This window comes from Pinus tabuliformis, chromosome J, assembly GCF_031772625.1.
Source record: "Pinus tabuliformis cultivar Carrire ecotype Pingquan chromosome J, CPIR1, whole genome shotgun sequence".
In the NCBI taxonomy this organism is placed as follows: domain Eukaryota; kingdom Viridiplantae; phylum Streptophyta; class Pinopsida; order Pinales; family Pinaceae; genus Pinus; species Pinus tabuliformis.
The window spans coordinates 1,157,202,604-1,157,346,782 of NC_142295.1; the positions used below are offsets into that span (position 1 = coordinate 1,157,202,604).

A 144,179-nucleotide genomic window follows, 5' to 3' on the forward strand; every position below is an offset into this window, starting at 1 on the left:
TTTCCTATATCTTATGTTTTTTTTGTCATTAGCATGGTAGGACTTTTGGGAAAGCTTGGAGCTTCATTGTATACTCATTTTAGCAGTTTGGCTAAGGAATAGATGAGTGGTTTGCAGCACTTTATGGGATTCATGTGGAATTTTGCTTTGGTATTGTGTTTTCCTCTGTAATTTTAAGTTTACATGTGTTTTATGTATGCCATATCTCTCTTTATTTCTTCTTAACTAAACAAACAAGGATAAAGGTAGAATACATTGAAAATGCAGTGCTCTACCTAGGGTTCGCTTAGTTATCTATGTTTTCAACTGATTGAAAAGCATCCCTGAGCTCTTCATGCCCTTCTCAACTCCTCATCTATCTAAAACCTCTTTGTTTCACTCAATTTGAAGTACCAAATCACTTGCCTACCTTGCCCCATAGAGATCTCTGCAAAACTGAGCCTCATTCCCCAGGCCCAAATCTGCCTTTCACATTTGAGCCAACAAAACATCATTAAATTCAATCAAACACCTCTGTATGCATACCTAGCCTAAAATCAGTCATCACATCAGTCATCTCAAGCTATAGTAGCCATCTTTTCCTAATATTGACAAGGAGAGAGCCCTCTCCCGACCTGGTAGGGTTAGCTACCAGGTTAAGCGTGGTTTGATGTTACCCTAGATCCTACCTTTCTCAGCCTGAGGTAGATTTAGGCACTAACATACTAGACATTTGACAATTGATGATGTGATGCAAAATCTTTCACATTTCAAGTAGTCATTTGAGAAGAGGTATCTTGCCTTCTAACCAGTAACTTAAGTTAATAATGTTCTCAATTATAAAAGCACTTGATGAATAATTTGTCTCTAGACATTGGAGGTTTCCTAGTGTAAGCTATTTCTATTTGATCTCTTTCTAATAGTGGCTGCCACATCCTTGGTAATTCAATAAATATGAAGGTTATACTTGAGCTATATTTTTAATCTATTGTTGATACCTAGAGAAGCAAGGTCTCAGAAAAATATCACTAGAGTTCAATAGTATTGGCTTAGTTTATTATCATTTCCAATTTTAATTGCTTCAAAACAAGTCCATTCCTGTTTTGATTATTTCTCTAGTCATTAATATTGTTTCTCTATTCATTTCCTACTTCCAAGTCTTGTCTCCTAGAATTGTCTTATATCTGGTTTATTTATAGCCTATTTGAGCATGTGTATGTACTTGAAGATTAATATTGTGGATGGCTTGGTTAATTTTAGAGGGAAAAAAAATTATTTACTTGCATTGTACGAAAAGGCTATTTGATGAATATATTTTTTTCCCAACATAACCAGAGAGAGAATTTGAGATTACTGTGATTCTCTTTGGTAAGTTTTCTTTGTTAAGAATTTTCATACCTTAATTTCTAGCTTTTGAACTTATGTTTTATATAAATATTGTACATAAATATTAGTTATTTTATTTCTTTACCTTTTTAATAAAATTCTTTAGCTTATATTAATATGTACAATAAACATTACATACATTTTATACCAAAAAGGGTCATATGGACATCCACTCCATGCATAGAGCTGATAATGAGTCTGATCATGATATCAAGAATGAAGCGCGTCAGTGCCAAGAAGTAAATATGTCTATGAATGCACAAGATAACATGTCAAAGAAACTAAAATGGAATCGTCATATTATTTGAATATTAATAATTTATTCAAATATATCTATATACTTCCCATGTGATATTGCAAGTATATTTTATTATGTGGGTCTATAACAATTGGTCTTTGAACATTTTGTGAGTCTTCTTTCTATGTTATTTTCAAATGAAGGCATAAAGAAAATACCTCAACTCTATTGTTTGTACATATCCAACAACATATTCTAAAAGGATAGTATGCCCTACACCACACATACTTGGGGTTCCTTGATCGGGACCACCAAATAATTCTCGGGTCTTCTCATAGTCAATGCTTGGAGCTCTGTGCCTTTTCTAGCGAAAGCCTTCAACTTCCTTCAAATAATGTATTGTTCATTCACGGGTAAAATTATTTTTGAAGCCAAGTTATTGAACACCTTTTATATTTCTGTGCAACCCAATTCTTTTGAAATTATGTTTGAATGAGGCTATTTTTGAATTTGCAGCATTTTAAGAAGAATCATGACTACCACAACGTTGAATAAAACAACAATTTTTTTTCGATAATTGTATTTTTATGTGGGTATTAATTCATGAAAATAGTTTTAATAGAAACGATAATGAAAGTATTCAAAAAAAAATTCACTGGGAATTCATTCAGTGCATTTGACCCAAGCCCACATGGATTTCACAATAGTTTTTTGTTCAGGGATTCAAGAGAGCCTATGTCTAAAAATGTTTATTCTATTTAGTACAAATCAATTTCAAGATCTGGCACTTTCACTCACCAAAGCCTGATGAAGATAATCTAGGGCATCTACTTCCACATTGTAGCTCAACACCTCCATTACTCTACCCAAATATGGTGGCTATATGCAAGGTGATGTCCTAGATCCTTGGATTCATAGCTTACACGCCTATTTCAATAATTGTATAGATATGTCTGAAGAAGATATGGGAGTATAAATTAGTCAAATGCTGTAAAATTGGCCTAGTGGAAATTATACATTGAATCTATAAATACTTCATTATTTTCCATGCATGAGAAGCAAGAGATCAATTGTTTTCTGTATTTCCACCTAGGATGCATTTTGTTGGGCCTTGCATAGGTGTTTTTACCCCTTGGAATACCTACAAAATATTTTGGGACATTAACTACACCTCCAACATGATCTCGCTTAGATCATTCAACAATTTATTGAAGTCTTCACTTGGTTATGGATTTAGACTCAAATTCACGATCTTTAAGAGGTAAATATCATTAAATTTTATTCTGAATTATTACTTTTTATAGAAATGTGATGGCTTTGTTTGAGAATACCACCTTTGAACAAATATTTCTTTGTAAAATAGATTTTGAAAGAAAAATTCATATCTTCTATCATTCCCTACATTCTCATAGATCTCAACTGCATCCCACATCAACCCCACCCTCTCTATCCTAAGCTCTACCAGTTAGTGCATTGTACTCTCCCTCTCATCCAGGTTATTTGTCTTCCTATTATAGGACACAAACCAATTCTATTACTGGGTGTAGAGCTCTTCAATTCCAATACATTTATAAAATCATATTTACTGATAAGTATCCTAGTCCTATTGTAGACTTCCTTGACACTTATCCAAAACATACTGCGCCAGAGGGCATTTTGCCAGTCAACCTAACTTTTGTAGATCCCTCACTACTTATCATGGCTAGGTATCCATCCTAAATGTTGGGAGCAGGATCCCCAAGGGTAGTTTTGGGGCTAAAAGCCCATGTTTAAGTCAAATTTTGTAATAAAAGTGTAAAGACTCCGCATTTTGTGGTCGCGAAGCACAAAGGTGTCATGTGTCATAAAGGGTATTCTGCCCTTATTTTTGAAAAGTAAAGTTGGCTGGAAGAGATCCACCCATGGTCCGTGGACCATGGGGCTGTATAAAAAGAGCTAAGCTCTAAGTAGTTTTAGAGACACACGATGTAATGCAGTCATAGCTTGGAAGCAAGAAGTCTAAGTCTTGGGTTGTAGTGTAGGTAGAGGCTCTGAAGCTGAGTGCGTAGAATCCTAGGGTAGAAGTCCGCAGCTGAGTGTGCGAACCCCTGTAGCTGTGTGCGTGGGGTAGACATAGTTTGTAAGTACTTGGAAGATATTAATAAAGAGAGATATTGTGTAATTTCTATGTCTTTGGTCTATTGATGCATCTGGATATTTTATGTATGAATTTACTTTATTATGCTTATATGATGTGTGAATGATTGCAATTACATGGAATAATTGAACACATTTACGAATATCTGTTTGCGCGATGTTAAATTTAAATATTTGATAAGATAAGCAAGTCCCTTAGATTAATTGGGGAATCTGCATGGCACACTGCCATAACAATGCGAAAGTACCTTAGTAGTAGGTTAGGGCTGCCCGAAGGTTGATCGTATACATTCGTGGAGGTATTGAAGGACAGAATAGAGGGCTTCTCTTGCAAGCCTTAGAGCAAAGGTGCCTGTATGAAGGCAAGGATAGAGGGAATCAAACAACATCACAACCATCTCAGGGTGCAAAAACTTGGTTCCAGCATCCCCCCATACTGCTTTGGGTGAGACTTCAGTCCGCGCTCCACGGGCTGATGCCGAAAGGGCCAGTAGTGTAGGGATCTGTTTGGCTAATTAACGCTTAACCTGGGTCAGGCCCCCTGAAGCCAACAAATGGTTCCGTTGCCGAGACCGGAATTTTCATAAGAGATGTCTGATGTCGTATCACTAGCATCCAACTAAGAAAGAGATCGAAGACTGGCTGGATAGAAAGATCCACGAATTCATGGCACAAGAGAACAGAAACCTGTGACTAACAAAGGAACAATTGTTGGACAGATACTTGTATACATAGATCCACGAGATCCTTTTCTATTCCTTCCCAATAAATCTATACGAGTGGATCGTAAAGCTAGCAAATATCCAAGGAAGGTGGAAACTTTATGGTCGTATTGTGTGGAACTCGGAGCTAGTACAAAAATTGGAAGCATCTGAGGACAAGATTGCCTGCGATGTTGGTCATTGGCTTGATTGCATCATAGGATGATTTGTGACAGAATGGTCGACACCTCAGTTAGCTATAGTGAGGCAGAGGGATGCTTTTTCAAAGGACTGCGAAGTCAGTACATGAAATCTTTGAATACTTGGATTAAAATGTTATTGTGTGAAAAATGGGTTATTCAGCTACCTTGATGTTCGAAACTACATGAAGCATAAAAAGTTACAGGAACGAAGGACAAAAGGGTCCATAGTATAGTCCATTGATTTCACCTCCGTGAGGTGACGAGGAAGGGATAACGAAGGTTTCTCCATGAGGTGCTATTCAGTTAATAAGACAAGGATTCCCATGAATACCACCTCTGCCCACACCACCTCCAATTTTACCACCTCCACCGCAGTTAAGTATGTCAAACGTAGTGAAGTTGCCTTTGTTCAAAGGCTTGGGAAATGAAGACTCGAACCAATTCTGGTTCGTTGTGAAATCGGTATGGGGAGCTCAAGGTGTTACAGATGATCATATAAAGAAGGTGACATTAGTTAGTTCCCCACAAGATCGTGCGCTAACCTAGTATATCAAGTACTGAAATGATAACCTGAATGCTGGAGTGGCAGACATCTAGATAGCACTAAATAGAGAGTTTAATAGGCCTAAATATGAGGCATAGTCGATTGTGTCATTCAAGGATATTGTGATGCAACCAAGTGAGATGCCTTGGGAACTAGATCAGAGGTTGAAGTGTACAATCCGTGAAGCCAACAACAATTTGATATATTGACAACATCGCGAGTGCTTTGTGGCTTCACTACTGCCACACTTAATGGTCGCACTGTCGTAGTAGAAGATAGCAACTCAAGTGGAGGCCTTGGAGATGCGATGAGATTGCATGAAACATCAATGCAAGATCTAAAATTGGGGGTTCAACAGATCCATGCACAGTTGAAGAATATATGCCTTGAGATGAAAATTTTGAAGCAGGACAGGACCGTTCGACCAGAGGTACGCAGGGAGGTATGGTGCTAGAAATACAAAAGTAAGGGGCATGACAATGACCATTGCCTGGTCCTTGCGAACTACATTATAGGGGGAGAAAAGATGCCTTTAAGGCCGAAAGCACAAGTAGGACCAAGCGCGGGGCCTACACTTTGGTGCGCTATATGTCAGGTAGTAGCAAAACATGCCACGGATAACTGTCATTTACTGTCGAAGTATATACAGAGATCACAACAACTGTTCTATAGCTTTTGTAGATCGGTAGGGAATAATGAGCATAATTGTAGGAGTTATGAATTGACAATGGATAGAATGCCTAGCTATAGTGTTCAGGCCGAAACACGGCCCCTTAACCAGAGTGCAAGGGTGGCATAGACAAGATTTCATGGATGCGGAGGAGGTGGAGGCGGGGGAGGACCTGGTAGAGGTCGGGGACAATTGATCTGCTACAATTGCGGAGGACCAGGACATTCTGCCCATGATTTCACTAACCCAACATGTTCGTTGTGCAAGTATTGTATGCTATTTGACCATGAAACGAAAGACTGTCCTATGATGATAACAAGGATATGTGACAAAGGGGCGCTACCACCTCCACCAACTCAGAACCTGCAAATGATGAGGTCTGAGCCGCGTGAAGGAGATCCAAACATAAATATAGTGCTCAGGAGTGGAATCGTGATAGGAGATGACAAGGGGGAACAACCAGAAGATAGCACATGGGTCCGCAAAGCTCTAGAAAAGGAGGTTGAGTTCGATTTCGAGCGTGCACGCGAAACCTTCATGAAAGCCAAGAAGAGCTTCGCTGAGGCATCAACCTCAGGAAGCAAGGATAAGCCTGAGCAGGAGATGGACCCCTCTATGCTCACAAATTTCCTGGAGACCTATATGAAGTTACTGTGTGATAGTAAGGCTGTGAAAGGGTTACAAGAGCTCATCAATAGATGCACTGGGACCGCTTTGGGTGAGTTGTGCGTAGTACGAAATACTGTAAGAATAAGACAAGGATGTGATAGGAGATGAGATTGACCACGCAGATAGGAGAGTATGAGATGGATCAGGTTATTTTGGACCTAGGGTGAGACGTGAATGTCCTGCCAAAGCAGACTTGGGAACGAATGGGGAGACCTACGCTGCAATGGTCTCCAATCCAGCTAACATTGGCCAAGTAGTAGAAGATAATCCCCATGGGACAGCTGCAGGGGGTGACTCTGGATATCGAAGGTGCGATTGCACTGGCTAATTTTGAATTAATAGAGATAGTGGATGAAAACAATCCCTATCTTACACTCTTGGGAATTCATTGGGCTACCGATATGAATGGGGTAATCAACCTAAAGAAGTGAAAGATGATATTTGAGAAGAAATCACTACGTGTAATAATACCGCTAGATCCGGCTGAAGGATTGCGCTATACTAAACCAGTCCACGATTATGAGAGATGATGATCTGGACTGTATCTATAAGATAATAGTGCATGACCAAGATTGGGTGAACCCCACTACAGATGGATGAATTACTTAGGATCATGAGTGTTCCTGCACTTTGGATTCCGATGATGAGATAGAACGCTTGCACAATTAGTTACATGAAGAAACTACGTTGAATTGCAACATGGTGACTTGATCACTGTGCTGTGTGTCTTCAAAGGTGTTATCACTTAGGTTTTCCCAAAAGTTGTAAGAAAGGGAAAGGAGGCCGAGGTAACCACAGAACAATCTTTTAGATATAGAATCTAGCCAATCTGTATCTAGAGAGGGCTCTCTCTTTATGATTTATCTTTGTTTTTTAAAGGTATTAGGCTAGTTATGAAGTTCAAGAGTTTTGTCTGAGTTTGGGTGGTGAGATTCAATAGACCAGAGAGGTAAAACAGAGTAGTTCAGTCCATTGGGATAATGGAGTCAAAGAAGATGGATTTCTAGATTGGGTTTCTTAATAGAGGATGGTTTCACAGAGAAAGTTAGTCAAACAGGGAATAAATAAAGACTTGAAATAGATGGAATGGGCTCAAATGAGGTGAAGGGTAGTTGAGAATCCTTCAACCTATTTAAAGAGGGCAATTGGATGATTACTGATAAGGAGAAGTTAAGTATTCCTTAGCAAACAATCAACATGAAAGAATTAGGAAACAGGAGCAATTAAGATTTCACTGCTTACCCTAATTCTGAGGAAAAACAAAGAGAACAATAATGACTGAAAATAGAGTGCAATCAAGCATATTCTGAAACTAATCCTTTCTTTATCATTCAGATTGTGAAACACAGATGATATAATAACCTAAGAAAACTTTACAACACAAGATATATAGGACTTATTGACCCAGTGGTTGATTCAAGAAGTCTGTGACAAGTCCTCTGCTTCAATTTTTCATCCAGTAGGCCATGCAACAATTGATTCCAAAAGCTCTTTATTCCAAATAATCAATATTACAGCAAAGTCTAGGAGTCCACACCTCAATACTCCAATGCAGAGGGTATTTATGCAAAAAATTATAACAAATATCTCATAACAGAGTGAGATAATATCTAGGATGACTAAAAATTAGCTTTACAAGTAAATAGAAACAACTATCCTTGAAAATACGGAAAAGGTGGAATGATGTTGTGCTGGTCATATTTTTGTTGAATGTGCTGGAGGCAAGCCCTAGGATTTGGCTTGCAACTGTCTTCTTCATTTACTCTGTGCTAGCTGCCCTGTTCTTACGAATACTCTTTAACTGCTCTGATACTCTTCAACCTGTTTTGACCCCTATTCATCGCTGTCTGGCGAATTGCTCAATCTGGTGAACAGCTCCATCTGGTAGAATTTCCAGCTGAGAACTGAAAATTGTAGGGTTTCATGGTAAACTAGGTAAATACCTGCGTAAAAGAAGAAAACCGTACAAATGCAGGTCGAATGGTAGGCTGCGGAGCTCGTCGCTGTAGTCTTTCTGGTCAGGTGGCGGTTTGAGACTGAACTGCTGGCCTTGGTCGTTGTTCTGTATGAGAGCTCGAGGTGCAGGGTATAACAATGAAAAACTTGTTTTGCCCATTTATTTCAACAAAACAAAGGTTGGCGGGGTTTTTTGCATTTAATTGGGCGGATGATGTCAGCGGGTGGATGACATCAGCAGAGGGCGGATGACATCAACAGAGGGCAGATGATGTGGCGGGTGACATGGCGGATGACATCAACGGATGGCGGTAAGCATTTTGATCGCACCTCTTTTGGGGTTGGGTGGTTTTGGGCGGAGGGCAAGCGATCACATTGACTATGTGACGCGTGGCGGGAGTACAGGGGCAAAACCGCCTTGTGATTGCGAGTTAAAAATTGGTCACAAGGGGGGTCGCGAAATCAATGTAGACCGTCAGATGAGCGAGGGATGATCAGACGGTGGACGGGCAGAGGACATGGCGGGGTTTTAACAGTTGTGGGACCAACGTGTTTAGGAAATGATTTTAATAGTTTCGGGCGTATTTCTATTGGTCGGGGCTAGTTTATTAATTAGCTGGGGGGTAATTAATCCCATATGGTGCGGTGGGAAGGCTGATTAACAGATTTCAAATAAACCTATTAATCCTCATTTAAATGTATGATTATGGTCGTAATCGACCGGGGGCGGAAATACATAATATTCGGGGTTTTGTAATATATTTATATAATACGGGAAAGGTAATATGGTGTAGGGGTTATATATTTAGAAGTTAAGAGTTAATATGAAATTGAAATGGAATGAAAAGCGCCAAGTTTTAAAAACATTTCACATATATTTAAACTTAGGCTCTGAAGGGGAAAAAAGGGGTTTTTCATATGATATTGCACATTTTTCCTAAGTAAAATAGGGTTTTTACTTAGGAAAACTTTATGAAATGGACTGAATGTTTTACAAGTGATATTAAGCATAGATCTTATTACTTTTGGCGGAGTTAGTGAATGATTAGGAAAAAGTGTGAAGGGGAGTTAGTTATGTAACCTTGCCTCGCTTGAGCTGCACCAAGTATAATGTCTGCCTTGCACTTGTGATAGAGATAAAGATTAACACATTTAGAGACATAATCTATCACAAGTATCATTCTGCAACACCATCTACCTACCTTGCCTACTTTGGTCTAGCATATTTTCTTCTTTATTTAGGTGCACTTAGATTGGCAAACCCTTATCAATCTTCTTTTCTTTTCATGATAAACCTACCTAAGTCTGCACTTATTACATCCAAGGGCTCAAATTTAACTGTTGAGCTCTTTTTTATTTACTCTACCTATCTACTTATCTGCCAAGATTGAACAGATTGGTTAGATTTTATTCTCTATCTCTAAAACAGGAAATTCTAATATGAACTAGCCAAGATTAAGTTGTTTGGCCATTCATCAATTGTGGCACAAATTAACAAGTTGCACACAATGCTTATTATAGAAAATGAAAAAGTAGTGGCATTTTGGACTTGCACACTTCCCTGGTCTGTTTTTCTTTGGGGTTCAGTTCTTTCACTTTGTTGACCATCTTATTTATTTTTTTACCCTTTGATTTTTCTTTTAGGGCATACCCTCTTTACATTTTTTACATTTTTTGATCTTTTGATAACATGGAAAACTTTTGCAACAAGGAAATGAATGAACATATTACAGAGCTCATCAAGTCAATCATGAAATATGAAACCTATTGGTATAGGAGCATAACACGAGGTAAGAAATCTTCCTACTTATGATGGCCTGAATGAGGTAGATATATTTTTGGATGCATTTGAAAGTGAGGTACTAGAAAGGCAATGCTTCCAAGCGTTGGAATGGGCATTGTGCACTACAACCACAAGATGGTGTTGTATGCATAAAGGAAGCTTTGATGATTAAAGTGAATGTAGGAGGATGATGAGAACATGATTCGGGAAGCCTAAGATGTGAATGATAGACAAGTATGATGGGCATGATGATCCACATGTGCATTTGGCCAAATGGACCCAGGCTTATGGAGAAAATCCCCAACTTGAATGGGTGCACTTGTTCTATCATACCCTCAATGTTGTCCTGATGAATTGGTATGTAGAAACTAAGCTCTGCCATGGTACTAGTGAATGAGATGTTCTGCGTAAGGGCTTTGTAATGACATTCAGTTTTGAAGATGGGTTTGACTGCATTAATCAGGCGCTACAAGAAGTGAAAGCAGCTAGCTTTTGGATACCACAGGATCCTTTGGACCTGATTCAACTTGAATTGGCTACTCATCTAAGTCACGCGCTGCAGTGTTATAATGTGACCGTTGAAGAAGCATATGAGGATCCGCAGAAGATTAACATTCCAGAAACAAAAGGCCATCGCAAGGTTAAAGGTCCATAGATTGAGAACCCTGATATAACCGCACTATTGAAAACGAAACAAGTGAACATTGGTACGGAGGTAGAACCTTAATTTGTGAAGATTGGAGACTATTGGGATGACGTGACGGTAGATAAGGTCGCTGAATTGCTCCGCGAATATCAGGATTTATTCCCTACCTAGTTTACGGATCTGAACGGGATAATCGGGGACCTAGGAATGATGAAGATTGCATTGAAGCCCGACGCAAAGCTAGTTAAACAAAGACCTTACTGTCTCAATCCAAAATATAAGGGGAAGGTTTGCTTAGAGCTAGACAAGATGTTTACAGCAAGCATCATTGAGCCTGTGGAAGAATTTCACTGGGTAAGCCCAATGGTGGTATAGGAGAAAAAGAAGAAGCATGAAATAAGGATATGCGTGGATATCAGAAAGCTAAATCATGCTTGCGTACATAAACCTTTCCCTACTCTATTCACTGAGGAAGTGTTGGAAAATGTAGGCCAAGAACAATATTCCTTCATTGATGGGTTCTTTGGGTACTAGTAGATCAAAATCACGCCGAAGGATAGGAGCAAGACAACCTTCACAACTGAGTGGGGTTGTTTTCAGTACACTATAATTCCGTTTGGGTTAAAGAATGTTCCTGTGATCTTCTCGTGCGTAGTTGTTGTTGCATTCAAGGAATTTATTCATAAGTTCCTGCAAGTATATTTTGATGACTGGACTGTATTTGGTCTGGTTAAACGCCATGTAACAAGCTTGTGACTGATGCTGGATCCCTGTCAAAGATACCAAATTGTGCTGAATCTCAAGAAGTGTCTGTTCTGTGTTCCTTTTGGGAACTTGTTGGGGTATGTGGTTTGTAGACAGGGACCGATGGTAGATTCCACAAAGATAGTAGTGATATTGAACTTGGAAGCACCGAGGAGTGTGAAGCAGCTGCGCGCTACCTTGGGACATATGGGATATTACAGAAAGTTCATCAAAGGCTATGCCCAAATCACCGTGTCTATGGAGAAATTGTTGAAGAAGGATGCCACTTTCTGCTGGAATGATGATTGTAAGAAGAGATTGGATATATTAAAAGAAAAGATGGTGATCGTGCCAATTTTAGTTTTCCCATATTGGAAGAAGGAGTTTCATGTACATGTCGATGCGTCATGTATAGCACTGGGAGCAGTACTAACACAAGCTGGTGGAGAAGTCTTGGACCATCCCATCGTGCTTGCAAGATGAAGATTATCCAAAGCGGAGAAGAACTATTCCACCATTGAGTGCGAAGGGCTAACTATGGTGTATGCTCTCCAAAGGTATAAGCACTACTTGTTGGGAGGCCATTTTAAGATGTATACGAATTACTCTGCACTGAAGTATGTAGTCAATAATCCTATGTGGGGGTGGAGAATCTGCATGTGGATGTTATTGTTCTAGGAATATGATTTTGAAGTGATTGTAAAGCCTCGACGACTGAACACAGGACCAAACCATCTGTTGTGCATTGAAATGGGGGAAGAACCCACTAATTTGGAGGAGGCATTTCCTGAAGCGTAGTTATTTGCAATGTGCGTTGCAGATGGTAATTTTGAGGATATAATACACTTCCTAACAATAGGAACTGCTCCGGAAAGCTACACTATCTAGCAAAAGAATTAACTAGTGGTGCACTTGGAATATTTCTTTGTCATTGCTGGGCATCTGTACAAGATGGGGACTGATGAGATATTGCGATAATATGTACCTGAGTTCGAAAGAAGTAGCATCCTCACGGATGCTCATGGGGTTCCTATGGGAGGACATTATGTAGGAAGAGAAACTGCGCAGAAGATTCTATGCGCAAGGTTGTGGTGGCCAACCCTCCATCAGGACTCAAAATCGTATTGCAAGGCATGTGATGTGTGTCAAAGGTTTGGTAGGCCATCGTGGAGGGATGAGATCCCTTTGAATCCACAGATGACGTTGCAACCCTTTGAGAAATGGGTGATAGATTTTATGGGACCCATTCAGCGTCAAGGAAGGACAGGAGCAAGGTACATTATCACTGCGATGGAGTATTTGGCTCGTTGCGCAGAGGTACAACCTGTGAAAGGGTTGCATAGGTGTGACCACTGCAAAGTTCCTCTTTGAACACGTACTGACACGATTTGGCTATCCCAAGGTCTTGAAGAGTGACCGCAATACACACTTCCTCAATGAGAAGATCAACTTGTTGACAGAAGAATTTCAGGTATACCACCAGAAGAGCACTCCTTATCACCCATAGGCCAATAGGACGGTGGAGGCGTTCAACAAAGTGCTCAAAAATGTGCTGAATAATGTTTGAAATGCTTAGTGAAGTGATTGGGACCTACACATACCTGCAGTATTATGGGTTTATCAAATGACATGCAAGAAGTTGATTGGAAAAACACCCTTTAGGCTTGTCTATGGGGTTCAAGCAGTAATTCCTATGGAGTATATTGTGCCTAGTCTGCACATAGCAATGCTCACAGGTATGATGGATCTAGGAGCCCTAGAGGAGAGGTTTACACACCTGGATGAATTGGAGGAAGCAAGATTTATAGCTAGATTTCACCAATAGGTCCAAAACCATCGCGAAAAGGCATGGCATGATCGACACATTAAGCTGCACACATTTAAGGTAAATGACTTGGTTTTTCTATATGGTATTAAGTTTGATAAATTTCTAGGGAAATTCAGGATGCACTGGTTAGGGACCTATGTCATTAAGGAAGTTACCGATGGAGGAGCTGTACAGCTAGTCAAATTGAATGGACAACCCTTCCTAGGAAAGGTGAATGGTAGCCACTTGAAGCCATACACGAGTGGTCCAGCCATGTGACTAAATGAAGGTAGCACAGTCTTAATGCTCCAGGTAGCTGAAATGAGGCACGAGACTATAAACTACACTACCTGGGTTAGGGAGCTGCACAATTGGAGGATGGTGCGAAGCAAGGAAGTGTCACTGAGTCTGTGACAATGCCGAGGGAGCTGTGCTACCCAGGGAGAAATCATGTAGGTTAGTCAAAAAGTGACCGTTACAGTCACTATTCATGAAAAGACGGTAGAAGTGAGGCTAAATGGAGCGGGCAGCCGGTAATTAAGACAAAATTTATGGCTCATATACTTGAAAATTTGCCACTAATCCAGCATTAATGAATCGAAATTGGGGGAACGGTTGGATTTGAATTCAAAATGCCCTATAAGTTATAAGAAGTTGTCCAACAAGAAACACTTGGCATTTTGAGAATTGATTTGTTGAGTTCTCAGGCACATATGAATTGTGAGCAATAAAAGATTCTGATAGCTACTGGGGTATTTGAGACTTTATTGACAGACACACAGGAATTCTTATAGAAGATTATGTCAACACCCCATAAAATTCTAAATACCGAACAAGTAGTAGAAGAGTTGGCACAAGAAATGGACATAGAGGAAGAATTTGCTGCTCTAGAAGTGGCCAAAGTATTGGCGGAGGTCCCTAAATCACTGAGAACACAGAGACCGAAGCCAACCCAAACCAGGGAAATCGTGAAGGACAAGAAGGGAAAACAACCTACCATACCGGTGCTCTCATCACCAAGGAGAAACCCACCAAAGACCACTGCACAGGTGAAAGGAAAGGCTATAAACCTAGAAGCAAAGGAGGAAGATATCGAAGACATCCCGATGGATGATGAGGATTTGGGAAGGGAAGTGGAGGAGGTTGAAGCCCAGGGTGCAGACCCTATTATGTGGTTGTCAGACTATGTCTCTCCACGCAAGCCTAAGTCCAAGGTCCCAAAGGAAATTGATGAGAGTAAGACTCCACTGCAAACCCCTATGCTACCATATGAAATTGTTTTCGACAGTACACCTTTGGAACGGGTGCCGATACTGAAGCTTGAAGACTGGGACTTGGCATACCACAAAAAGTTTTCACACTTGGTGACTGAGCAGCTGATGCAACACATCATAGATACTAATATGAGAATGACAATATTGGAGCTGTGGAGGTGGCTTAAGGGGGCAGAGAAGGCAAGATTGCTCAACCTGCTTTGGGTGCTGCACTTTAACCGCACCTCGGTGACATTTTTGGTCATCAAGCAGTTGTTGTGCTTGATGCATGATGGGTGTCTATGGCTAGATGAGATGATACCCATCACATATATGTTGTTTCACTGAATAATGCACCTGCCATATATAGGTGAGAATCTGGCAATGATCTTTGCTGGTAAGGGTGGCGAGCAGGCTCTCGCAGAGTCAATGAAGGAGAAATTAAAGTTGGTGAAGAAGTCGTGAGGGTACGCTATCTACAACATCTGTGACCCCATTGTGAAGGTAGCAATGCACATGATGGCAGGGAAGGTTATTCAGAAGTGTTGCGTCGACGCCTGTCATCGTGCTCTCACAGCAGTGTGTGGAAGGAGTCCAATTTAACTAGTCGGACTACCTTCACGGAGAGTTCTTGGCGTATTGTTGTGAAGCACAAAAGCTCATCAAGACGTTCCACTATGCATGGCTCTTGCTGTCGATTGTGCTGGTAGCATGGGCGCTATTAAACAACATATAGTTCCCTTCGGTCACGCTAGACCTCCCTGAAACAGTGAAGTACACTTTGCTATGGGTGACCAAGGACGTGCAACAAGTTCAGGACAAAAAGATTTTCTAGATCTTGATGGAGATGAATATCAATATGGCCATCAATCACAAGCTATGATTTTCGCCCAGGGTGTACGCTAATTTGCAGAGCTCTGCTGAGTTAAAAGTTGATTTCCATCGAATCTCCATTAGGGCATGGAAGGACTCTGTGCAGAAGTGGTACGACTTACCGTATCTAGCTACAAATAATGCCATTGATGTGGTGCTTGACAGGGAAAATTTTAAGAACGCCCCCTAAATTTATAAATATAATAAATGGGCGAATCTCCATGGTTTATAGGAAAAATCGAAGGCGATTTTATCAATAATATAATATGTATATATAATTGTTTGGCGAATCTCTCACCAGGGATGGCGAATATTTTACTCAATTATAAAATCTTGTAAGATCTTGGCGAGTCTTTCACTAAATAATAAAACTTTGTAAATTCCTAGTGAATCTTAGCATAGGCTACATGTTGGTTTAATTCCCCCATTTAGATAGGCTACATTCCAGGTGAATACCATGGGTCAATACCATGTGCCCTTTTGGTGAATACCATGGGTCAATACCATGTGCCATTTTTATTTTTATTAATTCTAATATTAGCGTTAATAATGGTTTTTTGCATGGTATTAATAACAATCTAGTCCATGGTATTTGTCCCATAGTATTTTGGTCATAGGTTTCACCTAAATATAACCCATTTTTTGAGTGTTTGTAAATATAAGGTGACTTATGGAGTAAATATAAAAAAATGTTTTATTTGTTTACCATACCTCTCGTTTATTTATATTTTTATTAATTTACCATACCTCTTTTACAAATATGGTATTTGGCCCATAAGATTCACTTAAATAAAACCTCTTTCTTGAGCCTTCATAAATAGAACGAGGGTTATGGACTAAATATAAAAAGATGTTTTATTTATTTACGATACGTCTAGTTTATTTATATTTTTATTTATTTACCATACCTTTTGAGTAAGTATAAAAAGACGTTTTATTTATTTACCATACCTCCACTTTACTTATATTTTTATTTGTTTACACCCTTACATGTATATAAGGTGACTTATGGAGTAAATATAAAAAATGTTTTATTTATTTACCATACCTCTCATTTATTTGTATTTTTATTAATTTACCATATCTCTCATTTATTTATATTTTTATTAATTTACCATACCTCTTTTATAAATATGGTATTTGGCCCATAGGATTCACTTAAATAAAACCTATTCTTGAAAATGGGCGAATGGATTCACTTAAATAAAACCTATTCTTGAAAATGGGCGAATGGAAGGTTGTAAGTCCTAATTTCAAGGGCTAAATTTACCTTTTTTACCCTCTCCCTTAAAATAAGATGGGCTATTTGAGGTGATTTGTAAAAATGTACTATGATACAAAATATTCGCCCACTAAAAATTTAAAACCCCTTAATTTCGCCAAAGGGCGAACATTCGCCCCTAAAATTATCCTTGGTGCTTGAGCAATGGCTAGTGGAGTGGCGCACTACCACAGACTTGGTAGTGGGTGGAAGAAAGTTTGCCGCACATAAGAAGAAGGAGGAGGCCAAGCTAAAGATGGTGTAGCTGATCGAGAAGAGGAAAAAGGAGGCCACTGAGAAGGACCGGGCAGAACAGATAGGAAAGGAGGCAGGAAAACATACAGGTGGAATAGCACATGGCTCTGCCAAAGGCGCACGGTCTCCTTCGCTTGAGACAGAAGAGGAAGAAACAGAACAACACGGCATGGACCCTCAAGAGATGTCTGCCAACATTAAGCACCCAAGAGAGCTGGAAAAGGGAGTGTCCAGAAAGAAATCCAAGGTCACAAAGATCTCGCTGGACCCTATCACATTGACAGAGGGTGACTTACATGATATCGATGACACAGTTAGAGATGTCACCACGGAGGCCCTGCATCGATTTGAACAATAGCAGCAGATCATCCTAGTGGCCATCCAGACTGGGTTGTAGGAGTTGCAGAATTGCGCATCATAGGCTAGTACGGTGTCTACCAGCTTGGCTATCGGCACTTCAGAGGCTACTGATATGCTGCACATGAAGGCTTCTAGTGCGATAGTGCTACTGGATGGAGCACTGACCATGAAAAATGAGGTTGACAAACACACTCTTAGGGCCTTCAAAGGAATTGGGTTAAGCGTGGCAGCACTTCCGCACTAAGCACTCCACCTCTTGAAGGATGGAGTAATTGATGAGCTGAGGGCCCATGAGCACCACGCCCTCTAGGTGATCGACGATCAAATGATTAACAACTAACAGATGGCCCTACAGAGAAATGCTGCCATCCCCACTGAGACCGAGGCAACCAACTAGAGTAATAAGATTATGTAGGTCATTTAGGAGGCATGCGTAATAGTCCCAGAGTTGGCTATCTAGAGGAAGAGCCAGTTGAAGTACGGATCCATAAGTTGGCCATAGGGGTGTGTGAAACTTAGGCTGAGATGGCACGAGTTTAGTTGGAGTTGAGCCTACAGATTATAGAGCTGTAGTTGAGGGCCTAGCATTGAACACCACTAGAAGTAAAGGAATAATGGGCAACTGCTATCACAGAGATAGTAGCGATGGTGGAGAGTGCAATAGTAGACTACATGTAGTTGTTCGAGTAGGCATTTGAGGTCCTGACAAGCTTGCAAGAGGACCCAAATATAGAGAGGCTAGAGAGGGAAGCATGTGAGCTACAACAACGCTACAATGAAATTAAGGGCACATCGTGAACCTTCACGCTGACAAAGAGGCTAGCCAAGCTGCCAGAGGCCAAGCAGCTGAAGGAACAGGTGGACACAGCAGTGCACAAAGAAGCAATGTTGAAGGCACGACTAAAGCCTTGGCTGGAGGAAGCTTACGCAGTCACAGGAAATATTGAAGGCAAGCTTGTGACTCTACAAGTGACGCAACAAAAGTTTAAGGCTAAGAGCACAGGAGCAGTGACCAAGAAGACAATGGAAGATGTGAAGTAGGTGGTAGCTCACTGCACGGCTGAGGTAGCCATCATATGGGTCAAGCTAGATGGGTTTCATGCAAAGATCTTCACACCTACTGAGTGACTCGAGGGTGAGTCATGATGTTTGTGTCGGGGGCCTATTGGGAGCGGGATCCCACAATGGCAGTTTTGGGGTTAAAAGCTCATGTTTAAGTCAAATTTTGTAATAAAAGTGTAAAGATTCCCCATTTTGTGGTGGCAGAGCGCGAAGGTGTCATGTGTTATAAAGGGCAGTCCGCCCTTAGTTTTGTAAAGTAAAGTCGGCTGGAAGAGATCTACCCATGGTCGCTGACCATGGGATTGTATGAAAAGAGCTAAACTCCAAGTAATTTTAGAGAGAGACGATGTAATGGAGTCATAGCTTTGGAGCAAGAAGTCTAAGTCTTGGGTTGTAGCATAGGTAGAGGCTCTGCAGCTGAGTGCGCAGAGGCCTATGGTAGAAGTCCGAAGCTAAGTGTGTGGACCCCTCTAGCTCTGTGCTGAGGGTAGATAGAGTTTGTAAACACTTAGAAGATATTAATAAAGAGGGATATTCTACAATTTCTATGTCTTTGGTTTGTTGATTCATCTGGATATTTTATGTATGAATTTCCTTTATTATGCTTATATTATGCACGAATCATTTCAATTCCATTGAATAATTCAATGCATTTATGAATATCTGTTTACGCAGTATTAACTTTAAATATTTGAAAAGATAAGAAAGTCCCTTAGATTAATTGTGGAATTTGCACGGCATGCTGACATAACAGCGCAAAAGTACCTTGGCAGCAGGTTAGGTCTATGCGAAGGTCGATTGTATCCTTTCATGGAGGTATTAAAGGATGGAATAGAGGGCTCATCTTGCAAGACCTAGAGTGAAGCTACTTGCACGAAGGCAGGGATAGAGGGAATCAAACGACATCACGACCATCTCAAGGTGCAGAAACTTGGTTCCAACATCCCCCCATACTACTTCAGGTGAGACTTCAGTCTGCGCTTTGCGTGCAATTGCTGAAAGGGCCAGTAGTGTAGGGATTTGTTTGGATAATTAACGTTGAACCTGGGTTAGGCCCCCTCAAGCCAACACTAACGCATTTATTACATCCTTGTTTTTCGTAATGGTTAGGTCAAAGATCAACTGGCTACCGTCTTCGTCGATAGTAGAAGCCTAAAGAACTGCATATTCCCATGAATTAGTTAAATTACTGCAACTACCCACTACACCACAACCGTTTTATTATCATCTCGATTAGATCCACAAAGACTTCCCTCATGCTAGTTCATGAGTGATAGGTTGTTACTTTCCATTGGTGCTTTCCGTGACATCAACCATTGTGCTTTCTCTCCATATTGGACATTTCGTGACAAAATGAACTCCAATGCTTGTATGGTTTTGGGTGCAATACTGAAGTCACCTTCCCTTTTGTTGATTCCTCTTATATTTGGGAATGATGTTTCCTTTGAGCCAGCTTAGACAAAGTTATTTCCTTATGCATTATCCTCCGTATTAACTCTGAAAATAGTACATGTTCATCTCCAACGCACCCCACATTATGGTCTTGTTGTCTCCCACTTCCCCTTTTCCCCATATCTCCATTTCCACCTCCATATATTCACCCCCTCATCAGCTTATGCAAATAGCCTCTTCCCTTGATGGACTCTCCAATTGCCATTTTGCATCGCTTCCTTAGTCTCCTCTGTCTTCATTTCATCTGACCCTTATTATTCCACCTACTCCAGGAGTGGCGTCCATGTGTTCAACACATCCCCAAAAATTAACAAAATACCTCCCAACAAATGTCAACATCATTTATCTATCTAGGCTTATTTCATTTATATTGGTTTTATTACATCTCTAAGTCTGTTGGAGAGGCTAGAAAAATATAATGTCAGTCGTACAATAGGTTCAAACATTGCTAGACCTTTTAAAGGGATTGAATTTGTTCAATTTGATTCAGCCAATATCCAAAATGTTGCACAAGTGGTTCCACTATACAATAGTGTACACCATATCTCTATAATTGCCTTCAAGAAATTTCCATCCATTGCATTGTTCCATTGTCTCCTCACCACATGTATAGAAATTCTACAGTGAAGATGCCAAGCTAGCCAAAGTTTGTCGCCCTTGCACTACTATGTTTTCCCAAAGTTTCTTGTGCAATGGTCTTTTTTCTCAACCCCACTCAATTGTTATGGATTCACAAACCTGTGCACATGTATTTAGGGTAGACCATAGTATTATTGTTTTCTGGTTTGTCCTTTTTGTTAATACCATTGTTTCAAAACTGGGAGGAAAAATCAAGGATTCTTTCGAGTTGAATTGGGAGGATCTGATGTGCTGAAGATGCTCATCTCAATATGCACACTTCTCCATAACAAATTTTGTTCATGACACTATGATTATTGGTTCCTAGGCTTATTAGATATATAGCATAAATAAATAAAGGCACCTTAATTGAGTTTCGTGCATATTTTTTTTGTTAGTTTTGACTTAGTTTAGATGGCTATTTTTATAAATGTTATATAAGGAACTTTCCTAAGGAATGAAAATAGGCTATCTATTCCATTTCCTATTATTTCTCGGTTTGTAACTTGTTTTATTACATTTTCTACACAAGCTTTCATTATTCCACAAAAACAAGATATTAGTGAAACATCATTATTAAAAATTGGAGTGTCTCTAATGAATATCAAAAAAATTTCATTAGATTTTTAAGGCACATTTTGGGTTTTGAAAGTGATTTCTTGTAAAGTTCTCTGAAGTTCTTGTTGTCGATCATGGACTTTTTGTTTTTTGTTGTTTTATTTTTGGATTGTCAGTGCCAAGAAAAACTATAAACATGTTCCCTTTGGATAGATATTAACAAATACTTGTTGTGGTGTTAATTCAGTGACTACTTGAATTGGTGTATCTTTATTAAGGCTAGCACAACACAACTGGACACTTTTCTATATATATTGCTGGGAAACAAAATTGATGTGGATGGGGAACAATAGAGTGGTAATTATTGGAAATTAACATAACCTATCATCTTGATATAGAACTATTGAAAATAGTTACTGCATGTAATGCATTTTAGGAGTTCTTGTTATAAATCTGAAGTTTACTTTTGTAATATTACTATAATTCTGGTATAGGTTTCTGAGCTGAAAGCAATAACATGGTGTAAATAAGAAGGTATCCCCTATTTTGAAACATCAACTAAAGAGGATTACCGCATTGATGCAACATTATTATCCATAGTCAGATCTGTACTTAAGAATCAACTTGAATAGGAACTGTAAGCTATCATGACAGTTTCCTTCTTTAACTTCAATTAATGTCTTCTTTCAGTTCTATATCTGTCAGATGTTCTACTTGATAAGTTTAGCTACATGCTTGAATGCAATTTGCATTGGTTTTGGTGCTTGGTTGGAAGTATTTTTGTTTTGCATATATTTTTTAGGCCTTCCTCAAACACTTCCCAAATCATAGCCATCACACAATTTTTGTGGATGATAATGCTAGTACAAGAGTATTGTCTTTTATATTGATGAACAATTTTGTAGGCATTTTATTCTCTTTTTGAATAGGGAATTTTTGGGCATTAACGAGTTGGTAGATTGTGTCTCAATTAATAACACCACCAAAATCATGACAAGTGATCCAAGGTATCTCTGAATTTCCTTAAGAGCTTGGTTTCTCATTCTATCTTAGTTTTTGTTATTGGTCATTTAGTTTTAGATGGAAAATGACAACTACTAACATTAAAAAAAGGAACTCAAATTTGTCTCTGGCTCTTCAGTGTTAAAAAGTAAAATTTAAAGTTGTTGTGAGTCATGCCCAAGTTTTAAGGCCTTCCTGCACCATTAGAAAAAAAAATTGTTTCTAACTCTAGGCACCTGTAGGTCTTATAGAACACGGTTCAATTTCCTAGATGACTTTCACACTATAATCTTGTCTAGAGCTTTCCAACTGATGTATTGGGAACCTTCAGTTAGAGTTTCAAATCAGTTTCATCCTTGCCATAGTATGCACTTCCATTAGAGTTCCAAATGATTTTCAGGCCAACCTTCCTGGTACAATGTCCTGCTTTTGTCAGGTTCATGGTTGGAGACTTATACAATACTATATGTTTCACTGTTGTAAATTTATTTTTACTCGTCTCTTTTTAGTAGTATGACTTAGTTTAAATGTTGAAATATACAATAGTTAGAATATTTTTATAAGATTTAAATCTAAAACTAGATCATGATTAAATTTCACACCAATCAACTTATTTACACTTTTGTAAATTTCAAATATTCTTTATAATATTTTTTAACTTTATATATTCTCTATATACATCCTTGGCTTATATACATATGCACATTTAAAACCAGTTTTAGATGTGTTGTCCATAGTCAAATTGCCCCTGCATCTTTTAACTGATAGATCGAACGTTTTCTTTAAATCAATGCCTATATATACAACTTCAAGGACTGTTGTAACTCAAATAATGCTTTAAAGGATTCTAGCTCAATGAAAGAGCACTTGCCTTATTAGCAGGAGGTTGGTGGTTCGATCCCACTACACCCTAACATGAATTAACCAATGATATTGTGGTTTATTTTTAATTTAAATACTTTTTATATTGATTTATTTCAGTGGTAAGATAATTTTTTGGATTCATTATTTTATAGTCTCTAAAGAGACAAAAGTGATATTGTATTGTCTTTAAATATATTTGTTTTATTGTCTCTAGAGAGACAATACCTAGGATTAAAGACACATTGTCTATATAAAGCCAATATGTCTTTAATCTTAATTAGTGCTTTTCAAGAGACAATAATGAAATTGTCTCTTAAAGACAATAATGCTTGTATTATATATAAAGACAATTTTTAAGACAATAATTTGAGAGAATGGCTTAAAAACAATATTTAACAATATTTAAGACAATACACAATATTTTTTTGTCTCAATTTAAAACAACTTATCCAAAAATTGTTTCAAATATTGTCTCAAAACCCCTCTATGTTGTAGTGTTACCAAAAAAATAAAAAACATTCTCAAAAGATAAATTGTTCAATAAAAATTGAGCGGGCGGAAGAGGCTGAATTTTCACCTCTTCCAAGGCAAACGATGTGGTCGATGTAGCGCTTGAAAGATGAGTTCGTGTTTGAATCCTAGGATAGCGTAACTCTTGGCAACTCTTGGCATATCTTTTATGCCCTCCATGAATCATCTGATTTATCTTCGACATGTAATGCTATTGGGAAGGTCGATAAGCAGATAGAGGTGACAGTGATGACCTCAGAAGTGATCGGAGCACCATATGCTATAGAAGAACTTTGAAAGGGCCTTGACTTCCCCACATTCAGATGTAGTTTCATGTGAAGGCACAATTCTGTCTCTTTAAAGCATACGAGGAGTTGAACAGGAGAGCCAAAATTTACAGAATCCTTTTGATTTTCTTAGTGTTTTGTGCTTTCGTAATTTCTCGTATGGAACAACCTTTTGGATGTCGACAAGAATCTGCATGGAGGGCAGATTTCCAACAGAAATATTTGAGGCGCCTAGTAGCTATGTTGCGCCGTTGGAATGTTGCGCCATGGGAGAATCGATCGATGCACGACCAGGCTTTTGGCACAAAGTGTAGCCGTAAAATTGACTGCAGATCTCTCACTGGCCATGACGGCAAGGGGACAAACCGCGTGGCACCGGGCCATCTTCAAGAAATACCTTTTCAGGCTACACAAATCGGCTAGTCTGGAATTTGGATTCAATTAGCTTGTGAATGGGTAGGTTCCCTGTAAATCTTATATTACCAGGTAATCTAAGGTGGTTTATTTACTGTAAATTTTACACTTTAGATATATAAATTTGTGCATCGTTGTTATGCAATTTCACAATCTGCTTTCGCTTCTATATACAACTAGCTGCTAGGTACAGGATGAATATGAAATATGCCCTTCGAATTTATGTGGTTACATTTTTGGTTCGAATGTCTATTTTCTTCATGTGTATCTTGCAACGGGTATTTTCAAGAAGGCTGTTTCTTGAATTCTACGATTTCCATTGACGATGCCATGTCCATGACCTTTCTCTTCACTTCGGAACAGAATACTTCATTTTAACGCTTTTAGCTGACGTCATATTCGCCTAACCTTGGACCTTAGTCTTCGCAATTGCCTCTCTATTTCCAATTTATTGAAAGTGATAGACTCCACGTTCGACCATGATATGGTAAGTGGTTTGAGATTTGTATTCAGATTAAATACGTTCAACCATGTTATGGCAAGCCCTTTGAGATTTTTATTCACAATAAATATATTACCAATTGCTTCACAAGTGTAAAGAGTCACTGATAAGTTTGTTTAATTGGAAAAGTTGTATGAGGTCTATGAGAAGGATTGAACATACATGCCATCTTCCTAATTACTTCACCTTGCTTGTAGTTCCCTTGGATGTTTGATTACTATCTAAATTTTGAGTTACTTGCTAGACAATGAGCATTCAAGAGAATGGAGGCACTGCTATTTTTCAATTTTACTTCTATATTATCTAGGTCCTCTTTAATGCTAGTAGAATTCCAAGAAACCTTTGAACTTTTTTTATTGACCTGAATTGATCCCCACATGGTGAAAGGTAAACCTTGAAAAGCATTTGTTTCTTTTTACAGGTAGTACTTTCCTGCTATTCCTTGCAATTACACCATATTATAAATTGATTTATCCTTCCACAAATAGATGGATTTAGAATTAAATAACCACTTCCACATAACTTTTCACAAAGACATTTGTCAAAAGAGGGTGAGTAGGAAACTCAAGCAAAACTATACTAGTAAAAGTTGAAAAATGTGTTATTTTTGAAAACAAGACTTTGTATAATTGTATCAAATATGATACCACCAACACCTACATTTTATGTATAACTATGTGTTTTTCCCTATTTTTAAACTCTCCTCCCTATTGTAATTACTTATAGTAATTCTAACTAAACAACTCGAACCATCTTCATATGAGGAGCCCCGTTACCATGCCCAACATGTTTTCAGAGTTCTTCACCAACAATAACCAACTTACATGCAAGATAATCCAATATGCCACCCTCAACAACTCTTTAGAGGTTATTTCTCCTAGCAAGTGCCAAATTTGTCTCACCTCTATGATTTACTAGCCAACAGTTGGATCCCCCAAGAAGTAGGATCTTGAAAGCATCTACGTAGCATTATAGAAAACATCAAAGGAGTTCATCTGTCGTCATCAAGAGAATTGAGTTTAGAATCTCTTTTTAGAAGTTGACCTAGTCCTACATTGTCTCTCCCAATTTCATAATGGAGTGATTTAAGCTCCTCTTCCTTCAATGTGTTTTCTAGAATGGAATACAAGAGAACTCTCTTCATAATGTTTTTACTTCCTAGGGCTTGTAAGAGAATCATGATTGTTACACTCATTTTATTAGTCAAGCTCGAATCAAGTCTAGCAAAAACGAGGACTTTGATAACCTCAATATGGCCCTCTATTGCAACAATCATGGAAATGAATTATCCTTGCTAATCCTTATCACTCAAATAAATGGTAGACTACTTGTAGAAGCTTCTAAAGAACTACCTTATTGCCAATTATGGCCACCAAAACAAGAGGAGAGAAGAATTGGAGATCACTTGAATTTATTTTATGTCTTACCTTTAGTGTATCTCAAAGAATTTGATAAAAAAAGAAACAATATCACTTTGTTTTGTTGTTCTTATCACATTTTTGCTCAGGATCAAGCCTTGCAACCAGTAGCTCCCAGAAAAATTCTTGATGATTAACCCTTACATATAGCATGACTTCAATTTCATGATTTTTTTTCTTACTTTTAGATCACTTTTATTATCTATTAACTATTTTAAAATTATAATATATCCCATCCTAGCATCCATGTGAAGAGGGTGGACTTCGTGCCTATTCTGTATCGTTACAAAAATCTCACCATTTGCACCAATATCTAAAAGTGTACCAAATACCCATGAGATGTCCTACAAAACTCCATGACCAATAAAGAGTTACCTCTTTATGTTCACTCTTTATGTTCACTATCTGGGCATGCATATTCAAGAAACATATTTAGGATTTCTCACCTTTGTTTCACTGTATTCAACAATAGACCATGCTTCATTATATAGCCCTACTATAATTTCTCCAATGTTCAACTCTTAGCTAGAGTTTGTATCTCATCACCAAGCTTCAATTATAACTTTACAACCTATCCTAGGACCTCCAACAAATACATGATAGTAGGAGCTTACTGGCTCATGATAGTAGCAATACGGGGATCTTAAGTTTATGTTCGTATGTAAAGTTGGTTTGGAAGAACACAACATGGCTCTATCCCATGAATCTTAATTAATATGGAATCAATCTCCACAAAACCTCAAATAGATGGCATAAATAATGCATGTACAATTGCTTCATTCTTGATCATTAATGAACTGATTAAAAATTCAACAGATTTGATGTGCAATATTCTCCAAAAAGTATCAAGTGAGATATTGTGTAGGCCTTTATAGTGAAGCAAAAATTTCTTTGTCTTTTAGGAACTTAAAGTACTACAAATAATGGATTGTGTATTCAGTTCTAACAAAATTTCAAATCCCATGAATAGCCCATAACAACCAAAGAACATATTATTTCTTTTATTTCCTAGAATATTATCTTCTTCAAAGTTGGTTATGTATTTCAAAAAATTTCTTCCAACTATGTTAAGCCTTTAGATAAATTGCAAAAATTTTAATATGAAAATACTCGTTGAAACTTAAATTCCAAAAATGTGTGTAGAGATCCTTCCAAACACAATAGGAAAAGGAAATTTGAATCTATGAGTAAACAAATTTATTAAAATTTTACACTTAGACTTCTAAATGTTTTTTCTGAAACAAATAATTGGACTTTGTATAAGTCATCTCATATAGGTCCCTTAGTTTAGCGATTATAAAATTTGCACAAAAACTAAAATTGTTTTATGATCTATACCAAAATTATTACCATTGAAGATGCTAGCCATTAGAGAAATTTTGAGGTTTAAAATGGGCCTCATAAGGAATAATACAAAAAAATAATGGAAATAATAATACAATATTATATTACCTCATCAGTTTTTGAGAGAAAAAAGAAAAAAACTATATTTTCAACTCATCTTTTCAGCTTATCTCCCTACAATTTTACTCAAATTTCGAGTGGGGGCACTCATTGGATGAAGGATTTAATTTTCCATCCAAGGAGTACCCATGTTGTATACTTTCGATGGACCTTACTTCACGAAAAATGTGAAATACATGAAAAGACATGATTGCAATTACGTTTTTTTTTGTCTATTTCACATTTTTCGTGTAGTAGGGTCCATCGAAAGTATGTAACATGTGTACTACATGGATGGAAAATTAAATTCTACATCCAATGAGTGATCCAACTACAAATTTAAGTAAAATCGTAGGGATATAAGTTGAAAACGTAGTTTTTTATTTTTTCTTCTTTTTACCTTTTTACTCCAAAAATGGTGAATCATCCCCCACGATTGACATCATCATATTGAATCCTATTGGTTCTTATAAAGTTTACTTTTGTTGTACAATTTTTCTTTGAGGCCCATTTTTTACCTCAAAATTTCTCTAATGAAGTTGCAGTTCCATATGGGAGAATATTTTCTGAGGATGCCGCAAATGACTCGTAAATACCCTGGTGGAGTGTACACAAGTAGAGAAAAGGCATGTCATGCATAAGAACCCTCCTACAAGAATAACATGTTAACAAATACAATTTAATGCAAAATATAGCACTAATAGTCTTCAACTTGTTGAAAATAGCAACAAGAAATGCTAAAATAGAAGTGCTAAAAATAACATTGCTATAAATAGCATTTCAGGATACATTCCAATTTTAATTAGTCCCTGAACTAAAATTGAGAACTAAAATTTGAATTTGATCTTACGAGTTGTTTGGAAAATAATTAATTAATTCATCTTGAGTTAATTAGTTGGAGAAAATCAAACATGAAGTCTATGTGAAGACATGCAACAGTTTTCCCTTTGATTGAGGAAGTTATCCCTTAATTAAGGAGATCAAGATGAATTGTACTTTGAGTTGTAATTAGTTAGCTCAGTTAACTGAGTTAAGTCCAGTTAGATTAGTCCCAACAGTTTGTGGAATTGATTGTGAGTTTAGTTAGTTAATGCATGCATGCATGTAACTACTGTACTTCAGATAACTGAATATTCTCTCATAAATAACTCATGCATGTCAGTTCAGTTGGAGACCCAATTGAGATCATAGGATGGGACAGTGTACTATCAGTTGTATGAATATTCCATTGAGGATATCTCTTGCATGCAGAAGGAATTCATTCCTTGGAGATTGCACAGTTACTTCTGAGTTTGGTGAGTTATGTGAGAGGTGAATTCACACAGGTGCTAGCCAGAGGACCCAGGAGAAACTACGCAAGGAAATAGGAGACTTGGAGGACTGAAGGAAGGCATATGTTGTGTCTATTCAGTCTATGAACAGCATTGAGGGATTGTACTGAGAGCTGGATAGCTTGTGAGCTAAAGCTTTGTGTAATCCAGAGATATTTCCACTTGTATGATAATACATATAGCGGGGTTTTTAGTTGAGGCTTTCCTAGAGTATTCTTCTATGTTCATGTGTGATTGATTTCTCATTCTTTGTTATATGTGTTCTATTTGATCTTGCTCAAAATGAATTAAGCTTCGACAAGTTTGTTTGTAGAAGTAGATTAAGTATTTTGCTTTAGTATATTGCATTATCAAGTGATCTACAGTGAGAAATTCTACATTGTATCAAAGCAAAGGTGATAAAAGCAGAGAATAGTATACAAAGAATGGAGAAGTTCGAAGTTTGAAGTTCTTGATTATAGAAATCGAATTCTTATCACATCTCAAATTTCACCAATTGCGTTCAACGGTTTGAGACTTGAGTATGCCCTGGATGGAAGCTTGAATTATATAGCCTAGAAGGGTCACATGGAAGCGGTATTAGAGGACAATGGTTTGAAGGACTTCATTGATCAAGAAGTCCCCAAGCAAGTAGTTGCTAATGCCCAAGAATTGGTGGAATGGAAAAAATTTGTGGCTAGAGCAAGGAGGATTCTTCTGGAGGGAGTTTGAGACCACATTGTCTACAGGCTCCATGGGAAGGATACATTGTTTTTAATGTGGAAAATGTTGAAGGATCTATATCAGAACAACAACGATCAGAGGAAGCTGGTGCTGAAAGACAAGCTTCAAAAAATCAAGTGCGAAAAGGGCAACACGATCTCTACATATTTAAACAAGCTCACCACCTGCAGGGATGACCTTGGAAGTGTAGGGATCATGACAGCCAATGATGACATGGTGAGTCTTGCTCTCCTCGGTCTTCCTAAGAGCTGGCATAGCTACCAAGACTCGGTAAATAGAAGAGAGAAACTGCTAGATTGGGAACGACTATGGTCGGATTTGATGTGGGAGGAGATAAGGAGAAGCACCAGAGATGGATCTTCATCAAAGAAAGATGATGAAGAAAATCTAGCCTTAGCAAGTAAGGCGAGGAAAGGGAAGGGGAAGGCTTCCGATTCCAAATAAAGTTCTTCCCACGGTGGGAAGAAGATTGACAAATCGAAAGTGTGATGCTTTCATTGTCATGAGGTGGGCCATTATGCTACGAATTGTCCATAGAAGAAATCCAAGAAGGGATCCTTGAAAGGACCATATGGTGAGGCACTAGCCTCACAGTTCAAATTGGATTTCACCCTCATTGCATGCATGGTTTCATCGATGGTGGATTGTGTTTGGTACTTGGACAGTGGAGCTTCATTCCACATGACCAGTGACAAGTCTATTCAGTACCTTGGAGGAGAAGGACCTCCAGATGTGCATAGAGATGGGCGATGATGGAAAGTACCATGTTTTAGGTGAAAGTACAATTTTGTTTCAGAAGGAGCATGGAGCTCCTCTCACCATGACTAGTGTAGAGTATGTGCCTGGTTTGAAGAAGAACCTGATGTCCGTCACAATGTTGGAAGACAAATGATGTAGTCTTTAGCAAAGGAAAGGCATTCCTGAGGCACATTGGCACTGGATAGACCAAGAGGATTGGGATTCGAGTAAAGAATCTCTACAAGCTGGAGGTAGATGACTGTGTTGCATTGAGTTCCAAAGCAGAGTTGGTGCAAAGCCAACATATTGGCGAGCTATGGCATAGAAGATTGGGCCACTTGTACCATGGGGCCTTGAAGATCATGCAGCGGATTTCTACCGTACTTCTCAAGGGAAAACTAGATAAAGTGGATACATGCAATGGTTGTACCTTGGGTAAGTATGCAAAATATTCCTTTCAGGATTGAGATAGTCGAGCTGGAGAAATCCTGGAGCGAGTTCATACAGATGTGTGTGGACCATTATTGACAACCTCCACCGCTAAACAAGGGTACTATGTTACTTTTATTGATGATTTTTCTCATAGATGTTGGATCTACTTCATGCAGAAGAAGGATCAAACCTTCTCAAGGTTTCATGAGTTCAAAGCCTTGGTTGAGAAATAATCTTGAAAGAAAATCAGGGACTTGTGAAGCGATAATGGTGGAGAGTATGTCTCCCAATAGTTTAAGGACTTCTGTGTAGCAGAAGGAATTAAATGGGAGTTGACGGCACTCCATAACCCACAGCAGAATGGGGTGGCTGAAAGGAAGAACAGATCGATTATGGGAGTAGCTCAAGCAATGTTGCATGACCAAATCCTACCACTTAATTTGTGGGCTGAGGCATGAAATACAATAGTATACTTGCAGAATAGAAGCCCACATTGTATACTGGGGATAAAGACACCAGTGGGGGCCTTCTATAGGAAGAGACCAGATGTGAGTCGCTTCAGGATCTTTGGATCATTGGTTTATTGCCATGTGACTAAAGATGCCCGGAAGAAGCTAGAGCCAACAGCTGAGTTGGGGATACTTGTGGGGTACACTGATACACCCCACAACTATCGGGTGTTCTTGCCTACCAGTCAGAGGACAGTGGTACGCAGAGATCTGAAGTTCGATGAGCAGAAGGCCATGTGGGTTTTCCTTGAGAGGGAGCTCAAGTTGCATGCAGAGGAGGAACTTTTTGTTCCTAAGGAGGATGAGCCTCAGACTAATGCAGAGCATCTGCATGTAGAGGATCCAGTAGTGGAGACATCCACTCATGTAGAGTCTTCCAGAGATGGGTGGAAATGCTCAAGGGAAGCTGACAGATTGCTGACGGATGCAAGAGAGAATGTGGGACAGCCATCCTCTCAGCACAGACAGAGTAGATCACTTGAGCGGTACATTGGTTACATGGCCCTTGTTTGGGAGTGTGTATAGAGCGATCCATCTTCCTTCGAGGAAGCAGTGCAACAACCAGTGTGGGCTGATGCTATGGTGGAGGAGTACGACTCCATAGTTCAGAATAGTGTTTGGGATGTTGTCCCAAGACCAGAGGACAAGTCAGTGGTGAGTTCCCGATGGCTTGACAGGGTAAAGAAAGCAGTTGATGGCAGTATGGAGAAACATAAGGGAAGGTTTCTTGCCCGTGGTTTATCACAGGTCAAGGGGATCGACTATGATGAGACTTTTCCTCCTGTAGTAAGGCACTCATCTATCAAATCGATGTTGGCTTTATCAGCATAGATGAGTTAGAAGATCCATCAAATGGATGTGAATATTGTGTTCCTCAATGGCAAGATTGATGAAGAGGTGTACATAGAGCAGCTAGAAGGTTTTGAGACCTTTGGTCGTGAGTCGCATGTGCATTGAATCAAGAGAGATTTATACGAGCTGAAGCAAGCACCTCGTGCTCGGTACACCAGGATCGCCAGCTATTTCACCAGATTGGGCTTCACAAAGAGTGAAGCAAATGCGAACCTTTACCACATCATGGTAGAAGGTAAGCCATTAATCATTATTCTTTATGTTGATGATTTGATATTGACAGGTGATGATCATTTGATCAAGTCTTGAAAGGAGGACCTTGCAAGAGAGTTCAAAATGAAAGACATGGGTCTCATGCACTACTTTCTAGGCATGGAAGTGTGGCAGAAGGATGGGGAAGTGTTTATGTCTCAAGGCAAGTATGCCAATGAGATACTCAAGAGATTCCACATGGAGAAGTGCAAGCCCATGTAGACTCCTCTAGCAGGTAACTGGAGGAATGAGGATGCTACTTCAGGTGAGATAATAGCTGCTACTGTTTATTGGTAGCTTGTGGGTTTATTGATGTATTTAGTGAACACACAACTAGATTTGTTCTTTGCAGTGAACCAACTGAGTCAAGCTATTGTTCAACTTACCAAGCTATTTTGGAAGGAAGCGAAGCATGTGCTGAGATACCTCAGAGGCACATCTCAGTATGGATTATGGTACAAACAGACAGAGAGAGTGAAGCTTTAGGACTTCACAAATGCAGATTGGGCAGGGAGTCCATTAGATCGAAAGAGCACTTCAGGAGGAATTTCAACCTTGTTTTAGCTGCAGTTTCTTGGTACAACAGGAAACAAAGGTTAGTTGCACTTAGCTCAGCAGAGGCTGAATACATGGATGCTAGTCAGGTAGCAAGTGAGGCCATTTGGATGCGGAAAATTCTAGTTTGATTGTTTGGTCAGAGGATGGATCCAATTGTGATGTATTGTGACAATCAGAGTTGTATCAAACTCTCTGAGAATCCAGTATTTCATGATAGGTCCAAGTACATCGATATTCGATATCATCGTCTTCGAGACTGTGTTGTGAGGAGGATCATGCTGTTGCTATATGTTTCGATCGAGGAGCAGGATGTAGATATTTTGACTAAGGCATTGTCAAAATTCAAGTTCAAGTTCCACAAAGACACGATTGGGGTGACAGATAATCCCTTTCTTGTTGAGAGGGAGTGTTGAAAATAGCAACAAGAAATGATAAATATAGAAGTGCTAAAAATAACATTGCTATAAGTAGCATTTCGGGATACATTCCAATTTTAGTTAGTCCCTGAACTAAAATTGAGAATTAAAATTCGAATTTCACCTTAGCAGCTATTTGGAAAATAATTAATTAATTCATCTTGAGTTAATTAGTTGGAGAAAGTCAAACATGAAGTCTATGTGAAGACATGCAACAATTTTCCCTTTGATTGAGGAAGTTATCCCTTAATTAAGGAGATCAAGATGAGTTGTACTTTGAGTTGTAATTAGTTAGCTCAGTTAACTGAGTTAAGTCCAGTTAGATTAGTTCCAACAGTTTGTGGAACTGATTGTGAGTTCAGTTAGTTAATGTATGCATGCATGTAACTAGTGTACTTTAGATAATTGAATATTCTCTCATAAATAACTCATGCATGTCAGTTCAGTCAGAGACCTAGTTGAGATCGGAGGATGGGACAGTGTACTACCAGTTGCAGGAATTTTCCATTAAGGATATATCTTGCATGCAAAAGGAATTCATTCCTTGGATATTGCGCAGTTACTTCTGAGTTTGGTGAGTTGTGTGAGAGGTGAATTCACACAGGTGGTAGCCAGAGGACCCAGGAGAAATCGTGCAAGGAAATAGGAGGTTTGGAGGACTGAAGGAAGGCATATGTTGTGTTTATTCAGTCTATGAGTGACATTGAGGGATTGTATTGAGAGATGGATAGCTTGTGAGCTAAAGATTTGTGTAATCTGAAGATATTTCCACTTGTATGATAATACATATAGTGGTGTTTTTAGCTGAGGCTTTCCCCAGAGTATTCTTCTGTGTTCATGTGTGATTGATTTCTCATTCTCTATTATATGTGTTCTATTTGATCTTGCTCAAAATCAATTAAGCTTCTCTAAGTTTGTTTGTAGAAGTAGATCAAGTATTTTGCTTTAGTATATTGCATTATCAGGTGATCTACAATGAGAAATTCTACACAACCACTATAAAAATTGGAAATTGAATTAAGACTAAGGAAATAGTGCATTAGTCCCACAATCATAAAGAAACAATGTCATTAATGTCTACTGACAATGATCGTGGGAGTGCACACAACAAGTATTTGGAAAAATAACTGCATAAGCCTCAATAACATGAATAAATTTTACATTAAAGTACAATAAGATATTGACATGAAATTAGCCAATTCTCCCAGTAACTAGCATAAAATGCCATGAGGCACTATGGCACTATAATCGTTAGTGGAGTGATGAATTTGTCCCCCATCACTTTAATAATCACACTTTTCTAAAATAAATTATATTCTCTGTTAGACTCATTTCAATTGAGTTGTTATTGCATTGTGAATCTTTCTACAATTTATCTACTATTTTAGAGGTATTTGGAAGTGCAACAATATATGGACCTTCACAATATGCACTAATGCTATCTTTTTTCTAAGTGTCATATTGATAATTAGAGAATTCAACATTTTATTCTATAATAATCATGCCTAGAATAGTTCCTTTCAACACCAACATGGACCTCATTTTCTCACTAAGAGCAAGCTGCAATGTATTAATACAAGCATAAGTAATAGAAATACTGTTCCAGTAATGATCCCAGAGATAATTTCCATTTTTATAGCTTCCTTCCCATAATAAGAATCAAAACAAGCATTTGATTTTTAATCCCTTCAATGCTCATATTTTTTATTTTCAAAACCCTCTTTAATATTTATTCCCAATGCATTTATTTCCTTTATACCATTTGACAAATTTTATTATTTTGCAATATATGTTATGTTTTTGTCCTTTAATCCCACATGCAATAATCCAATTGACGGTTCTAATCTTACTTTATCTAGAAGGATATATCGTTTTAGTTAATGTTGTATAGTGAGAAGGATTGAAAGTCCATGCCATCTCTATGATTCTTTCATCATGCTTGTAGTTCCCTTGGAAGTTTGATCACTGTATGATTTTGATTTACTTGGTAAGATTGGGGGGGAATGGGCAGTGAAGAGAATAGAGTCACTGACATTTTCCAATTCTACTTTTATATTATATAGGCCTTTTTAATACTAGTATAATTCCAAGAAACCTTTGACTTATTTCATTGACCTGAATTGATCACCATCTTGCGAAATGTAAGTCTTATAAATGAATTTGTAGTTGTTTCTTTTTGTAGGTGGTAATATCCAATGATACCATGTAGTTCCACCATATAATAAATTAATTTGTCCTTGCCCTAGTAGACATATTCAAAAGTAAATAAATACTACTTTCACATAACTTTTCATACTGACATTTGTCCAAAAATCATGCATAGGAAAATCAAGAAAAATTGTATTAGTAAAAGTTGAAAAATGTGTTATCGTTGAAAATAAGACTATGTAGAATTGTGTCAAATATGGTGCTAGAAAAACCTACATTTTATGTATAGCTATGGGGTTTTCCCTTTTTTTAAACTCTCATCAATAGTGTAACTACTTATAGTATTCCTAGCTTAAGAAAGTGAACCATCTTCATATGAGGAGCCACCTTACCATTCTTACTGCGATTGTAGAGATTTTCACCAACAAAAAAAAAAACAACTTACATGCAAGATAATCCAACATGACACCATCAACAACTCTTCAAAGGTTATTTCTCCTAGCAAGTGCCAAAGTTGTCTCACCTCTATGATTTACTAGACAACATTACGATCCCCCAAGAAGCAGGATTTTTAAAGAATTTACATGGACTTATTTTACAACATCCATGTGTAGAGGGTGGAATTCATTTATTTTATTTATCCTTATGTAAAACTCACCATTTGCACCAACATATAAAAGTGTAACAATTGTCTATCAGATTCCCTAAAGAACTACATGGCCAATAGAGAGCTCTCTCTATGTTCACTGTCTAGGCATGTGTATTCAAGAAACATATTTAGTATTTCTTTCAGTTGTTTCATAGTAATAAAAAAAATACAATGCTTAATTACATGGATATACTAGAATTTCCACAACATGAAACTCTTCACTAGAGTTTGAATCCCATGATCAAGCTCCAATTCTAACTTAACAAGTTGTCCTAGGACCTCGATAAAATACTTGACTATAGGAGCTTACTGGCTCACAATAGTGGCAATTAGGGGTATTCAGTCTATGTTTTCATGTGAAGTTTCCATTTAAGAACACAATAGGGATCTAGCCCATGAAAATTTTATACTCTCGATTCTTAATTAACATGGAAACAATCTCCAAAATACCTCAAACAGAAGCATGGGAAATTTTCTCAATGAACCTCTGCCATAGCATGTGCATTCATGGCATACTAAACAATACCTTTAATTTGACTACATATTGGAAAGAAACTCTGAAAATTACATTGTTTAACCCCCTACCAATATGACCCCAATAGATATTTCCAATTTAAAACCCCATACTTTCATGGGATATTGTAGGTATCCATTTTTTCATTAACATTTTTTATACCTCTTATATTTTCTCATTAACTTTCAGCTCCATTTTTTATACCTGTCAATATAAAATCCCTTTACCTCCTATTATATGTTCAATATATTATGTCACTTTTTCCTCAATATATATACCCTGATTTGAATGCATGTGGTATGGTATTTCTCCTCCAATGAATCCACGATTAATAGAAGGCATACAAAATGGATGATTAGCTGCTTCATTCCTGATCATTAATGAACTGATTAATGATTCAACAACCTTCATGTGCAATATTCTCCAAAAATAATAAGGTGAGAGAATTGTATGCCTTTGTAGTGAAGTAACAGTTTTTGTCTTTTAGGAACTCAAAGCACTAAAGACAATGGAAATTTTATTGAGTTCTCACAAATATTCAATTCCCACGGATAGTCCATAACAACTAGAGAACATATTATTTATTTTATTTCATAGTGTAGTGTCTTCTTCCAAGTTGGTTATCTACCTCAAAAATTTTCTTCCAACTATGGTAATCCTTAACCTAAATTGCAAAAATTATAATATGAAAATACTCGTTACAACTTAAATTCCAAAAACATGTGCAGATATCCTTCGAAACACAACATAAAAAAGAAAATAACACATATTTCATTAAATTTGGAAGAAGTCAGTGGATCTAGAATTTATAACTTTAACTAGATTAATTTGTTTCAAAATAGGAATTAGAAAGTCACTTAGTTAAATAATTTTAATGTAGATATTCACCATTTTTTGTGAAAAAATTATCATGATAAACTTTATAAAACAAATTTATATAAACTTGCAAAAGGAAATCTTTCACATCTTAATCTTGGACTCCTTACATTATCTATTTTAATATTTTTTATGGTTTGTATTAAAATCTAAGTTTGTTAAGGTTATTTTATGAAAATAATGATGTGTATGTTTTTTTATATTATCTATTAGACTAACCTAAGTACCCACGGGGGATTTGAACCGGTGACCTATCGCAAGGAGTGCCTTAACAATGCACCCATTCACCGTCAATCCAAAGCCCCGTGGGCATAATGATGTGTATGTTACTACTATTAACCCATTTAATTATAATCAGATATAGTAAATATCATGTATGTGTTAAGTTACGATTATTACTAAGACAATGTTGGCACATTTTAAAAGTCTATCACCTTTGCAATACTAGTAATATGGTTGAAGATTAAAAAAGTCTCATAGATCATCTAGTTTATACTCATATTGGATTTAAATTTCAAAATATTTGTGACCCTACCAACCTTCTTGATCTTTTAACTAAAGAAAATTATGATGATCTTGAAACACTTCTTTTAATGCTTTTTGAGCATAACAATAAAATTCAAAATAATTTTGAGTAATATCTTTTTGCCTTCTTTTATACCATATTTGGTGTTAGTGGATGATAATCATCATTATCACCATCATCATTACATACTATTGTAGGATGTTTTCACCATTTTAGAGTTGAGGAGAAAATAATTTTTTAGGATCAAATTAAATGTTGAATGTGAGTAGTAGCATAATTCATTTATTATTTATTATTTGTAGTTTTGTGTTAAAATCTACGTTGATTGAGGCTTACTTAATGAATAATAGATTAATATGCAATATATATTTTAATTATAAAGTTATTTAATGAGAAATGATCATAGTAATGTGTCCAATATATACCAGCATAGATCCATCTTAAGTACAGATGTAAGGATCAAATTTCTTCACGTGCAAACATTTTTAGAGTGAAAAATACAATGTGATATTTTTCATTGTTGAAACTATAGTTTTGAATGCTAAATAGAGTATATATAAGACCAAATAAAAATTTTAATCATAAAAACTTATTTTTTATATAAATAGATATATATGAAGTTGATATTGTCATAAATTAGTTAACGTAGATGTTGAAATAGTTTATTTGAATCTCTAGATGAAATATTTTTGAAAAGTATAAGATTTAAACATCTAATTCACACATTTTTTTTTACTTCTAATTAATTTACAACATATTCAATTTTTTATTTTTCTATTTAGAACATAATTTTTATTTTAAAGGGGCACATACGGATATATAAACTTACACATCCCCTCATACTGGGTTGTAATATGATCTTCTCAGTTCAATGAGCCTCTCGACTCAATTACTAATCATTTTTAGGTTCAAAATCAATCATGAATTAGAATAGTAGCAAAGTAGTACAATTTGATTATTTTCAAATAGAAGAGGAAAGAGAGAAAAGTGATTAAACTAGTTATTACAAATGTTTAGTTTTTATTCCTGTAGTGTTTAAGGATATTATATTGAAAAGAACATATTAAAATTCATCTAAAACTTAGATTCCTTACATTATTTATATTATCATTAATATTTGTATTTATGTATTAAATTTGACTCATGAACAATAGATTTTGTAAAACAATTCTTACCTATAAAGTTATTTAACAACATATTGATATTGTTTTTCTTACTATTATTGACCATTTTAAATTGACACTAACTACTTTTCCTACATTGAGTACAAATTTATTATACTAGTACAATGTTGGTACCACTTCCAAATCTATAAGAGGAAATATTTTATAAGTCTAGTTGTGTTGTTCAATCATCAAACTATTTTTTTTTTTTTATAAATTGGAGTGCAAAAAAATACCAAATTTGATTTATATCAATTATAATAAGGAATATTAAGGAAAACACACTTCAAACATTATTTCAAGTATCTAGCATTTATTCATTAAGTGTTTAAATGGTTTATATTAAATATAATACTAATTAGCGACTCCACTATTGTTTTAATAGACCAAGTTTAGAAGACGTTATCAAGTGCATTAATGAATTTGATTATGAATATTTGATATAGTGAGAAGTCATGTTGGTCATATAAATATTTGAAAAATTGAATAATTTATGGCACTATCATGTAATTTGTATCAACACATGATTACATTGAAATACTAAATAATATAAAAACCCTCAAAAAATAATATGAAGAGAATATTTGATATACAACAAATATTGAATAGTGTGTCTCTATGTATAGTAATAGATCCTTCAAAAAAGAAAATTACATTCATGAATCATATCAACCTAATCTTAAGATATTCGCTCAAGTAGATCAAGAACAACTTCTACACCATATTTATTTAGCTTGGTCTTCTTGAAATGTTATTTCTTTGGCATCCATGGCCACATTATGGTATTAATTAGAATAGAGCCAAGTTACGTGTCATCAGGATTTGGTACCCAATATTGCTCTAAAATTGTTCCATTGTATTTCCTTTACATAGGCTTCCACCAGTCAACCTTTACATGAAGATTATCACTTTCATTATCCCTAAAGATATCTGAGATGTATTTTTCCATCCAAATCATCTCTCATGCATCCTCATTTCCTAATATAACTAGCAACAACTTTCCATTCTCAACATCAATCATTGTATTGAATGTTGGATTTGGCTTGTTGGATTTGGGTCCAACATATACTAGTTCATCTATCGCATTATCAAAATGTCCATCTATAATACTTGAGATTACATGTAGTGCTTTACGATCAACACCAAGAATGTGAGTTATCTTGGGCTAGAAATCCTAAGAAGATGAGTCAGATCCATCTATTATTCTATGATCATTATAGATTCCATCCAATGTATCAAGAAATCATTCCCAATACACTACTTTCTTTTTCCATTCCTATGTAACAATTAGTGAATTCTCATTCCCAATAGTGTCTTTCCACATTTTTATATGATGTTATCCATTCCTTTAGTTATTTTAAATAAACAACATTATGTTTGGAAGCTAAGAAACATGGATTCCCTATGGGAATTATTGGTTGACCTTTATCATCTATATTCCATAACTCAACTCGTTCTGACCACTCAATATATCTAATTTATTCTTTGCACCTTAGTAGTGGAACATAACTGAGTACAAGAAAATGGAAGTATTGGACATTAAGATGTCTAACTAGTGCATGTTCTCCCTCTTGAATGTATCCATGAAGGAAACTTTTGAAGTCATAGACCTTGTCAATAAGTGTAAGTGGAAACACTTGATTTTCTTCAATTATGCGATATGTATTAATCATTTTAGGTAAAGAATATATATCTTTATTTTTTAAGTTGCAAGACATTCTTCCATAGGTTTCATCTATGTCTTCATGGGTGTGCCCCACAAGAAAGAACCCAACCTCAATAGTGATAAAGACACCAAGTGTAGTTAAAAGTGATAGAAACATGAAAAGGTAACAACTCTTATTATCACTTGCTATATTGTTCAACTGTAACAACAAATGTCGCAAAAGAGGTTTAAAATAAACATTTTGAATTTTTGATCTTCCATGAGATATAAAATCATCCTTGCACACTTAACATTTTGAGTAAATAGAGTTGTCAAGTAACTCATTTGTAAGTGGGTTTCTTGAACTTCCACATTCATAAAGTAGATCACCATAGATATCCATTTGTGGGTCTTCAAGGTCCCTTAAGGACTTTTCAAGGGATGTAATATTAAATTGTGATCCCATATGTACAAATGGTAGGAAGAAATGACCAAAACCTCCTCTCTTATGCCCGTGTGTTAGCACACCTGTCAATGAAAAACCTAAATTTTTTCCTACAATAGATTTTGATTTGACACATAGCCTTGGGATTGAAGTCTTTTTTATGTCCATTTTATCATGGATAATGCTCAAATAATCCTTTGGAAACATCTCTAACATAATTCTTTGGGCATAGTTGCGATATCTTCCACACATAACAATATTGTTATGTTTGTTCAGCCTACCCCATGGCTTTGCTTCCAACGCTTTTCTATATGCTGAATTCATTTGTTCTTTCAACACAATACATTCATTCATTTACTGAAGTTGGTGTTCTTTGAAAATTCCATCTCTTGAAACTTATTATTCCAAGTCTTGTTCATTGTTGGCTGTGATATTGATGGGTAATTGAGCTTTTGAAGAGCCTTATTGATCTCTTTTAACAAATAATTTTGTGTGTAAGTCGAAGGAAGTAATATTAAAGGAGCACATGTTCCATATTCTTCAACTTGACGTGTTTGGTTTGGCGAAAAATCTGAATTATCGATTACAATTTTGTGCAATATTTCTATGGTTGCCACTGTGTGAGATCATGCTTTGCATGTCTTGGTGTTACCATGAATAGCTTTGATCTGTCCATCTTTGAAATAATGCTAGCAGTTATAGAATGTGATTTGAGGAATCTTATGTACCTTATACCATGCTTTCTTACAAATAATATTGCCATTAAATCTCATGTCCTTTACATTTCTAGCAATAGGTGGTAGGTCATTGCCATGGCTCTTTGACATGACGGTGTTTGACATGAGTGAATTCAAGACAAATTGCCTAATAACATTTTTTATTTATTTGTCTTATACCCCTTCTAGCACCTGGAATGGCCTTCCTATTGACATGTTAAAGACAATCTTTTCTACAGCATACATCTGCTACCAAAAGTCGATTTTCTTTCTCTTCATCTACTTTTGTTTGACATTTTGCAATTTTTTTTGCAGCCATAACTCATTTGATCCTTTTATATGGAATTTTTACATGTATACCAATTGAGTTTATATATTTTTCATTACAAAGATACCCATCCCATTTGTTTAAGGGATTTGTGTCCTCTATAACGTCCCATATCAACATTTCCTTGGGTGGATCCTTGAACTTTTCCTTGAACCTTAATATCACACCTTTGTTTTCCACCAAATTTTTTATTATCCATCAAACTAAAAAATGTATAGAATTATCCCCAATTATACATACCTCACAATTTCCATATATCTCTTCCAAAAAAACACCAAATTCCATTTCACCTAGTGTTTCACCCTCAACAATGTCATCCTTGTGGACATTAACTAACATTCCTGTGGAAATGCACATGCTTATTCCCATGAATTCATGTGTAAGAGAAAAATTTGTACAGTGAGGCTCCAAATCTGATTTTGGTGAAATCTCATAAGATTCCAATTCGCCCCCTAGTGTATGCCGAAATCTTGTTGGATGTGGTATAAGAGCATCTTGTTTTAACACCTTCTCAATTTTAACCACTATACATCCTTTATTTACCATATTTCTATGCACTTCATACCTAATCTATGTATTGAATATGGGGCCCTCACACACCTTCACTCCATGTTGCAGAAGATCTACCTTCTCTCCAATAGAAAATGTAGAAGAAAAATTTGCACCTATAAACAAATGTAAATAAGGTTATGTTTTACCCAAAAAAACATTTATTATATTATCAATAACATTTAACACATGCTTCAATATTTTGATTTACCTATGTTGTGTCTCAAATCCATGACCTTCCATGGATGTGGGTCCCCTTCATCAACATTCTCATCAATAAAATGTGGTTTAGTGACATCAATGATCAAAATTGTAACATAACATGCATTAACCCCTTCTCTAACATAATATGTTTCAAAACTCTGCAAATTTGGCCCTTCCAAGCCCAATGACTTGATCATTAATAAGGAGATCAATAGAGTCCCCGTTTTCCAAAATCATATTTTCCATTGTACCTGGTATCAATTCTGTAACAAAAATTAAATGGAAACTTGTAATTAAAAGGTTGAACCATGTAAAGTGTGATTTTATATTTTCGCAAAAATATACAATTTACAAAAAATTAATAGATATGCAATAATTTAAATAGTATGGTAATAATATTGTATGTAATGAAACATTGTTCCCCGCCATCTAGTGCCTACTACCAAAAATTACTTTACATACAAATTACACAAAAAATATATATGAATACCATGAAATTGGAGATGTAGATGGTATTGTAGAATGCAAAACACCAACACATATCAAACCACCAAGTTCCTATTTAAATTTAGAAATGACACTTGTAGTCTTGATGCATGTGTATGAATCATGATCATAAGAAATTTGTAGAAGTTGAAGAACCAAAACATGGTCCTTTGGAAAGTATAAGAATTTCAAGATCGATGCTACATAAGATATCTAAAATCCCCATGAGAAGGAGAAATTATTTTTATATTTCACTTAGTGAGGATTTTTGATGTTTGAACTTGATAATCTAAATCCAAAGTAAAGGGTTTCTTCCAAATAAAAGTTTTGGTACTGTAAATACTAGATAATTCTCATTTTTATTCTAAAAGCAAGGAAATTGCATTGGCAGAAAAATATAATATTCCTCAATAATAAATTTATTCATAAACTTCAAAATTATACAAAGATCACATTGTTCTCCATGGATCAAATAATTATGATTGGATTATTGTGTTTGTGTCAAAAGGAAAGCTATACACTTCTTTTTAACTATCATTGATCTTCATAAATTGTTCCAAATTCAATAAAAGGGCACATCAAAATCTATAACTCTAACCACTGTGATTATTGAGACAATGCCACTCCTAGAGCATTGGTTGCATAAGTGTAATTGTGTCTATAAGAAAACTAGTAATCAATAGGTATCCTTCTTGCATAATCACAAATGCACTGCCAAGAACAATATTAGAGAACTAACCTTGGTGAGGGTGAAATCTTGATAGTTTTCCTTTTGCCACAATAACAAAGAAACCTAGTGCATTCTATGATTCCTTCTAACACAAATACAAGCACATTTCCAACAATAATGTTGCATTGCGAAAAAAATTAACGCATGCAAGATTTACTTCTATCACAAACACAAACACATTTTCAACAATAACATTGCAAGGTTAAGGAAATTTAAGACATTCTATCCTTCCTTCTAGCATAATCACAAACATATTTCTAATAACAACATTGCATTATTGAGGAAAGATAATGTATGCTAGCTTTCCTTCTAGCATGAGTAGAAACCCATTTTGAACAACAACATTGCACCTCAAATGAAAGCTAACAATCAATATCATTCCTTATACTACAAACATAAGAATATTGCTAGAAGCAACATTACATGGTCAAAGAAATCTAGCACATGCTAAATTTCCTTCTAGCACAAACAAAAGCACATTGCCAATAACAATATTCTAAGGTGAACGAAATCCACCACATGCTAAATTTTCTTCTAACGTTAACAGAAGCATATTACTCACAGAAACATTGCAAAGTAAAATAAATCTCACATTCTAGAGTTTCTTCTAGAACAAACACAATCACATTGCCAAAAACAACATTGCAGGGTGGAAGATATCTAGCATATGCTTGATTTACTTCTAGCACAAACACAAGCACATTGCCAACAATAACATTGTAAGGCGTGATATAATTCCTTCTAGCAAAATCACAAGTACATTTACACCAATATTGCATTGAAAAAAGAAATCCAATGTAGGATATATTTCATTCTAACACAAATACAAGCACGTTGCCAATAAAAATATTTCGTTGTGAAAGAAAGCTATTGCATACTATATTTCATTCTAGTACATACACAAGCACGTTTCTAACAACAATATTGCATTGCAATATAATTTTAGTGCATGTTAGAATTCCTTCCACCATACACAAACATATTGCCAACATCAATATTGTAGGGTAAAAGAAATCTATCTCATGCTAGATTTTCTTTTATCACAATCATAAGCATATTTCCAATAACAATATTGCAAGGTGAATTAGATCTAACATACTATTTGTACTTATATCTCAAAAACAAACATGTCACCAATAACAACATTACAAGGTGAATGAAATCTAACAAATGTTAGATTTCCTTCTCTCTCAAAAACAATCTCATAACAATATTGTAGGGTGAAAGAAACATAGCGCATATTAGATTTACTTCTATAAAAAGGAAGAATATTGTCAAAAACACCATTGAAAGACAAAAAAATTCCGGCGTGTGGTAGATTTCCTTCTAGCACAAATACAAACACGTAATGTTGTAGGGCTAAAGAGTCTAGCACATGCTAGATTTTGTTATAGCATGAATACAAACATATTGCCAACAACATTTTAGGGCAAAAGAAATCTAAAACATACTAGATTTCTGTTTAGCACAATCACAAGCACATTGCCAATAACATCATTATAAGGTGAAGGAAACATGACGCATAATAGATTTTCTTCGAGCACAAACAATTGAATTGCCAACAACAACATTGCAGTGCGAAAGAAATCTAGTGCACATTGAATTTCATTATAATGCATATAAAACTACATTGTCAATAAGCTCATGGAAGGGTGAAAGAAATCTAATGTATGGTATATTTCCTTCTAGCACAAACAGAAACACTATAACATTTCTAGATAAAATAAATCTAGTACATGGTAATATTTACTTCTAGCACAAACAAAAGCATATTTCCAAGAACCACATTTTAGTGAAAAAGAAATCTAGTGCATGCTAGATTTATTCGAGCCAAAATAGAAGCATTTTGCCAATAACAACATTTCAAGGTGAAGAAAATCTAACACATGTTAGATTTAGTCATAGCACAAACAGAAGCACACAACAACATTATAGGGTGAAAGAAATATAGGGTGTTAGAATTACTTCCAGCATAAACAAAAGCATATTGCCAACAACAACATTCCATGGAAAAAGAAATCTAGAACAACTTCTATCACAAACACAATCACATTTCAAGTAACAACATCACAACGTAAAAGAAATTTAATGGATGTTAGCTTTACATGTAGCATAAATAAAAGCATACCACCAACAACAACATTTCATGCCAAAAGAAATCTAGCGCATGTATATTTCATTCTAAAACAAACACAAGCACATTGCCAAGGTGAAGGAAACCTAACACGTGTTAGATTTCCTTCTATAATAAACAACCAAATTGAAACAACGATATTGCATAGAAAATGAAATGTAGCACAACTTCTAGCCCAAACATAAGCACATTTCCAATAACATTGTGAAGGTGAAGGAAATATAACACTTGCTATATTTCCCTCTATCATAAAAAACTAAATTGATAACAACAATATTGCAAAGAAAAATGAATCTAGCATAGTTTCTAGCCCAGACACAAGCACATTTCCAATAAAAAACTGCAAGGTGAAAGAAATTCAACGCATGTTAGTTTTACATGTTGCACAAATACAAGCATACTTCAAACAACAACATTGCATGCCTAAAGAAATCTAGTGCGTGCTATGTTTCTTTTTAACACAAACACGAGCACATTGCTAATAAGAACATTACAAGGTGAAGGAACTCTAACACATGTTAGATTTACTTCTATCATAAACAACCATATTACTAACAATATCATTGCATTGTGAAAGTTCCTTCTAGCATGTCAATAAAAATATTGCAAGGTGAAAAAAATGTAAGGTGTGCTAGCCTTGGAAATATTGAGAGGGGGGTTGAATCAATATTTCCTTACAATTGTTAAATTATGCCAGTTAAAATCAACAATTAACACAAAACACAAGATGTTCAACAGGAAAATAATTTTATTAATGAAAATGATGAGGGCTCTAAAAACCCAATCTCCAACTTGTACAACAAATTCTTTAACTCCTTCAAGGCTCCAACTGTAAATGAGGACTCTAATATTCAACTACAAATCCAAGATCCAACTTGGTATCTCACAAGGTTCCAGCCTTGTATGAGGACTCCAATCCTCACATATTAATATAGGCTCCAACCTAGTTTCTCATAAGGCTCCAACCTGGTATGATGACTTTGATCCTCTAGGGATCCAACTCTCTCTGTTTTCTTCAATCCCTTAAGGTGACTTCAATACTACATCACGCCTCCATCAAAAACTTCAAAAACTTCTAAATTTTTTATCCAAGATAGGTCTACATGGTGCTCTTAAATCTATCTCTACAAAAACTTCATGTCTACTTCAGCAAAACTTTTATGGTTGCGCCAACAAAAAATGTCTTCAAGTGTCATCTTCAACTATGCTCCAAGGATGACTACTATAACAAAACAAGGCTTTAAGTGTTGGTATTCAACTATACTCCAAGGATGATTGGTTCAAAAAAACAAGTCTTCAAGTGTTGGTATTCAACTATGCTTCAAGAGTGACTATTGTTTCAAAAAAGGATTGAAGAATGCTCAATTAATGTAATCATGAATGCACTCTACTGTCAACTCAAAATATGCTCAAATTATGCTATCTTCTTATCATTCGATGAAGGTGTCTCCTAGGCTCTCCATTTTTTCTTTAAAGAATGTCCTTTGGTCTGCAAGGATTAGTTTGCTTCTGTTTTAGATCTGAATTTAATTCTATTCAGGAATGCTTCAAAGGATTTCTTCAAAGGCGCTCAGAATAATCTATTACAAAAAAAATATTCAAAAACTAGTTTGAGTAGTATGATCAAATTGGATTTGATGTCTTTACTTCATAGCAACTCCAATTGGATTATAGTCAACTCGGACATGACAAGCTTGAACAAAACATTTCTCCCTAAGAAAACACGAACCTTTATCACAACCTTGAATACCATAATAATAGCCTCTCATCACATGTTTACCCCAGTTGGCCGGTTACTTGGGTAGATGTGGGAGAAGGGTGTTACAATGTGCATGAAGATCAACATATCTAGTAAACAAATAATTAGCACAACAGAATCCCTGGCATGAGCTCCAACATTTCTTCTTTGGCTCCAAGTGACAATCTATATCCTTCCTCACCATGTAAAGCCTTGTTGATACCTAGTGAGCCAAATCTGATAGGAATGTGGAAATTTCTCTCAAACTGAAGGAGGATAATGCCTAATGAAATTTTGCATGATACCAAGTTTGATTTCAGAAAATTTAGTGTATTTATGGGACCACATTGTACATGTTCCTAGCAGCATGTTGGACCATCCATTTATTAATTATTTGTGAGAAAAACTCCCTTCCAATGAAGTAGAGCAACAAAAAGAATTCTGGTAACTATATCCAATAGCAATTAAATCCCAAAATGTGTGGACAACTGAAAAATTTCACATCACATTCTTAACCATTTCAGTATTGTGACAGATTAAATGGCATCCAATTAAAACTAGAGTGTTGTAACCAATCCTTGACTGTGAAACTATCACGGAGAATCAACCATCAAAATATGTGTATCTTAAAAGGAAGAATGAGAATTCTAAATGCCTTGACTCGTTTAGATCCACCCAACCTCAGAATTATTGACATCACACTTTGTTGGAACTCTCAGGAGATAGTTACTCGCTTTGAGCAATGAGTGCCCAATATATCTTGAGATTGATTAAAAATAATTAAAATCAATGGATGGAAGAATAGGCCATGAGGGCATGCAAGCAAGGCTTCTAGTTTTGAAAGCCTAGCCTTCCAAAGCCATATTTTGGCGAGATAAACTATGAGAGTTGCAGAGTGTTGGACTAAAGGAATGAATTGAAGAACAATAGAAAGAAGAGTTAAAATTAGGAACTTAAGAATCAGAATTTAAAATATTGCAGAAAGAATAATGCAAGACTAAGAAAATGTGAATGGGATTCTTGGTTGTGGAGCACTTCATTAAGGGATTTGAGATTAATTTTCATGAGTAGAATTAAGTAAATTCATTAAAAACTAAAATAAGGCACTAACTTCATCTTACACTGTCCGAGAGAGGAAACGACATATATGAATGTTGGAACAAAAGGGAAAAATAATCACTCTAACTTCCCAATTCTAGAACCAAACTGCAATATATATTCGGATTTCAAACAGAGTGTTTGTTTACAATTCCACTCATGGGTGACTTTGCCCTTTCGAGCCCCTATGATGAGTGGATTTTTGGTCTTTTTATTCTTGTTACTAGCCATAGCTATCTAACTATTATAGCCAATTTGAAAACTGATTCTCAAACAACTTCCAAACTACGTCTTCTTGAGAATATTCTAGAAATAATAAAAATTTACAATGGTAGCATTAAATATTATATATATTATATAAATAATATATATAACATTATTAGATCCACTTCCTTTATAATACATGTCACATTAAATCGAATTAATTGCAAAACAAAAGCGTAGCACCAAAGATGGACATGGGTGGCATGTGGGTTTGATTGTTGTACATGGGATGTTTTTGAAGAAATTATTTCCTGCCTCAGGACCACCTGTAGTAGTTTCTGGAGATGAGGAGGGTGTTTTCGTAATAATTAATAGCCATTGATTTTTAGATGGGTAGTTTGAGAAAACTTCCTCGCGACACCACATAAACCATTGAGATCCTTTGATCCATGTGTCCTTGGGTAGCAATGGATCTTGATCAATTTGTTGAAGCTTCACTATATTTGTATTGGGATTCAACATTTTCATTTCTAACCCACAAATTGAGGTGCTCCTTTTCCCCCAACTCATCATCCTTTATTCCTTTTTCTTGCTTTGAACAACCTGCATAATAAAGGTTCCTTATTATTTCACGCTGGTGTGTCAATCTGTTGAGAGCTAGATTTTGGTCGAAGGGGATTGGCATGGTCATTGGTAGATATATCTGGGAGGAATCCACCCCATGTGTATGAATCTGGATCTCTTTCTATGGGTATGATCTAAATCATGGATTTGCATCACTGGTTTCTAGTAGATGAGGAAGATTTTTCCATATAGGTCTGGTTGAGATTCTTCATTTGCCTGTCATCTAGATATTTTATAGCTTCAGGCTTTCTTGTAATAGATCATCTAGTGCACATAGTTCTCATCTCTATTTCTAAAGAAGGCTTCGTTAAGGATACTTCTGATAAATTAGCATTGTTTTTACCATCTGAGATCTTATGAGCGTTCACATTGGCAGTCTTGTTCATGGTGTCAAAATCTCTTTTCTCTCCTTTTCCACCATTTACTTTTGTAGATTTCAATGTCATGCCTTTAACATTGGTGGAAATATAAATATTTCCAAAAGTTTTCTTTATGATTTCTTGTAGCAAATAGACCCCATGCTTGGATTCCTTCATCATGTTCAAATTTTTATGCTACAAAAACCATCTTCATAAAATATTTTGTTACAAAAATAGTCTCTATGTTTCCATAGTTACATTCTCTTTTTCCCCTCACATGCTTTAGGCACATTGGATGGGTATTGAATTGGAAAATAATACATGCCACATAACATAAGCACCTACAGAGCTAACAACGAGAGGTGTCTGTGTGTTCTAATGAAATCCTTGTTTGTGCTCCTAGATTTTAGTGACCAAATCACCTAATGTTGGAATCTTATAAGCTTAATAAATGTAACCTTTAAGCATAGCTTCCCTACTAGTTCCACTGATAGAGAAGAATTCCTACTCTCTTTAGAAAACCTAGTCGTGGAAATATTCATTGTTTCTTTACACAGTAATTCCTCATGAGGTAAAAATTCCATCCTGTTAAGAAATTTGTAATGTTTACATGTTGCCTCCCTAAATGGAAACCAATTGCTTATAGCAAAGTTCACAACTTCTCCATAATTCATTCCATGAATGAAACCTACATGATAAGATCGGGGAAATGTGATGACAATTTCACCAGGCACTGCAAACATTGGATAGTGTTCCTTCATGAAGCTACAAACAATTATGGGAGATGAGTGATTAGCGACATCCGTACTTGGAGTAGAAAGAAACCTACCTTCAGAAGCTTTGACTACAGTACCACCATATTTGTCAAACAAGTAGTTCAACAAGATGTGAGTAAAAAGGCCTTATATCTCTCTCTACTAGACATTGCCACTCAGCATATGGAATTGCTGAAGTACTCATAAATCCTCTAGTAGATGGAATTGGATGAGGAGATATTGTTTTAGGCTTCATCTGTGGCAAAACTGAATAAAATTTATCACTACAGATCTGCCAGATACCACTCAAAACTTGAGCAACAGATAAGTCCACACACGAAGTTAATGAATCCTTTCTAAGTCTTTGAAATTCCACCATTATTCCACATAACAATCGTGAACAGAAGCCATCAATTCCTTATTCCAAGAGGCAACAAGTTGATTGTGTGTGTCACGTTTATTTCCTAAAGTAGTTACGAATGCTTGATTTCTAAATAGATATCACCTCGCATTGTGGCATATAAGAAAACATCCAATGATCATCACTAGCACGTTGACTAAGAAATTCAACGGAAGGGGGGATAAGATGAAATCTGAACAAACGGTTGTAGTTTTTCCATTTCAGGACACATTTGTAGTAACACCAACAGTTTGAGCCAAGTTGTAAGACATATACCTCCTTTTCAATTCCATACTTGTTGTCTGTTCAAAGTAAAGGGTAATGGAAACAAGCCATTTGTCAGTAATTTTGTTCTGATATTTCACTATGCATACATCTATAGTATGCAATTTTGTCGCAACACTTGTGCTACATAATCGATTTGATGTTTGAAATTTTCTCCACTTTTTTATTCAGGAAATAAATTCCTTACAATAGAAAATGTGGTACCCATAGAGATAACATATTTCTGGCATGGAAATGATAATCTTGTTTCCCTAGTTGACAAGAACACCTGTTCAACTGACTTAAAAAAAAACAATACAACAGAACCATGATCTTTAAATTTGTTAAATAATCATTTGATTCTCTAATCAACACTTTCAACATTGTCTTCTAGAGAGTTAGACTTTGAAGGCATACAAATAATTGTAGGATCAGATAAGCCCCAGGAAAGACATTTGCTAACAGAAAGTGGAAGAAACCAATCTTGGAACCTCCTAGGAAAATATGTACATCGTAAATAATACATTTTTTCATTTGCTAATATTGAAGGTATATAATCAGCAGGGTTCAAAGATGTATCAAGGACCAAACCCAAAGGATTAAATAAATAAAGAAATTCATTAGAAATTATCAATGGAAGGTCACATAGCTAGTAACAACTCAGTGATCTTGAGCCATAACTAAGGATTTGACCACAAATTTTCCATGTAGGATTAAGATAGAGAATTCATATTTCCTCCATACTTAGTAGAATCTCTTGAAAAGGAATTATGAGAGTAGGCGCTTGAAATTAACTTATATTAGGTTGAAGTAACAACTGTCGCGGGTGCTCCCAGTTATCATATATAATGTGTAATTTCTATTCTTGGCATTGGTCTGTCATCTTTGACATGTCAAATAATATAAGGTCGTCATTCCCATATCTCTGAAACAGTTCAGTTATTCTAGTACAATTCATACAAGGCAAATATTTTGTCATTTCTTGATCTATAAATGACATATATCATAGTGACTTTGCAGCAAGTCGCTTAGCCAAACAGTTGCTTGTAAATCAAGAAAGTGTAATGGTGATTGTTTGTTGTGAAGACCCATATGAAAATTTGTGTAATGCTGATAAGACCAGTGTAGCTACTACAAGGATACCCACTCACCTTTCCCTTTATCCTACAAAACAGTCCCATGTGTGAAATCCTTTTGTAGCCAAGTATTTTCTTGTAAAAGGGGAAAGTAAAGAATAATTTTCCCTGGCAGAATATCTTTCTTTGGGGAAAACAGGGTGGAAAACATGAAGCCTGGCCTCCTTACCAAGAAAGTAAGTCTAACTAGGCTTTATTGATATCCATGCCTGAGGAACTATATTAGTGGTAAAAATTTTTGTTTGCACTATGATTGGTAATGAACCTTGAAAGACACACATGCTACCATCTTCAGAATGTTAACAATTACACATCCATGGCATCTCTGGTTCTTCCAACTTCTATGACATAATTAGTGTAGTTGAAGCCTTCAAGATTTCTGGATCCAGTGTTCTTAGAAGAATGTGGCAGGCTTAGAAGTTGGTGTCCAAGTAGTTACTCACCTTTATCACAGTATGACCAACTGGTTTTGCTATTATAGTTTACTCTCAAGATCTACTTACATGCCACAAACAAAAGAAGGTATTGTAAAGAAAATATCTCTCTATTTCTAAAGGAAAAAATGTCTGTGAAATGACCAAAGATAATTTTTTGTTATTTTTGTAACAGTTTCCCTGAGAACATTTCCAGAGAACTCGTAATCCATTGCACCATTTTAAAATAGCACAGGGTAATGATTCTCAAGAATTTCTTGTTTGTTGGAATGACCTAGGTCCTATAAAAGGTAAGTTTTCCAACCCAAAATTTCCTTATAGAATTGGAGGGTTAATCAAGCTAGAATCCATCATGTTGGTTTTCCAAAATTGGAAACTAGACCTAAATTCCACTTTTGACAACTAATATGGGAAATATTATTACAACATTGAATTCATCTCTTTGAGAGAAACAAAATTGATCTAAATGTTGCCAAAGTTGGATAAGGAAAAATGGGTTTTTGGATTTATGTTATCTCACATAAACTCCTAAGGTTGGCCTCATCATTATGTCGGCTCATCAAGCCCAATGGCCACATCCCATGATCCCCCATCAAATTGTAGATATATATATATATATATATATATATATATATATATATATATATATATAGGTGTCCTATCACCTCATTTGGACACATCCAAGTGCATCATCGATGCCTCTGAAATAGGTCGACATCTAAGGCAAGGATGCATGTGTCATGTGTCAAGTTTATGAAGACATTTATCTCTATTTAGGTTGTGATCTCCTTCAGAGCGAGTCGCAAGTCTGAGGCACTATGCGTGGAGGCTAGATGATTTTCTGGGCAATTCAAGTCTTGGTTATGAGTGCAATTTTATTGTTGGATATAGCCGCAATCATAGGTATGTCCGTTGTGTAATTTTCTATGCCATTTTGTGTGTTGCGTCTCTATTAAAAACAATAGAAAGAGGCTACTTCAATAACTTACTGGTAAGAAATTTGGAGGGTGTAAAATCCTTCTCTATAGATTGCATATGCCTAGGTTAGAGCACAACTAGGTCAATCACTCCTCCATGTGTTTGGGATTGCTTTGTGATCTCTCACATGTCCGAAGTTTAGCAAGGAGGAAGATGCATCCGAGAGGCAATTATGTATGTCTTTTGGGCTTATCATATTTAGATTTTTCTCTCCTACTGTAGGCCACAACACTAGCTATGTGTTACAGGTAGACCATAGGCCTTGACAACATTGAACATGAGGCTGAAATGCTGGTAGGAGATCGCAAGCCTTGTATCTCTTAGATGGGAGACTATGACTCTTATCTTTTATTTGAATACTAGTCCAAACTAACAACAAATTGGAACAAAGGTGTTTGGAAGAAGACCACCGTCAGGTAGGGGTCTAGGAGCAAAGAAAGAAGGTTGTAACACTTTACCGTCAAAACCCTCTCAATAATTAGAATTATCTTAGTTCATCATTATAGAAGTGTTTTCGACCTCTAAGATCATCGACCTACATTATTTCCATGACTCACATTTTATGATTCACATTCTCTAAGATCTGGCCAGCTTGGTGTTCATAGGCATCACTACACATCTCTCCAGTGGCATGACAGTGACTCATTATGTCTACATAACAACTTGATATGTAAAATAGCTTGTTAAAAATCCATATTAGCCATGATACGATGAATAAGATATGACACATGGATAATGATGCTCTGCAAATCCCATGACAGTGACTACAATTGTCATCTATAACATATTTGTACCATTGTAACCTTGTAGTATAACATAATTCATATGTCATTAACTTAGTACTAATCAAGCTTTCACCTATGATTATTATTTGAAGCAGTATGAACTATAATATAACTAGAGATAACTTTCCCCTATAATATGACCTTATCATAGCGCCATGATATCAGTAGCTATGATATATCTCCTTAGATATGGGTTATAATTTGACAAGAACCTTACATAGAAGTAACGTTGACAATGTTAAGTATCTAGAACAGTAAATCCTGTAGCTATTTGTATATGATATAAATATAAATGGAACAATCCTAAGGTGAAGATAAATGACAAAAGCATCATATGGGGTTCAAGTTGATCACACCCTCGCATCGTGTCAATCTTTGAAGATCGAATTTTATTAGTTGAAATACCTCTATGGCTCAAATATGAAGAATATAATTTGAGGTAGTTTGTCCAAATCTTTTCATCTTGTGAATATCACCCTTTGAACACTATGATGATTACCTTATTCGCTTGATCATTCACAATTGATTGGTGGCTTATTACTATTGAATCTTTCTATATCTCTTCTGGAGATTGAAATATCAAGTCACCATCTCTAAAGAAATAGCTTGAAAGGTCACTTCAATTGTTTCTCCAGATATTCTATTGACAATACTTTTAGATAGTTACATTTGTTGAGAGTAGGTATTGTATGTTTTTTGCAAAGGCTGAGAATTGTGAAAGTCTTGACATTGAGATCACTATACATGAGTTAGTACTATTGTATACAAAATTGTGAAATAATGATTTCAGGGTAGTGCAATTCACATGAATATTGAGAGTCGATGTTATTGGTGATGCCTAGGGTTTGTCTTTGAGCGAGATTTGTCAAAATTATGTATAGTTGATTTACAATATTGATAACTCATATGCCAAGATGCATGCGGAAGAAGATGAAATATGGAAGGCTTGTTGATAAGAAGTTTGAGCGCTTTCTTGATAGCTTAAGAAAAGCTACCAAAGTTTTCAAAGTATTTTCCATTTGTCTACATCTATATGGAATATTAAATTAGTTTCTTTGATATCCTCGGAAGTCAGACTCTATTACTATTACTATCATTATGTATGATAGTAAGGGTACATCTTGATGATGTATGGGCTTTAGTTTTCTAGAAGTATAGTACCTTCATCTGGCATATTGGACCTTGAATAAAATCTGTTGTTGAGATTCAAAATATATTGAGCAGTCAATATATCTTAGGGTCTATATTTGATGAAAGGTTTATCTATGTATTTATAGTGATCAAGGAATGCTACAGAGTTGGTTTTAATAGATTCCCAAAAACTGCTATTTTTTGTAGTTTTCTTTTTCCTGGGAACAAGAGTTCCCAAGCTCACATGGCAGATATGCTTACGTAGATTTCTCCTCAAAGTGATTTTATTTTCATAGGAACACAAATGTCAATATGAATTAACACGTGATCTATGTTGCTCTAAATTTATATATCTCAAATCTATCCATCTTCTCCTTTCCAAAAACACATGCTTAAGCTTTGATGCCATGTCAAAATTGAAGCAAATTAGCGTCATGTTATCACTGGAACTGGATCACATATATCATTCAATAAGACAAAAATACTATGGAATGAGACACAGACAATTTTATTACAAAGACAAAGAAAAATAAATTGGAATTAGAAGCACGTGAACATATAATAAATATTTTAACACTAAACATTCCAATTCATTTGACTCTTTATTTTCCTAATAACCTTTCACTTCCTATAATATCTCTCTCACCATATATGTAGCAAAGTGTGTCCTCTTATTGACTTTCCATTTTATAGACCTTAAAATTACACCACTGTACACTAATTTCAAAATTTGACCATTACTTTAACGACCTAACATTTTAACAACAGAACCAAGGCAAGCCTTTGAGGACCACTTCTGTAGTACCTCACATCAAATCACAAGATCCCAAAATGGCTTTTCCTGGTTGGGGTCATCCTCTGACAGATATGTCACCGGTAGTAAAGTGACATAAGAAACATAATTTTCATAATGTATGACACAAACTCACATCATTAAAGATGGTGTGGCCCACCATAAGACTTATGCATTAGATAGGGCATTTTTTTCCATCGAAAATAATGTGGAAAGAGGAATAAGGTGTAGCAGGATTTTGGTGAGCTCTAACCATTTTTTGGAACAAAAGGGTCATCAAAACAAATATGGACAATTGTGGTATCATTAAAATAACTTATTTAATCATTAATTTTTTTGCACAAATATATCAGTAGAACAATAATCCTCAGTAATTCTTAGTGAAAAGCAAAAAGCGTGAAGACAAAGTGTGCTAAAATAGTCTGTAGTTGTAGCTAATATATGGAAAAACAACCTTAATTTCCTTCTTGGAAGTTTTCTAAGTCAAATGATGTTTGAAATATCCTGCTACAGGAATACAAATACACGTAAGAACCATTAAACTATATTTTCTAAAGGTTGTTCACCAAAATCGTAGTTGGTTATTAGAGCATGACAAAATTTATTTCCTTTGATATCTTCACTTTTATATATAGACTCATGTGTATGCAAGTTCAGCCTTTTAGGATATGAAGCACCCATCAAAGTGCCTCTACATATCATTGATCACATAAAATAGTTTGTAAATAGTTGAATTAATACATGAATACACATTGAGAAACAAAATGTGCATGGCGTGTTGGAAGTATATCGAATATAACAAAAGTTATTAGGTATAGCATCAGTAAACTTAAATTATTGGGACAAGAGACAATTACCCTTTTATATGATAAGCCTTTGTAATTCTTTCAAATCCACTCCAAGGTGCATCAAAGACGTCATTTCAATTGGATGTCCTTCTTGCAACAATTTACAGTGCTTATCAAATACATTAAACGTACACATAACCACATTTCTGCAGATGCTATGGGAATACCCATGCCACTCTATTCCTTCCATCTATATTAAAAGTTCATGAATCTATTAAAAGTTGAAAACCATCCCCCCATCAAAATTGGCACAAAGAAGCAACCAAGGGCACCCACAATAAATAATAGCATGCATAAGAGTGAAGACTTAGTGGATAAATGAAATCATGTTGCTAAGGTCTTGGGATTATAAATCCATCTAACAAAATTATTTTCCCACATTTGGATAAGCATGTCCCATTTTTCCTCATAGGTTTCATGAAAGGAAAAGGAATTCCTAGGAATTTAAAAATCTGGCTTGACTTGACCCAAACCCACCCTTGCATTTTAAGTGAATTTGAAATCTTCTGTGAGCTCTACCTTTAAGTAAATCGGGCATGTTCTGTGAACTCTACCTGTAGCAATAGTTTTTCACTCATTGAATGTTTGGAGCTAAGGGCCTTGCATAAAATGCCTAAGTAATCTATAACACATTATCAATTGACTCCTATCTAGGACAATGAGTTTTATCCCATTGAAAAGATGATTTGGATATGGTTTGTGCAAATGAATCCAATTTAATACCATACATACACTAGCCTCTATTTTTCAACTTGATTGGAAAAGGATTAACTCTGGTTTACACTCTTTAATAGAGAGGCAAGGTTACGCCTTGGTGAATAATATCTTAAAAGAATTTAGAGAAACTGGCTCAAATACAAAAGGTAGAATAAATGGATGCCCTGCTATCGCATATGTTTTTTCAAAGATGGTTTTGATGACAAGAATGTTATGGCCATAATGACTAGGTTATTCCATGTCATCACAGACTCCAATAATATTGGCGATGATGAATTACCCTTTGATGAAACAAGTTTTCCTAGGTTTGATAATAATCATGAGAATATGCCTAGGTAAGACTATTACATGTGACATTTAGCATAGTGATAGGCTTCCATCTCATAGTCACTTTGGAATCATTGCGCTTGGGTATAAACTTGATAATACATTTGTTTAAGTTGGTTCTCAATGATTGGTCTTGTGATGGATTCTTTGTAGACCTATACAAAATGTTTGGATTAACAAAGTACTATCTAGAATTATAGAATTCACTTTGGAACCTATCTAATCCTAAGGCTTACCATCATCATTGATCATGTTTGAGAGGGTAGAAACTAGCTTACCCAAGGTCAAAGACTAGTCACACAATATTCTTTGTGCTTAGTCTTTGCAATTGAAAATTCTTTTGTAGGGAGAATTAAGAAGTACATTTTTTTTCAATTTCATATTTTAAGTAAGCCTACCCTTTGTTAATTGAATAGTGGAGATTCTCTTCAACCCTTCTTTTGAATATAGGTACCCTAAAAATCCTTGCACTATGATGTTCTACAAATGATTCGATCATAAATAACCATACAAACGACAACTATTTTCCATTGAGAATAATATATATACCCCTCTCAACGTCCTAAACGGCAAGGACATGGATTGAAAAGAATATATATACTCTTCTCAAAATACTCCTAGTTCTCTAAGTCACAACTGAGCCTCAACAACTATATAGTTACAAAGAAATGAAACCCATATTCTTGTACTCTAGTTTTCATCAGATGATTGATAATAAATAAATATACAAACATATGTGTCCTATTGAGAAAATCTATACACCCCTATCAAGGTCTTGCAACGCAAGGGAATTTATTGAGAATATTTTGTATACTACATACAAAATATTCTAGGTTCTCAGAGTCGCAACCGAGCCTCAACAACTGTACATTTGTGAGGCATTTAAACTTTAATTCTTGTAACTCTATTTTTCTTCAGATGATTAGATAATAAGAAACTATACAAAGTCAAACAACATCTACATTCCATAAGAAGACTCTATATCCCCATCTCCAAGTCTTGTAAGGAAAGGACATACATTGAGAAGAGCTTATATACTCTCAAAATATTCCAAGATCACGTAATCAAAATTGAGCCACAACAACTATACAGTTACGAGGCAGTCTAACCCATATTATTGTACTCCTTTTTCCTTTAGATATTACGTAATAACAACTATATAGACAAATATGCATTCTATTGAGACAATTCTATGTACCCCTATCAAGATCTTACACGGAAAGGACATGCATTAATAAGAATCCGTATACTATTCTCCAAATGTTCTAATATCTTAAAGTTACAAACTGGGCCACAACAAAACTATACTTGTGAGTCATGAGGCATTGAAGCTGATATTCTTGTAACTTTCTTTTCTTTAGATGATTAGATAATAAACACATTTACAAACAATATCTACATTCCGCTAAGAAGAATCTATAAGCTCCTCTCAAAGTCTTGTAAGACAAGACATAGATTGAGGAACTGTGTACTTCTCTAAAAACCATCTGAGTCTTGGAGTTGTAATTGACCGTCAAGAACTATAAATTTGAAGGGGTTGATAAAACACATATTCTTGTACTCTATTTTTCATTCATATGATGAAATAAGGAGCAAAGACCCATCTAAACCTTGGTCTAATATGAAACTTGAGGTTTAGAATCTTGAGGTTGCATATTTCAAGTTCCAATATCTAATATCCATTTATATGAATTGAAGATACACATCCTTGAGCTTCATAACCTCTAGGTGCATAATGTACCTAGGTTTGAATCAGTTTGGGATCATGCTCATATTAAATGTACTAGTCCACCCTCTAGATTCAATGTACTGTTACATGGAGACCACCACTGCCATTCCCACCCAAGCCGTAGAATATACCTTACTACTCTTGTGCACTAAGATAATTTATTCTGTAAAATCTCAAAAAATATAATAATATTGGATCCTAGTTTTCATCACAATGGAGCCTTGACAACTATACAGTTACGAGGCATTGAAATCCACAGTCTTGCACTATCTTTTCAGATAATTATGTAATTAAATATTATATTCTCTGCAAACTCAAAAAATAATGAAACTAATTAGATCTCAATACTCTTCATACTCCTCTCATCACCACCAAGCCTTGAAAATTATGCAATTGTGAGGCCTTGAAATCGACACTCTTACACTGTTTTTTCATATAATTATATAATTAAATATTATATTCTTTGTAAACCCAAAAAGTGAATAAATTGATTGGATCCTGATATTCTACAAGAAAGAAAAGTATCTTTCTCCTTGTGACTTTAATCACCAAGATTACATTATACTCCAACTCATGTTATGAGACATTTTCAGTCAGACCCAACCCAACTTTGTATCATTGGCACATGCAACACCCTGCCTAATTGAGAAGAGTTTACCTTTCAATCACACCCAAGAAATGAGCAGTGAACCCTTATCTAGCGAAGAGTTTGTCTCCTAACATATAAGGCCAATCATTCAAAAGCAAGGTTTGATATTGTTCTAACATGTATTGCATTGGATTTCTTTAGGTTGTTCTCAAGTCAATCTTGGATTAGGTAAGGTTGTGCACCTTATCCAATCACTCACCATACTAGGTTGGTCCAGACTGGGTCCACCTTAGAGTAGTCAGGTAAGGACATGAAAGGAGGTTGTACCAGGATAACCTTTTGCAAATCTTAGGTAAGACCTTTAAGAACCAAACCTTCTCTCTTATAAAAGGGTAAGATTTCCACCACTCTTGGCATGTACACAATACCTTTCAATATATAACTAATTGATGGAATTGCAACTTCACTTTCAAGCTAAGTTTACCTGTCAGTGCCTACTGGATACTATTATTATTTCCACGTATTGATGTTGAGCAATAAACACATATTAATTTAAAGAGAAGGGAGATTTGAATAGGTTGGGATAGAAATCTAAATAGGATTGATTATAGTGAAAAACCGAATGGTTAAGTGTCCTTTGAGTGAAGAAGCCTTAAAATGGTGACATGACCTTCTTGTGAAGTCCTCGTTACTAGGTATAAGTCTCATAGGTGAAAATTGATGCCATGTGATTTCATTTCACTCTATTCAATTCCACTTATTCACCCTCTCACCTCATGCAATGAGCACATGAGAAATTTTTCATTATGACCAATGCACATGCTAGATGAGTCACATTGAATTGCCTTATATTGTAGAAAATTCCCCTGACTCAATGAATGCATGAAAATTTGTTCATTATGACTAATACTCATGGGAGGTGGGTTGTGCGAAATGACTGAATACTCTTGCAAGCTCATTGTAACCTGATAGAATGAATATATGAGAAATTGGTCCTTATGATTAATGCTTATTAGAGATGAGAGTGCACGGAAAATAGAGCATTATGACTGATGCACACATTGGGAGACGGGTCATCCTAAATGACTTAATATGCTAGCGAGTTCCCTTGATTGAATGAATGAGAAATCATTCATTATGACTAATGAATAATGGTCATGGGAGATGTGTCATGTTGAATAACTTAATACTCTAGCTAGTTCACCTAGTGTAATGAGTGTATGAGAAATTGTGTTGAAAATTGGCAGCTAAGGGATGAATTTCCTTCAATAAAATTTCATTTCTGACTATTCTAGAGTAACTTTCTAAATATAGAAAGTCACATATACCATTGCAACAATGAATTTGTTGGTCAAGGTTGTCATTGATGTCAATATAGCATTGTTTGTGATGGAAAATATTATGTCGTACATGTCCTAAAGATGTTTCCCTAACACTATGAATGAATATGGTGCATAACCTAATAATGAATATTGAAGCCCTATAAACCCTCATAGGCTCATGCATGCGTAATAATGACAATATGATATTCTACCCTCCTTGAAGATGCTTATGATGCCCTTACATCCTTTCCCTAATAAAATCCCAGCTATATGACAACCTTGTTCTTGATGAAGAAGCCCCAAAGCCTCATGATAATAATGATTGCCAGATGTCCTAATCATATGGCCTATGTCTATATAGAAGGTTTCCTAACATTTTCCAAATAATAAATTCCTAAAGGCTACCATGGATAAATTCATTGATAAAAATATAAACTCATTACAGCTAAGGAAATCCTCTCTCATTTTATTCCACTAGCTAAAATATGTTTCATTCGATGATATGAATAACTAGGGTTTTTTCAATGAGAAACAATGTAATTTTTTTCCAAAATGTGCTATTTTACAAGACAATAATTCTAGAAATTGTGGGTATCCTGCTCATGTGGTCCTTGGCTAAACACACTTGCAGCAACCTACAAAATAATTATGCTCCTAGGTTTGGATTTCATGACCCTGAACAAAGTTATCATTATGTCCCTGTAGGGCTTCAAGAAGTGAGTCACAACTCACATTAAAACTACAAATTTGAACTCCAATTGAAAAACCATTGACGACATTGTAGTTATAAAATTGAATGCCAGCTAGCGGTACATTTCTCATTTGATTCCACTAGCAATTTCACCACATGTTGCAAAGGAATCATCGTAAGGCATAAATTAAAGAAGACATGTGACATGTAAATTATCATTGAATCTAAGATTTAGTAAACATGATTCTATGCAAAGGTAGAAGATGATAGCAAATGATTTATGTTATGTGAAATTTATAGAATGTGTAATGCTTCTAACATAAATTGCCTCTTGAAAAAAAATTAAAATTAAAATCATGAACAACATGATGGTTATCTTTCCATGTTTAAATTTGCATGACAACTTGTTGAATAATCCGAGAGTTGAATAAGCAATAAGAAACCTACAAAAGAAATATTTTATTCAAAATATATAAAATATTTTTTATTGTTTTAAATATGGAAATTAAATGTTAAAATTGATTATAATGATTTGCATGCAATGAAATTGAACTTACCTTTGTCATGTTAATTTCGATACTTCGAGTCGAAAATGCAAGGGGAACAATGGCATATCCAACACCATTGAAGATTTATGTGTAACTGAATATGCATATTTCTTAATTTCCAGTCCGTTTGTATTTTTCGCATTTTGTCGCATTCATGTATGTGGATTATACGATTCAGAGTAGATTTTATTTTAGTAATAATTGTATAGTTGGTTGAAGGTGGTATAACGACATATTTGGATTTGGCACTCGGAGAAATCTTGTTTCTATATTGTGTAATGTAATTATTGAATCCTCTATTTCTTTGCAACAACTATATAATTGTAATATTTCTGAGTTCATATGTCCTGTTTCAGAAGATAGATAATGTTAAAAGCAGGAAGTTAAAAGATATAATAACAGTGTAATATTTGAAACTATATATTAATAATGAGTAAGTTTGACTATTGTTAATAGATAGGAAAGCTATGCGATAAAAATAAATTGAGCTTAATAATTATGGGAAACCTTTTGGAGATGTTAACATATGGATCGGAGTAGGTCGTTTGGAGGAGACAACGAATGAAGAAATTCTTCTGCATGTTTTTTGCGAGAAATATTCTTGTTGTCTTTCATTTTTATGTAATGATTGAAATTGAATGTGAGGAAAATTCAGAGATATTGAAGAGAAGGGACTCTTGAAACTATTGTGAATGTGAGACATTGAAGTTCAATTTTTCCAATGTCTATTGTTGCTTTTGGAAATGTCATACCCTAATATTTATGTATACTTAATGCCCAAGCCATCTTTAGCGGAATTTTGTTAAATTTTGTAACTCGGGTGAAACTCCACCTTGGACATCTCATTTGATTATGCTTATATTTTTATTGGATTCCTCTTTTTAAGAGGTTTAGGATTGTTCTAAATATCATCTCATTTTGACAAGCATAAATGGAATTACGGATTTATTTCTTCTATGGAATTAGGAATTTATTGGCTAGCAATCTAATGTAGGCCCAAGAAGCCTAAAAGTGATGTCTCTTCACCCTCAACATTGCATATAAATCGAAGGAGCATCTACCTCATTTGGACATTCATCATCTCACACGTATCTCTCTCTCTCTCCTCATCTGATTGGGTGGTATGAATGTTAGGAAACCTTCTTCTTCTCCAAACGTGCGAAGGGTTGACAACGCTTTCTTGTTTTCCTGCGTTGACCAAGTTGCAGCAAGTTTGACAATGTAGAGCCTCATCACATACATTGGATTTCTGCCAAGAATATTCTAAGATATATTTAGGACATGATCACCAATGGACTAAGATACGTTGTTCCTCATCACATACATTGGATTACTGCCAAGAATCTTCCAAGATATCTTTGGGGCACAATCACCTATGAACTGAGATACATTGTTGAGAATGTGAAGCTCCGTGGTTATTTTGATGCTAGCCGAGTTGGAAATGTAGTGCATCGTATGAGCACTTCTGGATAGTTCTTTTCACTAGGTTTTTCTTCGACATCCTGGATGAGTAGGAAGTATAAATCGGTTTCTTTGAGCACCGTCGAGGCCAAATATATTGCTTCTAGTATGGCCTCCTGTGAAGATATTTGGTTAAGGAAGCTCTTTAGTGAGCTATTTGGACACGTGTTGGATACCACTGTGATCTACTGCAACAACCAAAGTGGGATTCACCTTTATGAGAATCCTGTGTTTCATGACTGTTCCAAGCATATTGATATCAAGTACCACTTTATCTGGGATATGGTACAACAAGGAACAATAAGGCTCCATCACATTAGGACTAATGAATAGGCTGAAGATATTCTTACGAAGCTCTTGGCGAAGGTGAAATCCTTAACCTTCTATGAACGACTTGGATTCATGGAGAGACCCTCTTATGAGGGTCCCATTTGAGCTGGATATTGAGCTTTGGGAGCTCTAGGGGGATTGGGGTACTTCTTGGAGTGATGAGAGACCATAGGGTGAGTGGTTCATCTTCCCCTAGTGGTGTGTTGTGTACAGGGTGAGTGGTTCACCTTCCCCTGTGATACCCCATGATGGTTGATAGTGGCTCACCTTCTCCTATGGCATATGAGTAGGATGAGTGGTTCACCTTCTCCTGCCACTACATCCTACCCATGTAGTCTAGGACTCATTGGAGGTACCTCTCATCTAGCCAATGAGTAGTTAAATGAGGATAGGAACCATAACACTACCAATGGACACATCATGTATTGTCATACTCCCAATGCTAGGATGTTTGATATTGAACTGGAACCAATAGAAACCAACTTCAGGTTAGTGGAGAGCGGTATGATACACTCTAGATCATTTCTTATTCATTATTTCTTCATGTTTCAACAAAAAAGAGTAGATTAGGAATGTCAAAGATGGTACAGAATGGCAGATGATTTGGAAGGTGGAGTTCTCCCTAGATGAGAGGGAGTGTTAAATTTGGAAACTCAGGCCAAACTCCACCTTAGATAGCTCATATGGTGAAGCTGATATTTTTATTGGATTCCTCTTTCTAAGAGGTGTAGGATTGATCCAAATATAATCTCATTCAAACAAGTATAAATCGAGTCATGAATTTATTTCTTCTATTGACAAATTTTCAAGCTTGGTCAACAATTTAATGTAGGCTGAAGAAGCCAAAAAGTCACGTCTCTTCACCCTCAACGTTGCATATAAATAGAAGGAGCATCTACCTCATTTGCACATTCATCATCTCACACATATCTCTCTCTCTCTCCTCATCTAATTAGGTTGTAAAATTTTTAGGAAACCTTCTTCTCCTCAACACCTGCGAAGGGTTGACTGTGTTTTAATGTTTTCCTGCATTGACCAAGTTGCAACAAGTTCGACTAGCGTTGATCGAGCAATATTTGACCTTGTTTGACTGTGTTTTTCTTGGGAGAATTTTTGTTTGGGAAGGTCGCATTCTCTGGCACAAATGTTGAGATTTATGGGTTGTTTGACCAACGTTGACTGCAAGTTTGACAATGTGTTGACCAAATTTGACCAACCTTTTTAGAAATGTTTTGGGCTGATTTGGGCTATGCTTGGAGGACGAATTGACTGGTTTTGACTAAGATTATTTGGAGGATTAAGTATGTTGATTTGACCAATGTTGACCTTCTAGTTAGGGCATCATGTTGACTATAGTTTGACTGGACAGATTTGACTGTTCTTGGTCAAGTAGATTTTGTATATTGTACTCTTTGTTGAAATTTTGAAGAATAATAACAAGATTTGATCAACGGGTTTTCCCCTCATTGGGGTTTTTCCTTAGCATCCACCAAATATTGTGTCCTCTTATCTTGGCTTGTCTTCTGGTTATTGTTTATGTTCTATCTGCATTTACTATTGATGTTAATGTGATTGCTAATCTAGAAATTGATATTGGGCTAATAAGAAAATTTGAAGTAAATTGTTCTTCAGCATAGAACATACCATTGTTACCTAAAATTATCAAATTTGCGTACGTTGATTTCTTTTTATTGTTGGAATAGGAAAGTGAGTAGGGTTTATTTCATCCCAAGGAGGCCCAATGTGTTTGGGAAAAGCTACGATTTTTTTTTTGGAAGTTGTGGAGGTACAATTGATTCTTTGTAAATGATAGATATAATTTTCTCGAGGAAACCAATAACAAGTTTGATAGAAACCCAAAGGTTCGAAGTTAACATTACTTTTTGGACTTTGTATAACAAGACAATTCGCTCAAGTTGCTTGTCTTCTGAGGAAAGGATAGAATATTTGTTGTTGTCTTCTGCGATGGATCTTGTGATAGGAGTCTCTTCATTTATTGTCAATTCTCATCCAGAAGACAAAGTTATTGACATATGTGATGGATATTCCTTCGTAGAAAAACAAAGGGTATGATATAAAAACGTAATTATTGAACATTTCCGTCTATGTTGCAAGAAACTTCTACGAAGCCGACATTTTAGGCCGTACCCATAATAGGAACTCCCAAACTTTCTGAAACTTGGTTGAAACTCGACCATCATGTAATCATCTATGCAAGTTAATATAGACTTGGTTTTCCTTCTTAATTTTCATCTATGGGTCTTATTCCCTTTTTTTCTTCAAGATAATGTGTAATTCACTTATATATATATATATATATATATATATATATATATATATATATATATATATATATGCGTTGGCTGACATTTCAGCCAACATTTCCATTTTTGGGAGGTGACGTTTCTAAACATACCTATTTTGGAAACTTGGAAACATTTCAGCACTTCGTGCAACATAGATTTCAGTCATACAGATCCATTTATACCTCTAGATGGCTCTATTGTTGAAAATACTAAAGTTGGACAACCCTAAAAGATTGATGAAACCTTTAATGAAACCCTTGATGACATATACAACTACAGTGCTGAGAATGAAAATGATGTCAAGAAAATCATTGATGACGAATACAGGCTTCCCCAAATAAAAAATTTCTCTCTGGACCACATTAAATGCAAATATGTTCTCTTCTCCATGAACATGTGGACAATCATTCATGCACTAGATTTTTAAAAGGAAATGTAGACAACAAACCTCTCACAAATCCACATGAAGTCAATGCAGAGGGATAGTTTTGGGGCCTGGAAAAGGTGCACTCTGCAATGATCGATGGCATAGGTAAAAATGATCTTGATTCTAGCAAGAGGTCATTTTCTCAACGTGGTAATAAACAAGGTCTGGTTGCTCTGATCAATCAGCTTTTGGGGTACCTTTCAAAGTGTGATTCACATCGATAAGATATGTATACACATAGGAAACCAAAAACCACAAATTGCACGAAAGAAAAAGGCTACTAGCAGGAGTAACAAGTTTGGATATGATCAAGAGCACACTGAATATGTGGTTCATCCTGAGTGGACTATTATCTTGCATCATTACATTGGTGTCAATGCCATGATTGAAAGGGTTGATGCAAAGTTGAATATTTAAATCAACCATGTTGGAACCAAGCAAACAGTGGTTCAAAACTATAGGCCTGTTGAGAACCATGCAAATATATATAAAGGAAAACATTCTGATGTGCAATATAGTGTTAGAAGCCATGTACAACCCAGTCAAGAAACTGACACATTTATCAAAAAAATTTAAGTGCAACTTACCTGACATGATCCCACAGATAGTTGTAGTTGTAGATCTATCCCTGACCACTTTGTATAAAGATCCAGGAACACAAATGACAAATTAAGTCATACCCACTCTTTTTCATGATCTAGGGGACACGACTAGTTCTAATATAATTCAAAAAGACACAATAATTAGCAGAGTTGATCAATGTGAAATATTTTTGAAGAGTGATCTTCATGCTACTAGAATAATAACCAACTCACGTGATATTTTATATCTAGCGAAACAATGGGAACCATACCCCCTCCATGAATATGAGTTCCTTGTTCACAATCAAGTAATTAAAAGAATGGAAATAATTTTAATCTTAAAAGGTTCAAATTTTTAATTTTTACTACAGAACGGAAGGGTGGTCGACCAAGAGTCAATTATGATGTAGAAACCATCTTTTAAATAGCCTGATAGACAAAAATAATGTGTTTTTACTCTAAAATTAATTAGTGTTTGACATGAGACTGAGAAATGAAATTTGGATTTTAGAAGTATTTCACATGGATCAATGCTTGCCCAAAAAATTATTATATAGGAGATAGTTTGGTTGGATCACTAGCACTTGCAATAGAAATAGGGTCCAATGCAAGTGCTAGTGACACAGGGGAAATCAACCTCAAACAAGTTCTCTTCTAAGACATAGTGCTGCAAAATTAAATCACATCATAATTGTTTTCAGATTCTAAACAATAGGCAGTAAAATTGATATTATACTGTGCAAAATGCAACTGTTACAAGATACATCCATGTACCACGGGCCACATCCAGCTACCAGTTTAAACTAATTTATCACAATATTGTGGCCATACTAGATAGCTAAGCTTTAAACTAGAAACCAAACTTGGCTGGCATAAGAGTGAGAGAATGTTAGGCCTATGAAAAGATTCACAAGAGCCAGAAATAGCCGAGACAAATAGAAAATTAACAATTACTAGTGACAAGTCTTTATTAATTTGTAAAGCAAGGGCATTTCTTAGACCCCACTAAGGCTCACTATCTTGTTTGAAAAGCTTTGTCAAGATTTTCAAACATACTTTTTATGAATACGAAACCTTTACGATATAACCCCACATAGTGATTGTGCGGATTTGTGCCCCTGATATAAGAGAGAATAAATGCACGAGGATGTTCATGTTAAACAGATAAATAATATAGAATTCCTGTTAGATTTTCAAATTTTTCTTTCTACAACACATCGGCAACCTCTGCTTTTGTGCCCTTCCTGTAAGAAAGGATTGCCTTCAAATTTCTCGCAAGCGGGTCCACATATCTGTCAATGACCTCGTCAAGATCTTCAAAAGTGTCTTCCCCAATCGATATTTTTTTCCCAAGACGAAAGTCTCAGTGGTTTTATTCTTGCGAAAATCATATTTATGCACAGTAATTGTAGGCTCAGTTGGATGAATAAAATTGTAAATTGTTTCTTGGTCACCTCCCATCACAAAAAGTGTTCCATGCAAAGCAGAAACTGTCTCAATCTGCCACCACTCGTAATGATCAACGTTACATTCAGGAGAAGAAATTGCTCAATTTAAAGGTAGAGGAGGAAGGAAAAACCATGAATTCTCCTTCAAATTAAAGATTTGGACTTTGTTACTGAGTACAACAAATGAAATAAGTGTTTCACTGATTTTAAATGCAGCTCTCGTGCCATAAATTTCTTGTGATGGGAGTATATTTCTCAAACTATTTCAAACCTTGCTTAAAGAGGTATCATTCCTTTTTGAAAGGAACATGCATCAAGCATAATTGTGCCAAATCATTTGGTGGGCCTGGAATGAGAATACCATATGTATCAGTCTCAGAGGATTCAAAATCATTTCTCTTGGGTCAACTCTCTTTACTAAAACCCCCATTGAGTTATACATCAGTTTGTCGCAAGAGAGAGTTGAATGATTATTATGAACACAACAATTGGAGAAATCAAGTGATGCAAAAACATTTCACTTGTTAAATATTAATGCAATTAAGCTATTAATAACGAAGCCAAACTATTCATTTTATGGTTGGTTAAAATTTTTGTTGTCATTAATAATACATATATTATGATTGCATCACTAATAATAAAAATTATTATTTGGTGCCGTAAACTGTAATTCTATTTAATGTACAACAAAATCGTTGGTTGTGTTATAACCTTAGATGTAAATTATTATATGGGAATTTGTATATGGATTTCCGTTCAATAGAGGGTTATTTGATATGAAGGGGTTTGGGTTAATCATTGTCAGTGACCTCTGCATGGAATGATCCATAAATTTGGTAATTAATAAATGTCCTAAGTGAAAGCGAAAATCACATCATTATAATGATGTTAATTTGATTGAGTGCAACATTGAATAGTGAAAAGCGTTTAGTTCAAAATTTTGGTTGTAAATCATTTTAGCTATGTTGAAATTGCTTTTGCTTTAATAAAATTCATATTCTACTTCTCCAAGATTCCATAATATTATAAAATAGAAAAATCAAACCAGAAGAGATATAAATCATATCTCTGCTTCAAAGTGACCCATATTTCCAAACTTTCCAATGCCCATTTGTTAGTATTACAATAAGAAATATGATATTTATTCGCTTAATCTATACTTAGACAAAAGTAACAAAATTGTGGAACATATGATTCATGGCATAGTTGATAGGACCTGGGATCAACTCTTTGAACAACTTAGGCTTTTTAGTGGACCAGTTTGGATAGTGGTCTTGTCGATTCAAACCAATTTAAACCAGCCATGTCCATCTCGGATTGGACAAGTCACCTTCCCAACATGTGCACTGAGGCCACCTTAGAACAAAAATTTGAAAATTAATTTAAGGAATGCACACATATCATCATTGGCCAAGTCACCTTCCCAACATGCACACTGAGGCCACCTTAGAATGGAAATTTGAAAATTTATTTAAGGCATGCACAAATATCATCATTTTTGTTTAAGGCTCAAGCTCACTAGAAAGGACTAAAAAAATACATTGTTGGAGTAGGCAACATGTGTAGAGGTCATTCTAGATCTGTGAGTTTGGAATATGAAGTGCTCATTACTATGGTTTCTCTTCTTTTGTGGCCAAAGGTATTGTGAATTTTTATATTGTGCATGTACCTTGTTTCCAAACAACAACCTTGTGGAGTTTTATTTTACATTAAACACCTATTGTAAAATATTGTCCAGATTCAAAAATATTACTAAATGAGAAAGTGTTTTTTAGTGGGCATCTATTTAAAAATTTATTTCCTATAAGAAACATTGTCTATTTTAAATCTGTAGAAGTTTCCTTCTATCCTTGCCGCCAAACTGGTAAAAACTGATCGGAAACATTTACTATTATTTAAATTCAGTTAGCAACAATATGACATAGTTGTCTAGCTCTACTTCATCACTCTAATCATACGTAATTACTAGAAATTACCCCTAAATGTGCAAACATAGGCGATAGGATTACTAAATTGAAAAGGTTGTACTTTGAATTCCATAATCAATTAAATATTAATTGATATATATATTATATATATATATATATATATGTTGCATTAGTAAAACCAATATGTTTTTCACATTAGCGAGGTGGCGAATCTGAAAAGTGTTTGTTAAAAGTCAACCCTTCAAAAAATCACCAAAATATATATTGTATTATTCAACAAAACACACCTTAAATAATAAAAATAACAATCCTTTAAAAAAAATTATATCCCAAATTTCCAAAAAAATTATTGTGTTCCTATTATATATAGATATTTAAAAATTAAATTAAAAGAAAAATAAAGAAAAAAGAGGGAAGATGGGAAAAAGTGTTTTTTATTGGTTAAATTGGGTCATTTCTTAATACCCATGATTTCAAAGAAAGACACACTTTAGTTAAGCATTATACAACTAATAGTTTTGGATGCTTCATCCTATTCCAGTGACAATGATAACTGATTTATAGCTCTGAGTTATCCAAGATTAAGGTTAGAGTTTGTTCTATACACTACAAATTATATTATCTAACAATCCTACAATTCTATACCTTGGCGTAGCCTCCTGGGCCAATTTCGCTATCCCGAGAGAAATTATTGGTCGCTGTTTTCAGTGTTTGGAATGAGAAAATTTTGGCATTTTTATTTATTCTCGGAGCATTTCCGCTATGTGGACTCATTGCTGCACCCCAAGAAGATGATGAAAAGCTAGAATAAACTAGTTTCCTCATTCCAATGCAAAATTACAAATGTAAAGGTAAAAGCAGGTTCTCTAAGAATAGGTTCTCATACCGAATGGATTTGATAATTCAATGGCCTTTTCTAATTTCCTTCTTTTTCATAAGTCATAAATCCCTACGACGATGATGACACAGATGAACACTATTTCACCAACTAGTATTCCAATTATTGCCCATGTATTTAGAGACCGTAACCCTTCTGAAATCAAACACCTAGCAAAATAGTTCACACATATCGATGGATAACTATTCCTTCGTGCCAACATAGAAGTGATGGGAACGTTCTTTATCAGTTTATCATTACTGGATTCTACATGTCGAATATGTTTTTCTTGAAAAGTAGGTTTATCAATAATCTAAGGAATTTGTGGGGGTGTGAGAGAAACATTTTTGTTTGTGCTTGTGAAGATTGCTATGGAGGCAATCATAGAGAATAATGTTGGATGGATTGTGCTAGCCCCTATCTAGTGCTGCCCTTCGTATGGACTTGATTTCCATCAGTTGTGTGCTTCGATTCAACCAATTCTGTACCTACTCCCATGAACATGTAAACAAGAAGTCATTCCCATTTATTGTAGATTCCCTACCCACCATAGTTTGTCCAATGTCTTGTGATGTTGAACTAGCCTGAGGTTGTTTTCCTTTTGAACCGAAATGTACAAAAAGCACATCCATAATATCACCACTATAGTATAATTAGAACAAATGTAATTGAAATAAGGTATGTTTTCATTCAAAAGGAACAAACATAATTTAAAACAGTATGTTTGCATTCAATAAGAACAAATTTCATGGCCATACCTCCTAAAGACCCCAAAGTATGGTTGAAAAGTGGGGAGCGTGCAATAACAATTGGAGATGAAAAATCTTGTACAGGTGAAAGAGGAGACACCACAGGAGATGGTCCTAACTTCATCTCTTTTGTGTGCTCAGATTTCACTACAGATATTGAGCTTATTGCTTGACTTGAGACAATTCTTGCTCAGAAAAAAAATCACAATGTAGTGACTGTAACAAATCTACGCTGTCATAAAACATTTTAGAGAAATCCATAGTGGTCCTTGACCATTCCTTTGAGCGCAAGAGATTCAATTCAAGTTCAAGAAGAACCAAAATATTACCAAAACAAAATAACTTATATTTTATAAATCCAAAAAATTAATTCACATTAAAAAAATAATAATTACGACAATAGAGATACTAGAAACCCTACGATCCCTTGGCATACATCAACATCAACAGCCAATGACCCTAATTTTACTTTCCCCCCGAGCTTTATCTCCACCCATTTGATTTTCACACCTGCCTTCGACACGTGTAGGGCCCACGTGTCCTCTTCCGATTTAACCATATTTTACCTGTCCCATTTTCAAATTACTTCCTGACCAAATTGTACTTTGGTTGAACTAGACAGTACACGTTAGCTTCGGGGGACATTGGTGCCATCAATTAGATCGAAAGACGATGAAGTTCGTACCACATAACCTTCCAAACCTAAATACCGAACCTTCAAATTGCTACCACCTACATTTATCTTTCATTCTACAAAGTTTCGGGGAAACACACCCTAGGTGTTGAATTTCTCCCTTGTAATTTTCTGATTGGCCTAGTATAATAAATATTAGGACACTTTTATTTTACTAGTGTTTATATTCTTCCCGAAGCCAAAGTATTCACGTGTAGAATGTGATATCAGCTGTAAAATGTGGGTCCAATGTGCTCATATGTCAGCTTTAAAATTGAACAGATGTTAAACTTAAACAGAAAAGGTAGGCTAAAATCCTAGGTTAACTAATTGAAAATAGAGGCCTACCAACCTAAAAATACAATGAAAAATCCAAAATCCTTCAATCTTTATTTGCTCCCACCGCCATTTCAAAGTCGAAAATGCCATTTCAATTCCTTTATGCAAATTCTTTACTTTTTTTTGTTGATAGCTTACTTGCGCATCCTTTCTTTCTATCCATCCTCCCTGAGGTTCATCTTGACTCCCCCATAAATATCCCTTAATGGAAACGTACACCAAGTAAGGTGGTTGTGTATCTGTACCCTGATATACTATTGGTGCTTAAACCACTGCTATTGATACTGGCTAAAGATATGTAGCGTAAGCCCCTACCTTTGTTGTAGGTATCCCTTAGATTGAGACTCCTACTACTGGTACTAATGTCACTTCAGCATAGCCTTCGTGATGTTTCTGTCTCTCCCAGATCTGTGTTAAGGTCAAGCCACTAAGGTACTTGTTGCACCTTCTCGTTATGAATTGATTTAGAGATCTGTATAATATATTAGATTTTTCGTTTATAATATGAATGTAATGAACAATTGACATACATATATCCTTAAAGAAATATATAATCATATTCAACAAACATTCTTAGATATGATTGTGGATGTAATTGATTGATATATGCCCACCAACATATACTAACCACATTTATTTAAATAAATGTAGTTGTACTAGTTTATTTTAAATAATATATATGCATAAAAATTGGTATGTAGGAGTGCAAATAATATGCCTACAATGAAACAAGAAAAATGGATACTTATCTTTCGAACTAGGAATTAAACTCGTATGCCTAACCTGAATTGTGATCGTTGTGGTCTTTAAGATATAACTTGGGTTGTCATTTTATGATATGTGTTTATAAGTGAGTATGTGTTTATAAGTTGAGTGTGTGTTTGTTTGGTAAGAATGTGTGAGCTATTGAAGACAAGAATCAACTCACACATCTTAATGAATGCCTTTACACATGAAAGAACAAATTAAAATGGTTATATTACGTCGAGTTTTAAGAGAATTTAGATATTATATGAAATTGTAAAGATATTGAGTTGAATATATATATATATATATATATATATATATATATATATATATTCAACTCAATCTCTTTACAATTTCAAAGTGAAAATATTATAAATATGTGTCGTAGTTATATAATTACTAGTTAATTATGTATACAACATTCAACAAGATAGTAATAAAGGAAAATGAAACCAAATAAGTGTTTGGTGGAAAAAATAATATTTATCATTTATCATTCCCAATGGGTACTCAATATGGTCCTTGTCTAGAATAAGAATGGAGAAATCAAGATTTGCATTGATTTTAAAAATATCAATAAAGGATTAGATAAATATAAATACCTTGTTCCAATTGTGGAACACATCCTCTTCTGTGTTTTAGGTTCTAAAATGTTGTATATGTTGGATGATTTTTCTAACACCCCAAGTCCAACCCCTGGATTGTAAATAAGATGTACATGCAAAAATTAGGCTAGTGGGAGTATCATGCCCATGTGCACATATGTGTATATGTTTTGGGACTAGACTGTCACTGTGCATATGATTTTATCTGTTTTGAGGCTAAAAAGTTTGGTGTTGTAAATATGATATTTCGTGCACACCAATAAATGCATTACCACTGCATACCAAATAACATGAAAAGAGTATGGGAGGTAAGACCCCATGTGCATACGAAGAGGGTTTCATATAGCTTAATAATTATAATAAAAGTGCATTGGCTTCTCAAAAAAGTCCATGAAATTACTTGAGGGGTCCTAGGTGTCAAAAAAGAGACATGAAAATAAAGTATGGGCATGGGAGCTACTAAGGTGTCTCAGAGGATCTGATGGGAGAGGAGGGGCAATATAAAATCCTAAAGCCATAGTGATTTGTAAATTCCTATCCAGTGATGATAGAAACCCTGGAGGTAGTGGGTCATAACAATGGACTATACATGCAGAGAAGGGGGTGCATGAATTGGGTTTGTGCTGAAGGGGGATGTTAGTTAAATGTTGGAGGTTTCTCCTTTTGGATGGAAAATAGGCGCTGGACCTATGAATGGTGGGACATGACTCCCAGTCTATGGACCTAAAGGGTGCTTGAAGACCTTGGAGGGTGCTTAGAGACCCAAGGTTTGGAAGTGGTTGTGTAGGTAATTGAGTAGGTCTATGAGGTGGTTTTGCATGGGGTTATTGGAGAGGTTAACTAGAAGTCAATTGAGGGTGTGCCCGAGGTTATTGTTGAGATAGATAGTATGGTTTTTGAGATTGATCATAAGGATATTAAGGATATGATGGAAAAAATTGTGGATAGTTTCCTCCATATGATCCTCAACATCCTTTTTCCCATGATTCATTTTGAGGATGGGGTGGCCAAGGTATCCAAGGTAATGGTGTATTTCATTTAATTTTTGGGTGTTGTGCATAAGCATGAAATTATTGGGTAGGGCCTTGAATTATACCTGGTTATCAACATTGTGAATATCTTCTTGGTTCCATAAAAAGGAGTTGTTTCAAGGATTCATTTTCTCCATTATCATTGATGGGTGTTCCAAATAGGTATAAATTAACAGCCATCTAACCTTTTCTTATACTGTTGGGTCCCTATAATACTAGTGATTACCCCATTACTATTGTAGTTGTATCCCTTATTAATATTTTTGTGCCCCTATTGTCCCCATATTATTATTACTGTGCCCCATAGAATCCCTCTATTGTTATTTTTGTGGCTTTATATTATTATTGTTAGGTCGGCTGGGTTATATTATGACTCCTTAGACTCCTATATATAGAAAGGAGGTTTTGTCATTTGAATCATCCAAGAATTGTTCATTTATGTAATATAAAGGAGGTTGCCCCCTCGAAGAGGCTGAATTCTAAGGCGTTGATCTATCTTTTCTATCTTTTCTTGAGCTAGTTTCATAACATTTGGTATCAGAGGTTTGGATTCTAGGGTTTCGCTGCTCCAAATAGGTCATCATGGAATTTTCCCTATAACCTTTTTTCTGCGACGTTTCAGAAGCTAGAAAAGAAACTCATTTGAACATAAATCACGCTGAATGTCAGGTCCGAATTTAAGAGGTTTTCGCAATATATTTGAGGAGATATGATCTAAGGAAGTTGGTCATTTTACAGACTCCTGAATTACATTCTAAACAGGTGACCTAGGGAAAATCGTCATAAATTTCTCTATGAGCATCAGATTGAAATTTCATAAGAAGGTATAGAAAGAGGACGGACTGTAGTCTTTAGATCCAAAGGTCAAAACAGTGACTCGTGGAACGTCGTAGAAGTTCGCTCTAATGAACTAGCCTATAATCAGGTCATCTTGGGCGAATTGTGCATAACTCTTCCTTGGAGAATCCAAATTTGATCAGACTAGTGGCATTGGAAAGAGGACATAGAGGGCTACTACAGGTCACAATTTTAGAACTGGATGATCCGAAATTGTAGAGATACATCAGATTCAATATCAAGCTTCTACAAAGCGAAAAAAGGTGTGCAGTTTCTTTTAAATTTTTGTGTAAGCTTGGTTTGAAAAATTAGTTTGAATCGGTAATTGATGCCCCAAGGAAAGAAAATGCAAACACCTAGTAAGCAACCTGAAAGCTCTAACATGACTTATGAAGAAGAGGAAGAAATGCAACATGATATATCAAAATTATGAGACCAAGTGCAACAAGTGTCACTTGCACAAAAAGCCTAGATAAAGAAGAAATGAATCCGACCATATCTTGTAATGCATTGGCAGGAATTACCACTGCTCAAACTATCAAGATAGAAGGACAAATCAAGAAGAAAAAGGCAATAGTGTTGATTGATTCAGGAAGTACCCACAATTTTATTCATTGTAAGGTAGCAAAAGAATTGAATTGCTTCTTATATCTAGCACCAGAGTGTCAAGTGATGGTTGCAAATGGAGGAACAATAAATTTCTCTGGAAAGTGCCATAATATCAAGCTATCCGTGGGAGAATATGTATTGACTAGCCCAATGCTTTCCATTCCAATGGGAGGTGCTGATGTTGTACTAGGAGTCCAATGGCTACAATCCTTGGGTACAATAGCTTTCAATTTTCAAGAACTTTTCATAAAATTTTCTGTGGAAGGAAAGGAAGTTGAATTAAGGGGTATTGTAGGGAAACCAGGAAAGATAATCAGCTCTAACGGTATGACAAAGCTTCTAAAAAAGGAACAAAGAGGTGTAATTGCACAATTATGTTCGCTAGATGTTTCCACATTGGAATCATCTATTTCACCAGATCTCCAAGGTTTGATGAATTCCATTTTCAAACCATTCCTTACAAAATTTGTGTTAGTATTTTTTGTTCATATACTAATCTACATCAAGTCTTGGAAGGATCATGTTGAACATGTTGACAGGGTGCTACAACTATTGGAGGAGAAACAATTATATGCAAAAATATCCAAATGTTTCTTTGGAGTACAAGAGGTGGAATATCTGGGTCATATTGTATCTCATGAAGGAGTTAAGGTAGACCCTAGCAAAATTAAAGCCATTAAGGAATGGAAAATCCCCACATCCATAAAGCATTTGCGATGATTTCTCGGGTTGACAGGGTATTATTGCAAGTTTGTTAAGAATTATGGGAGAATAGCAGCACCTCTAACAACATTATTGAAGAAAGATGCATTTTCATGGACTCCAAAAGCAACAAAGGCCTTCGAGCATCTTAAAGAGGCAATGTACCAAGCACCGGTCTTAGCTACACTAGACTTCACAAAAACCTTTGTTGTGGAATGTGATGCTTCAGGAAATGGAATTGGTGTTGTTTTAATGCAAGATGAAAGACCCATTGCTTTCGAATGTCGTGCAATCAAGGGAAATCTTCTACACAAAGCTATTTATGAGAAGTAAACGTTGGCAATACTCCATGCACTTAAGAAATGGTGACCCTACCTAATGGGAAGACACTTCAAGGTAAAAACGGATCATGATAGCCTTAAATACTTTCTAGAACAAAGATTATCCTCTGAAGAGCAGCAAAAGTGGGTCACAAAGATGTTGGGTTATGACTTTGAAATCATCTACAAAAAAGGGAAGCAAAATGTGGTGGCAGATGCACTCTCAAGAAAGGATGAGGATGTGGAAGCATTGTTGTGCGCCATTTCTATTATCCAACCAGATTGGATAAACGAAGCAAGGGAGGAATGGAAGAATGACGAAGAAGTGTGGGAACTTATTCGAAAGTTACAACAAGACTCCAGTACGTTTGATACATTTAGCTGGCAAAATGATTTGTCATGGTACAAAGATCGCTTATACCTCTGTAAGAATTCCCAGCTAAAACAAAAGATTCTTATGGAATTGTACACTTCTCGCTTAGGAGGGCACTCAGGATTTTTAAAAACTTACCATAGGGTTAAGAAGGAATTTTTTTGGGAGGGCCTTAAATCAGATATTCAAAAGTTTGTGGCGGAATGTTTGGTTTGCCAATAAAATAAAGTTGAAACAATTAAGACACTAGGTCTATTACAACCTTTATCCATTCCAAGCCAACGTTGGGAGGAGGTTTCAATGGATTTTATCACAGGTTTACCCAAGTCAGAGGGAAAGAGTGTCATCATGGTGGTAGTTGACAGACTTACCAAGTATGCACGCTTTTGTGCATTATCACATCCATTTAAAGCCAGTACGATTTCTACTGCATTTATGGAAACAATTCAAAAGATACATGGAAACCCAAAGATTATTGTAAGTGACAGAGATCCCATTTTCATTGGAAATTTTTGGACATAATCATTTTCTTGTCTTGGTACTCAGTTAGCTCATAGCTCATCTTATCATCCTCAATCTGATGGGCAAACTGAGATAGTAAACAAATGTTTGGAAGGATATCTTCGTTGCTTTGTATTTGATAAACAGACACAATGGGTCAAATGGTTGCCTCTGGTTGAATGGTGGTATAACACTTCCTTCCATATAGCAACAAAAATGACCCCATTTATGGCACTTTATGGATATCAGCCACTATCCATCACATCATATTTAAGAGAAAATTCTAAGGTTCAAGCAGTGGAACATCACACCGAACATCAACAACATGTCCTTCAACTCTTAAATGATAAACTCGTGTTGGCACAGAATAGAATGAAACAACAGCCAGATCAACATCGCAGTGAAAGAAGTTTTGATGTAGGTCATTGGGTATTCCTATGGCTACAACAATATAAGCAAATCTCCCTCAAGCAAGGTAAGAAGGATAATAAATTATCACCAAAGTATTATGGTCCGTACAAGGTGTTGCGAAAGATTGGTACTATGGCATACAAATTGGAGCTTCTTGCATCTTCTCAATTGCACCCAGTTTTCCATGTTTCATGTTTAAAGAAGGTTATAGGCGACAAGCTCCCAGTTAAAACAATATTGCCAGAACTTGACGAGGAAGGAAAAGTTATATTGGAACCAGAAGCAGTCACAGAAACAAGAACTCGACAGTTACGAAATTGATCAATTTTGGAGTATCTTATCAAGTGGAAGAACTTATCCGCTGAAGATTCCACATGTGAGGATGAAAATTTTATACAGAAGCATCCAGAACTACGAAGCGTTGAGGACAACACTTTTTTGAAGGAGAGGGACATGTTGGGTCCCTCTAATACTTGTGATTACCCCATTACTATTGTAGTTGTATCCCTTATTAATATTGTTGTGTCCCTATTGTCCCCATATTGTTATTACTGTGCCCCATAGAATCCCTCTATTGTTATTTTTGTGGCTTTATATTATTATTGTTAGGTCGGTTGGGTTATATTGTGACTCCTTAGACTCCTATATATAGAAAGGAGGTTTTGTCATTTGAATCATCCAAGAATTGTTAATTTATGTAATGTAAAGGAGGTTGCCCCCTCGAAGAGGCTGAATTATAAGGCGTTGATCTATCTTTTCTATCTTTTCTTCAGCTAGTTTCATAACAGCTACCCTCATTAATGTATTTTCCAACTTTGACATGTTCTTACAAGGGTTGAGAGATTATTTCCATTTCTTGTATGCTTGATTCATTTATTTTGCATGATATTAAGACAACTTGATGTAGGTGATATAGGAGTATAGCAAGAGAAAAATATAGGGCTTCCCCCACGCTGAAAGATAATCAAAACATGGCTGCCTCAAGGCAATTAACACTTCCCTGATGCTATAATTTTATGATTTTTTTTAAATTTGTACTATAAGGAAATATAGCATGAATTAGATTTCCTTTGCCTTTCAATGTTGTTATTAGAAATTAGCTTGTGTTTGTGCTAAAAGGAAATCTAGCATATATTAGATTTCATTGGCCTATGATGTTTTTATTGGAAATAGACTTGTGCTTTTGCTAGAAGTGAATCTAGTATGTATTACATTTCTTTCACCTTCTAATGTTGTTTTTAGAAATGTGTTATGGCTTGTGATAGAAGTAAATTTAACATGCTATAGATTTTTTTCAGTGAAATATTGTTCTTGGTGATATGCTTGTGCTTGTGCTAGAGGTAAATATAGCATGCACTATATTTCTTTCTCTTTGCAATGTCGTTATGCGATTATATTTGTGCTAAAAGGAAATATAGCACACATTAGATTTCTTTCACCTTGTAATATTGTTGATAATAATGTGGATGTATTTGTGCTAAAAAGAAACCTAGCAGGTGCTAGATTTATTTTACCCTGTAATATTGTTGTTAGTAATATGCTTGTGTACGTGCTATAAGTAAAATTATCATGTCTTTGATTTATTTAAGCCTACAATTCTATGATGTGCTTGTGTTTGTGCTAGAAGGAAATCTAACATCCACTATATTTCTTTTTCCCTCCATTGTTGTTGTTGGCAGCATGTTTGTATTTGCACTAAAAGTTAATCTAGCATACATTAGGTTTTTTTCACTCTACAATACCTTTATGTCTTTGTGTTTGTGCTAGAAGGAAACTTAGCATGCACTAGATTTCTGTCACTTTTCAATCTTGTTTTCGAAATGTGCTTGTGTTTTTGTTAGAAGGAAATCTAGCATGTGCTAGTTTTCTTGTTCCATGAAATGTTGTTGCTGGAAATGTGTTTGTGTTTGTGCTAGAATTAAATTTAGCATGCACTAGATTTTTTTCACCCAGCAATGTTGTTATGTGCTTCTGTTTATGCTAGAATGAAATTTAGTGTGTGTTAGATTTCTTTGAAATTGCAACTTTTTTATTGATAATGTGTTTGCATTTATGTTAGAAGGACAATTATAATGTGCTAGATTTATTTCAAAATCCAAAGTTGTTATTGGAAATTTGGTTGTTTACTCTTGAATAAAATCTAGCACATGTTATATTTCCTTCACCATGCAATGCTATTATTGGCAACATGCTTGTGTTTTTGCTACAAGTAAATCTAGCATGTGCTAGATTTCTTTTGGCTTAGAATGTTGTTGCTAACAACATGCTTTTTGTTTGTACTAGAAGAACATATAAAATAAGTTAGATTTCTTCCTCTTTCTAATGTTGTTACTGATAATTTTCTTTTATTATAGAAGAAAATATAGCACAATAAATTTCTTTGCCTTGAAATATTATTGTTAGCAATATTATTTTGTTTGTGCAAGAAGTAAATCTAACAAATGATATATTTATTTCACCATACATGCTATGTTCTCGTGTTTGTGCTAGAAAAAATCTAACATATGTTATATTTCTTTCATATTGAAATGTTGTTGTTTCCAATGTGCTTGTGTTTGACTGCCCTAGATTTATTTTTCCTTGTAATGTTATTGCAGGAAATATATTTTTGTTTGTGCTAGAAATAAATCTAGCACACACTATATTTATTTAACCATACAATGTTATTATGTACTTGTGTTTGTGGTAAAAATAAATCTATCACACTTTAGATTCCTTTGCCTTGCAACATGCTTGTATTTGTGTTAGAAGAAAATGTTGTAGGCACTGCATTCGTTTTTCCCTACAATTTTGTTGTTGGCAACAACCTTGTGTTTATGCCCGAATTAAATCTGGCAGACTAGATTTGTTTCACTGTATAATGTTCTAATGTTCTTGTGTTTATGTTAGAATAAAATCTAACACATGTTATATGCCGTTCACCTTGCAATTTTGTTCTTAGCAACGTGCTTGTGTTTAAGCTAGAAGGGAATCTAGAATTGCTCCATTTTTTTAGGTGTAATTTTGTTGGTGTTATGTTTGTGTTTGTCCTAAAGGTAAATATAGCAAATGCTACATTTATGTCACCCCGAAACGTTGTTATGTGCTTTTTTGTGAGAAAAAATTAATTTGTTTTCACCTTCCAATGTGATTATTGATAGTGTGTTTGTGTTTGTACTAGAATGAAACTTAGCACGAATTAGATTTTTTCCACAATGCAATATTGTTGTTGGAAACTTGGTTGTTTGTGATAAAATGAAATGCATCACACATTATATTTCCTTCCCCTTGTAACGATATTATTTCCAATGTGTTTGTTTTTTTGCTAGAAGAAAATTTAACAGGCGCAAGTTTTCTTTGGCATGCACCTTTGTTGTTGGAAATATGCTTGTATTTTTGCTAAAAGTAAATCTAGCACATGCTGCATTTCTTTCACCTTTCAATTCTCCTATTGACAATATGATTGTATCTATTATAGAAGAAAATCCAGCACATAATAGATTTCTATTGCCCTGCAATATTATTGTTGGCATTATACGTCTATTTGGGTTAAAAGTAAATCTAACACGACCTAGATTTATTTCACCCTAACATGTTGTTATGTTCTTGTGTTTTTTCTATAGGAAAATATAGCATGGGTTATATTTCCTTCACTGTGCAATGGTGTTATCAGTAACGTGTTTGCGTTTGTGCAAAAATGAAATCTAGCGTGTGTTTGATTTATGATGTTATGTGACTATGTTTGTGGTAGAAGAAACTATAGACATTTCCATTTTTGGGAGGTGACGTTTCTAAACATACCTGTTTTGGAAACTGGGAAACATTTCAGCACTTCGTGCAACATAGATTTCAGTCATACAGATCCATTTATACCTCTAGATGGCTCTATTGTTGAAAATACTAAAGCTGGAAAACCCCAAAAGATTGATGAAACCTTTAATGAAACCCTTGATGATATATACAACTACAGTGTTGAGAATGAAAATGATGTCAAGAAAATCATTGATGAAGAATACGGGCTTCCCCAAATAAAAAATTTCTCTCTGGACCACATTAAATGCAAATATGTTCTCTTCTCCATGAACATGTGGACAATAATTCATGCACTATATTTTTAAAAGGAAATGTAGACAACAAACCTCTCACAAATCCACATGAAGTCAATGCGGAGGGATAGTTCTGGGGCTTGGAAAAGGTGCACTCTGCAATGATCGATGGCATAAGTAAAAACGATCTTGATTCTAGCAAGAGGTCATTTTCTCAACGTAGTAATAAAAAAGGTTTGGTTTCTCTGATCACTCAGCTTTTGGGGTACCTTTCAAAGTGTGATTCACATCAATAAGATATGTATACACATAGGAAACCAAAAACCACAAATTGCACGAAAGAAAAAGGCTACTAGCAGGAGTAACAAGTTTGGATATGATCAAGAGCACACTGAATATGTGGTTCATATTGAGTGGACTATTTTCTTGCATCATTACATTGGTTTCAATGCCATGATTGAAAGGGTTGATGCAAAGTTGAATATTTAAATCAACCATGCTGGAACCAAGCAAACAGTGGTTCAAAACTATAGGCCTGTTGAGCACCATGCAAATATATATAAAGGAAAACATTCTTATGTGCAATATAGTGCTAGAAGCCATGTACAACCCAGTCAAGAAACTGACACATTTATCAAAAAATTTAAGTGCAACTTACCTGACATGATCCCACAGATAGTTGTAGTTGTAGATCTATCCCTGACCACTCTGTATAAAGATCCAGGAACACAAATGACAAATTAAGTCATACCCACTCTTTTTCATGATCTAGGGGACATGACTAGTTCTAATATAATTCAAAAAGACACAATAATTAGCAGAGTTGATCAATGTGAAATATTTTTGAAGAGTGCTCTTCATGCTACTAGAATAATAACCAACTCACGTGATATTTTATATCTAGCGAAAAAATGGGAACCATACCCCCTCCATGAATATGAGTTCGTTGTTCACAATCAAGTAATGAAAAGAATGGAGATAATTTTAATCTTAAAAGGTTCAAATTTTTAATTTTTACTACAGAACGGAAGGGTGGTCGACCAAGAGTCAATTATGATGCAGAAACCATCTTTTAAATAGCCTGATAGACAAAAATAATGTGTTTTTACTCTAAAATTAATTAGTGTTTGACATGAGACTGAGAAATGAAATTTGGATTTTAGAAGTATTTCACATGGAACAATGCTTGCCCAAAAAATTATTATATAGGAGCCAGTTTGGTTGGATCACTAGCACTTGCAATAGAAATAGGGTCCAATGCAAGTGCTAGTGACACGTGGGAAATCAACCTCAAACAAGTTCTCTTCTAAGAGATAGTGCTACAAAATTAAGTCACATCATAATTGTTTTCAGATTGTAAACAATAGGTAGTAAAATTGATAATTGATATTATACTGTGCAAAATGCAACTGTTACAAGATACATCGATGTACCACGGGCCACATCCAGCTACAAGTTTAAACTAATTTATCACAATATTATGGCCATACTAGATAGCTAAGCTTTAAACTAGAACCCAAACTTGGCTGGCATAAGAGTGAGAGAATGTTAGGCCTATGAAAAGATTCACAAGAGCCAGAAATAACCGAGACAAATAGAAAATTAACAATTACTAGTGACAAGTCTTCATTAATTTGTAAAGCAAGGCATTTCTTAGACCCCACTAAGGCTCACTATCTTGTGTGAATTAAACTAGTGCAATCCTACAGAATTTGGGAGAATAGATACTCCAGCCATGGCTCAACCAAAGGGATCTGATCACATTCCATTGTAGTAAACCTGGAATGAGGAAAGGCATATTTCCAGCATATATATAAAAGGAAGCATCTTGCCAAATGAACAAATAAAGAGTCAATAATTTTATTTTAAATAAATTCAATAACTAAAACGAAGAGACGTAGGACCTTCGGACAACAGAGGAATGGCTGACAACAGTGACAAACACACAATATTATAATCATCATGAAACAAATGAAAATAGGCACATAGAAGAGTTAGGTAAGAAATATAATGCACTAGAAACGCGAGCTCCACTGATATAATCGATAGGAACAACACTTTTTTCTCAACAGTTATATTTTTTCTTATAGGCCCATCAGGCATGGACATTAAATTTTTTCTTTAGAAATTACACACCATATAGAATGTTGGATCAGGTGCACAACAAACATAAATACACACAACAATTATCAAGCACATAAACACACAATCTGGGCTACCTCCACCAAACATAGGCATCAGGAATATATTAATTAAATTAGGAGATTACATCATGAAATCCTCACACTCTCTTAGCAAATCATCCGAATGACTGCCTGTTATATAGCATAGAGAATCTAGCAGCCTCATAACTCCCTCACATCAATTATAGGAGGCATTAACTCCCTCCCAACAACCTGGAGCTAATCTAGGAACTGAATCCCTATTGTTGTCATCCTTCAGAGATTTTTGCCTATTTGATTAAAACAGAAAATCTCAACAATCTCCACCTTGACAACAATTCGCCTGATGCCCTGTTATTATTATTTTATCTTTTCTGCAAGCCAAGAGAAGCCAAACACCAGCGTAGCTTCTCCAACAAAACTGGTTTCGTGAACATGTCTGCACAGTTCTCCTTTGTATGCACCTTTTCAAGAGAAACTCCCCTTTCAGTGATAACCTGTCTTGCAAAATCATATTTGATTGGAATATGCTTTGACTTACTATGATAGGCCGGATTCTTAGCCAAATGTATTGCACTTTGACTGTCACAAAGTAACCTGATGTTATCCTGTAACCTACCAAACTCACCAAGCAAACCTTTCAACCAAACCGCCTCTTTGCAAGCATGAGAAGCAGCAATGTATTCTGCTTTAGTAGTAGACAAAGCAACAATGTTCTGTAGCTTTGACATCCAGCTAATAGCTCCACCTGCAAGAGTAAAGACGTACCCTGAAGTTGACCTTCTCTTATCCAAGTCACCTGCAAAATCAGAATCAACATATCCGCAAACAAATTCACTACTCTTATTGTAAGAAATACAATAACTACTTGTGCCTCTCAAGTACCGAAGCACCCATTTCACTGCTGACCAGTGCTCTTTACCTGGATTTGCCATGTACCTGCTGACAACCCCAACTGCATGAGAAATATCTGGTCGCGTACACACCATCGCATACATCAAACATCCTACTACATTGGCATAAGGAATTCGAGACATATAATCCTTTTCTTCATCTGTATTAGGACATAAACTCGAAGAAAGCTTAAAATGGGAAGCTAAAGGGATCGACACAGGCTTCACATTATTCATACCAAACCTCAAAAGTATTTTCTCAACATACTTCTGTTGTGATAGCCATAGCTTACCATTGCCCCTGTCTCTGAAAATCTCCATGCCCAAAATCTGTCTTGCGGCTACTAGATCTTTCATATCAAACGTCCTTGCCATCTGAGTCTTCAACCTGTTGATTTCTTCAATGCTTTTGCTTGCTAAAAGCATATCATCAACATACAACACTAAGATAATGAACATGCCATTATTTAACTGCTTAAAGTAAACACAATGATCATATTCACTTCTTACATATTTCTGACTCAACATGAAAGAATCAAACTTCTTATACCACTGCCGAGGCGACTGCTTCAGGCCATATAATGACTTCTTGAGCCTGCAGACAAATTTCGCATTGCGATGCTGAACAAACCCTTCTGGTTGTTCCATATATATTTCCTCATCTAAATCACCGTGTAGAAATGCAGTCTTAACATCTAACTGCTGCAACTCCAAATCAAACAAAGCCACTAATGCTAACACAATTCTAATTGAAACAATTTTAACCACTGGTGAAAATATCTCATGAAAGTCTATGCCAGCTTTCTGAGAAAACCCTTTTGCAACCAGCCGAGCTTTGTACCTGTCTTCTGTATCATTCACACCCCGTTTCAGCTTGAACACCCACTTGCATCCCACAGTTTTCCTGCCTTTGGGAAGTTCAACCAGATCCCACGTACCATTCTTACCTAAGGCCATCATTTCTTCCTTCATGGCTGCTTTCCATTTGTCACTATCCGAACCTTCTACAGCTTCCTGATAACACAAAGGTTCATCATCATTAGCGATCAAAGCAACTGAATCATCATACCTTCTCGGACGGCGTTTGATCCTTGTAGATCTCCTTAAGAATGTTTCTGGTGCTTCCACAACTGGCTGTCTATCAACTGTAGGAATTTCTTCATGATCGCCATCTAAGACCTGTTCATGTCCTCCATCTGAACCCTGTTCATAATCTGATTCTGAAACCTGTTCATGACTAGAATCTGAACTATGGTCGTTATGACTATCATTAGAAATGCTGTCAAACTGAATATGCTGGAAATCAGATACATCATCCTGTTTCAATCTTCTATCTACATCTAACTGTACAAGAGAGGATTCATTAAACCTTACATCTCTGTTGATGATGATTTTGCGGGTAGTAGGATCCCACAATCTAAATCCCTTTGTTCCATCACCATACCCAACAAAGATATACCTTTTAGACTTTGGATCTAATTTAGTTCGCTGATGTTTAGGCACTAGAGCATATGCATCACAACCAAACACTCTGAGTTTAGAATAGTCACAAGGGTGTCCTGTCCATACCTCTTGCGGAACCTTGCAGTCTATTGCCGTTGATGGAGATCGGTTTATCACATAACAAGTTGTTGCCACTGCTTCCGTCCACAACTCCTTCGGCAACCTGGCGTTACTCAGCATACACCTTGCTCTCTCTAGAAGAGTCCTGTTCATGCGTTCAGCAACTCCATTCTGCTGAGGAGTATAAACCGTGGTCTTATGTCTCTCGATCCCTGCATCCTTGCAATAGCTGTCAAACTCCTTGGAGGAAAAATCACCACCATTGTCAGTTCTTAAACATTTGATAGTTCTACCAGTGCTGTTTTCTACCAATGCTCTAAACTGCTTGAAAACTGTAAAAACATCAGACTTCTTTTTCAACATGTAGACCCACACTTTTCTAGAAAAGTCATCAATGAATGATACAAAATATGATGAGCCACCATATGACGCTGTAGGGGCTGGACCCCAAACATCTGAATGGATATAATCAAGTATGCCTTTACTAGTATGTTTGCCTGCTTTAAACTTTTGTTTACTTTGTTTACCAAACAGACAATGTTTACAGAAATCCAATTTTCCAGATCTTAGATTAGGAAGTAACTTTCGGTCAGCCAAAATTTTCAATCCTCTTTCACTCATATGCCCCAATATTTGATGCCATAAGTGAATGGAACTATTGTCATGTTCAGACACAGACACATGATCTGACCCAGTTCTACCTTCTAACTGAAATAGATTTCCTACTTTCTTAGCTTTCATCACTAGTAAGATGCCTTTGTAAATTTTCATAACTCCACCTTGAATTACAGTTTTATATCAATTTGAATCAAGTGCTCCTAATGAAATCAAATTTTTCCTTAAATCTGGTACATGCCTCACATCAGTTAATATTTTGGTTGTGCCATCAAACATTTGTAGTTGTATGCTTCCAATCCCAACAATATTACATGTTACATCATTACCCATGTACACAACACCATCATCAATTGATCTATATGTTTTAAACCAATCTCTATGTATACACATGTGGTTAGATGCCCCGGAACCTAACAACCAATGTTGATCATGTTTTGAAACATTAACTGACAATACCTCATCACTCATACCTGAACTTGATACTGAACCTGTATTCGTGTTGTTGGCTTCCTTCTTTTCTGTCGAAGAGCCTTCCTTAGCAGCCTGCTTTCGCTTCCAGCAATCCTTTTTTAGATGTCCAGCCTTGCCACAATGCCAGCACTTCACCTTTGGCTTCTTTCCTTTGGATTTCGAGCGAGAGTCGCTATGCTTACCCCCGGAATGTCTCTCTCGTGAGCAACCTCTGGCCATCATTACCTCTGATGTAGAGGTGTCTGCATTCGACCTTTTCCTCGTCTCCTCAGCCAACAAGGCTCCAACAACATCGTCAGACTCAAGAATTTCTGAAGTACTAAAACTTATGGAAGTAACAAAGTGATCCCAGGATTCAGGCAAAGAACATAATAAAGTTATCGCCTTATCCTCTGAATCAAATTTCACATCTAGACTGTTTAATTGCAACAACAAGGTATTAAAAACATTCAGGTGATCAGCAATTGAGGTACCTTCTTTCATCCGCAAACTGTAAAGCTGCCGTTTTAGGAGAATTCGATTTGTCAAAGATTTCGTCATATAGAGCTTTTCAAGCTTCGTCCACAGGCCTGCGGCGGTTTTCTCTGACACAATGTTGAACAGAACATCGTCCGCCATACATAACCGAATTGCGCTCAGAGCTCTATCGTCCATCTCATCCCAATCATCCTCTGTCATGGAAGGAGGCCTTTTGTTTTTCCCCAACAGTGCTTTCGCCACACCTTGTTGAACCAGCATATCGTGCATCTTCACCTTCCAGATCTCGAAATTATTCTTGCCATTAAATTTCTCAATTTCAAAATGGGCACTTTGTGTTTTGGCCATCTTGTATCAAAAAACACAATAATCTCCAATATCAAACCAACAATTTAAAACAAAATTGTCTAAGCCTTTGTTATAACAAAGAAAACTGCCTATGCCTGTGTACTTCTGTTTTTTTTTTTTTTTTAAAACTGCCTTTTGCACAAAAAAAAAACACTTTCTTTGTACTTGTGCAAATTCGACACCAGAGCCAGCATGAGAGATTTTCTATTGTTTCACACTATAGTGATTATATCCTTGAAGGAAAACGCGATACCAGACTACACATTCCATAATATTCGTGTATTTGTTGTTGGGGTTGTAGAAAGAAGATAGAGTAGAGGCTATATCAAAAGTCCCTGGATTTTATCGACACAAGCATTTTGTATATAACCATATTAACTTTGCTATGTGTCTAATATTCAGTTTGGGCGAATCTTTAATGTAATACCATTTCTATTTCCGTCGAACTAAATTAAATCAAATAAATTTTTTTTTCAACCCCATAGCACCGAACCATCTTCTTCCCACTCCGTCAAATTCAAGTTCCATATTTTCAAGAAATTATATATTTTATCCCTACGACAGAGATAAGAGTACACGCTCCACGCAATTTAATAAACATACCAGGTATACGCTTGTTCTACCAATAGAGCATATAAATACGCTGATTTTTTTTTTTGTTTTAAAAAACAAAAACAACATACCCACGCCTACGCAGGTCATATATATTCATATATATATTCACGCCTTCTGCTTCAAGTTCAGCCAGCAAAAGGCACCTTCTGGTCTCTTCGTGCAACCGCTCTTCCGCTGCGTGGAGTACGCACATACCACCGGTCAACTGTGTATGCAATCCTGAACTTTGAACGCAAATACCACCGCTCAGGTATCAGTGCAGCACCGCACACCACCTCAGCACAGCACCTGAGCACCGCACAGCACCTCAGCATAGCACCTCAGCACCGCACAGCACCTCAGGTATCTATGCGTGCTCCAGGTATTACCGCGCAGGTATTACAGCGCTCAGTAACCAACAGCTCCACGCGCGCTGCCAGTAAACGATCCAGGCTATCCTCTCTGCACCAGCACCTCCAACTTTCTCTGATACCAATTGTTGGATCAGGTTCACAGCAAACATAAATACACACAGCAATTATCAAGCACATAAACACACAATTTGGGCTACGTCCACCAAACATAGGCATCAGGAATATATTAATTAAATTAGGAGATTACATCATGAAATCCTCACACTCTCTTAGCAAATCATCCGAATGACTGCCTGTTATATAGCATAGAGAATCTAACAGCCTCATAACTCCCTCACATCAATTATAGGAGGAATTAACTCCCTCCCAACAACCTGGAGCTAATCTAGGAACTGAATCCCTATTGTTGTCATCCTTCAGAGATTTTTGCCTATTTGATTAAAACAGAAAATCTCAACATAGAAAACCCTTGAAAGGGTAAAGCTACAGATAGAATTTCCGCAGAGACGGTTGGAGGAGAAACTATGTTGCAAAAGGTATCAGATTTGGTGTTGAATCCAATGCTGTAATGCTGCAAGGTGTGGAACAACTAACAGATGTTGTAAAGGTAAAAATTTGACCAACAGGTCATAATATTTTTGTTGAAAAAAGTTATGGTGCTCCAAAAGTAAGAAAAGGTTTGGAGAAAACATAAAATCCCACTTGGAGGATCTTCTTGTACTCACTGGTGGTCAAATGATTACAGAACAACTTGGCATGAAGATTGAAAAGGTTGAAGCTATTATCTTTGGTTCGGTAAAGAAGATAACTGTATCGAAGGATGACACAATTATTCCAAATGGAGGTGGTGATAAGAAAGCTATAGAAGAAAGATGTCAGAAGATTCAGGCTTCCATTGAAGCCATCACCATAGAGTATGATAAGGATAAGTATCAGGAGAGGTTGGCAAAGCTTTCAAGAGGAGTTGCAGTTCTGAAGATTGGTGGTGCTAGTGAGGCGAAAGTAGGGGAGAAGAAAGACAGAGTTACAGATGCCTTAAATGCCAATAAGGCAGGAATTCAGGAGGGTATTGTTCCAAGAGGTGGCATTTCTCTTGTTTATGCGACAAAGGAGCTTAAAAAACATCAGACTACTAACTTCGAAAAAAATATTGGAGTGCAAATTATTCAGAATGCATTGAAGATGCCTTCATATACGATTGCTGCAAATGCCGGTGTGGAAGGTGCAGTGGTTGTTGGGAAATTACTGGAGCAGCATAATCTTGACCTTGGTTATGATGCTGCCAAAGGTGAGTACATTGACATGGTGAAGGAAAGAATTATTGATCCACCGAAAGTGATCTGAATCACTTTGGCTGATGCTGCAAGTGTGTCTTTGTTGTTAACCACAACAGAGTGCATCGTTGTTGAGATTCTGAAGGATGAGAAGGAAGACCCAACTATGGTCCTAGTTTTGAAGGTTAAACTTTGGGTCAATTATTTTGATAGCAGTTAGTCAGACCCTAGATTAGGTTTGTGGTTCTTCTCTCTGGTAAAGATTCTTATCCAGGTAGATAGAGAGAGAATATAAAGTACTAGATCCATAACCTAAAGCATCATTATACAAGCTAGCAACAAATTGTGTAGCTTTCCCTCTACCGGTTGTTATAGATTCACTAGCACGAGTAGCGACTTCAATAGTTTGTCCATGGATACTACCTATAGTAGAGGAAGAAGCTGAAGCACCAGTAGTAGCATCAGTAGTAGTATAGCCAATTTACCTATAAGAAAGGATACGTACATCACTAGTATATACGGTAGAGTCAGTTGTTAATCCAAATGTAGTAGAAATAACAGTCTGCTGCTACTATTACCTTTGCTAGAACCGTCGTTTCTACTATCTGTGAAATCGTGGATCCATATCTCGATCCGGTACAAGTGAAACAATAGTTTCTAGGTGTGGGACTGGATTTTCTACTGGCTCTAGAGAGGATGATGAAGCTAAATCTAACATACATGAAACTTTGTCCATTGAAGTGCCCTGCAGTTTCTACAACCTATCAACCTATCTTTTCTGCAGGGTTAAAAGTGTAATCAAGGAGAGACCGAAGACATTTTTTCCTTATTCACCTATTGGAGATGATAATTTATTCAAAGAGCTAATTTAAAAAAAACAAAAAACAGCCAAAAACAATACCCGTTTTAGGCAAAAAAAACCATGGAAGATCAAGCCTCACATAAATAATGGTTGTAACTGCACAGCTCGTAGACCTACCTTGGTGGTCTAGAAGGGTTGATGCCAGAAGCACCTCACTTGTTAATGCTCCACGATACTCCCCAACCATAATGGAGTTAATGTGTGCACAGGCTAATGCTCCTTGAAGCATGGATTGGAGTTAATGTGTGCACAGGCTAATGCTCCTTGAAGCATGGATTATGTAGCTGTTCAAAAGTTTACAAAAATGCTTGAACACCAAATTGTTAGAGAACCGCTTGAAATTTTAAAATTTCACACAAAGATGTTTGAAAAGTGCCCGATCAATTTTGGAAAAATGATTCTTCATTAATTTGACTTATGTAATAATTACATAAGATCCTCTTTGAAATTTTATGAGAACTAAATATGTATAGGAGAGAAGTTACAATATAGATTTAAATAATACGAAAGATGAAACAATTTTATTTAAATAATACGAAAGTTGAAACAATTTTTTTTAGACTATTTCAAATGATGGTGTCTAAAAAAATAAACTAGGATCTCATCTTATTTGGTTATATCATTGGTAAAATTAATATGGCTTGATTATTTAATATTTCTTGTAATTAAACTAAACTTCTGTATCATATGAATAGTTATAGGTAAGAATTCTTATAAATGATCATCATTAATATGTCACATATTGATTTCTTTAATTTCATAAATAGTTTCATCATCTCTAAATAGTTTCATCATCTCTAATAGATAAAACAACCATGATATTGGGTAGCATTTTTGATGGATTTTACTCATTGTTAACTATATTTATTATTTCTTTGTGACTAAAGTTGAAAAGTGGAAATACAAATTATTTATTAAATGAGAGTAAATATTATTTCAAAATCTATAGTAGCAGTCAATAGGAATTAGCCACTAAAGGAAAATATTCAACATTGTCCAAACAACATACAAGGGGAAAATATTTTCTTTGTATGGATTGTATTGAAGTGGCTTGGGAACTTATAGATGGGCCATGAACATTATGTTACACAATTTTTGGGCCCTAAGGGACTAGTTTTCATACTTGAAAAATGTTCAAGGTCGTAAGAACCATCCCTTAGATGGTCTCCATGAGCACGATCAGGCGAACTATTCACCTTAGAGACACTGGGTGGTGGTTTTATACCATGTTCATAGTATATATTATTACTAAGTCTCAAAAACCACTTGTAGGCCCTAGGATGGTAATGGTGTTTCTCCTTAGATGATGTCTATTGCCCCAACAAAACCCATCCTTGTTGGGAAAATCGTCACATTGACACCTATACAACATCTATATACCTATGTTTTATAATGATGGAAAATAGTGCTCCCCATCATGTAATTGTGCAAGAATCCCCAACTAACCTAGATTCCATGTCAAACATGTCCCTGATATTAGTTGATCCTACATTATCCATTAGCTCATGGAGATAGAGGGTTAAAGGGCTGTCACTTGATGATTGGGGACTAGAGTCCATCGAAAGGTTAGATGTTGGGCTAACGATATTAAGGAAACCTTGAGGTTAGACAACACTAATGCAATGTATTAGTTTTTGGCAAATCGACTTATCAAAATGTCACAATATTGGGTTCTAGACATCGGTAAGTAAGACACTATTCACCAACAAGAAACCTCGATATTGATAGAGTAAAGATATGGTGGGTTGATGTGTACCTGGGGATACCGCATGTAAATTGTGTGGGAGTTGATTTGACATGATAATATCTCAATATGATGGGGCACCAATGTGGGTCTAGCTGACATGGCATACCAATGTGGAAAGTGATGTGGCATGTTGACATGGTAATGGAGGGTTGACTTGGCACCAAGGTGATGACTAGGTGGCAACTGATAGCAGCAACGTGGATGTTGGGCTTTTGGATGTTAAGGTATCAACTAATTAGTATCAATGTCACTCTTTAGCCTCTTCTTGAGGGCCTCATGGCTTTATAGCCTGACCGTTGGCCTTTCGAGATATCGTGTATCGAGACATTATGGCTTCAATTTACAAGCTTGTGTATACATTAGGTGTCGAGTATCGAGACAATAAGTATGTATAGAGAATTAAGTGTGCTGGAGCGACAGGGGCTTAGTGATCTGGTAGAAGGATAAGGTAGATGATGGAAATGTAACTATGTTAATTGATAACCGATTGTCTTGTTATGTGAAGATTGAGTAAGCAAGTTTTAAACTAATGTGATATTTCCCAAGAGGTCAATAGTGGATATAATAGCCAATTGACTAGGTAGGCTACCATGGAAGTTGATAAGCCATTTTATAATGGTGACAAGTGGGCAAAGGGTTTCCATGTGTTTGACAAGAAGCATGGTATTGACATTGGTGTTTCTTTGGAAGATAATCTTATAGTACTCTATTTTTTAGGCTCATAAACTTGCTAGGGCATTGCTTCAAGTGAACACCTTAAGAAACAAGACCAATTCAATAGGTTATTAGATCATAAAATGACACAATATATTCAATATTATCTTGAAATTAAAAAAAATGCGAACATAAGGATCAACACAAAGGGATTAAATACAAACCCAAAATATTTACTTTTAAAATTTTTAAGCTAATAAAGTTTCAAAACCTCTACTTTGAAATTTTTTAATAATTAATAAATTCCTTATTTGAAATAAGGAAAAATCTCTACTTTTAATTTTTTTAATAATTAATACATTCCTTATTTGAAAGAAATCCTTATTTGCAATAAATAAATAAATAAATAGAAAGTTAGATTTTTCACTACATGCACATGGATTTGTTACTTGCAAATCCATTCCAAACACAAATTTTTTCTTACATAGAAAGTATACATGATTTTTCTAAGTTTTAGATTTTTCATTTACATCACTTTTACAAATTCATAGGTACTATATTCACAGGCATGTTTTTGTTTGATTTGAACAAGAACAAATATTCAAATTCACAAGACAAGCAACACAAGTTTTGTCTTTAGATTCTTCTCTTTTGGAAGTTTCAAAGTTCATGCAAAATACATGTTTTTTCCTACTCCTGAATGCAATTTTGATTACCTTAGTGCACTTTTTTTAAACCGTTTATGCCACGTTCTTTTAATGTCCTCTTTTCTCTGCACTGCCATGTCCTTTTCCCTGGATATTGTTTTATTTTTCTGTTAATGGAAAATAATTTTACACAGAATTTTCCCATCTTGGACTGTAAGTATTTGCAATTTGCAGTGATCCATTTTTTATTTACATAAATTTCAAAGCCTTTTTATAAGTAAATCATCCAAAAAGAACAGTACCAAAGTCCATCTCATTTCTTGAGAGGAGAAAAAATGTGTCTTTGAACCTTCAAATTAGATGGCCATCATTGAAAGAATGAGCCCATTATAGTAGGGTATCTCCCTTCCCATTCGAAAACTTTTCTATTGTTCAATGCATTACAGGTTGAGAAAATACATTCTACTCAATCAGAGCCCTAAATTTTGCATCAATCAACTGTATATTGCACGTACATCCAAAACATTTCAACAAGGTTGCTTCAAGTAGAAGCACAATCACAACAAAAGGAAATAAATGCATAAAATATTATACTCATTTCCTTTGATTCCATTCATGTATGTCGAGTAGTAGACGCGATCATAATAATCTGACATTGAAGAAGTTATGCGAAATTTACATGAAACGGGACATAAATCCAAAATCCCAATTCCACCAGAACATGTGAATATATGTTCTAGTAAGTGAACATGTTTGGCAATCTCCAGATCGATATTAATTTGTCAAACATTAGCCCAGCAAAAAATTCTTTCGCTGATTGTTAAACTTGCTTGACCTCTCTAAGTGCACACCCTGCCCCTGCATCCTTCAATAACACAAGCTTTGCCCCATCACCTAGATGACTGCCACACTCAATACTCAAACGAGGTTAATAAGATGAAAAAAATGGAAATAACTAATATTATGAAGCCAATAAATTATCTTCAATGTGTGCAAACCTCTTCAATCTATTTCCCAACTCAAGTGGAAATATCCGATCACGCTCCCCCCAAATTATAAAAGTTCCCTTCATGGAAAGAAAAAGAATACATTATATTTCATGTATGAAAGTATTTCTTCCCCTTCTATTTCCTCCATCATCACTCCATATACCTCTCATACTTCCCGCTACCATCGTTCTCACCCCTACAAAAACCACCTCCTCTTCCTTCATTCCCACCGCCAAATCGACTACCACCCCCTCTTCCTCCACCTTGCCTATCACGAAGATGTGGTGGCATGGGAAAGCCACTGCTAACATTATTATGATTAAAATAATTCCCACCTGTCCTTGAACCTGTTGTTGAGGACATCTCTCAATCTTTATGTGAGTGGCCCTGCCATCCACCATCCCCTCCTGCACCACTATTTGTGGAAAAACCTCCCCAACCACTACAAAAATAACCACCAAAACCACCTCCTCCTGTAGATCCTCCAGGGCCCGGGCTCTTCATGGGAACCAATGCAGCAACAAATCTTATTCGAGGAAGCGAGTTCTGAACCCATGATTTCAAATAAAGACACACTTTAGTTAAGCATTATACAACTAATAGTTTTGGATGCTTCATCCTATTCCAGTGACAATTATGACTTATTTATAGCTTTGAGTTATCCAAGATTAAGGTTAGAGTTTGTTCTATACAATACAAATTATATTATCTAACAATCCTACAATTCTATACCTTGGCGTAGACTCCTGGGCCAATTTCGTTATCCCGGGAGAAATTATTGGTGGCTATTTTCAGTGTTTGGAATGAGAAAATTTTGGCATTTTTTATTTATTCTCGGAGCATTTCCACTATGTGGACTCATTGCTGCACCCCAAGAAGATGATGAAAAGCTAGAATAAACTAGTTTCCTCATTCCAATGCAAAATTACAGATGTAAAGGTAAAAGTAGGTTCTCTAAGAATAGGTTCTCATACCGAATGGATTTGATAATTCAATGGCCTTTCCTACTTTCCTTCTTTGTCATAAGTCATAAATCCCTTCGACGATGATGACACAGATCAACACTATTTCACCAACTAGTATTCCAATTATTGCCCATGTATTTAGAGACCTTAACCCTTCTGAAATCAAACACCTAGCGAAATAGTTCACGCATATCGATGGATAACTATTGCTCCGCGCCAACATAGAAGTGACGGGAATGTTCTTTTTCAGTTTATCATTATTGGATTCTACATGTCAAATATTGTTTTGTTGAAAAGTAGGTTTATCAATAACCTAAGGAATTTGTGGGGGTGTGAGAGAAACATTTTTGTTTGTGCTTATGAAGATTGCTATGGAGGCAAGCGTAGAGAATAATGTTGGATGGATGGTGCTAGCCTCTATCTAGTGCTACCCTTCGTATGGACTTGATTTCCATCAACTATGTGCTCTGATTTAACCAATTTTGTACCTACTCCCATTGAACATGTAAACAAGAAGTTGTTCCCATTTATTTTAGATTCCCTGCCCACCATAGTTTGTCCAATGTCTTGTGATGTTTAACTAGCCTGAGGTTGTTTTCCTTTTGAACCTGCATGTACAAAAAGCACATCCATAATATCACCACTATAGTATAATTAGAACAAATGTAATTAAAATAAGGTATGTTTTCATTCAAAAGGAACAAACATAATTTAAAATGGTATGTTTGCATTCAATAGGAACAAACTTCAAGGCCATACCTCCTAAATCCCCCAAAGTATGGTTGAAAAGTGAGGAGCGTGCAATAACAACGGGAGATGAAAAATCTTATATAAGTGAAAGAGGAGACACCACAGGAGATGGTCCTAACTTCATCTCTTTTGTGTGCTCAGATTTCACTACAGATATTGAGCTTATTGCTTGACTTGAGACAATTCTTGCTCAGAAAAAAATCACAATGTAGTGACTGTAACAAATCTACGCTATCATAAAACAATTTAGAGAAATTCACAGTGGTCCTTGACCATTCCTTTGAGTGCAAGAGATTGAATTCAAGTTCAAGAAGAACCAAAATATTACCAAAACAAAATAACTTATATTTTATAAATCCAAAAAATTAATTTGCCTTAAAAAAATAATAATTACGACAATAGAAATACTAGAAACCCTACGATCCCTTTGCATACATCAACATCAACAGCCAACGATCCTAATTTTACTTTTCCTCTGAGATTTATCTCCACCCATTCAATTTTCACACCTACCTTCAACACGTGTAGGGCCCACGTGTCCTCTTCCGATTTAACCATATTTTACCTATCCCATTTTCAAATTACTTCCTGACCAAATTTGACTTTGGTTGAACTAGACTGTACACGTTAGCTTCGGGGGACATTGGTGCCATCAATTAGATCGGAAGGCGATGAAGTTCATACCACATAACCTTCCAAACCTAAATACCGAACCTTTGAATTGCTACCACCTACATTTATCTTTCATTCTACAAAGTTTCGGGGAAACACACCCTAGGTGTTGAATTTCTCCCTTGTAATTTTCTGATTGGCCTAGTATAATAAATATTAGGACACTTTTATTTTACTGGTGTTTATATTCTTCCCGAAGACAAAGTATTCACGTGTAGAATGTGATATCAGCTGTAAAATGTGGGTCCAATGTGCTCATATGTCAGCTTTAAAATTGAACAGATGTTAAACTTAAACATAAAAGGTAGGCTAAAATCCTAGGTTAACTAATTGAAAATAAAGGCCTATCAACCTAAAAATAAAATGAAAATTCCAAAATCCTTCAATCTTTATTTGCTCCCACCGCCATTTCAAAGTCGAAAATGCCATTTCAATTTCTTTATGCAAATTCCTTACTTTTTTTTGTTGATACCTTACTTGCGCATGCTTTCTTTCTATCCATCCTTCCTGAGGTTCATCTTGACTTCCCCATAAATATCCCTTTATGGAAAGCTACACCAAGTAAGGTGGTGGTGTATCTGTACCCTGATCTACTATTGGTGCTTAAACCACTGCTATTGATACTGGCTAAAGATATGTAGTGTAAGGCCCTACCTTTGTTGTAGGCATCCCTTAGATTGAGACTCTTACTACTGGTACTAATGTCACTTCAGCATAGCCTTTGTGATGTTCATGTCTCTCCCAGATCTGTCTTAGTGTCAAGCCACTAAGGTACTTGTTGCACCTTCTTGATATGAATTGATTTAGAGATCTGTATAATATATTAGATTTTTCGTTTATAATATGAATGTAATGAACAATTGACATACATATATCCTTAAAGAAATATATAATCATATTCAAAAAACATTCTTAGATATGATTGTGGATGTAATTGATTGATATATGCCCACCAACATATACTAACCACATTTATTTAAATAAATGTAGTTGTACTGGTTTATTTTCAATAATATATATGCATAAAAATTGGTATGTAGGAGTGCAAATAGTATGCCTACAATGAAACAAGGAAAATGGATACTTATCTTTTGAACTAGGAATTAAACTCGTATGCCTCACCTGAATTGTGATCATTGTGGTCTTTAAGATATAACTTGGATTGTCATTTTATGATATGTGTTTATAAGTGAGTACGTGTTTATAAGTTGAGTGTGTGTTTGTTTGGTAAGGTTGTGTGAGCTATTGAAGACAAGAATCAACTCACACATTTTAATGAATGGCTTTACACATGAAAGAACAAATTAAAATGGTTATATTACCTCGAGTTTTAAGAGAATTTAGATATTATATGAAATTGTAAAGAGATTGAGTTGAATATATATAAATATATATATATATATATATATATATATATATATATATATATATATATATATATATATATATATATATATATATATATATATATATATATATATTCAACTCAATCTCTTTACAATTTCAAAGTAAAAATATTATAAATATGTGTTGTAGTTATATAATTACTCGTTAATTATGTATACAACATTCAAAAATATAGTAATAAATGAAACCAAATAAGTGTTTGGGCGAAAAAATAATATTTATCATTTATCATTCCCAATGGGTACTCAATATGGTCCTTGTCTGGAATAAGAATGGAGAAATCAAGATTTGCATTGATTTTTAAAATATCAATAAAGGATTAGATAAATATAAATACCTTGTTCCAATTGTGGAACACATCCTCTTGTGTGTTTTAGGTTCTAAAATGTTGTATATGTTGGATGATTTTTCTAACACCCCAACTCCAACCCCTGGATTGTAAATAAGATGTGCATGCAAAAATTAGGCTAGTGGGGGTATCATGCCCATGTGCACATATGTGTATATGTTTTGGGACTAGACTGTCACTGTGCATATGATTTTATGTGTTTTGAGGCTAAAAAGTCTGGTGTTGTAAATATGATATTTCGTGCACACCAATAAACGCATTACCATTGCATGCCAAATAACATGAAAAGAGTATGGGAGGTAAGACCCCATGTGCATACAAAGAGGGTTTCATATAGCTTAATAATTATGATAAAAGTGCATTGGCTTCTTAAAAAAGTCCATGAAATTACTTGAGGGGTCCTAGGTGTCAAAAAAGAGACATGAAAATAAAGTATGTGCATGGGAGCTACTAAGGTGTCTAAGAGGATCTGATGGGAGAGGAGGGGCAATATAAAATCCTAAAGCCATAATGATTTGTAAATTCCTATCCAGTGATGATAGAAACCCTGGAGGTAGTGGCTCATAACAATGGACTATACATGGAGAGAAGGGGGTGCACTAATTGGGTTTGTGCTGAAGGGGGATGTTAGTTATATGATGGAGGTTTCTTCTTTTGGATGGAAAATAGGCCTGGACCTATGAATGGTGGGACGTGATTCCCAGTTTATTGACCTAAAGGGTGCTTGAAGACCTTGGAGGGTGCTTAGAGACCCAAGGTTTGGAAGTGGTTGTGTAGGTAATTGAGTATGTCTATGAGGTGGTTTTGCATGGGGTTATTAGAGAGGTTAACTAGAAGTCAATTGCGGGTGTGCCCGAGGTTATTGTTGAGATAGATAGTATGGTTTTTGAGATTGATCATAAGGATATTAAGGATATGATGGAAAAAAATTGTGGATAGTTTCCTCCATCTGATCCTCAACATCCTTTTTCCCATGATTCATTTAGAGGATGGGGTGGCTAAGGTATCCAAGGTAATGGTGTATTTCATTTAATTTTGGGGTTTTGTGCATAAGCGTGAAATTATTGGGTAGGGCCTTGAATTATACCTGGTTATCAACATTGTGAATATCTTCTTGGTGCCATAAAAAGGAGTTGTTTCAAGGATTCATTTTCTCCATTATCATTGATGGGCCTCCCAAATAGGTATAAATTAACACCCATCTAACCTTTTCTTCTACTGTTGGGTCCCTATAATACTAGTGATTACCCCATTACTATTGTAGTTGTATCCCTTATTAATATTTTTGTGCCCCTATTGTCCCCATATTATTATTACTGTGCCCCATAGAATCCCTCTATTGTTATTTTTGTGGCTTTATATTATTATTGTTAGGTCGGCTGGGTTATATTGTGACTCCTTAGACTCCTATATATAGAAAGGAGGTTTTGTCATTTGAATCATCCAAGAATTGTTCATTTATGTAATATAAAGGAGGTTTCCCCCTCGAAGAGGCTGAATTCTAAGGTGTTGTTCTATATTTTCTATCTTTTCTTGAGCTAGTTTCATAACATTTGGTATCAGAGGTTTGGATTCTAGGGTTTCGCTGCTCCAAACAGGTCATCGTGGAATTTTCGCTATAACATTTTTCTGCGATGTTTCAGAAGCTAAAAAATAAACCCATTTGAAAAGAAATCGCGCCGAATATCAGGTCCGAATTTCAGAGGTTTTCGTAATATATTTGAGGAGATATGATCTGAGGAAGTTCGTCTTTTTGCAGACTCCTGAATTACATTCCAAACAGGTGACCTGGGGAAAATCGTCATAAATTTCTCTCTGAGCATCAGATTGAAATTTCATAAGAAGCTATAGAAAGGGGACGGACTGTAGTTTCTTGTATATCTTTTTTAGATCCAAAGGTCAAAACAGTGATTCGTGGAACGTCGTACAAGTTCGCTCTACTAAACTAGTCTATAATCAGGTCATCTTGGGCGATTGTGCATAACTCTTCCTTGGAGAATCCAAATTTGATCAAACTGGTGGAATTGGGAAGAGGACACGGAGGGCTACTACAGGTCACAATTTTATAACTGGATGATCTAAAATTGCAGAGATACATCAGATACAATATAAGCTTCTACAAAGCGAAAAAAGGTGTGCAGTTTTTTTTAAATTTTTGCATAAGCTTGGTTTGAAAAATTTGTTTGAATCGGTAATTGATGCCCCGAGGAAAGAAAATGCAAAAACCTAGTAAGCAACCTGAAAGCTCTAACATGACTTATGAAGAAGAGGAAGAAATGCAACATGATATATCAAAATTACGACACCGAGTGCAACAAGTGTCACTTGCACAAAAAGCCTAGATAAAGAAGAAATGAATCCGACCATATCTTGTAATGCATTGGCAGGAATTACCACTCCTCAAACCATCAAGATAGAAGGACAAATCAAGAAGAAAAAGGTAATAGTGTTGATTGATTCAGGAAGTACCCACAATTTTATTCATTGTAAGGTAGCAAAAGAATTGAATTGCTCCTTATATCCAGCACCAGAGTGTCAAGTGATGGTTGCAAATGGAGGAACAATAAATTGCTCTGGAAAGTGCCATAATATCAAGCTATCCATGGGAGAATATGTATTGACTAGCCCAATGATTTCCATTGCAATGGAACGTGCTGATGTTGTACTAGGAGTCCAATGGCTACAATCCTTGGGTACAATAGCTTTCAATTTTCAAGAACTTTTCATAAAATTTTCTGTGGAAGGAAAGAAAGTTGAATTAAGGGGTATTGTAGGGAAACCAGGAAAGGTAATCAGCTCTAACGGTATGACAAAGCTTCTAAAAAAGGAACAAAGAGGTGTAATTGCACAATTATGTTCGCTAGATGTTTCCACATTGGAATCATCTATTTCACCAGATCTCCAAGGTTTGATGAATTCCATTTTCAAACCATTCCTTAGAAAATTTTTGTTAGTATTTTTTGATCATATACTAATCTACAACAAGTCTTGGAAGGATCATGTTGAACATGTTGACACGGTGCTACAACTATTGGAGGAGAAACAATTATATGCAAAAATGTCCAAATGTTTCTTTAGAGTACAAGAGGTGGAATATCTGAGTCATATTGTATCTCATGAAGGAGTTAAGGTAGACCCTAGAAAAATTAAAGCCATTAAGGAATGGAAAATCCCCACATCCATAAAGCATCTGCGAGGATTTCTCGGGTTGACAGGGTATTATTGCAAGTTTGTTAAGAATTATGGGAGAATAGCAGCACCTCTAACAACATTATTGAAGAAAGATGCATTTTCATGGATTCCAGAAGCAACAAAGGCCTTCGAGCATTTTAAAGAGGCAATGTACCAAGCACCGGTCTTAGCTACACCATACTTCACAAAAACCTTTGTTGTGGAATGTGATGCTTCAGGAAATGGAATTGGTGTTGTTTTAATGCAAGATGAAAGACCCATTTCTTTCGAAAGTTGTGCAATCAAGGGAAATCTTCTACACAAAGCTATTTATGAGAAGGAGATGTTGGCAATACTCCATGCACTTAAGACATGGCGACCCTACCTAATGGGAAGACACTTCAAGGTAAAAACGGATCATGATAGCCTTAAATACTTTTTAGAACAAAGATTATCCTCTGAAAAGCAACAAAAGTGGGTCACAAAGTTGTTGGGTTATGACTTTGAAATCATCTACAAAAAAGGGAAGCAAAATGTGGTGGCAGATGAACTCTCAAGAAAGGGGAGGATGTGGAAGCATTGTTGTGCGCCATTTCTATTATCCAACCAGATTGGATAAACGAAGGAAGGGAGGAATGGAAGAATGACGAAGAAGTGTGGGAACTTATTCGAAAGTTACAACAAGACTCCAGTACGTTTGATACATTTAGCTGGCAAAATTATTTGTTATGGTACAAAGATCGCTTATATCTCTATAAGAATTCCCAGCTAAAACAAAATATTCTTATGGAATTGTACACTTCTCACTTATGAGGGCACTCAGGATTTTTAAAAACTTACCATAGGGTTAAGAAGGAATTTTTTTGGGAGGGCCTTAAATCAGATATTCAAATGTTTGTGGCGGATTGTTTGGTTTGCCAATAAAATAAAGTTGAAACAATTAAGACACTAGGTCTATTACAACCTTTATCCATTCCAAGCCAACGTTGGGAGGAGGTTTCAATGGATTTTATCACAGGTTTATCCAAGTCAGAGGGAAAGAGTGTCATCATGGTGGTAGTTGACAGACTTAGCAAGTATGCATGCTTTTGTGCATTATCACATCCATTTAAAGCCAGTACGATTTCTACTGCATTTATGGAAACAATTCAAAAGCTACATGGAAACCCAAAGATTATTGTAAATGACAGAGATCCCATTTTCACTGGAAATTTTTGGACATAATTATTTTCTTGTCTTGGTACTCAGTTAGCTCATAGCTCATCTTATCATCCTCAATCTGATGGGCAAACTAAGATAGTAAACACATGTTTGGAAGGATATCTTCATTGCTTTGTATCTGATAAACAAACAAAATGGGTCAAATGGTTGCCTCTGGCTGAATGGTGGTATAACACTTCCTTCCATATAGAAACAAAAATGACCCCATTTATGGCACTTTATGGATATCAGCCACCATCCATCACATCATATTTAAGAGAAAATTCTAAGTTTCAAGCAGTGGAACATCACATCGAACATCAACAACATGTCCTTCAACTCTTAAATGATAAGCTCTTGTTGGCACATAATAGAATGAAACAACAGCCAGATCAACATCGCAGTGAAAGAAGTTTTGATGTAGGTCATTGGGTATTCCTACGACTACAACCATATAAGCAAATGTCCCTCAAGCAAGCTAAGAAGGATAATAAATTATCACCAAAGTATTATGGTCCGTACAAGGTGTTGCAAAAGATTGGTACTATGGCATACAAATTGGAGCTTCCTGTAGCTTCTCAATTGCACCCAGTTTTCCATGTTTCATGTTTAAAGAAGGTTATAGGCGACAAGATCCCAGTTCAAACAATATTGCCAGAACTTGACGAGGAAGGAAAAATTATATTGGAACCAGAAGCAGTCACAGAAAAAAGAACTCGACAGTTACGAAATTCATCAATTTTGGAGTATCTTATCAAGTGGAAGAACTTATCCGCTGAAAAATCCACATGGGAGGATGAAAATTTTATACAGAAGCATCCAGAACTATTGAAGCATTGAGGACAACACTTTTTTGAAGGAGAGGGGAATGTTGTGTCCCTATAATACTAGTGATTACCCCATTACTATTGTAGTTGTATCCCTTATTAATATTGTTGTGTCCCTATTGTCCCCATATTGTTATTACTGTGCCCCACAGAATCCCTCTATTTTTATTTTTGTGGCTTTATATTATTATTGTTAGGTCGGCTGCGTTATATTGTGACTCCTTAGACTCCTATATATAGAAAGGAGGTTTTGTCATTTGAATCATCCAAGAATTGTTAATTTATGTAATGTAAAGGAGGTTGCCCCCTCGACGAGGCTGAATTATAAGGCATTGATCTATCTTTTCTATCTTTTCTTGAGCTAGTTTCATAACTACCCTCATTAATGTATTTTCCAACTTTAACATGTTCTTATAAGGGTTGAGAGATTATTTCCATTTCTTGTATGCTTGATTCATTTATTTTGCATGATATTAAGACAACTTGATGTAGGTGATATAGGAGTATAGCAAGAGAAAAATATAGGGCTTCCCTCGCACTGAAAGATAATCAAAACATGGCTGCCTCAAGGCAATTAACACTTCCCTGATGCTATAATTTTATGATTTTTTTTTTAATTTGTACTATAAGGAAATATAGCATGAATTAGATTTCCTTTGCCTTTCAATGTTGTTATTAGCAATTATCTTGTGTTTGTGCTAAAAGGAAATCTAGCATATATTAGATTTCATTGGCCTATGATCTTGTTATTGGAAATAGACTTGTGTTTTTGCTAGAAATGAATCTAGTATGTATTACATTTCTTTCACCTTGTAATGTTGTTTTTAGAAATGTGTTATGGCTTGTGATATTAACATGCTATAGATTTTTTCAGTGAAATATTGTTCTTGGTGATATGCTTGTGCTTGTGCTAGAGGTAAATATAGCATGCACTATATTTCTTTCTCTTTGCAATGCCGTTATGCGATTATATTTGTGCTAAAAGGAAATAGAGCACACATTAGATTTCTTTCAACTTGTAATATTGTTGATAATAATGTGGATGTATTTGTGCTAAAAAGAAATCTAGCAGGTGCTAGATTTATTTTACCCTGTAATATTGTTGTTAGTAATATGTTTGTGTACGCGCTATCAGTAAAATTAGCATGTCTTAGATTTATTTAAGTCTACAATTCTATGATGTGCTTGTGTTTGTGCGAGAAGGAAATATAACATCCACTATATTTCTTTTTCCCTCCATTGTTGTTGTTGGCAGCATGTTTGTATTTGCACTAAAAGTTAATCTAGCATACATTAGGTTTTTTTCACTCTACAATACCTTTATGTCTTTGTGTTTGTGCTAGAAGGAAATTTAGCATGCACTAGATTTCTGTCACTTTGCAATCTTGTTTTCGAAATGTGTTTGTGTTTTTGTTAGAAGGAACTCTAGAATGTGCTAGTTTTCTTGTTCCATGAAATGTTGTTGTTGGAAATGTGTTTGTGTTTGTGCTAGAATTAAATTTAGCATACACTAGATTTTTTTCACCTAGCAATGTTGTTATGTGCTTGTGTTTATTCTAGAATGAAATTTAGCGTGTGTTAGATTTCTTTGAAATTGCAACTTTTTTATTGATAATGTGTTTGCATTTATGTTAGAAGGACAATTATAATGTGCTAGATTTATTTCAAAATCCAAAGTTGTTATTGGAAATTTGTTTATTTACTCTTGAATAAAATCTAGCACATGTTATATTTCCTTCACCATGCAATGCTATTATTGGCAACATGCTTGTGTTTTTGCTTCAAGTAAATCTAGCATGTGCTAGATTTCTTTTGGCTTAGAATGTTGTTGCTAACAACATGCTTTTTGTTTGTACTAGAAGTAAATATAAAATAAGTTAGATTTCTTCCTCTTTCCAATGTTGTTATTGATAATTTTCTTTTATTATAGAAGAAAATATAGCACAATAAATTTCTTTGCCTTGAAATATTATTGTTAGCAATATTATTTTGTTTGTGCAAGAAGTAAATCTAACAAATGATATATTTATTTCACCATGCAATGCTATGTTCTCGTGTTTGTGCTAGAAAAAATCTATCATATGTTATAGTTATTTCATATTGAAATGTTGTTGTTTCCAATGTGCTTGTGTTTGACTGCCCTAGATTTATTTTTTCTTGTAATGTTATTGCAGGAAATATATTTTTGTTTGTGCTAGAAATAAATCTAGCACACACTATATTTCTTTAACCATACAATGTTATTATGTACTTGTGTTTGTGGTAAAAGTAAATCTATCACACTTTAGATTCCTTTGTCTTGCAACATGCTTGTATTTGTGTTAGAAGAAAATCTTGTAGGCACTGCATTCATTTTGCCTTACAATTTTGTTGTTGGCAACAACCTTGTGGTTGTGCCAGAATTAAATCTGGCATACTAGATTTATTTCACTCTATAATGTTCTAATGTTCTTGTGTTTATGTTAGAATAAAATCTAACACATGTTATATTTCATTCACCTTGCAATTTTGTTCTTAGCAACGTGCTTATGTTTAAGCTAGAAGGGAATCTAGAATTGCTCCATTTTTTAGGTGTTATTTTGTTGGTGTAATGTTTGTGTTTGTCCTAAAGGTAAATATAGCACATGCTACATTTATGTCACCCTGAAACGTTGTTATGTGCTTTTTTGTGAGAAAAAATCAATTTGTTTTCACCTTCCAACGTGATTATTGATAGTGTGTTTGTGTTTGTACTAGAACGAAACTTAGCAAGTGTTAGCGCTCAAATCTACCTCAGGCTGAGGAAGGAAAAACTCGAGGCCACATCAAACCACGCTCAGCCTCGTAGCTAGCCCTACGAGGACAGGAGAGGGCTCTCTCGAGTCGATCTCGAGAAAATGAGCAATAGGACGCAAGATGACTTCAAAATGGAACTGATTTTAGGCTAGTAAAGAGATAGGAAAGTTTGATTTAGATTTTTGAGTTTTTTGTTGGAGAAACGGGAAAACCAATTTTGAGTCCGGGGATAAGGCCAGATCTTTGCAGAATTCGAGTTGGGGCGAGGTAGGTAGTAGTCTTGATGCCTTTGACCAGGTGTATGGATGGATCAGAATGATAAAGAGCTAAAGGGGGCAAGGGAGAACATGGATCCTCTCAAAACTAGCGAAAACATGTAAAACTAAACAAATTTAAAGGCAGAGCACTGTAAACAATGGATTCAACCTCATTTACTCATTCATTTAGTTTCAGAAGCATAAAAAGGGAATGGCATACATTAAACATGAATAAACTTACAATAAACTGAGAGATAACACCATCAAGAACTGAAAGCCACAAGAATCCCAATAGGTGCTGCAAAACCTCTGATCTTTCCTTAGCCAAAATATGAAAAATATGTACAATAGTGTGCCAAAATCTTCCGAAGAGTCCAACACTTGCTACTGACGGAAAATTTACATATATAGACCAAGCCAACCCATTCCCTAACCTCTAGGGGTCGAGCTCATCCTTCTAGGAGCAATTTGAACAAATTCTAAACATGGAGCAAGAATCTAGGTGACCAAAACAACCTGCCTCTAAAAAGAAGGGAACTAATTCATTACATTAAATGTTTGCTATTTTGTGAATGAATCATCTAGAATATGGTAATTAAGTGCTAAGTTTACACCATGTACATCAAATTATAACAAGCTGGGTAAAAAATCACATCAAGAGGTGAAACTGGTGAAAACTGGCCGAATTCCTGAGCTGGAGGATGAAAATTTGACAAAAACCTCTATGCCTAGCGCCCTGATCTCTATGCGTAGCGCGCCTTTTAGCTTGTTTTTGGGGCACTTCCTGACATCAAAATCGAGCTCAAAATAGCTGGTTGGAAAGCCCTAGATGTCTGATATCCAGCCCAAGTAGAATTTCCCAATTTGGAGCTCATTTGCCCCTTCAAAATTGCATTCTCGCAGAAGTACTTTCTGCTGGTGCAAAAGATGGCAGCAAGGTGGTTTTCATGGTGTTTTTGGACCTTTTGATCATCCAGAACTTGATGAAATGCTTCGGCAATACTTGAGCATGCATAACTTACCATGACAAACCCAAAAATATAAAATTTCCCTCCAGCAAGTGTCCCAATCAAAAGCGAGCGCGTCGACGCGCTACTCGTATAGCTGAAAAATCTATTTTGGGACCAAAAAATTTCAAAATGACAAAACTTTCTTCAAATTTGCTCAAATTTGGAGCGAAGACCCTCCATCATATATCATGCCTAGCCAGCAAACCCTCGGCCAAAACTCGAAGTGGATCCAGCCTCTTTCGCCGTTTTAGTGCTCTGCTCAACCTCCTTTTCAAAATCTTCATTTTTGCTTTGCCTCTATCCTGAACCTGTACCTGTACTGAAGAAGAAGGTGAGACCCCTTCAACACCATGTGCAGATAGTACTCGTCGTGTAGCTACAAATAAGGCCCTGTGGCCTCGCTGATATGTCACATACACTTGAGCATTGATATGCTTGGTCTCAAGAATGTCAAGCTGATGTGAAGGATCTCCCTCATCATGAACTATCTCTGGAGGTGGCTGTGGCACTGTGAAAAAGTCACGAGAAATAAAATCCTCCCAAGTAATGCCCTGCTGTGCCAACTGATGAACCACTACGATCTTGATTAGCGCGTAATGATAAATACTTCTATGCTGCTGTGCTGGGGTCTTCTTCTGTACAAAAATCACCATCACCTCTATGTTGCGATACATGAAGTATGGAATGTTCATCATACGTACCCTTGTGAAATGCATCAAAAAACGGACATGGTACGCATAAAGATGCGAGAATCTGCCCTCACAACTGAAATACCGAATGATGAGTTTCATCAAAGGTGCAAACTCATCACTCAGGAATTGGAAAGGAAAAACCCTGCTCAGGTGCCTCATATACCCAGGTTTGATGTACGGTTCATAGTAGGATTTCTCTAACTTCTGACGTTTATTCCATTTTTCTCCAATATTTGGTATCCCAGTGGCCTGTGCAATAGTTTCTGGTGACAGAATGAAATCTACTCTGGCAAGGTTTACAAGGCCATCATGTAAGTGTAGAACAAACAAACAAGCTAGTTCACGATGATGCTGGAGTTGTGAAATTAACTCACAATAGTGGTAGCATGACCGATAGCGAAAACAATCCATTGCAAGCGGGCAAGCCTGCAATTGAACCAAAGAAGTAGGCTCTTCCCTGAGATGCCTTGCCACCTCTACGAGACCTCCGTGGCACATTACCCTCTGTTGTGGAATCACTGTCATACTCCGGCTCATAAACTGAATATGTGTCTGACATGGTTTTAAAAACAAGATGTCTGCAATATGTATGTTGATATAGGTGTGGTGAAATCAAAAGTTCAATGTTTTCTCAAAACCCAAATATGTTACATATGTACCAAAGCATCATAGGAAACAAGTCACAATGATAATATCTCTGTTTAAGTAGTTTGGCATAAAACAGTCACTGTTTTGATCACAAGGAAATTTTGACAAGTGAGCAAAAAGTGTAATGTGCAGCCTTTGTAATGCTGGCTAAAATTTGTCAAAGGGGAAAATGAGTATGGGATTGTATTTTATCAATGGAGAATGGGAAACAACGTGATAATGACCATAATGAACAATGGAAATGACAGTGGTAATACAGTGGCAATGACAGCAGTCGTAAAATGATAAATTTCAGCATGAGGGTAGTGACACTTTGACAATAGATGCGTAGGTACCTATATCAACCATACAGGTTGGGAAAATCTTCACAAAGTCACCAACATGTTTTTAAAACCCTAAGGAATGAATCTGCCATGAGTATAGGGTTTCACCTCTCTACACCCAACACATTTAAGTTCCCCACTTTAAGCACAATACAAACATTTCAAAATTTACTGAGCAGCCATCAAAAACCTACTTGCAAGCTTTGGAGTCGATTTGGCAAGGATTCGGACGCACTAGCAGAAATTTGTTGGCGCTGTGACTGTATGCGTAGCACACCTACCCAACGCGTAGCGCACAACATGTGCGTAGCACCTATGTTATTTTGCAAACGCAGGGGAGGCCAAGTGCATAGCACCCCTTATATGGGTAGTGCGCCTCCTGTATGGGTAGCGCGCAGCTACAGCTCCGTTCCACAGTCTTGAAAATCGATTTTTTCGCCCTTTTGATCTGCACTTTGACCTCTGCTTTCAAAAATAGTGAAAATGAATTGTCTCCAATGCTTTATATGAGTTGTAAAATATCTCATAAAATCAGATTTGATTTTAACTTTATTTCATGACCCACTTTTCTAATGTTTGGCACTTTGTCATTTTGATCACTTAATATAATATTTTTTCTTTGGCTCTTTATTATATTTCTGAATCTTGGACTGATGACATTTGGTTGTTTTTCCAGGGATTCGGCATTTGGCTTCGGAAAAGATCAGAGGCTTGCTCTGAAACTTCTTGTGATGAAACAAATACAATTATTACAATGACAATTTCTAGTTCCAAAACAGAGTTTTGGACTAAAAATGTTTTCAAATGCTTTCTGAGAAAAAATATTAAATGAGAATCTTTTGAAACCAACCTCATGGCTTGCAGGCTTTTATTACATGTATGCAAAGGACTGAAAACCCTAGACTCTAGGACTAAAGACATCTTTTTCAACGAAACTAATCATTTATGACGATGAATGCAATGATCATGTACTTCGGTGATTTTTGAGAAATTTTGACTAACCCTGCAGGGACAAGCATGAGGAAACACAAGACAACCAGACCCCCTCGTCGGTCAATGGCATGCCCCTAGCGAAATGCAACGAATTCGAATGAGCGAGACACCTAAGAATGATATGAAAAATCGAAAAGATCTCTGACGGAGGGCTGTAAGGACTGACTCTAACATTGGCTCCAATGGGGATGGTGGCTCCTTGGAGATGCCAAGAATGGCAGATCTCTGGGAGAGTAGACCAGTGTCTTCATCCATTGGGTGATGGAGTCATTATTTCAACAATTAACACAAAACTTTGACACATTTATTGACTGCAGATTTGACTGAAATCTGAATACAACTCTGACCAAACTGACTCAATTTGAAAACTGAAAGGACTGATAAAACTGACTTGACAAACTTCAAACCAACTAACCTTCATTTCCAGAATTATAGCCTTCGCTGCGTGCCCCAAACTGAAGATGAGAGATCAGTACACACATGCAATAGAATAGAAGTAAAACGATATATACAATGATGATGAAATGAGCAGAAAATACTCAAAAGTGGTATCGCTTTAGCAGCCGACCATTGATCGGCCCTCCAGGACAATCATCTCCATTCATTTCCTTGAGAAGAAAAGTGTTTTGACCACGATATGCTGCAATCTTATAAGGACCCTTCCATAAGTTTTCAAATTTACCGTGCTTTCCTTTATCTTCATTCCGGGCATCCCACTTCAAAACTACCTCATCCAGCTGAAACACGTGCAGGGTCCACAAGAATGTCGTCTTTTGATATGATGTGGCCAAGGAGCTTGCCTTCATCCACGGTGAAAAGGCTCTTTTTTGGATTCAACAAAATTCCATCTTTGCTGCACTTTTGGAAAACAATTTTCAAATGACATAAATGCTCCTCATCAGAATTTGAAAACACAGTTAAATCATCAAGGTAAACAACCAAAAATACATCTTTCTCGTTGGCGAAAGCCATGTACATTGCACGCTGAAAAGTGGCACCTGCATTTTTCAAACCAAATGGCATTTTTCATAATGAAACGTTCCCCATGGAGTGGTGAATGCAGTCTTGTCACGATCATCTTCATGCACTAAAATTTGATTATACCCTGAATAGCCGTCGAGTAGTGACATCCTTGATGCTCCAACTACTCGCTGCAATATATGGTCCATTTTTGGCAGCAGATAACTGTCTTTTAAGGACACCTTATTCAAATCTCTGAAGTCAAAACATAAATGGATCTCACCGGTTTTCTTTCTTACGGGCACCAAATTTGATATCCAATCGGAAAATCTGATAGGCACAATGATTCCTGACTTATACAACCTGTTCACCTCTTTTTCTATCGATGGTAGTAGCTTAGGATTGATTCTCCTCAACTTTTGACGGAAAGGCTTCTAATTTGGTTTAATAGGGATAGTATGCTAAATGATATTAGTATCATATGTTTTTAGATCTGAGTAATCCCATGCAAAAGCATTAGAAAATGAAGACAACAATCTGAAATACTTTTCCTTTACCTTTGGTGACAATGACTTTGATAGCTTTAGCATCTTGGGATTCTCAATTGTCCCAATATTTACCTCTTCAACACCTTTTCCGGTCGGTCTCAATGTCGGTTTGCGGGCTACATCGTCTTGGTCAAACAGCTCCTCCAAAGGAAACAATGCCTTAGGAATAATGTTATCTTTAAGTTGCAGCACTTCCATTTGATTTACCTGTATATCAACATTGCCATCATCATGCTCTGTATCTATGGAGGTGTCTTTAAACTTACCCTTATTCTGTAGAAAATCATTAATCTCCTCATCATCCTAAAAGACTTGCCAACATCGCTGATTATCTGGAACGGTGGGGCGATGTTTCACATGAATCTCGAATTTGTTTCTGGAATTCATTGGAATTTTTAAATTACTTGCTGCCTTAGCAAGTCCATCAGCAACACCATTTTGTATGCGAGGCACACACGTCAAGGTATGATCAGAAAGTAATTTCAAAATATCTAAAACTGCATTACGGTATGCCCTCATGCGAGGATGCTTGGCTTGAAATTCACCCTTCACCTGCTATATCACCAACTCTTAATCACCATATACTGCAATTCTTTTTGCTTTCAGCTTTTTAAGAATCTTAAGGCCATCAATGAGAGCCTCATATTCCGCTTTGTTATTAGAATAGTCAAATGCCAGTTTGTAGGAACATACTCTCACCTTGCTTGGACTCTTATCTGGAGCGGAAAATGGACTATGAATCCACACACCAATTACAGCACCGTCACTACCTACTGTGCCATCAAAATCCATGGTCCAAAAACATCTTCATCCTCCTCCAAGTGTTGAAATTGTGTCAGCTCTGTTTTTCCTGTTTGCTGCCCATTATTTTCAGCTGATTGCTCCATAGTAGCTTGCTTGTCACTTCTTTCTTTCTGCAGTACTTCTCTAAAATTCTCTTTTGATTTCTGGTATATCTTCTACCTGAACTAATTGACTATCTATATCATTAAAACTATCAGCAAACAAAACAAACGACTCCAAGGCGGTATGTACATAGTTTATAGGATGATTGATTGGTTTCTCCTTGCTTGTTATCATGTATTTCATCTTCTGCTCTTGATATAGCTTTCTCATTTGACTGAAGACTGGAATTGTAGCATAAGAAAAATCTAACTGTAGTGTACCTTTCATCTTTGCTCCCAAGATCTTGAAAGGAGCATACCAAAACGCAGAGGAATGTCTATCACAACCACATCCATGAAGACATTCTTTGTCGGAATTTGATCTAAGCTTACCACCAAATCCTTGATGAGACCGATACACTTTACATGGATGGAATCAAATGAATACAAATCATGGTATTTTCTTGTAATATCTAATCCCAACTTTTCCATGATCGCCTTTGGCATCAAATTGTGTGAAGCACCCGAGTCGAACATATCATTGTGTAATACATATTCATGCAACCTCAAACTGATATAAAAGGGAGGAACATCACTATCAGGAGACTCACCATCTAAAGCAGGCCCAAAAATCAATTCTGGCTGGTCATCTTCAACATTTACCATGTCAAACATTGGATCAAAATTTAGAATTTTGGAGACTTGACCTCGGTAGCTGCTGTTCTTCATGATTTCACTCAAAGGAATAGATACTTTTAGTTTTGAAATTTCACTTTCCAAACTAAATGTTGGAACTCTTTCAACTTCTTTGACCAGAACTTCTCTTTTTTCAGCTGTATCCCTCATTGTGTTTGGTGGCCGATTTACCTTGTATGTTGATGATGATTTACTAGCTGCGGGATCAATTGTCTCTTTTCCTTTCTTCTGTGGTATAGGTGAATCATTTTTGGCTGAAATCTCCTTCTTCTTCTGAATGGGATTTATGGGCACATCTCGATTTCTTAATGAGTATTTCTTCTGTTGGGCGGACAAAGCATTCATGTATCCTCTTTGTACTCCTCCGATTCTTTCTCAAGTGCTGCATCATTTGCTAGAATAAAATCCTCATCTTTGTGTGTGGCGGAACTTTCAACATATTCTTCCTCTTCTGTGATGTAGATAGGCAGATCATCAGGAGTAAAGAAATGGTTTTCCTCCCCTACAGTATCACCATCATCATCAGATTCTTGACTAACAAAATTTTGCTGAAGAGGTGTCCTTACCTGCTGCTGAACTACCAGCTCTTGTGTTCTTTGTTCACGCTGCTTAATTCTGAATTGTGGCTGCTGCTGACCACGGAAATTGGGATTGCGGATCTGCGGTTCTGGCTTGTCAAGAGTGAGCTTTTTGAACATCCTATCTACCTTGTGAAGTATCTGATCTGATGTAGAAGCTTCTTCCTTTATGGTCACTCTCTTTTCAACTTTGATCCTGGCTCTTTTATCATTCAAATTTGCTTCAACACTAACAGCAATCTTTTGCATATCCTCCAAGGTAGGCGGACCTCTGTCTCGTAATGAATAAGCCATCTTCGGATCAAAACCATCCGGGAATTTAAGAAGAGATGATTTTCTAGATGGGCTTAAATAATCCGGAATATCATTATAAACTGTATTAAATCTGATAATGTAGTCTTGGACAGACTCACCAGGATTGCGTTTGATATTGTTATACTCGGCATTGATCTAAAGTGGATCCTTTTTTATTTCCCAACGATCTAGAAACTGTCTATGAAGCTCAGCCAATGTAGTTACACTTCTAGCTCCCAAGCCTCTGAACCATTTTCTTACCTCTCCTCCGAATGTTTGCACAAACAATCGCATAGTTACATCCTCCTCATCAATCTCATGTAAATCACAAAAGTCTGCCATTCTGTCTATGTGTTGCTGAGCGGGCACACTTTGAGGAGTGCCATCGAATACAGGAATCTTACTTTGATAATCTGCAAGCATATCATGCAATTGCTGAGGTAAAGCAAGAGATGCGAAACGAGCAGCCATTGCTCTTGACGGATTTGGTCTGGGGGTTGTTTGAGGGGTGAATGTAACTGAAGTATGAGAAGGTGTATGCAAAGGAGTAGCAACGTGGGATGAAGAAGGAGAATTTACTGCAGACTTTTGATATGTGATGATGGGTTGCAGGGGAATAGTGGGAATGAAAGGCGATTCAGTGGGAATTTTGGAGGTGAAATCTGTGATAGAAGATCCAATATTTGCAGATGAAACTTCTAGGAAATCAGCAAGATTTGCAGCCTGAATGTTTCTCTGAAGGTGCCTCAAGATAAAATTTTCAATTAATTTATTGTTATTTCAACTTCAAGAGCTGTAGAAAAGTCAGGTTTTGGAACTAGAGAATCAAGTGCACTTTCGGATTTGGTTTTAAACAGCGAAAATTCAAACTTCTCGTCAAAATCAAGTTCTTCAAGATACTTAAAAATTGCAGGACAAGAGTGAGACTTAAACAAAGGAATTATGGGACTTCCTCGACGATGTATTCTCGCAATTAAATTTGGGTTCTCATATACTGGAGGTGGATCTGGATCAGGATTTAATCTCGTGTATCTTCTGGAAGCCAGTGTGGAATCGTTTCGAACAATCAAAGGGACACAAACAATTTTTCAGCCTATCAACTTCTAGACTCAATCATCCAAAGTCTAGAACGAATAAGTATACTGGGGTAAATTGCAAATCAAGTGCTGCATTAAAAAGCTCACTGGAGATTGACTGAAGCAGCGTTTATCTACTTCTGCTTATGCATGGAAAAAGCGTTTCGAAAGCTACCTAGCATGACTTCAGAATCTGTCTAAGACTCATGAAACAAACACATCAACCAGCAAACAATTTTCTTTTTTTCCCTAGTATGGTCGCCACTATGTTAGCGCTTAAATCTGCCTCAGGCTGAGGAAGGAAAAACTCGAGGCCACATCAAACCACGCTCAACCTAGTAGCTAGCCCTACGAGGACAAGAGAGGGCTCTCTCAAGTCGATCTCGAGAAAATGAGCAATAGGATGCGATATGACTTCAAGATGGAACTAATTTTAGGCATGTAAAGAGATAGGAAAGTTTGATTTAGATTTTTGAGTTTTTTGTTGGAGAAACGGGAAAAGCAATTTTGAGTCCGGGATAAGGCCAGATCTTTGCAGAATTCGAGTTGGGGCGAGGTAGGCAGTAGTCTTGATGCCTTTGATTAGGTGTATGGATGGATCATAATGACAAGGAGCTGAAGAGGGCAAGGGACAACATGGATCCTCTCCAAACTGGTGAAAACATGTAAAACTAAACAAATTTAAAGGCAGAGCACTGTAAACAATGGATTCAACCTCATTTACTCATTCATTTAGTTTCAGAAGCATAAGAAGGGAATGGCATACATTAAACATGAATAAACTTACAATAAACTAAGAGATAACACCATCAAGAACTGAAAGCGACAAGAATCCCAACAGGTGCTACAAAACCTTTGATCTTTCCTTAGCCAAAATATGAAAAATATGTACAATAGTGTGCCAAAATCTTCCCAATAGTCCAACCCTTGCTATTGACTGAAAATTTACATATATAGACCAAGCCAACCCATTCCCTAACCTCTAGGGGTCGAGCTCCTCCTTCTAGGAGCAATTTGAACAAATTCTAAACATGGAGCAAGAATCTAGGTGACCAAAACAACCTGCCTCTAAAAAGAAGGAAACTTATTCATTACATTAAATGTTTGCTATTTTGTGAATGAATCATCTAGAATATGGTAAATAAGTGCCAAGTTTACATCATGTACATCAAATTATAACAATCTGGGTCAAAAATCACATCAAGAGGTGAAACTGGTGAAAACTAGCCGAATTCCTGAGCTGGAGGATGAAAATTTGACCAAAAACCTCTATGCGTAGCGCCTTGATCTCTATGCGTAGCGCGCCTTTCAGCCTATTTTTGGGGCACTTCCCGCAATTGAAATCAATCTCACAATAGCTGGTTGGAAAGCCCTAGATGTTTGCTATCCAGCCCAAGTGGAATTTCCCAATTTGGATCTCATTTGCCCCTTCAAAATTGCATTCTCCCAGAAGTACTTCCTGCTGGTGCAAAAGATGGCAGCAAGGTGGTTTTCATGGTGTTTTTGGGCCCTTTGATCATCCAGAACTTGATGAAATGCTTTGAAAATACTTGAGCATGCATAACTTACCATGAAAAACCCAAAAATATAAAATTTCCCTGCAGCAAGTGTCCCAATCAAAAGTGAGCGCGTCGACGTGCTACTCGTATAGTTGAAAAATTTGTTTTGGGACCAAAAAAATTCAAAATGACAAAAAATTCTTTGAATTTGCTCAAATTTGGAGCGAAGACCCTCCATCATATATCATGCATAGCCAGCGAAGCCTCGGCCAAAACTCGAAGTGGATCCAGCCTCTTTCGCCATTTTAGTGCTCTGCTCAACCTCCTTTTCAAAATCTTCATTTTTTCTTTGCCGACATGCATGCGAGCCCAATAATGATGTTTCATTTGATGGAGCATGTCTTTTTTTCTATTGGCCTTTACCAACAACTCCTCCAAATGTCGATTGACTTTCTCAAGCCAAAATTGCTGCTTAAAAGGTGTCAAATCGCCATGTCTTTTTCGGGCCAACTTTCGGTCTTCACGGATTTGTCGCAGCTCTATAAGTGTGTGCTGATCCTCTAGCTACTTATTGCGCTGCTCCAAGTATTTGATCTGACATTCTACCTTCAGTAACTTCTCATTCAAGCTGTCAATATCAACCTTCTGCTCTTGGATGATCTCTTTTAGTTTCGAGCCAGGAGAGCTCCTATCCACATCACTAAATGTAACATCAATATCATGACCTCCTAAATGGCCCTCCTCATGTATTGACCTCTTGCCTCTGCCCTGAACCTGTACCTGTACCTGTACTGAAGAATAAGGCGAGACCCCTTCCACGCCATGTGGAGATAGTACTCGTCGTGTAGCTGCAAATAAGGCCCTGTGGCCTCGCTGATATGTCACATACACTGGAACATTGATATGCTCGGTCTTAGGAATGTCAAGCTGATGTGAAGGCTCTCCCTCATCATGAACTCTCTCTGGAGGTGGCTGTGGTGCTGTGAAAAAGTCATGAGAAATAAAATCCTCCCAAGTAATGCCCTTCTGTGCCAACTGATGAACCACTACGATCTTGATTAGCGCGTAATGATAAATACTTCTATGCTGTTGTGCTAGGGTCTTCTTCTGTACAAAAATCACCATCCTCTTTATGTTGCGATACATGGAGTATTGAATGTTCATCATACGTACCCTTGTGAAATGCATCAACAAACGGACATGGTACGCATAAAGACGCAAGAATCTGCCGTCACAACTGAAATATCGAATGATGAGTTTCATCAAAGGTGCAAACTCATCACTCAGGAATTGGAAAGGAAAAACCCTACTCAGATGCCTCATATACCCAGGTTTGATGTACGGCTCATAGTAGGATTTCTCTAACTGCTGACATTTATTCCAGTTTTCCCCAATATTTGGTATCCCAGTGGCCTGTGCAATAGTTTCTAGTGACAGAATGAAATCTACTCCGGCGAGGTTTACACGGCCATCATGTAAATGTATAACAAACAAACGAGCTAGTTCAAGATGATGCTGGATTTGTGAAATTAACTCACAATAGTGGTAGCATGACTGATAGCGAAAACAATCCATTGCAAGCGGGCAAGCCTGCAATTGAACCAAAGAAGTAGGCTCTTCCCTGAGATGCCTACCACCTTTGCCACCTCTGCGAGACCTCCGTGGCACATTACCCTCTGTTGTGGAATCACTGTCATACTCCGGCTCATAGACTGAATCTATGTCTGACATGGCTTTAAAAACAAGATGTCTGCAATATGTATGTTGATATAGGTGTGGTGAAATCAAAAGTTCAATGTATGCTCAAAACCCAAATGTGTTACATATGTACCAAAGCATCATAGGAAACAAGCCACAATGATAATAGCTCCGTTTAAGTAGTTTGGCATAAAATAGTCACTGCTTTGATCACAAGGAAATTTTGACAAATGAGCAAAAAGTGTAATGTGCAGCCTTTGTAATGCTGGCTAAAATTTGTCAAAGGGGAAAATGAGTATGGGACTGTATTTTATCAATGGAGAATGGGAAAACAACGTGATAATGACCATAATGAACAATGGAAATGACAGTGGCAATTCAGTGGCAATGACAGCAGTGGTAAAATGATAAATTTCAGCATGAGGGTAGTGACACTTTGACAATAGATGCGTAGGTACCTATATCAACCATACAAGTTGGGAAAATCTTCACAAAGTCACCAACATGTTTTTAAAACCCTAAGGAATGAATCTGCCATGAGTATAGGGTTTCACCTCTCTACACCCAACACATTTAAGTTCCCCACTTTAAACACACTACAAACATTTCAAAATTTACTGAGCAGCCATAAAAAACCTACTTGCAAGCTTTGGAGTCGATTTGGCAAGGATCCGGACGCACAAGCAGAAATTTGTTGGCGCTGTGACTGTATGCGTAGCGCACCTACCCAATGCGTAGCGCACAGCATGTGCATAGCGCCTGTGTTATTTTGAAAAGGCAGGGGAGGCCAAGTGCGTAGCACCACTTATATGGGTAGCGCGCCTCCTGTATGGGTAGCGCGCAGCTACAACTCCGTTCCACAGTCCTGAAAACCGATTTTCGCCCTTGTGATTTGCACTTTGACCTCTGCTTTGAAAAATAGTGAAAATGAATTGTCTCCAATGCTTTATATGAGTTGTAAAATATCTCATAAAATTCAGATTTGATTTTAACTTTATTTCATGACCCACTTTTCTAATGTTTGGCACTTTGTCATTTTGGTCACTTAATATAATATTTCTGCTTTGGCTCTTTATTATATTTCTGAATCTTGGACTGATGACATTTACTTGTTTTTGCAGGGATCCGACATTTGGCTTCGGAAAAGATCAGAGGCTTGCTCTAAAACTTCTTGTGATGAAACAAATACAATTACTACAATGACAATTTCTAGTTCCAAAACGGAGTTTTGGACTAAAAATGTTTTCAAATGCTTTCTGAGAAAAAATATTAAATGATAATCTTTTGAAACCAACCTCATGGCCCACGGGCTTTTATTACATGTATGCAAAGGACTGAGAACCCTAGGCTCTACGACTAAAGACATCTTTTTCAACGAAACTAATCATTTATGACGATGAATGCAATGATCATGTACTTCGGTGATTTTTGAGAAATTTTGACTAACCCTGCAGGGACAAGCATGAGGAAACTCAAGACAACCAGACCCCCTCGTCAGTCAATGGCATGCCCCTAGCGAAATGTGACGAAGTGGAACGAGCGAGACACCTAAGAATGATATGCAAAAGCGAAAAGATCTCTGACGGAGGGCTGTAAGGACCGACTCTAACATTGGCTCCTATGGGGATGGTGGCTCCTTGGAGATGCCAAGAATGGCAGATCTCTGGGAGAGTAGACCAGTGTCTTCATCCATTGGGTGATGGAGTCATTATTTCAACAATTAACACAAAACTTTGACACATTTATTAACTACAGATTTGACTGAAATCCGAATACAACTCTGACGAAACTGACTCAATTCAAAAACTAAAAGGACTGATAAAACTAACTTGACAAACTTCAAACCATCTAACCTTCATCTCCAGAATTATAGCCTTCGCTGTGGGCCCCAAACTGAAGATGAGAGATCGGTACACACATGCAATAGAACAGAAGTAAAACGATATATACAATGATCATGAAATGAGCAGAAAATGCTCAGAAGTGGTATCGCTTTAGCAGGCGACCATTGATCGGCCCTCCAGGACAATCATCTCCATTCATTTTATTGAGAAGAAAAGCGTTTTGACCACGATATGCTGCAATCTTATAAGGACCCTTCCATAAGTTTTCAAATTTGCCGTGCTTTCCTTTATCTTCATTCAGAGCATCCCACTTCAAAACTACCTGATCCAGCTGAAACACGTGCAGGGTCCACATGATTGCCGTCTTTTGATATGATGTGGCCAAGGAGCTTGCCTTCATCCATGGCGAAAAGGCTCTTTTTCAGATTCAGCGAAATGCCATATTTGCTGCACTTTTGGAAAACAATTTTCAAATGATATAAATGTTCCTCATCAGAATTTGAAAACACGATTAAATCATCAAGGTAAACAACCAAAAATACATCTTTCTCGTTGGCGAAAGCCATGTCCATTGCACGCTGAAAAGTGGCACCTGCATTTTTCAAACCAAACGACATCTTTGCATAATGAAACTTTCCCCATGGAGTGGTGAACGCAGTCTTGTCACGATCATCTTCATGCACTAAAATTTGATTATATCCTGAATAGCCGTCAAGTAGTGACATCCTTGATGCTCCAACTACTCGTTGCAATATATGGTCCATTTTTGGCAGCAAATAATTGTCTTTTACGGACACCTTATTCAAATTTCTGAAGTCAATACATAAACGGATCTCACCAGTTTTCTTTCTTACGGGCACCAAATTTGATATCCAATTGGAAAATCTGATAGGCACAATGATTCCTGACTTATACAACATGTTCACCTCTTTTTCTATCGATGGTAGCAGCTTAGGATTGATTCTCCTCAACTTTTGACGGAAAGGCTTCTGATTTGGTTTAATAGGGATAGTATGCTGAATGATATTAGTATCATATGTTTTCAGATGAGTAATCCCACACAAAAGCATTAGAAAATGTAGACAAAAATCTGACATACTTTTCCTTTACCTTTGGTGACAATGACTTTGATAGCTTTACCATCTTGGGATTCTCAGTTGTCCCAATATTTACCTCTTCAACACCGTTTTCAGTTGGTCTCAATGTTGGTCTGCGGGCTACATCGTCTTGGTCAAACAACTCCTCCAAAGGAATCAATCCCTTAGGAATAATGTTATCTTTAAGTTGCAGCACTTCCATTTGATTTACTTGTATATCAACATTACCATCATCATGTTCTGTATCTATGGAGGTGTCTTTAAACTTACCCTTATTCTGCAGAAAATCACTAATCTCCTCATCATCCTTAAAGACTTGCCAACATCACTGATTATCTGGAACGGTGGGGCGGTGTTTCACATGAATCTCGAATTTGTTGTTGGAATTCATTGGAATTTTTAAATTACTTACCACCTTAGCAAGTCCATCAGCAACACCATTTTGTATGCGAGGCACACACGTCAAGGTATGATCATAAAATAATTTCAAAATATCTAAAACTGCATTACGGTATGCCCTCATGCGAGGATGCTTGGCTTGAAATTCACCCTTCACCTGCTTTATCACCAACTCTGAATCACCATATACTGCAATTCTTTTTGCTTTCAGCTTTTTAAGAATCTTAAGGCCAGCAATGAGAGCCTCATATTCCGCTTCGTTATTAGAATAGTCAAATGCCAGTTTGTAGGAACATACTCTCACCTTGCTTGGAACCTTATCTGGAGCGGAAAATGGACTACGAATGCACACACCAATTCCAGCACCGTCACTACCTACTACGCCATCAAAATCCATGGTCCAAAGACCATCTTCATCCTCCTCCAAGTGTTGAAATTGTGTCAGCTATGTTTTTCCTGTTTGCTGCCCATTATTTTCAGCTGATTGCTCCATAGTAGCTTGCTTTTCACTTCTTTCTTTCTGTAGAACTTCTCTAAAATTCTCGGTGATTTCTGGTATATCTTCTGCCTAAACTAATTGACTATCTATATCATTAAAACTATCAGCAAACAAAACAAACGACTCCAAGGCGGTATGTACATAGTTTACAGGATGATTGATTGGTTTCTCCTTGCTTGTTATCATGTATTTCATCTTCTGCTCTCGATATAGCTTTCTCATTTGACGGAAGACTGGAATTGTAGCATAAGAAAAATTTAACTGTACTGTACCTTTCATCTTTGCTCCCAAAGATCTTGAAAGGAGCATACCAAAACGCGGAGGAATGTCTGCCACAACCACATCCATGAAGACATTCTTTGTCGGAATTTGATCTAAGCTTACCACCAAATCCTTGATGAGACCGATACACTTTACATGGCTGGAATCAAATGAATACAAATCATGGTATTTTCTTGTAATATCTAATCCCAACTTTTCCATGATCGCCTTTGGCATCAAATTGTGCGAAGCACCCGAGTCGAACATAGCATTGTGTAATACATATTCATGCAACCTCAAACTGATATAAAAGGGAGGAACATCACTGTCAGGAGACTCGCCATCTAAAGTAGGCCCAAACATCAATTCTGGCTGGTCATCTTCAACATTTACCATGTCAAACATTGGATCAAAATTCAGAATTTTGGAGACTTGACCTCGGTAGCTGTTGTTATTCATGATTTCACTCAAAGGAATAGATACTTTTAGTTTTGAAATTTCATTTTCCAAACTAAATGCTGAAACTCTTTCAACTTATTTGACCGGAACTTCTCTTTTTTCAGCTGTATCCCTCATTGTGTTTGGTGGCCGATTTACCTTGTCTGCTGATGATGATTTACTAGTTGCGGGGTCAATTGTCTCTTTTCCTTTCTTCTGTGGTATAGGTGAATCATTTTTGGCTGAAATCTCCTTCTTCTTCTGAATGGGGTTTATGGGAACATCTCGATTTCTTAATGAGTATTTCTTTCGTTGGGTAGACAAAGCATTCATGTATCCTCTTTGGTACTCCTTCGATTCTTCCTCAAGTGCTACATCGTTTGCTAGAATAAAATCCTCATCTTTGTGTGTGGCGGAACATTCAACATATTCTTCCTCTTCCATGATGTAGATAGGTAGATCATCAGGAGTAAAGAAATGGTTTTCCTCCCCTACATTATCACCATCATCACTAGATTCTTGACTAAGAAAATTTTGCTGAAGAGGTGTCTTTACCTGCTACTGAACTATCGGCTCTTGTGTTCTTTGTTCACGCTGCTTAATTCTGAATTGTGACTGCTGTTGACCATGGAAATTGGGATTGCAGATCTGTGGTTTTGGCTTGTCAAGAGTGAGCTTTTCGAACATCCTCTCTACCTTACGAAGTATCTGATCTGATGTAGAAGCTTCTTCCTTTATGGTCACTCTCTTTCCAGCTTTGATCCTGGCTCTTTTATCATTCAAATTTACTTCAACACTAACAACAATCTTTTGCGTATCCTCCAAGGTAGGCAGATCTCTGTCCAGTAATGAATAAGCCATCTCCGGATCGGGAATTTAAGAAGAGTTGATTTTCTAGATGGTCTTAAATCATCCGGAATAGCATTATAAACTGTATTAAATCTGATAATGTAGTCTTGGACAGACTCACCAGGATTTCATTTGATATTGTTATACTCGGCATTGATCTGAAGTGGATCCTTTCTGATTTCCCAATGATCTAGAAAATTTCTATGAAGCTCAGCCAATGTAGTTACACTTCTAGCTCCCAAGCCTCTGAACCATTTTCTTACCTCTCCTCCGACTGTTTGCACAAACAATCGCATAGTTACATCCTCCTCATCAATCTCATGTAAATCACAAAAATTTGCCATTCTGTTTATGTGTTGCTGAGCGGGCACACTTTGAGGAGTGCCATCAAATATAGGAATCTTACTCTGATAATCCGCGGGCATATCATGCAATTGATGAGGTAAAACAAGAGGTGTGAAACGAGCAGCCATTGCTCTTGACGGATTTGGTTTGGGGGTTGTTTGAGGGGTGAATGTAATTGAAGTATGAGAAGGTGTATGCAGAGGAGTAGCAATGTGGGATGAAGAAGGAGAATTTACTGCAGACTTTTGATATGTGATGATGGGTTTCAGGGGAATAGTGGGAATGAAAGGCAGTTCGGTGGGAATTTTGGAGGTGAAATCTGTGATAGAAGATCCAATATTTGCAGATGTAGCTTCTAGGAAATTAGCAAGATTTGCAGCCTGAATGTTTCTCTGAAGGTGCCTCAAGATAAAATTTTCAATTAATTTATTGTTTCTTTCAACTTCAAGAGTTGCAGCAAAGTCAGGATTTGGAACTAGAGAATCAAGTGCACTTTCGGATTTGGTTTTAAACAGCGACAATTCAAACTTCTCGTCGAAATCAAGTTCTTCAAGATACTTAAAAATTGCAGGACAAGAGTGAGACCTAAACAAACGAATTATGGGACTTCATCGGCGGTGTATTCTCGCAATTAAATTTGGGTTCTCATATACTGGAGGTGGATCTGGATCAGGATTTAATCTCGTGTATACAAAAACAATTTTTCAGCCTATCAACTTGTAGACTCAATCATCCAAGGTCTAGAACGAACAAGTATACTAGGGTAAATTGCAAATCAAGTGCTGCATTGAAAAGCTCACCGGAGATCGACTGAAGCAGCGTTTATCTACTTCTGCTTATGCATTGCAAAAGCGTTTCGAAAGCTACCTGGCATGACTTCAGACTCCGTCTACGACTCATGAAACGAACACATCAACCAGCAAACAATTTTCTTTTTTTCCCCAGTATGGTCGCCACTATGTTAGCGCTTAAATTTGCCTCAGGCTGAGGAAGGCAAAACTCGAGGCCACATCAAACCATGCTCAGCCTCGTAGCTAGCCCTACGAGGACAGGAGGGGGCTATCTCCAGTCGATCTCGAGAAAATGAGCAATAGGATGCGAGATGACTTCAAAATGGACTTGATTTTAGGCTAGTAAAGAGATAGGAAAGTTTGATTTAGATTTTTGAGTTTTTTGTTGGAGAAACGGGAAAACCAATTTTGAGTCCGGGGATAAGGCCAGATCTTTTGCAGAATTCGAGTTGGGGCGAGGTAGGCTGTAGTATTGATGCCTTTGATCAGGTGTATGGATGGATCAGAACGACAAGGAGCTGAAGTGGGCAAGGGAGAACATGGATCCTCTCCAAACTGGCAAAAACATGTAAAACTAAACAAATTTAAAGGCAGAGCACTGTAAACAATGGATTCAACCTCATTTACTCATTCATTTAGTTTCAGAAGCATAAGAAGGGAATGGCATACATTGAACATGAATAAACTTACAATAAACTGAGAGATAACACCATCAAGAACTGAAAGCCACAAGAATCCCAACAGGTGCTGCAAAACCTCTGATTTTTCCTTAGCCAAAATATGAAAAATATGTACAATAGCGTGCCAAAATCTTCCCAAGAGTCCAACCCTTGCTACTGACTGAAAATTTACATATATAGACCAAGCCAACCCATTCCCTAACCTCTATGGGTCGAGCTCCTTCTAGGAGTAGTTTGAACAAATTCTAAACATGGAGCAAGAATCTAGGTGACCAAAACAATCTGCCTCTAAAAAGAAGGAAACTAATTCATTACATTAAATGTTTGCTATTTTGTGAATGAATCATCTAGAATATGGTAAATAAGTGCCAAGTTTACATCATGTACATAAAATTATAACAAGCTGCATCAAAAATCACATCAAGAGGTGAAACTGTTGAAAACTGGCCGAATTCCTGAGCTGGAGGATGAAAATTTGACCAAAAACCTCTATGTGTAGCGCCCTGATCTCTATGCGTAGCACGCCTTTCAGCCTATTTTTGGGGCACTTCCCAACATTGAAATCAGGCTCACAATAGCTGGTTGGAAAACCCTAGAGGACTGCTATCCAACCCAAGTGGAATTTCCCAATTTGGAGCTCATTTACCCCTTCAAAATTGCATTCTCCCAGAAGTACTTCCTGTTGGTGCAAAAGGTGGTAGCAAGGTGGTTTTCATGGTGTTTTTGGGCCTTTTGATCATCCAAAACTTGATGAAATGCTTCGGCAATACTTGAGCATGCATAAATTACCATGACAAACCCAAAAATATAAAGTTTCCCTCCAGCAAGTGTCCCAATCAAAAGTTAGCGCGTCGACGCGCTACTCGTATAGCTGAAAAATTTATTTTGGGACCAAAAAATTTCAAAATGACAAAAATTTCTTCGAATTTGCTCAAATTCAGAGTGAAGACCCTCCATCATATATCATGCCTAGCCAGCGAAGCCTTGGCCAAAACTCGAAGTGGATCCAGCCTCTTTCGCCGTTTTAGTGCTCTCCTCAACCTCCTTTTCAAAATCTTCATTTTTGCTTTGCCGACATGCATGCGAGCCCAATAATGATGTTTCATGTGACGGAGCATGTCTTTGTATCTATTGGCCTTAGCCAACAACTCCTCCAAATGTCGATTGACTTTCTCAAGCCAAAATTGCTGCTCAAAAGGTGTCAAATCACCAGGTTTTTTTCGGGCCAACTTTTGGTCTTCACGGATTTGTCACATCTCTATAAGTGTGTGTTGATCCTCTAGATGCTTATTGCGCTGCTCCAAATATTTGGTCTAACATTCTGCCTTCAGTAACTTCTCATTCAAGCTGTCAATCTCAGCCTTTTGCTCTTGGATGATCTCTTTCAATTTCGAGCTCGGAGAGCTCCTATCCACATCACTAAATGTAACATCAATATCATGACCTCCTGAATGGCCCTCCTCATGTATTGACCTCTTGCCTCTGTCCTGAACCTGTACCTGTACCTGTACTGTAGAAGAAGGCGAGACCCCTTCCACGCCATGTGGAGATAGTACTCGTCGTGTAGCTGCAAATAAGTCCCTGTGGCCTCGTTGATATGTCACATACACGGGAGCATTGATATGCTCGGTCTCAGGAATGTCAAGCTGATGTGAAGGCTCTCCCTCATCATGAAATATCTCTGGAGGTGGCTGTGGCGCTGTGTAAAAGTCACGAGAAAAAGAATCCTCCCAAGTAATGCCCTGCTGTGCCAACTGATGAACCACTACGATCTTGATCAACGTGTAACGATAAATACTTCTATGCTGTTGTGCTAGGGTATTCTTCTGTACAAAAATCATGATCCTCTCTATGTTGCGATACATGAAGTATGGAATGTTCATCATACATACCCTTGTGAAATGCATCAACAAACGGACATGGTATGGATAAAGACGCGAGAATATGCCCTCACAACTGAAATACTGAATGATGAGTTTCATCAAAGGTGCAAACTCATCACTCAGGAATTGGAAAGGAAAAACCCTGCTCAGGTGCCTCATATACCCAGGTTTGATGTATGGATCATAGTAGGATTTCTCTAACTGCTGACTTTTATTCCATTTTTCTCCAATATTTGGTATCCCAGTGGCCTGTGCAATAGTTTTTAGTGACAGAATGAAATCTACTCTGGCAAGGTTTACACGACCATCATGTAAATGTAGAACAAACAAACGAACTAGTTCACGATGATGTTGGATTTGTGAAATTAACTCACAATAGTGGTAGCATGACTGATAGCGAAAACAATTCATTGCAAGCGGGCAAGCCTGCAATTGAACCAAAGAAGTAGGCTCTTCCCTGAGATGCCTACCACCTTTGCCACCTCTGCGAGACCTCCGTGGCACATTACCCTCTGTTGTGGAATCACTGTCATACTCCTGCTCATAAATTGAATCTGTGTCTGACATGGCTTTAAAAACAAGATGTCTGCAATATGTATGTTGATATAGGTGTGGTGAAATCAAAAGTTCAATGTATGCTCAAAACCCAAATATGTTACATATGTACCAAAGCATCATAGGAAACAAGCCACAATGATAATAGCTCTGTTTAAGTAGTTTGGCATAAAACAGTCACTGCTTTGATCACAAGGAAATTTTGACAAATGAGCAAAAAGTGTAATGTGCAGCCTTTGTAATGCTGGCTAAAATTTGTCAAAGGGGAAAATGAGTATGGGACTGTATTTTATCAATGGAGAATGGGAAACAACGTGATAATGACCATAATGAACAATGGAAATGACAGTGGTAATACAGTGCCAATGACAACAGTGGTAAAATGATAAATTTCAGCATGAGGGCAGTGACACTTTGACAATAGATGCGTAGGTACCTATATCAACCATACAAGTTGGGAAAATCTTCACAAAGTCACCAACATGTTTTTAAAACCCTAAGGAATGAATCTGCAATGAGCATAGGGTTTCACCTCTCTACACCCAACACATTTAAGTTCCCCACTTTAAACACACTACAAACATTTCAAAATTTATTGAGCAGCCATCAAAAACCTACTTGCAAGCTTTGGAGTCGATTTGGCAAGGATCCAGACGCACTAGCAGAAATTTTTTGTCGCTGTGACTATATGCATAGCGCACCTACCCAATGCGTAGCGCACAGCAAGTGCGTAGCGCCTGTGTTATTTTGCAAAGGCAGGGGAGGCCAAGTGTGTAGCGCCCTTTATATGGGTAGCGCACCTCCTATATGGGTAGCATGCAGCTACAACTCCGTTCCACAGTCTTGAAAACTGATTTTTTGCCCTTGTGATCTGCACCTTGACCTCTGCTTTGGAAAATAGTGAGAATGAATTGTCTCCAATGCTTTATATGAGTTGTAAAATATCTCATAAAATCAGATTTGATTTTAACTTTATTTCATGACCCACTTTTCTAATGTTTGGCACTTTGTCATTTTGATCACTTAATATAATATTTTTTCTTTGGCTCTTCATTATATTTCTGAATCTTGGACTGATGGCATTTGGTTGTTTTTGCAGGGATCTGGCATTTGGCTTCGGAAAAGATCAGAGGCTTGCTCTGAAAGTTCTTGTGATGAAACAAATACAATTATTACAATGACAATTTCTAGTTCCAAAACAGAGTTTTGGACTAAAAATGTTTTCAAATGCTTTCTGAGAAAAAATATTAAATGAGAATCTTTTGAAACCAACCTCATGGCTTGCGGGCTTTTATTACATGTATGCAAAGGACTGAAAACCCTAGACTCTAGGACTAAAGACATCTTTTTCAACGAAACTAATCATTTATGACGATGAATGCAATGATCATGTACTTCGGTGATTTTTGAGAAATTTTGACTAACCCTTGTTGGCATTATGATTCAAGTGTTGTCCTTGATGGCAACTCACTCAGAGGATGGTACAGGTGCTCAGAGGTTGGTACAAGTGATGACATCTTAATCAGAAGACAGATCTCAGTACAGCATGCCAAGGAAGCTCATACACGCCGTTTCGTTAAGCCCAAGTCGCGTGTACACGCTAGTTCGATTCATAAAAAGCGCGTGTATGTGGAAAGGTTCCTTTGGTCCATGGTGGTTAGTCCTTGGAAGTTGTGCCTATGATTTCGGACCATTGTGTCTCGACGGGCGTGTCGATCCCTAGTTTTGAAGTTGATGGTATTGTGTTACTATGGTTTTGGCTCTTGGTATTGAGCTAGGCCTAAGACTATATAAGGAGAAGAAGATCATTAGGAAAAATCATCTTTCGACAAGGGCTTGAATATCTAAGAGTGAAAGAGATCTGATTTGCAGGTGCTGGGTTGCTTGATCTAAGCCAAGGAGAGATCACATTGGTTGATGGAAGACTAGATCTAAGGATAGATCGGGATCTAATGGTTTGAAATGCACTATCATGATATGGTTGATTATGCTTATTTCTAGATCTGCATATTGTCGCAATGCTATGTTCTGGGTCTAACTAATGTCTGGTACAGCTGCAAATTGAGAAAGTTTATTTTTAGATCTGTACGCAGGTTGGCTTCGGTAAAAGTGCGTGTATACGCGGGTTTGGCTCCTTGAAGTAGCGTATATCTTTTGAAGCTTGTTTTTGGGTTTACAGTGGGGTCTGACAGTTATTGCAGAGTTCTGTAGTCTGCTCTGTGTTCTGGTAACTAGTGATTGACAGGGTTCAGTGGTTCAGTGATTCAGAGTTTGGTTGTTTTATGCTTCAATGATCTGTTGTGGAAATTGAATAAATTGTGGTCTTCAGATTGTAATGTTGTGCTTCAGGAATATTCAAGTCTGAAAATGTATGAAAGGTGATACCTGAAGAAAAGAAGATTGTAGGTCAGCACCTACGTACTAGTATCTTGGCTAGTACAAGAACAAAGGGGGTTGGAGCTCCCTTCCAAGGAAGTTTGGAGAACGAGAGAAGGTTGTAGCCTTCTGCAGGTTGTAGCCTGCGTACTGGTATAAGGCTGCACCAGTACAAAAGATTGTAAACTGAAGTTTCTTAAAGAAAGATAGAGATAACTTGCAGCAGGTGGTTTTCACCCACATTGGGTTTCCACCTTATATCTTGGTGTTCATGTGTGTGGCTTTTGATCCGTTCTGTTATACTGCATCTGCTTATTGTTAATGTGCTGAATAATGTCCTGATGAACTTAACTGAAGAATAAACTAACTAAGTTATGAGTTTTCTGCTTATACGCTGTTTTATTTAGTCACAGTAGCGTGTACACGCTGTTTTACTTAACTGAAGTAGCGTATATGTTTCTGAGCATTGAAAAGGTTTGATTGATCTGATAATACTGATTCACCCCCCCCTCTCAGTATTATTTCCAACAATTGGTATCAGAGCAGGTCCTTCAGGGAAGCTTGATCGCTTGAAGGTAGATCATTCATCATGAGCAACTACGAGAAAGAAGCATCAATCAGGCCACCGGTTTTTGATGGAACAAATTTCAATTATTGGAAGGTAAGAGTTACTGCATATCTTCAATCTCTTGGTACAGAAGTTTGGAACATTGTAGAAACAGGCTATGCTTTTCCTTCAGCTACTCCTACAGATCCAGCTGAGAAAAAGACATATGAAACAAATGCAAAAGCAGTCAGTACTCTATTAGGAAGTATATCCCAAACAGAATTCATGAAGATCATGCACTTCAAATCAGCAAAAGAGATATGGGACAAAATGATCACTAGCTATGAAGGAGATGAACAGGTAAAGGAAGCTAAACTTCAAACTCTCAGGATTCAATATGAGACTCTCAAGATGTATAATGATGAAAGTGTGGCAAATTATTTTCTTCGGGTAGACGAGATTGTTAATTGTATGAAAAATTTGGGTGAAGAAATAAAAGAGACTATAGTAGTTTCAAAGATTCTAAGATCATTATCCCCCAAGTTTGAATCTAAAGTATCTGCAATAGAAGAAAAGGAAAATCTCAAAGTTCTCACTATGTCTCAGTTACATGGAATTCTAACTGCTTATGAAATGAGAAAGGGAGGTCCATCAGACAGAAGGGAAGCTGCTTTTAAGGCATCAGGAAAAGAAGATTACTATGAGGCAAGCCATGTTCCAGAAGAAGAGGAAGAAGAATCAAATTTTGTCAGAAATCTTCAAAGGGGTGCTGGAAGGTTCAGAGGTAAGCTACCTTTCAAATGCTTTGCTTGTGGAAGAGTAGGTCATTATGCTGCAAAATGTCCTAATAAAGATAAAGGAAAAGAACCTGCTAGATGGAATAAGAAACAAAGTGCAAATAAGAAAAGCTACTACACCCATGAAGATAGTGATGGCTTATCAAACAGTGATGAAGATGAACAAGGTAATAAATATAAGCTATTAATGGCATTTGAAGATGATGATTATGAGGATGCTGTAGATGTGGATAATCTCTATAATGAAATTACTAGACTCAAGAGATGCATAGAAGAAAAGAGTGTGATCATTGATACTTTGCAATTTCAAATTGATGAAAAGGAAAAACATCTTGAAAAACTAGAAGGTGAAATTGTTGGTCTCAGAAAAGAAATTGAGAAAACAAAAGCTATTAATCTTAAGTTTGTCAAAGGATCTGAAACTTTGGATGAGATTATCAATGTGCAGCGGTCTCCTCTAAACAAGACAGGTTTGGGCTATAATGGAGAAACCTCTAAAGCATCCACCTCAAAGAGTTATCTTGATGCAGTAAGAAGAAATGAGCAGAAGAACAATGAAGATAATCAGGTAAAGCAGGGACGAATTACAAACAGAAACTATCAGGGACAATCCTTCTTAAGGGTGAACAAAAGCTACAACCAACCACAGGTAAAATCTTCTCAGTTTGGCACAAGAATAGATGAAAATAGAAATTACAATCAGTTGGCTGGTAGATTCAATAACCGCAGAAGCTTCTTCAATGGACAATGCTTTTCTTGCCATAACTTTGGTCACAAAGCAGCTCAATGTGTTGCATATAAAACAATCATGACTAGGGAAGCTCAAAAACAAAGAAGTATGACAGGGATTACAAAGAGGACCTATAACAACTTTTCGGTTCTTGAAAATGAAGTTGAATGTTCTATTTGCAATAATTTTGGTCATAAAGAATCTGAATGCAGGAGCAGGTTTCAGGAGAAAAAGGAACAAGCCACGAGCACCAAAAAATGGAGAATAAAAGAACCTCAGACAGAAAGATGTGGGATAGCGTTTTATGCAGAAGGACAGGAAAATCTATGGTACATTGACAGTGGATGTTCGAAACATATGACAGGTGATAAAGAAAAACTTGAATCTTATTCTACTTTAGAAAAGGGAAAGAAAGTTTCTTTTGGAAATGATACTCCTGCAACTATAAAAGGAAAAGGTATTGCTCCTTTGAAAGAAAAGGTCAAGGCTGGAAATGTTTTGTATGTTGATGGATTGAAGCATAATCTTCTAAGTGTCAGTCAGATGTGTGATCAAAAAACCGAGGTTATTTTCAGATCGAATGGATGTCTTGTTCGTGATCTTGATACAGGTAAAACAGTTCTCAAAGGCAAAAGAACTCCAAATAATCTGTACATATTTGAAGAAGGACAACAACAATGCTATCTTAGCAAGGATGAAGAGCACTGGCTATGGCATCGAAGGTTGGGACATCTAAGCTTCTCACAAATAAGAAAAGCATGCAAATATCAGGCAGTTCGCGATCTTCCAGATATCAAAATTCCAGACAACACTATATGCAAATCTTGTCAGTTTGGAAAGCAAACCAGAACTAACTTTCCAGAAAAGGAAGGATCAGCTAGCTTGCCTCTTGAGCTAGTCCATACAGATGTATGTGGTCCATTTAGGAAAAGGACACCTCGAGGAGAAGAATATCTGATATTATTTATTGATGATTTCTCAAGGTTTGTTTGGTTAGGGCTTATGAAGCACAAAGATGAAGCATTCGAAAAATTCAAATCCTTCAAAGCATTGGCTGAAAATGAATCAGGACACAAAATTAAGTGCCTCAGATCTGACAGAGGTGGGGAGTTCACATCAAATGAATTTTTCGATTTCTGCGATGAACATGGGATAAGAAGAGAATTCTCTACAGCTAGAACTCCTCAACAAAATGGGGTTGTGGAAAGAATGAACAGAACTATCCAACAAATGGCTCGTGCTATGCTCGATGAATCAGGTACTCCTGCAACCTTCTGGGGTGAAGCTGCACATGCTGCTGTTATCATTCTTAACAAAACAAATGTCCGAGTAAACAGCACTCAAACACCTCATGAGCTTTGGAGTGGTAAAACTCCTTCCGTGAAGCATTTCAAAATCTTTGGGAGCAAATGTTATATTAAGAATACTGATGAGCAACTTGGCAAACTTGAACCTAGAGCAGATGAGGGCATTCTTCTTGGTTATTCTCCACATAGCAAAGCATACAAGTGCTACAATAAAAGACTTGGCAGAATTGTTGACAGTATTGATATAGTGGTTGATGAGAAGGGATATATTCCTAGACAAGTTCATCATGAAGACATTGAAGAAGATGAAGGTTACTCTCAAAGGCGAAATGATGAAGAAGAAGAACCTCAAGAAGAAGAAGAATCTGAAGAAGAACCAGAGGAGCAGACAAGAATAGAAGAGAAGACTCCATCCAGATATGTCCAAAAGAATCATCCAGAAACTCAGATTGTGGGGCAGAAAGAAGCAGGAGTACAAACAAGAAGGACACTTGCAGAAGCTTCAAGCTACTTGGCTCTACTCTCCTCCATTGAACCACAAAATGTGAAAGAAGCATGCAAAGATGAATGTTGGGTCAAAGCAATGGATGAAGAACTTGAGCAAATCGAAAGGAACAACACTTGGGAATTAGTTCCTAGACCAAAAGATAAGAATGTAATAGGAACAAAATGGGTCTTCAAGAATAAGTTAAATGAAAATGGAGAAGTAATTAGAAACAAGGCCAGACTTGTTTGTAAAGGGTATGCACAGCAAGAAGGAATAGATTTTGAAGAGACCTTTGCTCCTGTGGCAAGACTAGAGGCCATCCGAATGTTCCTTGCTCTCTCAAGCTTTCAAAACTTCAAGGTATTTCAAATGGACGTGAAATCAGCCTTCCTAAATGGAGACTTAGAAGAAGAAGTATATATTGAGCAGCCAGATGGGTTCATTCTTGGAAATGATCCAAACCTTGTATGCAGATTGAAAAAGGCACTCTATGGGCTCAAACAAGCTCCAAGGGCTTGGTACTATCGGTTGGACAAATATCTTCACCAACAAGGCTTTTCAAAAGGATCAGCAGATAGCAATCTCTATATAAAAGTTGAAAATAACAAATTGCTAATCCTTGTTGTTTATGTAGATGATATTATTTTTGGCAGCAATGAAGAGACCATGAGTCAAAACTTTGCCTTGGTTATGCAGAAAGAATTCGAAATGTCACTTCTTGGAGAATTGACATATTTTCTTGGATTGCAAATCCAACAAAATGAAGGAGGTATCTTCTTGTCTCAAACCAAATACCTCAAGCAGATCTTGAAGAAGTATGGCATGGAAGAGTCAAAGCCAGTATGTACACCCATGGTTACAGGATGCAGCCTCAGTGCAAATGATGAATCAGCAGCAGTTCACCAACCCACTTATAGATCCATGATTGGGAGTTTGCTTTATTTGACAGGTACCCGACCAGATATTACACATGCAGTAGGAATGGTTGGAAGATTTCAAGCCAACCCAAAGGAAACTCATCTTCAGGCAGTCAAAAGAATCTTCAAATATCTTCAAGGGACCCAAAACTATGGCTTATGGTATCCTAGAAATACTGATCTCACTCTTCATGCTTACACAGATGCAGATTGGGCTGGAAGTGTGGATGATAGGAAAAGCACAAGTGGAGGTGCTTTCTTCATGGGTTCCAGATTAGTATCTTGGTTCAGCAAGAAACAAAGTTCGATTGCCTTATCTACAGCTGAAGCAGAATATGTGGCTGCAGCATCTTGTTGCACACAACTTCTTTGGATGATGCAGACCTTGCAGGACTTTCAAATCACTTGCACTCCACCTGTCTCTATCTTATGTGATAATACAAGTGCAATCAGCATTTCAAAGAATCCTGTCATGCACTCAAAGACCAAGCACATACCAATCAAGTACCATTTTCTTCGGGAACAAGTGCTTGAGCAGAAGGTCAAGTTGGAGTATGTTCCTTCTAAGGAGCAAGTTGCTGATATTCTCACAAAACCACTGCCCAGGGAAACTTTTGAATATCTCAGACAAAAGCTGGGAGTAGTTGATGCTTCATCCTGTTGTTGAAGATTGTTTGTTCTACAGAAAAATTGGTATACGCAGGTTACGGAAGGGATATGAGCGTATACACGCGGATTCATGTCGGGTAAGTCGCGTGTATTCTGGACGCTTGTTGCAGAAAGAATATCCGCGTACATACGCTGTTTTATACAGGATAAAACGCGTATATGAAGTTCTGAACAGCAAGGGAAAACTCTGAAGTTCTGAACAGCAATAGGAATGTCAGAATTCTTCACGCACAGTTTCAGGGAGTGCAACAGGCACAGGTTCAGGGGGAGCAGCTCAAAAGTCTCATAAAGCATTGTTGGCATTCAGATGTTTTGGTTGTTGGTTTCAGGAGAAGGAGCTCAGAAAGAAATTCTGATTGCTGATCTAACAAGCTGTTTATCTGATGCTGCTGGTGTCTTTCCTAAGTCTTGGTCTAGATCTGTTGTCTCTATGTCATGTATCTCTCTTGTCATATCTCTTATGGTGTCAAGGTCATGTAACGGCCTATGTTGGTTTCCCCACTATGCCTGGGATGAATGCTGTAATATAATTGGTTGTTTCTGATATGTCCCCTCTTGGTAGGGAGTATGGATGTATGTATTGAGTCTTTTGGTGATAGGAAGGTCCCTTATGGTGTATAAATCTTGGTTCTTGTTGAAAAACATCTTTTTCAGATCTGGCTTACTGTCAGGGGGAGCACGAGTTAGCACAGCCAAGCAGAGGTATCAGCATGTCCTCAGGGGGAGCACAGCCCTTTGCTCTTGATGTCAAAGGGGGAGAGTGACTTGGTGTGGTGGTTGCCATCAAGTCCAAAGGGGGAGATTGTTGGCATTATGATTCAAGTGTTGTCCTTGATGGCAACTCACTCAGAGGATGGTACAGGTGCTCAGAGGTTGGTACAAGTGATGACATCTTAATCAGAAGACAGATCTCAGTACAGCATGCCAAGGAAGCTCATACACGCCGTTTCGTTAAGCCCAAGTCGCGTGTACACGCTAGTTCGATTCATAAAAAGCGCGTGTATGTGGAAAGGTTCCTTTGGTCCATGGTGGTTAGTCCTTGGAAGTTGTGCCTATGATTTCGGACCATTGTGTCTCGACGGGCGTGTCGATCCCTAGTTTTGAAGTTGATGGTATTGTGTTACTATGGTTTTGGCTCTTGGTATTGAGCTAGGCCTAAGACTATATAAGGAGAAGAAGATCATTAGGCAAAATCATCTTTCGACAAGGGCTTGAATATCTAAGAGTGAAAGAGATCTGATTTGCAGGTGCTGGGTTGCTTGATCTAAGCCAAGGAGAGATCACATTGGTTGATGGAAGACTAGATCTAAGGATAGATCGGGATCTAATGGTTTGAAATGCACTATCATGATATGGTTGATTATGCTTATTTCTAGATCTGCATATTGTCGCAATGCTATGTTCTGGGTCTAACTAATGTCTGGTACAGCTGCAAATTGAGAAAGTTTATTTTTAGATCTGTACGCAGGTTGGCTTCGGTAAAAGTGCGTGTATACGCGGGTTTGGCTCCTTGAAGTAGCGTATATCTTTTGAAGCTTGTTTTTGGGTTTACAGTGGGGTCTGACAGTTATTGCAGAGTTCTGTAGTCTGCTCTGTGTTCTGGTAACTGGTGATTGACAGGGTTCAGTGGTTCAGTGATTCAGAGTTTGGTTGTTTTATGCTTCAATGATCTGTTGTGGAAATTGAATAAATTGTGGTCTTCAGATTGTAATGTTGTGCTTCAGGAATATTCAAGTCTGAAAATGTATGAAAGGTGATACCTGAAGAAAAGAAGATTGTAGGTCAGCACCTACGTACTAGTATCTTGGCTAGTACAAGAACAAAGGGGGTTGGAGCTCCCTTCCAAGGAAGTTTGGAGAACGAGAGAAGGTTGTATCCTTCTGCAGGTTGTAGCCTGCGTACTGGTATAAGGCTGCACCAGTACAAAAGATTGTAAACTGAAGTTTCTTAAAGAAAGATAGAGATAACTTGCAGCAGGTGGTTTTCACCCACATTGGGTTTCCACCTTATATCTTGGTGTTCATGTGTGTGGCTTTTGATCCGTTCTGTTATACTGCATCTGCTTATTGTTAATGTGCTGAATAATGTCCTGATGAACTTAACTGAAGAATAAACTAACTAAGTTATGAGTTTTCTGCTTATACGCTGTTTTATTTAGTCACAGTAGCGTGTACACGCTGTTTTACTTAACTGAAGTAGCGTATATGTTTCTGAGCATTGAAAAGGTTTGATTGATCTGATAATACTGATTCACCCCCCCCTCTCAGTATTATTTCCAACAACCCTGTAGGGACAAGCATGAGGAAACACAAGACAACCAGACCCCCTCGTCAATCAATGGCATGCCCCTAGCGAAATGCAACGAAGTGGAACGAGCGAGACACCTAAGAATGATATGCAAAAGCGAAAAGATCTCTGACGGAGGGCTGTAAGGACCGACTCTAACAGCACGAATTAGATTTTTTCCACAGTGCAATATTGTTGTTGGAAACTTGGTTGTTTGTGATAAAATGAAATGCATCACACATTATATTTCCTTCCCCTTGTAACGATATTATTTCCAATGTGTTTGATTTTTTGCTAGAAGAAAATTTAACAGGCACAAGTTTTCTTTGGCATGCTCCTTTGTTGTTGGAAATATGCTTGTATTTTTGCTAAAAGTAAATCTAGCACATGCTACATTTCTTTCATCTTTCAATTCTCCTATTGACAATATGATTGTATCTATTATAGAAGAAAATCCAGCACATAATGGATTTCTATTGCCCTGCAATATTGTTGTTGGCATTATACTTCTATTTGGCTTAAAAGTAAATCTAACACGAGCTAGATTTATTTCACCCTACCATGTTGTTATGTGCTTGTGTTTTTCTATAGGAAAATATAGCATGGGTTATATTTCCTTCATTGTGCAATGGTGTTATCAGCAACGTGTTTGTGTTTGTGCAAAAATGAAATCTAGCGTGTGCTTGATTTATGATGCTATATGACTATGTTTGTGCTAGAAGAAAATATAGAACTTGTTAAATTTTTTCACCTTGTAATATTCTTACTGATAATGCTTATGTTTGTGCTAAAAGGAAACCTAGCTTGTGCTATATTTCTTCCAAAATGTGATGTTGCTAGTGTTAATTTGGTTGTTTGTGATGGAAATAGATTACCATGTGTTACATTTCCTTCACCTTGTAATTTTATTGTTGCCAATGTGTTTGTGTTTGTGATAGAATAAAATGTAGTGTGCACTAGATTTTTTTTGATATGCAATATTGTTGTTTGCAATTTGTTTGTGTTTGTGATAAAGAAAATTTAGCATATGCTATATTTCTTTCACCTTGCAATGTTGTTATTGGCAATTTATTTTCTATTTTTGATAAAGGAAAATGAAGCATGTGGTACTTCCTTTCGCCTATAATATTGGTGTTCACAATATGAGTGTTTTTGTTCTAGAAGGAAATCTAACATGTGCTAGAATTATTTTAGCATGGAATGTTGTTA

At 36.6% G+C, this 144,179-nt stretch overlaps 1 pseudogene; it reads left to right on the forward strand.

Annotated features, from left to right (window-relative positions):
* The first annotated feature begins 14,322 nt into the window (after positions 1-14,322).
* LOC149231189 (chaperonin CPN60-2, mitochondrial pseudogene) lies at positions 14,323-94,262 on the forward strand (annotated as a pseudogene).
* The last annotated feature ends 49,917 nt before the right edge of the window (positions 94,263-144,179 follow it).